General features: G+C 38.5%; 7 protein-coding genes across 16 annotated transcripts; 3 read left to right on the top strand and 4 right to left on the bottom strand.

Annotated features, from left to right (window-relative positions):
• The first annotated feature begins 3,127 nt into the window (after positions 1–3,127).
• disp2 (dispatched homolog 2 (Drosophila)) lies at positions 3,128–18,121 on the top strand. 2 transcript variants are annotated; one of them, XM_058399067.1, is made up of 8 exons: positions 3,128–3,361; positions 10,151–10,435; positions 10,643–10,672; positions 10,815–10,938; positions 11,137–11,264; positions 11,825–11,940; positions 12,085–12,182; positions 12,340–18,121. In XM_058399067.1, the coding sequence occupies exons 1-8, from the start codon at positions 3,282–3,284 to the stop codon at positions 15,826–15,828; spliced, it is 4,350 nt and encodes a 1,449-aa protein (XP_058255050.1). In that variant the 5' UTR covers positions 3,128–3,281; the 3' UTR covers positions 15,829–18,121. The 2 variants fall into 2 exon arrangements, with proteins under 2 accessions (XP_058255050.1, XP_058255049.1); XM_058399066.1 differs by having other exon boundaries at positions 10,151–10,549.
• rpusd2 (RNA pseudouridine synthase domain containing 2) lies at positions 16,877–21,611 on the bottom strand. Its single transcript, XM_058399068.1, has 3 exons — positions 20,856–21,611; positions 20,478–20,774; positions 16,877–19,113 (listed from the first exon to the last, which is right to left on the bottom strand). Exons 1-3 carry the CDS (start codon positions 21,609–21,611, stop codon positions 18,370–18,372), a joined length of 1,797 nt encoding a protein of 598 aa, XP_058255051.1. The 3' UTR covers positions 16,877–18,369.
• A 40-nt stretch (positions 21,612–21,651) lies between these two features.
• Positions 21,652–29,498, bottom strand: pcmtl (l-isoaspartyl protein carboxyl methyltransferase, like). Its single transcript, XM_058399069.1, has 10 exons — positions 29,413–29,498; positions 29,113–29,156; positions 26,636–26,771; positions 26,421–26,525; positions 26,289–26,320; positions 25,986–26,090; positions 25,409–25,529; positions 23,250–23,335; positions 22,779–22,948; positions 21,652–22,125 (listed from the first exon to the last, which is right to left on the bottom strand). Exons 3-10 carry the CDS (start codon positions 26,751–26,753, stop codon positions 22,113–22,115), a joined length of 750 nt encoding a protein of 249 aa, XP_058255052.1. The 5' UTR covers positions 26,754–26,771; positions 29,113–29,156; positions 29,413–29,498; the 3' UTR covers positions 21,652–22,112.
• Positions 29,499–29,536: 38 nt separating this feature from the next.
• On the top strand, positions 29,537–34,938 carry ccdc32 (coiled-coil domain containing 32). Its single transcript, XM_058399070.1, has 4 exons — positions 29,537–29,675; positions 32,227–32,483; positions 32,585–32,738; positions 34,097–34,938. Exons 2-4 carry the CDS (start codon positions 32,249–32,251, stop codon positions 34,272–34,274), a joined length of 567 nt encoding a protein of 188 aa, XP_058255053.1. The 5' UTR covers positions 29,537–29,675; positions 32,227–32,248; the 3' UTR covers positions 34,275–34,938.
• Positions 34,939–36,963: 2,025 nt separating this feature from the next.
• Positions 36,964–44,992, top strand: prlh2r (prolactin releasing hormone 2 receptor). The gene is made up of 3 exons (XM_058398680.1): positions 36,964–37,930; positions 38,095–38,154; positions 43,518–44,992. The coding sequence occupies exon 3, from the start codon at positions 43,536–43,538 to the stop codon at positions 44,655–44,657; it is 1,122 nt and encodes a 373-aa protein (XP_058254663.1). The 5' UTR covers positions 36,964–37,930; positions 38,095–38,154; positions 43,518–43,535; the 3' UTR covers positions 44,658–44,992.
• Positions 44,993–70,916: 25,924 nt separating this feature from the next.
• bahd1 (bromo adjacent homology domain containing 1) lies at positions 70,917–120,363 on the bottom strand. 9 transcript variants are annotated; one of them, XM_058399148.1, is made up of 8 exons: positions 93,175–93,363; positions 91,184–91,267; positions 88,189–89,802; positions 83,937–84,310; positions 81,060–81,219; positions 74,727–74,806; positions 74,347–74,438; positions 70,917–74,262 (listed from the first exon to the last, which is right to left on the bottom strand). In XM_058399148.1, the coding sequence occupies exons 3-8, from the start codon at positions 89,780–89,782 to the stop codon at positions 74,076–74,078; spliced, it is 2,487 nt and encodes an 828-aa protein (XP_058255131.1). In that variant the 5' UTR covers positions 89,783–89,802; positions 91,184–91,267; positions 93,175–93,363; the 3' UTR covers positions 70,917–74,075. The 9 variants fall into 9 exon arrangements, with proteins under 9 accessions (XP_058255131.1, XP_058255134.1, XP_058255129.1 ...); XM_058399151.1 differs by lacking the exon at positions 93,175–93,363 and adding an exon at positions 93,001–93,155; XM_058399146.1 differs by lacking the exons at positions 91,184–91,267; positions 93,175–93,363 and adding an exon at positions 120,076–120,363.
• Positions 120,364–133,114: 12,751 nt separating this feature from the next.
• Positions 133,115–143,614, bottom strand: ivd (isovaleryl-CoA dehydrogenase). Its single transcript, XM_058399903.1, has 12 exons — positions 143,375–143,614; positions 141,113–141,202; positions 140,940–140,991; positions 139,864–140,033; positions 137,430–137,523; positions 137,032–137,162; positions 136,362–136,458; positions 136,167–136,260; positions 135,994–136,075; positions 134,524–134,628; positions 134,364–134,436; positions 133,115–133,763 (listed from the first exon to the last, which is right to left on the bottom strand). Exons 1-12 carry the CDS (start codon positions 143,501–143,503, stop codon positions 133,630–133,632), a joined length of 1,251 nt encoding a protein of 416 aa, XP_058255886.1. The 5' UTR covers positions 143,504–143,614; the 3' UTR covers positions 133,115–133,629.
• Between the last annotated feature and the right edge of the window lie 565 nt (positions 143,615–144,179).

Genomic DNA, 144,179 nt, shown 5'->3' with positions numbered 1-144,179 from the left:
TTCCAGAATTTTAATGCATCAGGTTACAAAGCATAAAAATTAAATATATAAATAAAGATAAATATACACCAATCAGCCATAACATTATGACCATCTGCCTAATATTCTGTTGGTCCCCCTTTTGCTGCCAAAACAGCCCTGACCCGTTGAGGCATGGACTCCACTAGATCCCTGAAGGTGTGCTGTGGTATATGGCACCAAGATGTTAGCAGCAGATCCTTTAAGTCCTCTAAGTTGTGAGGTGTGGTCTCCATGGATCAGACTTGTTTGTTCAGCACATCCCACAGATGCTCGATTGGACTGAGATCAAGTCAGTCCAAGTCAACACCTCAAACTCATTGTTGTGCTCATTAAACCATTCCATTTTTGGTTTGTGGAAAGGCACATTATCCTGCTGAAAGAAGCAACAGCTCTCAGGGAATTCAGTTTCCATGAAAGGGTGTACATGGTCTGCAACAATGCTTAGGTAGGTGATACGTGTCAAAGTAACATCCACATGGATGGCAGGACCCAAGGTTTGGGTGTTCCACAGGTAAGCGACACACACGCACCCGGTCATCCACATGATTTAAAAGAAAACGTGTTTCATCAGACAAGGACACCTTCTTCCATTGCTCCGTGGTCCAGTTCTAATGCTCATGTGCCCATTTTTGCCACTTTCGGTGGTGCACAGGGGTTAGCATGGGCACCCTGACTGGTCTGCTATGCAGCTTCATATGCAACAAACTGGACTGTGTATTCAGACAGCTTTATATCAGAACCAGCATTAACTTCTTTAGCAATTGGAGCAACAGTAGTCAGTTCACCACTTTTCCTTCCTTGGACCACCTTTGATAGATACTGACCACTGCAGACCAGGAACACCCCACAACAGCTGCAGTTTTGGAGATGCTCTGATGCAGTCGTCTAGCCATCACAATTTTGCCCTTCATCAAACTTTCACAAATTACGATTGCCCATTTTTCCTGCTTCTAACACATGAACTCTGAGGATAAAACAGAAAACATCTATCTATCTATCTATCTATCTATCTATCTATCTATCTATCTATCTATCTATCTATCTATCTATCTATCTATATAATATATATATATATATGTTTTCATGAACATGACAAGTTTAGAGATCTGCAGCATGTTCTTTTCAACATAAGATCTTGCAGCATGAATGTGCAGCTGCCAAGTTTGCTGCGATTATTCAGTCATGTCAACATGGTCCTATTATCTCAAAGAATGTTTTCTTGAAAATAATTTTTTCTTGAAAGAATGAAAAACTGAGCTTGTTCTGAAAACAACGGGAGTCCTACCCAGTAGTAGCACTGAGTTCCCAATGATCTACCCCAAGAGCATAAACCTTTGACCATAAAGTACACAGTTATATAGAAATTATTTATGATTTGGTGACCCCTAGATGAGGATGGGGTCTCTTTTGGGTTTCAAGGTTTCTTCCTCATATAGTCTCAGTTTTTCCTCACCACCATCAGCTATGGCTTGCTCATTAGGTATAAGATTATAAAGGTAAAATTAATATCCTAAACTGAAGTGAGTGGAAATGATACAGTCTGCAAAATAGTTTACAAATAAAAAGTAAAACTTAGTGCAATTAATGTGTCACATAATCTCTGTATAAACCAACCAGCTTTTTAAGGAACATACCTAAATATAATGCATAATGAAGATAAAGGAGTCTAAAAAGTTGGTAGGGTTCCAGCAAATGCCAGTGTGACGGCATTAGTCAGCAAAGCAAAAGGCCAAGGGTAACTCTGTAGGAGCTGGCGAGATGGACAGCTCAGACGGAAAAAGTTCACAAGGCAACCATTCCCTAATAACTCCACAAAGCTAAGTTTTATGGTAGAGTGGTGAGCCACACGAGTTCCACTTTGCAAAAATTAGAACATTTTGGAGACTCAGTAAACATATAAAGAAAGATTCTCTGATCTGAAGCTTAACTTTGGCTACATTTGATGGAAACCATACAATTCTTATCACTCTAAGAACACCTTCTTCACAGTGAAACATGGTAGTGGTTGCATCATGTTGTGCAGATGCTTTTTCATTAGCAAGGAATGACACAAGTGGTCAGAGTTTAGGGCAAGATGTATAGAACCAAATACTGGGCAATCCTAGAAGAAAACCTGTTTTTGTCTCCAGGTACAGAAAAAGGTTTCTGGGGGGCAGAGTTTCACCTTCCAACAGGATAATGACCCTGAGCATATGGTTCAAGCTACACTGGAGTGGTTCAACACCAAGAATCTAATGTGTTAGAATGGCCCAGTGAAAGCCCAATTTAAAAAAAATTTAAAAAAGGGCTGAAAAATTAATATTCCACAAAAGTCCCCATCCAGTCTGACAGAGCTTGACTAATTTTGCCAAGGAAAATTGCCAGAAATAACAGAATCCAGATGTGCAAAGCTGACAGAGTTGTATTTCATTGCTGTGGCCAGGAATTCATTTTAGAAATCCATTTATTTTTTGAACGGCTTATCCTTGGACTAGGAGCACAAGATGGGAGACATCCTGGATTGCACAATCCAATTTGCAATGCACAATCATGAACAATCACACACTTTAGCCAATTTAAAGATGCCAGTCAACTTCTATGCAAGTTGGAGAATGGCTTCATACTTTATGCTTTCTCAAACACAACTACAAAGGCCTATGAAGGAGGGGGTAAATAATTATGCAAGACACTACATGTAGTAATGAGCTTATCTGAATAAAAGCTATTTCTCTTGCTTAGGAAATTTACAGGGCATAACATTCATCTTACATTTGATCAGAAACTTTCATATAAGTTAGGAATTAGGAACTCAGTTTAACAAGTTGTGGGGCAGTGTTTAATAATTCACTTTAAAAAATCTATGTTTTTTTAATGTGGTTAAATACCCGGTTGATGCAGTACATGGAAAATCCTATGCTATTATTACAGTTAGCACCATCCTGTGCTGAACAGCGACCGCTCAGCTCCACCAATAGGAGACCGGCGCGAGCTCAGGCTCTATCTCCAATCGCTGTTCAGTCCCTACATGAGTGCACTACATCAGTACAGGAATAATGGCGTGTGAGCCATCCTTAGTACACTCTATGCTCTATAAGAAAGCAATTTGGAATTCAGCCACGGACCAGCCTGCAAACACACAGTTTATCCTCAACACGGAGACCGTGAACATCATTTAGAAACGGCTAGGTCACGCAGAATATAATAAATCTTTTTTATTTAAGCAGGGTATATGAAACAGCGAAAGGGTGATAGACATTAGGCTTCAAAAGTAGACTTTTAACATGGATGCCGTGTCCATTTGTGATGAGCGCTGTGTGATAAGTGAAATAAATCAGACGACGGCAGAGGGACCTGCTCCAAGGTAGGCTTCGGTTTCCTGCTTCTTGTGTGATTGAACTCTGTTACAAATGCGTTAATATTTCATTGTCTAACTTGACAACTAACTTGTAAATAATACGATTTACCCTTTGTTTACTACTGAACATGCAGCTGCTGCACGCACAGTGAAATGAATAAACCTGGTGAAAGTAATTGGTGTAATCTAATGCTCGCTTACCAATGAAAACAATTCTCCACATTGACAGCAACATAGAATAAAAAAAAATCTAGGTGCCTAGTTTGAAGTTTATTCAGATTTGAGAATATAATAGCCACCAAGTTTGTTTAGCAAAAAAAGCCTGGAGCTCTTTGGACAGCTCTTGAAATGTTCATTTATATCCAGCTGGATTTATAGAAACACTATATTTACAGCGCGTGCTGCAGTAGTACACTATTCATGTGACACCTATATACAATACAATGTAGTAGTAATGTTAAAATCATTTCAGCTTGCAAGGGGGAAATACAACAAGAATGAAATTACATAATGAGCTCAACTTCTTTCCCAAAGGAATAAATCTTTGATTCATGACATTGGTTAAGAGCAAAACCCAGTATAGTATGATTCAGCACAAGAAAACACTACCAGTGCCAAATGGATGAGTTACACAAAAGGCCTGTTGAGAAGCGTTAACTCATTACGTTGATGTATGATTTTCATAATAAGTACAGAGATACGTGTACCCTTAAGAGTTGTTCATTACGCTCACTGTAATATCATTACTTATGGAATAAGATTTACGTGACCAACCTTGCACCGTCTGAGATATTTTTGTGGGTATGGCAAGCTGTAATAATTTCAATGCTGTATCCACAACTTTATTATGATCTAGACAATACAATAGCAATTAAATATGAATAAGATAGCGAATTACAAGAGGGTGTTTAGCTTCGCATATCTGATATTCTACCACAGAGTGAAACCTCAAGTGAATACATTGCAAGAATTAAAATGTTCCACTCCATAGACACAGCAAATGATATATTCAGCGTGTTTTATTTTCCAATTCCCTTCCCATTCTTCTCCCAGGCTTAATAACATGCAGTCTGAAATTGAAAGTGTATTTGACCATTAAAATGAGTGTTTTGCTTAATGCATCAATACATCTATAATAAATAGCTTTTTCCCCCCTTTTTTACTAGTGAACAATTTCGTTTCAGCTGAGTAAACTGCAGCATTACTGTTCCCTTTCCTCTGATAGTGATAAATGACATGAAGTGATTAGGGAGAGGAGAGGTGCTAAGCAGATGGTAAGAGGACGACTCTTCGGCTCTGGTGGACAGGCTCCAGCAGTCACTGCAATGATTCATGTCTGAGCATGACTCTCGTAGGAGAAGCCTCGTCTCCGTTTGCGAGCGTGAGGCACGCACCTGGTCGCTTTCTGTCTAAACCTTTGATTTGTTCAATCTAAGGGCTTAGTGCTACATTATTATTTGGTCTTGTTTATGTTACTTAAAATGGCTGCTCACATCCTGTGCACATAAGAAAATGGCTTGAGCCCTTGAAGAATAATTTCAGTCAACAAGCAGGAAGATTAGTCTATTGAAAACGAGCTGAATCAGGATGAATTATGTATTCCGAGTAATCACACTGTTGTAGTGGCTGACATTTTCAGATTATTTGTTTATTCATCTTGAAGCATATTTCTCACTAATTCACTTTAGAATATTACATATTACATATTACAAAGCATATTACCCACATAGTACATAGTACTAATTGCTACGATTACTCAGTGGCTAGTGTGAGCATAATAAGGAACGGACAAGTGTGCATTTACAGAATGAAAGCACAAATTCTAGAGACTTAAAATTAAAAGGTCTTCTTAAATCATATCAATACAAGCAATGTGTATTCGTCTGGTTCACCACACAAATTGTGCAGTTTTGGAAGACCAGATTTCTAGGCTGCTTCTCTTTCTCTCTCACTGTATCAGCAATGCAGTAGCAAAAATTCCACAGAGCCACTGCTTCAACTGCCACGCAACATCAAGCCTCCTCGCTATTGTCATCTCCACCAAAAGCAGAAATCATGCTCATGCTGAGTTAGGCGCATGATTCTTGCAGCATGCAGCCTAGTCGTGGCAATGGTTAATATCTGATTAGCAGTGGAAATGAAGAAAATATTAAAGATATTTAAAAAAATATATTATACAGGTTAATTTGAAGCACACAAATACACCAGAACTATTACTACTTAATTGTTAAGGTCAAATTCATGACCTGCTTTATTATAACTAAATATTCTCATGGCTTTGTGATCTACAAAAGGGCTTTTCATTCTGCGCTTATCCTATCATGATTGTTGACACTGCAAACAGGCAAATAAGAACGTTAACTCAGGGTTTAGGAAGGTACAATGTGAAGCATTAGATAACCCCGGGTAAAGTATGAGCAGTGTGAAACGTGAAAAAGGATCCCATTTATCCAGAGTTTACAGTGACCCAGCCTTAACTATATCAAGTGTGAAAAGCCCTCAAGTGTAGTGCATGCAGCATAAACAGGTTGTCTGTGATATTTTTTAATATGTTACAACCCACCATTATCATAATTATTATATGTTTACTGGGTTCTTCTAGTATTTAGCTGTAATTGAAACTTAATACATAATAATAACAACACATAAAAACTCATAAAACAATATAATGATAAATGTTATTTATTATTTATAATATAAATGTTTTTGGTATATACGGCATACCTGAATGTTATGTGTTCTGTGAATGTAAGGTTCTGGAATAAAATATTCTATGGCTCCTATAACTAGTCAAAATATTAATATACACACATTGAAATAATGGAAAAAGATTAGAATAGTACAGTACAGTTCATGTGGTGGCCTAAAGCAAGTGTGAGCTCACTAAATAAGCGCTTAGTGTTTGCCAGTTAATACAGTTTTGTCCACTGAAATTTCATCCTTGGGTTCTGCTTGTATTTTAAGGCATAGAGTTCAGCACAGGTCAATAGCATCTCATACCAGAGATAAATAAAGCCAGGCTGGATTTCCAGATGAAATATGTGCACAGGAATGTCATTGGTTTTTTTTTCCTAATTACATGCATTACTCACAAGCTCAGTGATTTTGTATAGTGCAAAATTATAACAGTGCCATATGTAATGGGGATTTTCTAAGATTTTACAAGTTAATTGCCCTTACATGTGTAAGAAATATAACAAGACAATAGGAAAATAATGCATGGCTTTGTGACACGACTGTCTGATGTATTATTTCCCTATAACAGGATATCCTGAAGTGTTTTACTCCTCCTAGCACTAGGCAAAGTGATTTGCCAATAATTCCATTTATAAATTAAAACACACTGTGCATTTTAAACTTTTATAATTACATTTAATTCTTTGAAACAAGATAAGTTACTTTCTGTTATCAATTACGTCATAGCAGCTGTGAATGGCGGTTCCTTTAGTAGCCTTGTTTTTTCTTTCTCCTGAAGTTAATAGACAAAAAAATAAGCACAACTTGTGTTATTGAGAAGTCAGGAAGCTCTTTCTGCAAGATTTTTAAGTTAATGAGTATGGTTTTATTTAATGTATTTATTTATTGAAATACAACACACTTTCATTTATTAATTTAATATTATCTGTAGAATATCTGCCATACAAGATGCTGTGAATGACTTATTACTATAGACATTTTAATAAGATAAAATATTAAAATGAAAGCATTAATATAACCCCATGATTTGAATCACAGACAGCACTATTGTCAGAGCCATGCTGCAACAGAAAATTAATCAGCATCTTCTGACCAATCAGATTTGAGAATTCGAGAGCACTACTGTGGTATAACAGAGTACACACCAAAGTCGGTGTTTTACTCAGTGTAGGTGAACTCTGCTTGTTATTGTTTGTTCTAAGGCTCTCAGTGTAATAATGATGTATTTTCTCCTGTCAGGTGACAGCACAGCATGAACTTTCTTTAGATTCGGAAAATCCACTGCAGTACTTGCTGTATAAAGTGCCTAACCACAAAATTGCTGCAGAGCTGTCAGATCACCTTATTCCACTGTACTATTCTGTGGCTAAAGCAGCCCTACATAACACACACACACACACACAGACACAGTTGGTATTGGCAACAAGAAAGGCAGCGCAATAAGGTGCTGCACTGAGGGGGAGAAGAAAAGATGTGCAGCCAGATGGATTTGAGGAGATTTGGGAGAGACTGATTAAGACAAACAAGCAGACACATTGGATACAGCAGATAGAGTCAGATGCAGGCAGACTGAAGTGTTACTAGATCAGCAATGTGCTCTGAGGTGAGACTCAGTTCTGAAATGAAAGTTCTGTCAGTAAGAAAATTAATTATTATTGCACTGAAATTAATTTCATTTTTTTTTCCTGCTTAGTAGACTTGAAAATATGGGAATTATATATTGTAATTGTATCATTATTATGACATAGAGAGCTTGTTTGTTTCAAAGAAATACAGAACCTTGCAATAAGTAAATTAATCTGACATTAAACTAAATGGTGACTTGCTACTTCCTGTCCTGATAAGGACTAGATCCACAGCTTGCAGCTTTCCTCAGCATCTCTGTCCTGTTAATGTCATGTGACACAGTGAGATGAGCAACATATGGACAGACAGAAACTCTGTGCACTCTGTATTGAATGAAAGGAGCATGAACATGGGAGGTAGCGTCAACCTTATGCAAGTACAGAAATAAATGGGTTTGAATTAATTATATGGAAATACACAATCTATTCTTGTTTTCTTGCAATATATCTCATTCACATGACATCGTACATTTTGTGTGAATTCAGAAGGAAACATTTTTCAGAACAATGTCAGCCAAGATTTAGGTATAATATGTGCGGATTTTAAATTAAACGTCACTTAGGATTTATTCATTGTGATCTTTTAGAAACTACATGAAAATATAGCGAAGTCTAGAAACAATACATTTAAAAACTAGAATTGTAATTTAGTTTACTTTTTGTTTCTTTTGCCATTAAGAGTTCTAGCAAGAGAAGCAGAAGCAGTTGGAGTTTTATTTAACTGTCTCTTAGTGGAATTGAACCTTGAAGCAATACACTGATACTGTAGAGTCTTTTACTGCTTATCTATTTTAACCTGCTTGATTACATACACAATATTGTTTACTTACTCATACCTATAAGTTTTCAGAATGAAGTTTTACACTAGTGGTCCAAGGCAGTGGTTTTAATCTTAGGTCTTGATAAGCCATGCAGTAAACTATATTAAGCTGTCTTTCTTTAGAACATTTGGTAACCGATAGCCACAAAAATGTCAATTTAAAGCAAATGTTTTATGTTCCACACTCATATAAATATTGACATTGCTAAGAAAATTCAACTGACTTTGGGATTTTTTTAAGTAAGTTGAACTTTATAAAGAGAGAGCAGATACAGTAGCCTATGCAAAGACTAGTGAGTTTGCCATAAACAGGTGCATGCTGTTACCATGACGATAATATTTTTATAACACACACACACACAATGCAGGCATTTTAGAGACTCCAATCAGCCTATAAGCATGTCTTTGGACTGTGGGAGGAAACCAGAGCACCCGGAGGAAACCCACCAAGCACGGGGAGAACATGCAAATTCCACAAACACAGTGAGTGGGAGCGAGACTCGAACCCAGGACGCTGGAGGCAAACGTGCTAAGCACTAAGCCACCATGCCGCCTTGCCGATAACATTGCTGTTAAAAAACCCCAAATAAAAAAAATAAATAAATAAATAAATAAATAATGCTGTATAATCAACTGTTCAACCCGAGCCTAAAACCCAATAATAGATTAAATAATAAATATGTAAAATTTACCCTTTATAGTGCTCATTGAATGCTGCATTAATTTTTGTACATTTGACCACAGTGCTGAATATACCAGTAAATAAGTTAAAAATGTGCCTAGAATATTTCCTGCCGAGAATGAGAACAGCTACAGTAGCAGTTATCTATTCTTGATTTAACTGAACAATTCACAGCGAAATAATAAATATATATATATATATATATATATATATATATATATATATATATATATATATATATATATATATACAGTACAACACTAATTAAAAGAGAAATAATTGAATGTTTTTCTCGATTTAATGTTATTTAGAGTCACTCTCAGCAAGCAGGCTAGATGATTAGCTAGCTAGATTTACCCCCTTACCCCAAGATCCTGCCTCACTTATGCTTTAAAACAAAGGACTACCTATTATGACATTATGACAAAAGTGAATCTTTTAACATATAGAGTATTTTAAGTAATTAGTGGCTCACAGATCCAGTTTCCCAGTTTGATCCTGAGCTTGGGTTACTGCATACGCTGCATGCTTTTCCCATGTTTCCTCTGGGTTATCCAGTTTTCTTATATTATATAAACATGCAGGTATGCAGATTGGCTACACTAAATTGTAGTGTATTGTTTCTGAAACTAGACTACATTTGAGATACTTTCAATTGTTAACATGTCATTAGTTCAGTGTAGATGTAAAAATGTGATCCAGGATGTATTCCCACCACTACCCTGACCATTTTAATCAGTCCATGTACCTAAGTACTTTCAGCTTATTATGGGCTTAATTATTAGTTAATACGCTCTGTTGTGTGTGATGAAAGAAATAATAGCATAATGTTCTGCAAAGCACCTGAACTATGGTTTATCATAATATCTAGGGGGTCTGGTGTACTGGAAAACTAATTCAAATGAAATAATTTATAATAATTTAAAGGCTGTTGCTGAAAAGGTGTCGCTATTTTTCCTGTTTACGTGCAGTGAGATCCCGAAGGTGTCACTGTGTCCCCCAGACAGTGAGGATGCAGAGTCTCCTATGACTGACGTCCCCATAGATGGGGACCACATAAACCACCTGTCCACACCACCTTCCTCTTCTCAACTGTACGACCAAGTGTTGCAGAGTCACATGTACCAGTCACCTCGACTCAAGAGATGCCCATGCTGTGACCACCAGCAGCCAATCACAGACAATGCCTGTCTGAATCAAACAAACACGTCTTCTCACTCAGACTGCGCCAGCAATGCTATCAAGAGAGTTCACAGGTGCAGTCCCTTCCACCAGCCTATATGTCACAACACATTGCAGTGTCATTGGCTACAGGGATCACGTGATGGCAGTAACTACAAGCCTGTTCAGCATCATGTGGTGACAGTCAGGTTCAAAGCTTTTCTGAATGTTCTTCTGATTGATATAAATGTGAGCTTTCTGAGGTGTAAGAAAAATAAACATTAAGTTTATCTCTATTATAGGACTGAGAGACTCCACCGGATTCCAAAGAAGTAGGTGAACATAGTTTGTTAATATTGCATATATAATTTGTTGAAAAATAAATCAGAGAACCAGGTCAAGCCTGGTTTAAAAAAAAAAAGACCTTACTTCTAATCCAGTCATTTGTTAACAGCAATTGTTTTTGACTCCCAGCTACTCCCAGGTCATAGTGGAATACCCGATGACAGTTCTTATCTCATGTGCAGTAGTTCTCCTTGCCTTCTCCCTAGCAGGGATTTTGATTGGTCCCCTGCCAGATTTTTCTGATCCTTTAGCAGTAGGTACCTTTCTATTCATTGTGTAACATTTCCATCAAAATGAATATTACTTCTGGTCTCACAGAACACAGAAAATTGCATGTGTTCTCCAACAATATCATAGTAAATTGACCCTGCAAAATTTACCTTGTAGATTCATTTAATACATTTTCAAAGGGTAATTCTCCATTTCATCTGTCTCTGATGATCTATTACAGGGATTTGAACCACGTGGAACAGACATTGGGATTAAACTGGCAGCCTGGGCAAAGTTGCAGGAAAGTACTGGGCCTGGGAAAAAACTATCTCTGACATCTCTGCAGTTTGAGGACCAAAGTATAGCACGGTAATGTTCTCCTTGCCATGAGGGTACATAGTCCACCGCATTAGGAATAACTGTACACCTGCTTCTTTAAGCAATTATCCAATCATTCAATCATATGGTAATGCATTTAACCTTGCAAAAACAAGGTTTTGACATCTCAAGCCAGTCTGGTCATCATCCTCTGACCTCTCTCAGAACAAACCATTTCTGGTTATTTATATCTGGTTATATTCTGCCAGCAGAATATTTGCATACTGGATTTTGATTTTTTTTCATTTTGTACCATTCGCTCTACTGTGCTTAAAAATCCTAGCTGTTCATAGAAAATTCTAGATGATGTTCCAAAACAGTTGAAAACAATTGTTCATGCCAGCCTGTCTGAGACCAACAACCATGCTGATGAAACTGAGATTGTTGTTCTGTGTATTTTTATGCATTGCACTGCTACCACATGATTGGCTGATTGGATCATTACAAGAGTGAGTAGGTGTACAGGTGTTCCTAATAAAGTAGACATTCAGTGTATATACACAGAAATTCAATAGCATGCACAGTCATAAAATGTGTTATGTGTTATTCAGTGATCATGGTGCCTCCAGGGAAATCACCAGTAAATCCCAGCATCACTTAAGACATCGTTCAAGGAGAATGCTACATACAGATACTACTGAGAACGCCTATTTTTGCAATGATCCAGGTGAGGGGAAAAGGAATAAAAATACTGGTTTTAGTCATTTGCCACTGTCAATTAAATATGAAGCTAAGCAAGTATATTAGTAAATGGACTGTAGCATATAATAAAATATGCTGGTGTCTCTTTCTTCCATCTGTGCCCCTGCAGGAGATCGCTATGCCCAGCTGGTATTCCGCTCAGAAAACTCTGACAGTCTCTGGAGTCTGAAGGCAATCTATTCCATGTGTGACATGGAGCAAACCCAGGTAATCCAAATATGTTTACAAGACATTAAATATTATAAGACATTGCATATTTTCAGCAAAGTTTGGCACAATTTTATGTGAAGGTGTGATTTTACTCTTTATGCTCACCAGTCACTGAAGAAACTGAGAAAACCTAATGCCATCTTTCAAATTTCAGATCCGCTCAGATGCACACTTCAAAGAACTCTGTCAGGTAAAATTGGAGGCTGCTGGCACCAAGGGTAAGGGAGAGTGCTGTCCAAGCTGGTCCCTGGGGAACTTCTTGGCTCTCCTCAACAACGTCTCCTCTTGCTTCAGTCTAACAGCTCAGCAAGTGTCAGACAGTTTAGGCTTACTCAGATATTGTGCCCCTTACTACCATGATGGAAGCCTTGTTGCATCGTGTGCAGAGAGAAGCAAATACGGCTACTGTGCATCTGTCCCACATCCCTGCAAGCACTCTAGCATCATCTATCAGATTCTGCATTACCTGGTGGATAAAGATTTCCTGGGGCCTCAGACTGTTGAGTACCAGGTTCCATCCCTCAAATATAGTATCCTGTTCCTACCAATGGCAAAAGGAAATGCATTAATGGATATTTATCTAAACCATCTGGAAGGTCATGATCTAACATACAACAATACCACTGTAACAGGGATGGACTTGGGGATTAAGCAAAAGCTTTTCAAATATTACCTCACAAGAGACTCTGTCTACCCTATTCTCACAGTTCTTGCACTGCTATTTACAATGGCCTTATATCTTAGATCATTCCTTTTATCAGCTATGTCACTGGTTGCAGTCACGTTGTCGCTTTTGACATCTTATTTTTTCTACAAAGTTGTATTTGGACTATTGTTTTTTCCACTTCTGAATCTCATGGCAGTTCTTGTCCTTTTGGGAAGTTGCTCAAATCAAGCCTTCACCTTTAATGACTTCTGGAAGTCCCAACTGAGCCATAATCCTCCAGTTGCACTAGAAAAGAGAATCCACCACGTCTTACAAGAAATGGGGTACTTGATCTTGGTGTCTGGCTTGACATCCAGCATCACATTCTACTCAGGCTACATAAGTAGCATTACAGTGGTGAGGTGTTTTGCTGTGTATCTTGGTAGTGCCTCTTTAATCAACACACTTTTTGCTCTTGTTTGGCTCCCCTGTGCCATCGTTTTGCAAGAGCGACATGCTGCAGGTGCTTCTGCCACTGCTTCTAAGCCATCATGGAAGCCATGTTGCTCAAAAAATCCTGGTGGATTTTGGGACACAAGTTCAAGGAAGCGGTGCCTTTTCACAATGGGACAGAAATTTCGGGGTCTAAAACGTGGACTCTCTGACACATCAAATTTGATTTTCTTAAAAGTCCTACCCTGTGGTGTGGTTAAGTTTCGATACATATGGATATGCTGGTTTGCAGTCCTGGCTGCAGGAGGAATTTATATCTCATGTGTAGACCCTGGAATGAAGCTACCAACCTCAGACAGTAAGGCAACTCAGCTGTTTCGCTCCAGTCATCCATTTGAAAGGTATGATGCAGAATACCGCCATCAGTTCATGTTTGAGCGAATGAAACAAGGAGAAGATGAGCCTATGACCATGACCCTCATCTGGGGAGTCACCCCAGCTGATGGTAATGATCGTTTCAATCCAAGAAGCAATGGCTCCTTTACCATGGACCCAGAATTCAATATAAGCAGTTCTGAAGCCCAAATGTGGTTACGGAATCTATGTGGAAAAATTAGAAACCAGAGTTTTTATTCAGCATCACCAGCAGAGCAAGAAGCATTGGAAGACAATACCTGCTTTGTGGAAGATTTAATTCAGTGGGTATCTGTTCGCCGTTGTTCTGAAAGCGAGGATGCTTTCAGTTTCTGCTGCAACAATTTTACGTTCCCCTACCCTCCTAGTGTTTTCGAGCGGTGTCTCAAAATGATGGTGGAAAAACAACAGGCAGAACCGCGTTCACCTAGGAATGGGGGCCTTCGATATGATTCACAAAATCAAATTGCTGCCCTTGTTGTGGTATTTAAGACCTCACAGCTTTACAGCTTTAACTTCAACAGGACTTCAAATTTCTACAAACAAATCACGGCTTGGTTCAATAGCGAGATTTCTAGCGCTCCACCTGGACTACAGAAAGGCTGGTTTGTGAGCCAATTATTGTTATATGACCTCCAGCAATGTCTGAGCTCAGAGACATTAGTAGTGGCAGGCATTTCTGTAGCCCTTACATTTGCATCACTTCTGCTCACCACTTGGAATATACCATTAAGCATTTATGTGACGTTTGCTGTTGGGGGGAGTGTTTTTGTTACTGTTGGCCTGCTTGTGCTTTTAGAATGGCAGTTAAATAGTGTGGAAGCACTGTTCATTTCGGCTGCGGCAGGTCTCTCTGTTGACTTTGCAGCCAATTATTGCATTTCCTACTGTCTGGCCCCACACACTGACAGATTGGGTAGGGTCGCATATTCTCTGAAGAAAATGGGTTGTCCAGTAGCCACAGGTGCAGGAGCATACTTTTGTGTTGGGATTATAATGCTACCTGCAACTGCACTGCTTTTCCGGAAACTTGGAATATTTCTCCTTCTGGTAAAGTGTGTGGCATGTGGTTTTGCCACTTTTTTCTTTCAGTCACTTTGTTGCTTCTTTGGTCCTGAGAAGAACTGTGGGAAAATAATCATACCATGTGCAAAAGAGAGAGCCACAGAAAACATACCACCATCTTGTTCAGGTGCTGAAGCTGGAAACAACAACCCATCAGCTAATGGTACGTTTGGCTGTGGCACTGGAACGGGATCACAAACAAGAAGAAATTATAATAAAGAAAGTGGCAGAGCATTCTTGTGCCCCAATCAGCACCACCACAGGCAACACCAGTCAAGGCTAGGGAGGGAGCCTGAGCAGTATGAGCTGCAACCCCTTGCCTGTCATCTAAGTGACAGCTTTGAAAATAGCACTTGCACCAGCAAGCTGTCCAACAGACCTTCTGTTCTTTCAGATGACATTGAGTTCTGTGGGCTCAGTCCAAAGCGATATTATGACAGGATTAGCACTGAATCTGTGAATGAGGATATATGCAGCAGGCACCTCAAAGGTTGTGACACTCATCAAGCTGTCCAAACCTCATCCCCTTACAAAGGAAATAAAATGAGACCCACAGTAGTACCTCCAGATGATAAAGCAAAGGAAAAGCGTTTGTGCAAGAAATGCCATAGTGGCCCTGGTATTAAACTATGGAATGTCTCCTTGTCGTCCTCTAGCATGGAAGATATCACGGTCACAGAGACCGTAAATGAGACTACTAAAAGGTCGCTCTCTATGGATGGGGCCTATAGATGTCACGAACATAAAAGACTTTTGTCTTGTCAATCTCAGAGTTCCATCGAGGGGCTTGAAGATTCTAACGAGACATGTTTGAGTGACATTGAGCCAGCAGTCTCGGTTGCACCACCCACTGTGACTGAAGGAGAGCTGCGACCTGGTCACCTCAATGGCAAGAGAGATACTTTGCGTCTGTCTCTGAGAGAAACAGTGTATGACCCAGGCTCTCCAGGGTCTGGAAGGAGGCGGACAAGTCAAAGCGATCTACCTGTAATATTGCCAAACAGTCAACCGGATTTACCTGATGTTTGGATCAAGAGGGATGGAAGAAATGAGGACAGCAGCTGATTCAATGATTAAATGAGAGAACTCTTACGTTTACCACCATGTTAAATCCTAAACGTCAGTAATTGAGGAGGACTTGTACAGCACATCTGATCATATCTGTAAATGCTTACTAAACACAACAGATCTGTAAATCAGCAATTATATAGGTCCCATGGTATACTGAGTCTTTTTTTAATTGAATTCATGTCACACTGCTACCTGCAATGATTTTACGGTACATTTTACTCTATGGACAGATGCACTTGCATGTCACAGACACTACACAGATGTTTGATGGCGCTTGGGTTGCTATTTCATAATACAAATATTGTACATATTTTCAAAGGATTATGGTGCATCAGAGCAGATTACTTAAATCTTACATAAAAGCAATTTCTTTATTCAATTAAATATTCTAGATAAGGAATAGGCATAATAGGGATCTACAAATGTAGTTCACTTTATTTCATTTGAAACAATCCATATGGAAAATAGATATCGATCATGCTAATGGCTTGTAGGACACAAGGTATTGTCTTGATACTATTAATGTCTACAAGTTGTTTATACCAGGCATAACTGGATTTTCCACCAAGTGCACCTGCCTTTAAAGAAGCAATAATTTGGCTTCACATGTGGTGAAGGAAGTGTAGGAACTGAATCTGGAACATAATACAAAACAAAATACGCAACTAATTTTGAGTCTCCACAGGATCTCAGAGCTTCCCAGTTAATGGGTTCTTTACTACAAGGATTTATGTCTTTGACAAAATATTTAATTTTTATTCTTAATTTAAATTACCAGAGTATTTTAAAGTACTTTTCTGTTTTCTCTGGGGCAGGTCTTGTGACTGGCATTGTATTTATATGTTTATTTTGCTCAGACCTCTGCTGAGCTAAAAGTCAATAGTTTTTATTTAAATTTTTATTGCCCTCAAATATAATGAATTATTTATTGTTTTAAATGTCAGAAGACTTTACCAGAACTGTATTTGATGTATTACGATCTTTCTACTTATACATTGTGCTTGCTACTTAACTTATATCAGATTTATAGCTTTATTTTGTAAAAAAAAAAAGAAAAAAGAAAAGAGTGTTAAAGATCAACAGTGTTAAATCAACATATCAAATCTACAAATAAATAAAGCCATACATTCGTTAAAATAGTTAAGGTTCTGTTAACCCATTAAATTTGTTTCATGATAAATGGACCAAGAGAAATGATCTAACATAACTTGGAATAAAATCGTACTCGTTTATTGGCAAAGAAATTTGTTCATTATCCAAATGTTGTTACTAAAACATTCCATAGCTGATGTCCTGATTTCCTGTGCTGTATTAACTTTTCATAAGATAACATCTACGTAAAAGAGGAAGTTTTATTTGGTGTCTTGGAATATCTAAATGGATGATTGTTAAGTAAATACCTGTTTTTATGAGAATAGGTTGGTTTAAAATCAATTTATTTAGAAATGTTTGTCTGAAACACAACATGATGGTGAGAAAACCAATATCCCAGTTATAAATGTACTATGAAAGTAGGTTGAAAATTTGTACAGTCTTTTGAAAAGCTTTGAAAAACTTTTCAACTTGATGTTGAGATGTTTTCATCCCATTTACCCGTGACAAAATGCAATCTTTATCGTTAAACTTCTGTCATCAGAGTTATATAGCTACCAAGTCAGTCAACTAATATCTATATCTATGCCATTATTTGTTCGAATGTTGTACGATCACTAGAGTACCGAGACTGGTTTTCTTTCTGTGAAGTGTGGTGCTATGTCGTGTGAGACTTGGTCACTTTCTGAAATCATTTTTTACTTAACATATAATTGTTTAGTCACTACAGAATGACTATGGAATGTAAAAAAAAGAAAAGATAAAAAGCCATTTAACAAAAAAAGAAAAATCATATATACACTTTTAATTAAAGAATCTGATCCTTTGCCATACTTGTTCCACTAGTGCTGCTGGTCAATTTCTCAAACATTCACACTTGTTGAATATCCTTCGCAATCAATTTACTACATTTTATTCAAGTGAGGTCAATGTTATTTCAGTATGCCAGCAACCATGTCTGGAATGCAAAATGTCTGGAATGCTGTCGTACCTTTCTAGTGTACAAAGTGCCAAATGAAAAAAGAAAAAAAAAAAGTAATAATTGTTTGTTATAAACAAAGTGATGTCACGTTTGAGAAACATGATGTTCTAAAATTGTTTTATGTGGATATGTGATGTCAGATTTAAAAGTATTAAGAATGAACTGTTATGTAAATGTGACTGAGAAAGTCAATAAAGATTTATATTTTATTGAGCCATGATCTGGATCGCAGAAAAAATGCAAGTGTCTCCATAACTTCATATAGTGGTATCTCCATTTCCGATGACTTTTTTTTACTTAGCTTTTTGGATGGATACAGAAATTTTCACAAAGTTTAGACCACAGATCTTATTTTAAATGCAAATCCAAATGCCAGCCATTTCCATTCACTAATTTTTACAGATTAAATATTCTTAAAGAACAGGAAATAATCTAAAAAAAAAAACAACAATTTTCAAACTTCAATTCTGCACCCAGTCTTCTTTAGCCCAGTCAGGCACTTGTGTGGAATACTCAAAATCAGGCCCCTTGTAGCGTAATGCATGCAGGTACATGACCAGCTCCTTCTCTGTAGGGTCAGGTCGGACAATCTTACATTCCGAACATAAATGATCTCGGACTACCTTGGTCTCTCTTGCAGTTCTGGATAATTCCTCATTCCTCTCAGTTGCCTGTGTAATATTCGTTTCTGCTTCCTTGTCATTTGAAGTTGATTCTTCACATGTAGTGTTTTCAGATTCAGCCGTGACAGTCAGCTCATTGTTAACCGGAGCACTGCCTGCATCAGGCTCGCTCTTTCCGGGTAACACTTCATCAGAGATATCCAAGAGGTGCAAACTCTCCTTGGAACGATGCTCCTCAATAAGAGCTTCCAGCAACTCCTGATCATTTTTACCCACCAGGCCTCCCTTGCCTCTGTTCGGACCCCAAGCGGAAGAGCCATAAATGGGGTCATTGAGGATGGGGAAGCCGAGATACTGGAGATGTACGCGGATCTGGTGTGTGCGTCCGGTGAGTGGGAGACAGCGCACCACGCTAGAGTGTCCGTTATAGCTGAGTTTCTGGAAAACTGTGCGTGAGTCTTTGCCTTTGGGATCCACTCTGCAGAGACCCACCTTGAATGAGACTACCAGAATCGGTTCTTCACACACAACCTCGCCGTCAGGAAACTCCCCCTCCACACGACAAACATACTCCTTCTCCAACTGTATAGTAAGTAAAGGAAAAGATATAATTGCACGGAAACCTGTTCACAGACGATCTACAGTATATACACTGTACAGTCTATACAAATGAATGCAAATATTTTTATCTGCTCTACTTGTAACATTCCTGGGGCAGTAATTAAACTTCTGTTTTTTTTTACATACTATATGCTCCAGCACAAAAACATGACATTTTCCCACACACCTCCAGTGAAATCTGATTTGCTACAAAAGTGCTGATATTTCTCAACATGGCCTGTTTCTTCAAATATAACATCAGTAATTTAAAAATCTGTGAACCTGACCAGTATACAGTTGAGATAAACATAATGAGCGAATCTTTAAAGTGTGCACACCATTTTGTTATTAGGTATGATGCAGTGTTCAGAATCAACCAATCACATTCAATCTAACATTTAATACTTATAAATACGCAACTGACATCAGTTAAATTCACTGAATAAGCTGAAATAAAATCCAGCCGTTACTGTAGGATTTTCCTGACACCATCTTGGTAACAATCACCTGGAAAGGTCATGGGTCATAAAGAAGGATCACTCTGTCAAAAAGTCAGGATAGGGTCAGAAAAAATGGTTCAAAGACACTGGATATACCAAGGTGTTTATGTTCAGACCATAGTTGAACTTTTTGGCCATAATAACAAAAGATATGGTTAGGGGGGAATAGCACATAAACAAAAGAACACCATCCTGAGGGTAAAGCATGGTAGTGGCAGCATCATGCTTTTGTGCTGCTTTTCTTCAGCTGGTACTGGGGCTTTCATTCAAAATGGAAGGAATCATAAATATCTCCAAATAGCAATTCCAAAAAACAACGTTGGAGCACAACCTTAAAGGTTCTGCTAAAGCACTTAAGATGAAGAATATCTTCAACATGTCAGCATGACAATGCCCCAAAGCACACTTCCAGATCTACAAGCTCAAGGATTTGGAATGGTCTAGCCTCCATATCCAATCTAAAACCTGTGTGGTGACCTGAAAAGGACTGTTCACAGGAGATGTACGGCCCATTTAATTGCTTGAGACAAAATATTCACAACTGACACTTACCCAAAGATAAAGATGCTTAACCAAGACGTTTAGGGGTGTGCACACTTATTCAACCAGATTCATTGTACATTTTTCCCTAAAATGATTCTCATTGTTTTTCTACTGTAATATAAAAGGTGCAAATTCACAACATTTAATTTGTCATGATTAACTTAGTTTAGTTTTCACACATCACAAAAACCTGCTAGGAGTGTGTACACTTTTTGTCATCCACTGTATGTAGTTTTTCATAGGGAAAAATGACCATTACTACCAAGTTAAAAGCTCTTGACCAGGAGGTTATGATGGCTTCACCTGTCGTTCCCGAACCATCTGGTCCAATTTCTTGGATGTCTCCAGTGTGCGAGCAAACAGCAGGATGCCTGAAGTGAGACGATCGAGGCGGTGCACGGTGTGAAGGCCACAAAGACCTTTCTCTTTCCCCAGAATGAATATGACGGTGTTATGGCGATAACGGCCACATGGATGGACAGGAAGAGAAGCGGGTTTGTCCACCACCACCACCTCACCATCGTCCACCAAGACCTGCAGTGGCTGCCCATTAACAGGGGGCTCATGGCGATGCACAGTGTTCCTCATGAAGTCATTGTTCTGTGGAGTACAAAAAACAAAACCTTAAAACCCAACAATCCTCCTTTTAGTGATAATACATGGTTACATCACATACCTTACCTTCAGTGTTATATTTAAGTCATCTAGAGGTGTTTCATTCAGTCGAATACGTCCTTCTTTAACTGCTTTCTTGTAGTAGTCTAATGGTTCTGCACGAAATTCACTGCTGAAAACCTCCAGTAGTGTTTTACCGATCCAACGACCCTTGCAGTAAGTCTTAAAATCGAAATAATACGGATGCACTTTCCTAAGTCCTCCCTCAAAATAGTACGAGGTTTCTGCGAAGTGTTCTTGGTTAAAACTTACTCCGGGATTGCGTTTTTGTGGTGGAGGAACATATCGATCACCAGGTTTCATCTGTTTGCTTCCCTTTCGCTTCTTACCCCGTTTGTTTACCCCATGTTCTTCTTCAGGGTCGTCGCTTTTCCTTTTCTTGCAGCTTTCCTGTACTTCTTTGCTCTCACTCACGCTTAGATCTTGTTCCTTTTCTATTTCTAATTCATTGTTCAACCCCTTCTCCATGATGCTGAACCTTGCTCTGAAAACACTGACCGCGGTGTGGAAATCTCGCCTGGGATGTTTATATTCCGTAATATTTCTAATAACTTCGATTTCATCCAGCAACACAGAAACGTCACCCGGTACACGTCTCCTTTTAAAACAATTATTATGCCGTAAGAGTCTATGTACACCTCTTAACACAGGTAGACCGATCGCGCTACCATGCCGTGCTGACATGCCCGTGTGTGTGTGTGTGTGTGTGTGTGTGTTCTGTCGCAGACTGATGACATCACGCGTAACCTCGCAGAGCCACATGATAACTTAGTTTCGTTAAGATCTGCATTCAGACAACAACTACCAACATAAGCTTATTTATTAATAAATTAATTTACATAATCCATGATTTAAGTATTATTTTGAGCAGTTACACAGCACTGCAGTCTGAATAATTATCTTAATGATTTAACTCGTCACTGCTTGGACTTCAGTTAGGAAATATTTTACATAGTGTTTTACAAACAAGGCATAAGGGGTGTTAAGAAAAACAATAATTGTTTAAACCCCATTTAAGTAAGAATGTGGGAAAGACAAGCACTAAATAACAATTTGACTGACATCCTGTAATGGCTGAATAATAATAATAATAATAAAAAAAGCTGTGTTTTGTTATTATAGCAGAAGAGAAGTGAAGAGGCTGGACAGAGCTGGCAGGCAGGACAGTAATACACAGCTGAAGCGAGGGCCTCGTGCTCTGTTTTAAGTGTTCTCTGCACCACAACACCTGAACCACCTCCTGCAGGAGTAACCACACCGCAATCAGAGCTCACCGCTGGGGACAGAAACAGAGCAACATTCAGAGTAACAACATTACCATGTATCATGTTTTGTTGTAAAAAAAAAAAAAAAAAAATGCATGGATTTGTCCATGTGTGAATTAGTTTCGAGCATTAATCATATCTGCATTGAACATACACTATGCGGTCAAACGTACGTGGACACTTATGTGGACCTATTATATGTGGTTCTTCTCCAAACTGTTGTCACACAACACAATAGTTTAGAATGGTATTGTATTCTGTATGTATAATTTCCCTTCACGATAACCGCAGCATGACAACTCATGGTTCATGAACACCTGGTTGGCCAAGGTTGGAGTGGAACAATTCACGTGGCCTGCACAGAGCCCTGACCTCAACCTAACTGAAGACCTTCAGGATGAACCGGAACTTTTGGGCTTTATAACAGCACAGGTTGGAATTAATCTGAAATGGATGTTCAAAAAGCACATTGTGGCTTGGTGTCCACAAACATTTGGCCATACAGCGTACCAGGTACAGAAAACATAATATATTTTAATAAATTCAAAGGTGTAAACCATCAAACCAAATGAAACTACTGTGGGCAGGAGTTCGGACTTTCAAGAGCAACAATAGGACTGTTCAGTATATATCAGCAAAGCTAATGTTGTTGTGTGGTACGTACCCTGGCCACTGGTAACGTCTGTCAGTAAGTGGTACATACACCACCCCCATGAGTGCCTTTTTGACAAAGGTACCATCACTCTGGCGATCATATTGCTCCAGAACCTGGCTTCCACCTTCTGGACCAACAGGCAGCACCAGTCTTCCACCTGGTTTTAGCTGCTCGAGAAGCTGAAGACATTATTGACAGGTTTAGAGGCTAAAACATTCACACTTACAGATAATACTTCTTATTACTGAACTTAAATGCCAAGTGTTGTTAGCTTTGTACATTTAAAATCATTGATTCCCAGTGATGTCTTTCAGGAAGCACTTTACCTTCACTACATTTATTCTTACATTCTAAACTTGTGATGCAAGAAATACCACTTAATTTCTTTTTGCTCAAAAATGTGACAGGTGTAAGCACAGACAGGGGTCTACTGTAAAGTAATAAAGAAACGATGGGGTTTGTGGAAACTTGCGTGCCTACCGCTTTGGGGATTGTAGGTGCTGCTGCCCCTACATGAATGGCATCATATGGTGCTCCATCTGGAAAACCTAAGCGTCCATCACCCACTGAAAAGGAACACAGCCATGTTTAGACCAAAGAAACTTATTGTGTTAACTTATATAAATTCTGAAAATGAATCATTTAATTCTACCGCCTCGTGGTCATTGATGTCATACATTTGTAGTACAGGTGTGCAGACATAGTTAGCTGTGTTAAAATATAAATGGACAATAATGCTTAAATTGCATTAAAAAAGGGAATGATTTCGGTATAATTTAAAATTTGCATGTACATCTTTATAGCTGTAATTTTTAAATATAGTAAACTACAGAGAACTACAGCATGAACAATAGTGATGATCTTTATGTGAAGGGAATTAAAGCTACATAATGCAACATTTTGAAATTTCAGCCTTTTCTAGAAATTTGCTATTCTAAGTTACTTAAGGAATAGCATTTTATAATCAAGCTTGAGTTGCACAGTGCACATTAATCTAACTGCTCTGGGTGCAATTCAACTCAATGGTGTGTCCCAGCCCACACAATGGACAATAGTATGTCTAAACTGTAATGATGTCAACAGTGCAGTTTAAGATGCAGGCAAAGTTTGCATGAATCAAGAGTGTTCAGACGTGTTATGAGAATAAAATAAATTTACTTGTAAAGAATAGCAGATGAAAAAGCAAAACCATCAGCTTGTCAGCACTCACCATGAGTTGCCTGACCAGAAGCAGTGCCTGTGCATCAGCAAGCTACCATGAGGTAACTGTGCTCATTCTGCCAAATCATAAACAACACTAAATGATCTAGTTGCCAAATGTTAAGCTCTGGTTGAAGGGAAAAGGGTTGCTCTATTGTAATCTCCATTCCCCAAAACTCTAGTCTGTTAACTCTAGTTAGCTGAAATATGGTATTGAAAACAAATATGCCTGGTCCATTACAATGGTTTATTTGGATCTGTGTGTATTTTATAATATAATCTACACATTCTCTTCTCCAGCCTGTCAAAAATGGACCAGATGGACCAAAAATGGACTGGACCAGATAGTAAAACAGCGGAGCACTAGCTTTCACCTGAGTTTAGAAAACATATATCGGGCTAAAAGATGGCTCAAATCACTTATATTAACCAGACATAATTGAGTTATATAACAAAAATGACAAAGAAACTGGAAAAAAAAACACCCAAACTCCAGTCACTGCTCAATATAGCGAGATTTCTAGCACACTAACTCCATAAGGATAGAACAGATGACTAAAATTCACTAGCATTTGACCAAATATCTTGTCTTAGCAGCTAGCCCTGATTTCTTTTTCTTTTTATAGTGCATTATCAGACTCTCCCTCTTTCACTCCTATTTATTTACACCCTCTCCTGGCTGTCGCTCCTGCTATGCACAAAGAAACCAGACTTCTTTCATGCCCAGGGCTGAAATGTGAAGCTGTTTAACACATCTAAGCTGGTGTGGAAAGTATGCATAGATATTTCACGCCAATTCTAACCTGACATCCCTCACACAGCTCTGGCTCTGAATTAGTATTACAGGACTGTCAGGGTGAATCCTGGCAGTACAGAAAAATCATATTATAGAAGGTTTTTTCATCCGTTCTCAAATGTTCATGATTTTTTTTTAACAAAACCCTACGCACTGGAGTTTAACAGGTATAAAGAATAAATGTCAGTCAAATGAGAAAAGATTAAATCCTTTATAAAGCGAGTGTGCTTTGCTGAGGAGGGAAAGCAGACTCTGGTTTATTAATACATTTCATGCACAAAACTCTACTCAGTTCTTAAGTCTGAGTCTGAGTGTGATTGTTCCTGTGTGACCCCAAAGCATTAATCTGATTTTAAACTCACTTCATTCTATTGTTTTTGTATTATTTCATTTTGGTGCTATTATGCGCAGTAAGGCACCTCACCTCTTGTGTGTCCCACAACATGGTACACGTGTGTTACGGAAACTAATGATGACATCATCGGCTCAAACACATGCGCATGCTACTGACTAACTGCATACTTGAGTACGAGTTGCGTTCACATTCACGCAAAGTTCCAGTGAAACTGAATTACACCATCTTCTACAGGACAGGGAGTCTCGGTTTTGGTATACTCGACTGCTTTCGCATCACCGCCCTTACCCACTAGCTTGATCCGTCCAGAAGTTAAGAGCTCTGGGTCATCAGCTTGGACATTTTTCACCGAGGTTCGCACTAGATCTTCTATGTGCTCAATTCCCACAACTTTGCCAGTAGGACCTACCTGCATGTAGAAGATAAAGTTTAAAATGAAAGGAATTATTTCTACACAAACTAAAAAAAGTACAACATTCGAAACTAGGTGCCATAAATATCATATTATCTCCCAAAGTACTGCCAGTAGAACTGTTTTCTTAGAATCTCTCACATTTCTAGGTGGTAACCCTGATTATGACTCTGGCCATCATCTAATTTAATAAAAGTTAATGTAATTGTCATGTGTGTGCAGTTAAATGCTTTTGAAAAGAAGTTGGAGATGGCTGCACTGTAAACCAACATACAGTAGAAGTTGAGTGTAGGGGCCTTCAAGACCAAAAGTGGCATTCTGGTAGTTCTGCACTCACATCATGTTCATTTTTACGTCATATATTTAACAGAAACAACAATAATTAAACAGCAATAGATCTATTTCATATACAATTGCCATGTTTGAGAGATAGTGTAATGCTGTGAAGCTCACCATTCTTGCAAAGCAGGCCGTGAGATAGCCGCTCCCTGAACCAACATCCAGGGCTGAAGCTCCATCAGTTAACTTATCACTGAGAACCTCCAGAGCATGTGCATGCTACAGAGGAAAGTCAGATTATCAAACCAAATTCATCCTCCACATGTGCAGTCACACCATCACTACAGCAACAAACTGCACCATATTAAGTCTGGCCTGGATCAATGGGTTTAAATGGCATTATATATAAATCTTATCGACTTACACAAGCTACAGAATCTTACACACATGTCTGGCTATTCCCACTCACTAACTTACCATGTGAGGAGCACTGATGGTGGCCTTGTACCCTTTAAAGAGAGCAAGTAACAATGTGCATTTATGTTAAGATAAATGATTTTTTTTATTATTATTATTCCAACTAACATATCTGTTTGACTAAGAACACACCTATTGACTGAGGAGAATCATCATATGGGTTGTCTCTGGAATAGATGCCCCGATCAGTGGCAAGCATGGCCTCGAACACTCGATCACTACGGATGACTCCGTGCTCTTTCATGCAAATGAATAACACATACCATCAACTCTATATGAAAAGGAATAGCAAATGTGTAGAGTTTAATCAAAGCTGTAAAGTCGTGTATTTTTCGCCAGGCTGTTACCTCGCAAACGGCTTATAAGTTGGGAATGTGTTTTGCCACTAGATATCCATGCCATGGTCCTGGAAAGAAGCAAACCCATAGGGAAAGCCACTGCTGCCAGCCTGGCCACACTCCACATTTCCTGGAGAAGGATCACCTGCAGCACATTCCCAAATGATGCGGTTTTCTTTTTAAGTTAAATAATGTTCAGTGGTTACTGGTTAAAGGACAGTGGTGACTCAGTGATTAAATGGTTACTGGTTAAAGGACAGTGGTGACTCAGTGATTAAATGGTTACTGGTTAAAGGACAGTGGTGACTCAGTGATTAAATGGTTACTGGTTAAAGGACAGTGGTGACTCAGTGATTAAATGGTTACTGGTTAAAGGACAGTGGTGACTCAGTGATTAAATGGTTACTGGTTAAAGGACAGTGGTGGCTCAGTGATTAAATGGTTACTAGTTAAAGGGCAGCACTGTCTCAATGGTTCAGTGGTTACTGGTTAAAGGACAGTGGTAGCTCAGTGATTATTTGGTTAATGGTTAAAGGACAGTGGTGACTCAGCGGTTAAAGGCTCTGGGTTACAGATCAGATGGTCAGAGGTTTCAAGAACACCCTTAACCCTATCTACTCCAGGGACACTACATCACGGCTGACCCCAGGTTCCTAACAAGCTGCAATATGTGGGAAAAAAAGAATTTTATTATTCTGTAATGTATATGTGACAAAGCTTCTTTTTCTACTACAGCAATTTCCTCAGTTCCTCAGAATTAACTTCTTTAAATTGCTCTCATATGAAACAAGTGACAGTAAGGTAATTTGTTTTTCAATTAGATTAATCTGTACATACTTCTTTTAAAATAAATACAGATGAAGGCAACTTATTACAACACTGTGCTATTATGTGAACCCTGTATATCAACAAACGGCAGTAATACTCTTGCAAAGTGTTTTTTCTCTAATAAAATGATTCATGTTATTCTGCTAAGAAGTCATTTGGTGCTAAATTGACCCTGTAAGTATGATACCCACAATGTAGACAGTAAAGTGTTCATGTCTCTATAAAATGTTGATATGCAGCTTTGTAAAGTAAGAATAAAATTACATATTATTACTGGCTTTCTTCAGATATCTTTAAAGGGTTAAGGGCCTTGTTCAGGGGCCCAACAGTGGCAGCTTGGGGGACCTGAGATTTGAACTCACAACTTTCTGATCAGCAGCCCAACACCTTAATCACTAAGCTAACACATCCTGTACCACAACAACATTTACATTTAATATGCTTTTTAAAATATCAATAAATTAAATTAATAGACCATTTGGGGAACATTATGGTCACTAACCAGTCCTCATGGCCCACATACATGCACTATATTGCCAAAAGTTTTAGGACACCCATCCAAATCACTGAATTCAGGTATTGTTTTTCAGTGGTTGGGCTCGGCCCCTTAGGTCCAGTGAAAGTAACTCTTAATGCGTCAGCATACATTTTGGACAATTTCATGCTCCCAACTTTGTGGGAACAGTTTCCTGTTCCAACAAGCAAGGTCCATAAAGACATGGATGACTTGACTGGCCTGCACAGAGTCCTGACCTCAACCAGATAGAACACCTTCCGGATGAATTCGTTCAGACACTGAGAGCCAGGCCAAATTCTGCGACATCTGCCTTTGTAAATTTCCCTTTGGGATGAATAAATTATCTATCTATCTTTATATGCACATGAATTTAATATGGAGATGGCCCGGACTTTGTGGCTATAACAGCTTCAACTCTTCTGGGAAGGCGTTCCACAAGGTTTAGGAGTGTGTTTATGGGAATTTTTGACCATTCCTATAGAAGCGCATTTGTGAGGTCAGGCACTGATGTTGGATGAGAAGGTCTGGCTCGCAGTCTCCACTCTAATTCATCCCAAAGGTGTTCTATCGGGTTAAGATGCAGGCCAGTCAAGTTCCTCCACACCAAACTCACTCATCCATGTCTTTATGAACCTTGCTTTGTGCATTGGTGTACAGTCATGTTGGAACAGGAAAGGGTCATCCCCAAACAGTTCCTACAAAGTTGGGAGCATGAAATTGTCCAAAATGTCTTGGTATGCTGAAGCATTAAGAGTTCCTTTCACTGGAACTAAGGGGCCAAGCCCAAACCCCTGAATGCGACGATTTGGAGGAGTGTTCCAAAACTTTTGGCAATATGATGTATGACTATTCTGAGTTGGGGTGAGTTTGGGATAGACCTGTGGTGTGTGGGGCCTGAGGAAATAAATAAATAACTTCCAATTTAACATTAAACTACACACACATGAACAATAATGAATCTGAAGTTGAAAAAGAGTTTGTTTATGAACTCGATTAAAGCAGTCAGTAAAGACGGGACGCTGTTGAGGTGGAAAGCAAATCTATGTCTGGTGATTAGGATTACTTTAACTGAGAATACTTCACAAAACATATTCATGTCATCTTACATTTAAAAAAAAGTGTGCATATTACTAAAGCCTACCTTGACTTCTGTTGAGGCCAAAAGTCAGCGTCGCTTTCGATGACCTACATTAAAAGATTTGACATTTAGGTGTGTTTAGGAGTAAAATGAAGGCAGCCGCGCTGTGCCCTGAACACCACAAGGCTACAACGTCATCTGAATTTGTGTATCCGCGCTGTCCGAAAGCGTTCACTCAAACTCAAGTGTAACGCCGAAACTCTTTTTGCACAACAATATTCCCTAACTTCTGTGCATGCAACTTGCCATTAAAAAATACCCGCACAAACTAAATTAATAAAAACGCAATATAAAGAACCTTACGTTTCACCCTAAAGCCACTTAACGTTGGTGCATGTACACACGGAAGACCAACCCCTGCGCACGACGTGCAACCAATCACAACAGCGAACATGTTGATCGACGGCTCTGTAGTCCAATGAAAATTCAGAAGCGTTAATACGTTTCGGTTGTGTTTCTGTTTATCCTGGCTGCGAGCTGAAATGTTGGTGTTTATATGTTAATACGTTAACATTTCTAACTGTCTACTGTTTTCTGAATTAGGAAAAGCATTAACTACGTTTAAGGTAAGAATGAAGGCTAAATTCCGGGTGTGTTAGATGTACAGATCACGTTGTCTCCGGATATTGCTAGTTGGCTATCTTTGCTTATCCGTCCTGCTGTTAAGGGAAGATTTCACGCTTTGCCACTACTGTTGTTGTTCAGGGCAGAAATCCATTATTCAGACAGAACTATTAAAAAACACATAAGGAAGAAACGTGTATTATTGGATTGTTCTGGCTGTGTTCAGTGAGATATCTGTAATACACACACTTTTAGCAGCACTGGCTCGATTGGTTGTTTGAGCTGATGGGCATTTCCATCATCCCCAGAGCCTCTACACAAACCCATATTACATATGCATTCATGTACTCATTATTCTTATAAGTATTTTTTTTATTAATCTTCAGTAAGCTCTTTATCTTGGCTAGTGTGAGTTGCAAATCCACACACTGTGTTTTGTTGTTTGTTTGTTTGTTTGTTTGTTTGTTTGTTTGTTTTCGGGGGTGGGGGGTGAAAGGAAACCTGTGAACCCGGAGGAAACCCAGGAAAGAACATGTGCAAATCCATTAATGTTGCAAGTTCATAACGTCATAACCTCCGTCCAGGAAAAAAACAAAGAAAATGCCCTTTTTCCTTGATGGTTTGGGGTAGTCTTCTCAACCGGGGGCTCCTTACCAGTTGACATCAAATCATCATGGGTGTACACAGCACCAGACACACACAGCACTCTTCTTCTTCCTTTTAAATCAGTTTTACTGTATATGCAAACATATGGACATATTCACTTCATTTACATTTCTGGCATTTGGCAGACGCCCTCATCCAGAGCGACTTACTTTTTTTTTTTATCTTATTTTTTATACAACTGAGCACTTGAGGGTTAAGGGCCTTGCTTAAGGTCCCAGCAGTGGGATTCGAACTCACAACCTTCTGATCATTGCCTTAACCACTAAGCTACCACATCCACTTCAAGTAATATGTGTTAGCAACAGTTTGCTGTTTGGGGGGAAATATGCATCACACATCAGTGTAAGACTAGACGATTTTTTCCCCCCATTTTTTTCTCTGCAGTTCTATACCAACGTTTTCACCTCAGACGCGCACACACACACACACACACACACACACACACACACACACACACACACACACACACACACCTGCTGTTCATGGGTAAATCAGTTTGAGTGATGCTGTTATTTCCAGATGTTGTGCTGTTATTTCCATATGGTGTTTTCATGGTGGAAACTCATGTCACAATAATAATACCATATAATTAATCATGGAGTTTAGAGTTCTCCCAATGCTTGCCTGGGTTTCTTTCTAATTCTCTGTTTTTTTCCAATTGTTGAAAAACTTGCATGTAGAGGAACTAGCTAGGGCTGGGTGATATTGCAAAAATAAATAAACTAAAATGTTTATGAATAATTCATAATTAAATTCAATTTGTTTTTGTTCTTATATGACACAATAAAAAAAATGCAATTTATTGATAAAGCTTTTTATTCATTGTTCATGTTCTCCCCGTGTTTCAGGTTTCCTCCAAGGTACTCCAGTTTACAAAAACACGTGTTGTAGGCTGATTGGCATTGTTGTAGGCTGAATTGTCCATAGTGTGTGTGTGCTTGTGCATGTGCATGCCTATTCATGCCTTTTCCTGGGATTGGCTCCGGACACACTGTGACCCTGACCAAGATAAAGTGGTTACTGAAGAGAAAATGAGAGATTGACAGGTCATATTTCTCACTCAGAAATGATGTCTACTCTGAGCTGTCACCTTCGTCTTTTTACCTACTAAAAAGGCAGATCATAAGGTGTGTGTATATATATATATATTACACCAGAGGGGGAGGCATCAATCACTGTAAGACTGCAGAAAGAAAATGTACTCGTGTGAACAGTTAAGCACACAGCTATTGTTTCATTGCAATCACAGTTTACCTCATGGGCAAGAGGGGTTAAAAATGACGAACTGCTCCTTCAGTCCAAGAATGTGCTAGCTACTGGAGGCAGGTCTCTCAGAAAATCACCACCAGTTACTATATCAAACATTATGTTGATGTACAACTCATACTGATTAGTAAACAGAGATTTCACAAAACACCACAAAGAAGCACATTTGTCTTATAAGTATTTTGTGTCTTCAGGACAAAGAAATTCTCATGCAAGAATTATTAAGTCCGAATACACTTATATTGATTTTGCATGCTGTGACAGATGGTTGACGGGTGTTTATTGTTCTGAGGGTCCTCTGCTGACCATCAATGTCTTTATGGTCTTTGATTAGAACATAAGTGAAGTAAATGAACATGTGTGGTGCAGCTGGTAATTCATTTTGTGTTTCTAATCAAGACTTTACACCAAAAATATAATCTGATTCCACTTTCTACAAACTCAGATTCTTTTCTGTTTGGCAGCATGAACTCCATCATCACCTTGACAAAACCGCAGCAGCCTTGTGTGACCAATGTTCTAGCTCAAACAATTGATTCAAACTGAACCTCGGATGAAGTAGGTCTGAAAACACCTTCACATAGCAAGCTGTGATTACTGAGTTGGCACTTGTTTTTACAGCTAGGCTCACTCTAGCAGAGACATGAGTGATGATTCCAAAAGTTTCGAGACCCGGTCCAGCGGTGATTTATGGTCAGAGATCTGCTCGGATCTGCCAGACCCACCGGAGCACGATACCACTGACGAACACTTCACAGATTCATTCCAGCCTCAGTGTCCTGTGAGCAACCAGAGCAGCTTTACCTCTCCTAGCAACCTTACGTCTTCCAGTCAGTGGGAACCGATGGCAGACTCTGCAGTCTACATTGCCAGCTTGGGTATGGGAACATGTGTAATGACTTGCTTTGCTGCAAGTAGACCTTATTTTAAAAAGAAAAATAGTCTACTGTGACCTTTAAGGGAGTGTGTTGTATTACAGAGAACCGTTTGAAGAGGATTAAAGGTCAGTCAAATGAGGTCACATCAAGGGAAATGCTGCGTTCCTTGTCCCAGGCCAAAAAGGAGTGCTGGGACAGGTTCCTCCATGATGCCCAGACTTCAGAGTTATTCCAGGAAGGAGATCTGGATCAGAGGCAAGTGAAGAACAAATCACATCAGTTTACTCTACTCTGATGTTCCCTTGGGCATCACTTTAGAGGTTAATCTCGGTGGGTCAAATCATTTGATTCTGTTCACCACAAATTAATTGATTAGATTCAGTCACTGATTCGTTCAGTGACCTTTTCTGTAAATTATACCAATACAACGTGTCAGCGTGTGTCTAGTTAGTCGTTCACTTCATTCACTCAATTGTCATTTAGAAACAGCATGTCTTCTAGATTTTTGATATTGTGATCTATTAAAATTGGCATGTCCATTGTACAAAGGGAAGGTCTGGTGAATTTATTTCCAAGATTCAGTCCATGCTGGCTAGTTTTGAGAGAGTGGTCAAGAATGAGGCTGCATACAATTTGGGAAGAACAAACATTTTCACATATGTGCATGAATTAGTTTACAGTGCAACAAGAAGTTTTTAAAATAGTCGTCAGTCATTTTTAACATGCATGTATAACAGATTCTACTATGAACACATAACACAGAAGACTTGTCTTAGTGCTACACATTTTACAGATGCACTCTTTTGCCTCTTGTGTTTTTGGCTTCTTGTGGCAAACTAAAAGCACAGCATCAGTGTGTCAGTAAATCCTTATATTTACCCAGTTTCTTCATTTCATTCACAAAAGACAGTTACCAGTTTGTTCAGAATCAGTAGGTCTGCCTCTCTTGTTCAGAGTCAAAGTAAAAGGTGTATCTGTTCAAAACATCCAAACAATGACACCACCTTCACAGCCTGCACTCCACTTTTAAATTGGGATAATGCTTTGTGCACAGATTTCCCCAATGTGCTATATTCTCTTCATTGCATGGCTCCCACACCTCTCTCTTGTTGAACCAGTGAGACTTGCATCAGGACTAAATAAATAACATGTCTCGGCCAACCAAATCCCAGATCTTGTACTAGTTCTTTCAGTTCATACTGAACCACATGTCCAAAGTTCATACAGAATCAGTACTGATATCATTCAGACTCAACACCAAATAAGGGCCATATTCATTCAGTAGGTCCAGCCAGTGACATGCTCCTTCACAACCTGTACTCCAGTGCAGTCAAGGAAAAGCGGTCACAAGCAGGAATAAAGTGAGCAAGAAATATGAGTCAGAAAATGTAAGTGATTCAGAAAGATGCGTTCCATTAAAAGATTCATTCAAAAATGCAGATTTGTTGACAAATGAACCACATTATATTTACAATAGTGGAAGGTGTTTATATGACCTTATATTAATGTCTGCAATATTAATATATGAATATTACACAGCTGATGGATATCATCCAGCCTTGACCTTTAGAACTGAAGTACACTGTATTATTTTGTCCTTCTTTCCTATGCAGTGCTTTAGAGCAGCTGAAGCGCTGGTTGTCTCCAGAGCGTGTAGCAATCAGTGCAGAAGAGCTGGAGTACCTCCTCTTGCCGTCTAAGAGCAAAGAGAGCGCTTCACATCACCCATCCAGCACAGGTTATTCCACAGAAGAGCTAGACGAGGAAGAATGTTCAAGTCCCGAGAAATAAGTCGCATCATTCCCCAAAAGACTGTAGTCCCATAAAGCAGCAGATGGTCATGTATTTGAGCTTCAGAAGTGATAATGAAAATCTTCAGAGGAAATAATGTTGTGGACTTTGAGATTGAATTTCAAACCATACTCTGTATTTTAAAGAAAAAACAGCATGTAATCTCCCACTGTATTCTCTCTCTCTCTCGCTCTTGCTTTTTGTCTCTGAAACATGAATTAGTGTCCAAGTTATTGAACAGTATTATGATATTTTTGTTTAGCTTCATAAATGAAAACCTTTCAAAGGTTTAACATCCTGTCTGGCTTTTCCTACCAGGTGTTCAAGAAAACCTCAAATCAAAATAGTCATGTCTGTTCATGTTTTTGATCATATCATACACTGTACATGATACGCCATCTTGTTTTTCTGAGATCTTTCATTTCTGATAAATGTTCTGTGGTTTTTTTTGTTGTTCTTGTTGTGTACTGTTATCATGCATAGTACAGGCTTTTAATAATGTTAACCAGTATCAGGTCATGCTTCACTTCACCCTTCTCCACAATCGCTACCATCGAGCACACAGTTCCACCAGTTTAATTTCTCTTCAGTGGGCAGATGAGTTTTAAATTAGAACACCACACTCAAATTAAACTCACATTAAATATGTTCATATTGAAATATTTGTGAAGTCCTTGGCTGTTCTTCTGTTGATTTCTTGGCTGGTGAAGCATTTTCTTTATTCCTAGGAGAATGTAGTGGTTTTGTGTAGTCACAAGGGGACAATTGCCAGAGCCAGCGCAGTTACAATAGCGTTCAGTAGGAGAAAAAAAATTCAGCTCCTAAAAACAAAAGAGCATTTTCTCACACACCATTTTTAGTAACATGTTAATGAGATATCCAGTGTAGAAGCAGTGGAGACAGCAGACATTGAGCTCAGAGTTCAATAAAGCATTGCAGTCATATGCTGCAGTTACATTGTGTTGACTCCATGTGGAGACTCGCAGTAGCTAGTTAACCGTCTATAATGGATATAAAAAGTCTACACGCCCTGTGTAGTGTGCACATCCTTTTATATTTGTTGAATGTGGCTGTGTTCAAAATGAGTCACATTTTATCTCATGTTCAAAAGTAATTAGTATACAGCTGTCATCAATACTAAATTAATCTGATTAAACCCAAATAAGATCAGCTGTTTCTGTAGTGTTTCCTCCACATCTTTGTTTCGTCTGACAGCAGAATCCAGGGTCTACAAACAGCTGACAATACATGCATGAAATCTCACTTGAAATTGATGAAGGATCAACAGAGGAGTATGAAATAATTTCTAAAACATTAGCTGTACCATGGAACACTGTAAAGGCCATAAACAAATAGTGACAATGGAGCACCACAGTGACATTACAAAGAACAGGATGTCTCTCTGGAATGTATAAAAGGAGAAGACAAAAACGTACCAGGGAGGTTGCCAAGAGACCTACAGCAACATTAAATGAGCTACAGAAATATCTGACAAGTATTGATTACTCTCTGCATGTGGTAACAATCACTCGTATTCTTCACATGTCTGGGCTATGGGGTAGGATGACAGAAGCCCGTTCTCACGAAAACATTCACATTCTGTAATTCCAAAAGATGTTTGGTGCAAAAGAGCTACAGTGCAGCATGGTGGTGGCAGCATCATGCTTTAGGGCTGTTTTTCTTCAGCCAGAACTTGGGCTCTTGTCAAGGTGGACGGAATCGTGTATAGCTATAAATCCCAGTCAATTTCCATGCAAAACTGAAAGCTAATGAAAAGGAATTTCACCAAAAGGTCAAAGTTTCTGTTTGTTTTTCACTTTTATACATTGTAATTTCACATTGAGGTCGAAAAATGTGATCGATCTTGTTTTGATTTGTTTTCCATTATAAAAAAAACTGCCATTTTAACAGGGATAAGTAGAGGGATGAGTAGATTTGTTATGTCCATCGATGATGGTATTAGATTGAAGCTTTGGAAGCTTCTATGTTTGAGTAGAAGTAGGAAAAGTGGATAAACATGTGGGTTTTTTTTTTCACTGTCAGTTTAGAATTTCATAGCAAATCTTGGATTTGTGCTACTGATTACATTCGATGTTATTTGTAAACATTAGTGAGATTTTTTTCCTTAAAGGAGGTGGTCTGCTTCTCCTTAATTAAAATTGAAAGCCTGAAGACACACTGGTCTTTTTCAGATATTATACATAGAGAATAGAGATTAATATTCCTTTTGTATGACTGTATTCTGCAAAATCATGACCAGTAGATGTCAGTAGGTTGTTGCTATTTCTTTCCCCAATTTCTCTAAATCTTTTCTGTTGTTGTTGTCTGACTTGTATTCACTTAGAGCTTAACAAAAATCCTTTTGTTGAACAAAAAATCCTTATAACAAAATTATGTCAGGAGCATGGTAGCAGAAAGCTAACTGCTTTAGCATTATATCACCTACAGATTCGAATACTGCATGAAAGGACACACGAGACATGACTAGATAAATGCATAGGAAGTTTTGTTTGTTTGTTTGTTTGTTTTTTTAAATAGGAAAGTAAAAATTGTTGGCCATGTAAAACTCGCTGATATTACTGACGACATTTGCATATATTAGCACGGCTGTGTTTCAGTATAACAGTACAGCGATCTTGCTCGTGTGATATTTGCGTGCCAGTGTGATATTGCTTCTCAGAGGGAGAGAGAGAGAGAGAATATTGAGCAACTTGACATTTCAGATACAATATAACCAAATATAATTTTCTTTTTTGCTCCATTAACAGTAATTCCCAATCTAACGAAAGCTGGATAGTGATGCATGTTGCCATGTCAACGCACAGACAGAATGACAGCCCAAAATAAGTATTTACGGTAACGAACTATTGCTAGAAATAGACACCGTGAGGCGTACACAGACATGCGAAGTGACAAAAGCAGTGAAGTATCCCAGTGATGTTATACTAAATACCAGTCAAATTCCACTAAATAACAAATCAAGCTATCTGTTCCATAATTGTTTCATGCGAATGGAAATTTCTGATAGAAAAATTAACTTAGAGAAACCAAATTTGAGTGAGTGCATATATGAAGTTTGACGGTAACCAACATGCGCTTATTTATATAGACGTAGGAAAAGTTTGCACGCGCACTTTCTTAGGGATTGCCGTACTTAACATAAATAGAATGGCATGCTTAGTTAATATACATTTCTTCACCGAACATTTTAGTAATGTAAGTAAATTTACAGTACAATGAAATATTTGGTAATGGAAAGAGCCTTGTTGCTCTTTAATCTGAAATCAGTTTACTGTTTGATGGAGAAAAAAACGGGGGGCTCATAATTAATAAACAAAATAAATAGGAATTATTTTTTTCAAATGATCTTTCAAAACGTAGGAGTTTTACACATGCAAGTAATTATAGCTACTGTGAATGTGTAATTATGAAATATCAGGAATTTACACCAATGTTTACGACATCTGGCCATAATATATAATATAAATAAAGGTGGTATAAATAACGGTGGAGGCTAGACCTCTCTCGCATTTCCAGCGCAGTGACGTGGAGAATAGAGAAGGTGTGTGTGTGTGTGAGTGAGTGAGTGCGCGCGCGCGCACGCTGGCCATCCTCCAGTCTGCCGAGGAGCAAGGAGAAGACGAGAGCAGCCTAAGGTGAACGACAGCTGACTGAAAATCTTCAAAAACAACCAATTTTCTCCTGTAGAGCTTAGACCGCCCTTTTATTTATTTTTAAAATTGAAATATTAAAAACTAATATATATATATATATATATATATATATATATAAATAAATATTTATTTATTTATTTTTTCAGTGAACTTATTTGGGGATCATCCACTCTCTACTTGAGATGTGATCAACTCGACAAAGGAAGGTAACTGTTGTTTTCCCCTTATTACATAATCATGTAAACTGCAGATGTAATACTTCAAATTAACTCAAGTATAAAAAAGGTAATAAATATCTCTGCTGAAATGTGATGTATAGCATATATTGTATGGGATGTTGTGTAATGCACAATGTTTTCAAGCTGAAATTGAAACAAGGTTACAGGTGATGCCTTCACTCTGAAATCTCAGGTCAATTATCTATCTATCTATCTATCTATCTATCTATCTATCTATCTATCTATCTATCTATCTATCTATCTATCTATCTATCTATCTATATGACTGAATTTTGATTGTGCAAAATATTCAGCTGAAAAATATTTGCTTTCTAACACTATTCCTTGTTATATTTTTCAGTGTGCTTATTTGAACATGCTTTAATAATGTTTAATTAGTTCTAGAAATATTAATTGTTATTAATGGCTTATCAAAGTGACGCATTAACAAGGATCTGTGATTTTTATTTATTTTTTTATTTTTTTCCAGCAGTCAAAATCACAGTACACCTATATTAGTTATTTTTGCAGGATTGGGGTAGTATCGTGTTTTTATAGTATTTATAGTGCAGTAAATGCAAACCGTAATAATTTAAAATCTGTCACAATTTAGATATATCTAATGTTTTCTGTCGATGGAAACATCAGGAACAAATAGGTTTATGGCTCTAAAAATAGCCACATTATTACTGTACACATTTAAATAGTGAGATAAATATTTGAATTGTTGATTCCTGGTCATAAATCTGTATAAGTGTGTGGTATTTATTATACAGTTAGGTTTTTTATTATTATTTAAGTTGTAAATATTTTGGGAAGCCTTGCTCTATCACAATATAGAAGTGTATTTTTTTTCTTCTTTAGGTTGTAGACAGATGTTCAGTATACAGGCACAGAATGCTACACAGTGTAGGTGTGACTGCAACAAATGGACCCTATAACACTAATTATAGGCTTTGAAAAACTCTTGATTATGCATCAATCCAATTTCATAAATGTCAAGTACCTCCTTTTTTATTAAGATGTTTTTCAAAGCCTAGGCTCATGATTTGTTTCTATTAACTCTCTAGTTGTTCTCAGATAGGATGAATAATTTATGGGAGTGTTTGTCTTTATCATATTGGTGCTTTAGTTGGATTTTCCTGATACTTGGAATGTTTATGCTAAGCTTGCTAAACACACACACACACACACACACACAAACTCACACACACATACACACAAAGCAAAAAACACAAACACACAAAAAAACTGATGAATTTATGATTGTTTTGGTCTATTAAAATTTTACGCATATATGACACACAACTAAAAGACTTAAGACTTACCGTGTGACCCTGTTTACACTTAGTATTAACAGCCATCTTGGGTGAAAAGATCACAAATAGACAGCACTACGTAATGGTGCTTTTAGGGTCAAGTGTGTCTTGGGGCTACATTGTGATCTGATCTACTTAATTCACTTTCGGAGATGACCATGTAACATTTGTCGTGCCTGCTATTGTGTCCAAATGTGTCTATAACAAGCAAGGTAAAGGGTTTTAATAAAAAAATAACTTCTCACACATTGTTACTTAATGGCATCCCAGTAACAACAAGAATATTATGGTATTACATTGCCAAGTAATTTGAAGGATACTTGAACACCTACCTTCAATACTTGGCACCCTTCTGAATTTTTTTAATAACCTACAATGTGACTGATGACAATTCCATCTTGACTACAGTCTATTTATCCTATTTGTCCTTACAAATAAGTCCCTAAAACACAAGTATAAATAAATAAGCATAAATAACTTAAAAACTCAAAAAAGAAAATTCTAGAATTATATATAACAAGCCCCTCTTTACGATGGCTGTTCAAGGACAATCTGTATGCCATGAATACATGGTGAAAAATATTTTTTTTTGACTTGGATAAGTTAAAACAAAGAAAGACTAAAGCATTAGAATCATTAGTGAAAGCTAGAGTCTGTGACACACAGTGAAGCCTTTAAGGTTTTCAGAAATCAGCATTCACTGGCAATTAAAAAAAGGTCTTGGTTATTTGACTGATAGCACTGGCTATAATTGTAGGTTTTAGAAGCTTATGAAAAGAAGGGACTGCAGAAATGTAATTTCGTTCAGCTAATAATAAAAGCTTGATATCCAGTGTGTTTAATCACTATTTAATCCCAGCTAATCTACACTATCACTTTATTAGGAACACATACACGCCTGCTCATTTATGCAGTTTTCCAATCAGCCAATCGTGTGGCAGCAACACAAATCATGTAGATACTGATCAACAGCTTCAGGTCATACATCAGAAGGAATGAAAGGTATTATTTCTGTCACTTTAACAGTGGCGTAGTTAAAACAAAAACATCCAGTGTGAAGAGGTGAAGAGCCTGCTGAACACCTTGTTGATTAGAGAGATCAGAGGAGAATAATCAGACGGTCGGCTGAGCTACAACAGCAGATTATATCAGATTCTACTCCTGTCAGCCAAGAACAACCATTCGAGGCTATCATGGGCACAGATTCACTAAAACTAGACAGTAGACTGGAAAAAGACCAGGTGATATTTTTTTCTCTTATTCAACTGTCCAGTTTTGGTGAGTCTGCTCATGCCCCTGCCTTAGATTCCTCAATGACAAGAGTGTACCCTGATCTGGTTTTCTGCTCTTGCATTCCATCCTCCTCAAGGTTTTATGTCTTGTGCATGCTTTTCTGCTCATAACAGTTGTAAAAAGTGATTACACTGAGTTACTATATCCTTCCTGTCAGCTCTGACCATTCTGGCCAGTTTTCTCTGATCAACAAGGCATTTCCAACCACAGAACTTTCATTCCCTCAATATTTGTAGCTAATATTTATTTTTCGCAGCATTCTGTGTGAATGCTAGAGACTGTCATGCGTGAAAATTCCAGGAGATCAGCAATTGAATTTGTTAATGATATTATCTGTTCCCTGCTGCTTCTTCTCAGGGCCTCAATCAATCAGCTTATAATCGGTTTTATAGCAATCTCACAGCACAGACTCTGTCTAAAACTGTGGATCAAATAAAGTCAGGATTCAGAAAGTTTACTATTGCTGTCCCACAGGGGTCAATATTGGGTCTGAATTTATGTACACTGTATCTTAACAGCCTTGCATATAATATACTGTATATATGCAGTTCCATTTGTATGCTGATGACATGATGTGCTAGACTATTTTAAACCTCTAAGCTGATTTTGACATTATGCAAAATGACTTGATAATTTATTTAAAAATAAATATAAAGCCTACACTGTTACAAACTGTGTGTATAAAGGTTTGCAAAATTGAAGCTACTGAAGTGAGATCTGTGAGCTTGCAAGAAACTAGAAAGAATTAATTAAGAATTCATAAACTACATGACATTAAATCGCATTTTGTTTTAATACTACTTCAAATTTTGTTTAAGATTGTGGTAATATTATTTATGACCTGGACATTGCTTCAATATTGCAACCTTTAGGTTCAATATTTCATAGTCCTCCATGACTAGTCTTCGCTAGCCATACGCAGGGAATTAAACTCCCTTTAATTTTGTATATAAAGCTTTACAGGGAAAACAGCCAAATTACTTGTTCATATTAGTGAATTACAGAAATATTGAATGTGGTATACATTCAAGACTGGAATATCCTCCATGAAAAACAAACCTAGGATTTATTATATTATATTTTAGCCCTTGTCAGTGAAATAAAATACAGAACACATTAAAATGAGTCTGGTGCAAATTTACCCTGGTTAGGTTACTCGTTTTCATAAAGACGAATGCTCCTATTTCATTCATCTTCAGTATTCATGGCCTGCAGCATTGGGCGCAAGGTGGGAATATAACCTGAACAAGACACCAGTCCATCCCAAGGCACCATGCACATATTTACATTAACTTATTCACACTTAGGTGTAATTTGGATTAGCCCATTCATTTAGCAGCATGTCTTTGGAAGGTGGGAGACATGATGCAGGAAGAACATTCAGAAACAGATAGTTAAGGACAGAACTAGGGACCAGATCTAATCTGAATGGGTTCTTCACATGGCATTCGTTCACTTTAATCAGCGTAGGTTTTCCTTATGCTTGAGATATTTTCTTATATTTAAGATTAACTTGTGTGTTCAAATGTCTTACACGTGCTATATATAATCATACTTGATTCTGTTCTATATAATTCCTCTGTTTAATCTTTTAAATCATTTATGCTTCGGGACTTTACATGATAACCTGCTGGGGCCTTCTGAAAATAGTCTCAGTAGGAATTTCTTGCTTCTCACTAAACTCAGTAAAGTGAATGAATGAATTGCAAAGGATTTTATATTCATTGCATTTGCTCACAGCACTAATATACTGACAAAATTGATAGAAATGTTGATTACGTAAATGTAAGCAAATGTAGAACCTAACTACCTCGGCCAAAAACACAACAATAACAACAAAAGACTGCCTTGCCACAAAACCCAATTACAAGTGGTCGCTGGAGACACGTTCAATACACATGAAATGCCAGGTGTAAACAGATTTCTGTCTCAAATGTTTATTTGTGATCTAATCACCAGAGGTAAATGTTAATAAAAGGTGAGAACATGTCTCTTGGGCTTGAACATTTCTGCTTAAATACTAACCACAACTTTCACAAAAACCTTCAAAGGAGTTAAAAAAATAAAACAGAAAATCAGTGATTCTGAGCTTCTGTGAGCCAAGCTGAATGAAGTTGGTTGGTTGCTATAACACAGTATGAGCTGATCATTGATTTTGTAATTTTTTATAATAATTTGACCAAACAATGAAGCGAACACAGCTCACTGGAACTTAGCTCTGGCTCATCTGAAGAACAGGATTGTTCTCTCTAAATGTACAGCTATTATATGAACAAAGAAATGTTGAATTGACTCAGATGTAAACTTTTGAAGCATTTCAGCCACAAAGTGTGCTTAGTTGGTGCATTATTCCCAAAACGTTCAGGGTTTTTAATTTAGGCAAAAATTGATTTTTTATTTTTTTTTAAAGAAGCCTACAATTACAGAAAATTGATCAGAGTCTGTAGTTCTTTTAGTGTTTAGGGTTTCATTATAGCATTATAATTTCCCCTATCAGATTAAGGATTATTAAACTTCAAGACTCACACATGCAGCTTTTTCAGTGGTTCGAGGGGTATATAACTTACGTATATAACAAATGCATCTTCATCCAAGGTAATTCACAGGTAACTAAAAGAAACTCTTCTCAAAATACAAACATAACAGTAGTTCTCTCCATTTCAGCATTAATCAAGTGTCTTGTAGGATATGTAATCTTTATGTGCTGCCATACAATACTTATACACTTATTTATAACAGGTGAAAGCTGTGGTGAACATGGACTCCCTCCTGAATGGAACCTGGGAGAACACCACTTTAAACGCATCTCCTCCATCTCGCACTTCTTTCAACGGACTGAACCTTCTGATGGAGCTAAAGATGCTTTTTGTCCCTCTCTATGCCATGCTAGTTCTAGTAGCCTGCTGTGGAAACCTTTTCCTCCTTTTCCTCATCGGACTGAACAAGAAGCTTCACAGCACAACAAACTTCCTGATTGGAAACTTGGCCCTGGCTGACTTGGTGATGTGTATTTTCTGCGTGCCCTTGACTGTATTTTATGCCTTCGATGAGCGTGGCTGGGTTTTTGGGCACTTCATGTGCCGTTTTGTAACGCTTATGCAGACCGCGACCGTCTTTGCGGCAGTTCTGTCTCTGACGGCCATAGCCGTGGACCGCTACATTGTGGTTGCTTATCCCATTCGTCGACGTATAGGGTGGCATTTTTGCACTGGCCTGGTGCTAAGCATATGGCTCTGTGCCCTGGTAATGTCCATCCCTGCTACTCTACACACTGTGTATTTGGATCTGAGCGCTGCAGGTCATCACATGGCCGTGTGTGAGGAGTTCTGGCAAGAGCAAGAGCTTGGTCGACTCATCTACTCCTGCTTCTTTCTGCTCCTGTCCTATTTTGTCCCTCTTGCAGCTGTGTCTATATCCTACTGTGCCATTTCGTGCCACCTCCAGCACCGTGCAACACAAGGACTTATAGCTGCCATTCCCTCCAATCAGGAGAAATGGGGCCGCAAGAGGCGCAAGACCTTCCGTCTGCTGTTAATATCAGTGTTGTGTTTTGCATTCTCCTGGCTCCCCTTGCAGGTGGTCAACCTCATCCGTGACCTGGACACTGACTTTGTTATTTTGAGCAAGAGTCACATCAACGTGATCCAGATCTCATGCCATTTGTTAGCCATGAGCTCTGCATGCTTTAACCCTTTTATCTATGCTTCTCTGCATGACAAGTTTTTGTCTTATTTGTGTCGCAACATGTTCCAGAGGCGCAGACAATCTCAGGCCCAAAGCAGCTCTACCACCTCCAGTCGCTTACCACGCCAACACACCAGCTCCACCGTGGCTGGTATTCCTATGGCTGCAAGCAAGACAATACAAGATGAAATTTAGTCAGTGACGTTAGTATCAGCCATCAGCATTATGCCTTCTTAGAATGGTACTGCACTACCATGTGTAAAGTTACTACCATGATTATGTAAAAGTGTACTGCATAAGGCACTGTAGGATGGTGTGTATATGTTGTATATATGTATGCTGTGCAATTCCCGCTGAACAAATTCTAAAAAATAGTAATAGTAAGCTTAGCTGTCGTGCGTATGTTATTAACACTATTAACAAGTAATGCTGTGAATGTTTAATAACACATGGGTGTACTTTTTTGTGTTTCATGTCTTTCATTTTCTTGGCCATTTTGGACTGTTATAAAGCAAACTGTAAAGTGTGTACAGGTGGTTGTAATATGGAATCATGGAATAGTGCATGTATTATGAATAAATTGCATTGAGTTTGTTAATTTCATAAGTGTGTATATGTGTATACATCTTTACAGAAAACTGTGAAAAATAAACACAAACATTTAGTATAGAACCCAGTTTCACATAGTATGGAATGAAGTGTGGTTACATGAAATGCGACGCCATTCTAAGAATATTGCCAAAGGAGTTGCAACAACTACAAATGAGCCAATCCTTGGAGGTGGAAAATACATCTGTCAGCGGTAGACAAACAATATCCAATCTGTCAGCAGTAAACAGACCACAAATAATCACGAGGAGAATTGTAAATACCTAAGAGCAACATTGTTTGACAGCAAGAAAAGGCAAATACAAAAGGGCAGTGAACACTACTGTATTATATTCTGTGCCTGGAATCAATGATCATTGAACAAGTTAACGTAAAGAATATATTTCAAAATATATGTTCAGTGGAAACCCAAACAAGCATGAGAAAAAGCAGACAGTAACCAGAGCTCAATTTCTAACCCTGGACATGTTAGGCACCATCATTACAGACTGCACCAGGTTGGAGGAAACCTGTGAGCTCAGAGGGAACCTACAGAGACAGAAATAGTAACCCATGCTCAGGATCAAACAAATAAAATACAATGTTCAGTATTTGAAGTATATTGCACATATACAATACACTTACAATACATTTAAAATGTATTTCTAATATTTTGGACACTAAAAACACTTTTTTTTCTTATGGAAGCTGTACAGAACCACATAAAATGTTAGAGTAAAAAAAAAAAAAGGGTTACACAGCCTGCTCCTTGAAAGTGTGAATACAAAATTGTAGACATGATTCATCTTTTTTTAAGACATCAAGACAGGTAAGAGGATGAGTAATGTTACAATTAGTCATGATTCTGTTCATGAAAGCCACAATAATATCTTCAAACAAGGCGCTCTCAATGGGTGCCAAATGACATGAAATCTGTCACCTTCACGATTTTTCAAATGTGCATGGTGCTTTGATTTACAAGGTCTATTTAGAAGTAAAAAATTATACTTCACTGAAATATATCCAAACTGAAATCCTGGTGAGCTGATGCTGGGAACATGAAAACAAACTGCAGATTGTACAGTCCGCTCTGAAAGTATTGGAACAATATGTCTGATTGATTGATTGACTGATTGATTGATTTACACTGAAGATGTTTTGCTTTGAGAACAAAAGATGAATACGAGACATTACATCAAGATTTCAGCCCCCATTTCCTGATATTTATGTCTAGATGCGTTAAAAATATTAGAACATGACGGCTTTAGTTTGAACCCATTCAAGATTTCAAGTGATGAAAAATATTAGAACATGTGACTGCAAAGTATTTCTTATTGGCAGGTGAGTCCTGTCAGATTGTTTGTTGGAATGTCCTGAAAAATAAAGAAACCACTGGTGTACTAACAACCACAGACTGAACAAGTTAGCCAAGAAAAACAATAGTAGTTGATGACAGAAACATTGTGAGAGCTGTGAACAAAAACCCCAAAACAACAGACAGTGACATCACTAACAGCCTCCACAGGACAAGGGTGAAGGCATCACAAAACACTGTTAAGAGCAGATATATTCAGGCCATAACACAAGGATGCAAACCATTCATCAGCAGGTAGAATCTGAAGGCCAGAAAAACAAAGAAATACAGAGATGAGCCAGAAAAGTTCTGGAACCAAGATTGACCTCTGGCAAAGTGAAGGAAAGTGTGGAGAGAAGAGAAAGGATCTGTTCATTATCCAAAACATACAAGCTCATCTGTGAAACATGTTGGAGAGATTACAGTGACGTTACCAATTTACAAGGAGATGCATCCAATCTATTTGGAAGAAACTTCATTATGCAGCTGGACAATGACCCAAAACACAGTGCCAACACAACAAAGAAAGTGGAATGTTTAAGATTGGTCAATCACCAGACCTTAACCCAACTGAGCAGCATTTCATTTACTGAAGAGAATGCTACCAAAGGCGCCATGATCTGTTGTTTAATACATTTAGATGTAAAACTCAGGAAATGAAAGCTGAAATTATGATCTATCATCTCTTAAACAACATTTGATCTTAGGCTTAAATGTCTTTAGTGTGTAGCAACAGAGCAAAAGAATTGGCCTTGTCGTGCTGCTCTTTGTTACAAATACATTTCTCAGGGAATTGGTAACAAAATTGCTTGGCTCTGAAACATAATTTCATATACAGATGAGAAGAAGATTATTCTGAACAAGAGGAAAGGAATGAACTCACTTGTAGTGATTGATGATGTACTATTGACAGTAGCAGAAGGATGATTTCTAGAGTATACAGAAGCATTTGGAACATAGAGACCCAACCACATGCCTCAGATCTTACTGGACAGTACTTTATCTTCCAGTGCAATAATGATCTGAAGCACAATGCTAGAACAACTCTGGGTAAGTAAGTAATATTAATACTTAATTAATTAAATTATTTAATTAAAAATTAAAGTAATATTATTGACTTGCTGAGTCAATAACTCTGTTCGGACATTGCTGTTATATTCCATTTACTGACAAGACCATGACAAGGCCATGGTTTAAAAGCCTTAAAATATGAAAGAAGTACAAACTTTATGCATTACAGCCAGAGTTTAATTACTTTTGACCCTCTAGAATAGAGAAAGTATGTTTTAAGGATGTTGTGTGGTAACAAAAACTGGAAGTTACTTTGACTTAATAATTAAAATAATGCAGTCAGTAAGTGAACTCATTAGATGATCATGAAACGCAGTGATTTATTTCTATTACAGTGTTCTTGATCATAGACATTATAGGTTTTGCTTTACGTTTTTAAGGCTTCAGCACTGCACATTTCCATTTCTTTACTGTACATGAAAGTAATACACACCAGGTTTTATTTATTTATTTATTTATTTCATGTTCTCCCAGAGCTTTCAAGGCAGTATTTGATAGGAAATGCATTAAACCTCTAAAGTTCTGAGTCCCCAGGCATGGTCTAAGAGCCCTCTCATCTTATTACCACAGTCCTTGAAGAACAGAACCTAGAACAAACAATTTAGGCAATAGATGGAGCCAATTAGTGTAGTCTTTGCTTTGTGTAGCTAAAATGGAAATATTAGCTTTATAAGTAAATGGTCAATGTTTTTGACATTGGACTAACTAATTCTGAGTATTTTTCCGTGAGGGAATCCTCAGACTGTTCCTTCCTGAACATGAATCAGCTATCACTCTCAAACTAGAACAAAACAAAACAAAATAACACATACACAGTTGAAGTTTACATACATTACATTCAAATGTTTACATATAACCCACCAATACACAACAATATCTGAATTTACATAAATACTTGAATGATCTTCGATGACGTTCTTATATTGCGATATATGACAGTTGTTCCCAAGCCCCTTGTTTGTCCCGAGCAATTAAACCACCCACTGCTCCTTTCATCCATCTTTTCACACTTAGGGCAGCTGAGGGACTCGTACACAACTATTATAAAAGGTGTAAACATTCCCTGGTACTCAAGAAAGCAACATGATACATTAAGAGTCAGGGGAGCATAAACTTTTGATCTAGATGATTGGTGTAAATTATTATTTTGTCTTCTGGGAAACATGTATATATCTTACATAGCTCCTGAAGGGTAATGACCCCCTCACACACACACACACACACACACACACACCTTACCTGATCATCCAGGTAACACTGCATAGTATAGGAATCAAGCATACAGTATGTAAACTGGGTTGAACTGGTTTGTGCAAATTCAGTTATAATTGTTTCTTGTGGAAATTCAATTCTTTTCAGGGCAAAATTAAATAAAACATTGTTTTTAATTTTAATCATTAACATTTAGCAGATTCTGCCAAGTATAAGTAAACATATGACTTCAACTGTATTATATGCTAGTAAATACGTATCAGAATAGGAAACTATTTCAAAGTAATATTCAGTATAACTGAAGAAATAACAAGCTCTTAATCCTTAAAGGTACAGTGACAATGTTGGCTATTGATTCTGGAAAATGATGTCTATTTACACCCATTGTGAACTGACTGGGTTTAAATACAACACAAATACATTTAGTCTGAAATATACCGAAAAAATTCTGTTTCATTCCAAAATGAGAAACGTGAACTGATTGACATTTGATGACTATTAGTATAGAGTAAAAGCTTTCCTGAGTGGTAGGTGAATGTTTATTTTGAACCCAATTATTATCTAACTTTGAAAGCTCTGCAGAATGTGGAAGCAAAGGGGAAAGAAAATACTAATTTCTTAGTAATTAGAAGGAAATGAAGGAGGCCGTCTTGGCTTTTGCAATTTCTGCCTGTGCTAGGATAAAAGGATGAAAAGTAAATTGAGATCTGAAAGTAGAGCTTTGAGCTTAGACAGACACTAGCCAGCTAAAGGGCATTTATTATAGCCCAGAATAAGTGCTGTCTTTCTTTCCACCCCATCTTCCTGTGTGCAGAGCCACTTCAGAACACACATGGAGTTCGTGCTTCACATGTTAATACCTCTCCTCTCGCAAAAACCTTACATGGCATACAATTTTCTTGGCAATATATAGGGAGGACTGGGCCAAGGACTGGAACAGTTGATAGTCAAGTATTTTCTTTAAATTAAGTTTTGGACTATATATTTCTCAGATATGAACATAAATATTCCACAAACCATAATGTATTATTTAAATATTAATTGTCATTAGAGATGTAACACTTTAACAAGTATGTTTAGGACATTGCTTGTTTTGTTCCTTGCTTTTGTTTAAATGACCAGTACAGTATGACTTGATTAGCCTCATATTTGTCCGAAAAAAAGTTCCAGCTATTGTGATTTTCAAAGTAAACACTGTGCTAGTATATTAGAGGCTCAGAAATCCCAGTAAGCAAGGTAAATCTTGTTAATCTGGTGCAAAGCACACATTATACATCAATTTTCTACTCATTAGTTACAATTAAAAACAAATAACTGTCTGCTACTTACACAGATATGTATATTGTGTAGGTTCATAAATGCTGTGTGTAAACAGAAATACTACCTTTAGATGTTACAAATTTTCAGTATATACAAATGTTAAGTGTAAATGTAGGATTGAAATGAAGAATTTACAAACCATTCATGTCTCTCTGATTGTCTCTGACGTTTTGAATTGATAGACGTGGTAACGGTTAAGAAATTTACTGCATGTTCACATTTATGTTAAATTTACCAAAACAATCTGTAATTACAGACTGTGTGTTTCTTCTAAAATAAAGTGCAATCTTAAGGGAAATGAAAAAACAAGTGGTGGAATGATTTTTTCACATAGTGAGTACTACAATAATGGTGGTAAAAAAAAAGAAGAAGTAATTTTTATTAATTTGGACTGCCTGAAAGGGGAAATGACTCTCACTTTATTAAACATTCATGCACTTATCCATTCAGTCAATCAGGAGGCAGCAGCTCAGTGCTAAGTATGATGCAGATAAAAGTAAAGAGCTTCAGTTAATGTTCACATCAAACATAAGAATGGGAAAATCTCTGTGACTTCACAGTGTGACTTCACAACAATCACTACTAGAGACTATTGTATATGGAAATCCCAGGATATTATGGTTCAGAATTAAGGTTCTGTGACTATGGGGAAGACCACCATAGCACTTTCCTTTAGAGGAGTTTGTGAGCAGTGACTTTACCTTGTGACTGTGATGTTAACGTATGAAAACCTATAAAACCTACTCACAAAACCATACATTTACATTTATAATGTCATCCTTCTGCTATTCTTGTCAGCCCAAGTGATCATGGTGTCCTGATGGTCCTCCTGAAGAGAACCAAAGTTACATTCACAATTACGTTCACAAATTTCACAAACAGATCTTCCATACTATCTATTCAGTTCATTCTTCGTTCTAGTTCTGCTGTATTCACCAGAGGATTGATGCATTCATCCAATGAGCAGTTTAAGATGCAGCATTCCCACTTTTCCCACTGGAATTGACACCACCAGCATCCCAGCCAAGCAAAGAAAGTTTGCAGTTATGGCCACTCAGATTTTCATGATTCAGATCTAATTAACTGGGCTCTGTCTTCTGTGAAGAAGGCTCTCATTGCAAGCAAGTCATGTCTTGCCAATGAAATTAACAGTATGCAAAGATGATGTGAAAGTGGAGGAGCATACTGTTAATTTCATTAGCATGAGACATGACTTGCTTGCCACGAGTCTTCTTCACAGAAGACAGATTCTGTGTTATACTGCATTTGGTATGTGGACACATATATGCTGGTCTTTGGTCACAGAACAATCATTTTTGTGCACCATGTGCATTATATCTGGTATCATATGGAATGACAATAGTTTTACCAACATAAAACTTTTTAGATCTTGAATGGCTTAAAAGACCTGACTTGTGTATTATTGTATTGCCTAAAGTCCTTAAAGCCCATTTACACACCATTATCAGGCATGTTTTGATGAAGTCAAAGGAGAAACTGCATGCCTACTGGTTTTACTCTCCAGTACTACCTTCTCATTTTCAGCATTTGTTGATATGGGAGTAGCTGGATGCTCTATAGACTCCAATACTGCTCATCAGCTCAAGGTTTCATGCAGCCTTTGAGAACTGCATCTGTGTTCTGTCTTCAAGCCCTGGGTGGTACTGGTCAGCGAGGGAGACATCACTCACCAAATAAGGACCCTCTACATAGATAAAAGGACAATGCATAGTGAAGTGGCCTTCCTCCTCATCACGGGAACTTCCATCATCCTATTGTACTAGAGTTGCCATGGTGACAAACTCACAGTCCAAGAATCTCCTGGTCTGGACAAGAAATCACAGCCTGGACCTGCCACAACACCTGCATTTCACACCATGTTAGAACCATTTTATCATCTGTTGAAAGCCTTGAAATGGAGGTGTCAGTTAATATCAAAGCCTGATATACGGAGTTCTGGGAGATGTTCAGTAAGGGCATAGCTTGTGCTCTGCTCCTCACGGACCTTATCACTATGCCATTAAATTGCTCGCTGATACTATCCGTCCACCATCACACGTTTATCTCTTGTCCTACTCTTAAAGCAAACCTGTGGAAGAATACATCACAAAAAAGAAGGTGTGTCTTACGATCAGTAGAGATAGAATTGTCATGGATGCCTCAAAAGGACTGGATGGCCAACACCTTAAAATATAAAGGTTCTGTAATGCTTTTTAGGGTTCACCAATTTATACTGGTATTTTATTTAGATGCTTTATTCCATAGCCGTGTCTATTACATCACTATACCACTAAAATGTGGATTTAAGGTAATTATTTAAAAACCAACCAAGCCTTTGCAGCTATGAAAATAAATCTCCTTACTGAACCTATCCTTGATAGGCAAAGCAAGTGCCTCAGAGGAAGGGGTGGAGACTATTCCATGTCAGAGTCAAGAGTCCCTAGTCAAGATGCACCCCACTATATTTTATTCCTAAAAAAAAATATGCAGACAGAGAGGTACTATGGCACTGGCAATTGAAAATTGTTGCAAATCAAGCTGGCATTAGAAAAGCACGATTGGTTATGCATCCATTCAGTGGATTTACTGATCATATAACATTCAATCAACACAAAACACCTCACGCCTCATCGAGCTAGATGGCCAATATTCTTCTCCCTTTTCGAGTTCATGACTCAGAACCAATAAAGAAGACCTCATAATCCCCAAATCCTGCTACATGGCTATTCTCAGCAGGGACATTGATAAACAGATCTCTAAGTAACCAATCAGTGCCAACTCTGTGCCCCCTCTGAGAAGACTTAAGTTCCCCCACCTACAGATATGCCCTTATTACATGTACTCACGCTTCCCTAGTCACTGGAAACCCCCAGGATAACAAAAACCCATCAGCTCCTCAGTGCAAAGTCCTGGTTCAAGTCCAATTTTAAAGGACATTCTGTAGTTTATCAAAACATGTTCATGAAATCTGTGCACAAGGCGAGCCATAAACCCACAGGCAGTATGCATACTACTCCCACTTTCTATCCCTCAGTGCTGTTTTGGTGGCAACCAGATAGATTTTCTTTAAGACTCTCTCTCCTAGCTCTTCTCACTGAATATGAGATAGGTGTGCTATTGCAGAACGTGTTCCGGTATAATGGCATAGAGATATTTCTGCAAAGCTCGTTTCTGATAAAGGACTCCAATTCACATCACAAGTGTGGAAATCATTCATGGATAAGCTGATTGACTCAGTCAGTGTCAGGTCAGGTTATCACCCTCAAGCTAATGGGTAAGAGGCTAATCAACAGGCAGGCTAATCAAGAAATAGGAAGATCTCAATGAACTTTGTCACAAATGACCTAAAGCATGAGCATGGGTTGAATATGCCCAGAATTCCCTTTGACATTACATTATGTACTCTTTTAATCACCCACTATTCCCCTGAAATTCCATTCCCACAGTAGATGTGTCCACATACAGTATGCTTAGAACAGCCAATCCTGCAGTACAAGGAATTCTCCAGATACCACTCAGAGAAACATATCAACCTGGGGACCACTGATGTATTAATAAAGCAACAGTTGAATCTATGAAATTAGTTATGCTTGTACATCTATTTCAACAGCTACCACCCTGATAGATATTATCAAAAACTATAGGTCATGTCTCTGTCTTGCCCATAAAAAGATAAGAAGATTTAAAAGCATAATTAGACCTAGCTTTCAAAACGGTTGATTAATTAACAATCACTGCCACATTCTGTCCACAACATTACACTACAGTGTTGTAAAATTGTTTAAACTCAACCTTTTTTTCCTCAAGTTTTTCTTCTCTAATTCTTGCCTTTGCAGAGGTGTTTATCAGATCTCTAAATCTTAATTCCTTTACTAGCTCAGACTAAATTGCCTTTTAGACGCAGTACTGAAAAACATTTCTGACCCATGATTGTTCTCAGCTCCACTATCTGTTGTGTATAGGAAAAATGCCTTTTCTCATTTCCCCTTGCAGTTTGACACAGATCATTTCAGGGGGAAAAAGGCTATGTGTGACAAAGGAATAGAGAAATTAGGATGTCACTGGTTGTCTGTAATCTGTAGCTTGAAAAAAGGGGTCTTTTACAGGGTTACAGGGTCTTTTCTTTCTCCTCTCTGACAAAGGGTCCAAACTGAAGCAGCTCATTTTGTGAAGAACTTATTTAGATCCTATGGATATTAAGCTAAGAGCCCATCTGCTTGTTTGTTATCTAGTGCATCATTACGGTGTGTAACAAAGCACATGAAAGAGACCATTTCCAGCTCTGTGTACACCCAGGCATCTGTTCAGATCCTAGAGTTAGCAGTCAGTAATAACAGCATACATCCCAACTTTTGAGAACAACTTTCTAAAAATTCAGCAACACCATCAGCCTTTTTTATTTTGTGAGCAATATCTCATTCCAGGAATAGCAAGCGCAGGATCTTCAAACTCTGAAGGCTGCCTTCACAGTGATTCCTCATGGAAATACAACGATTCCTGCCAGTAAACAGAAACTGATCAATCCTTGGGCCTGTTCTGTAAGATGCTGTTTATAACTCCAAATTTATTAGTTTTTTTTTGTTTTTTTTTTAAGTCCAGCTGTTTTGTAATAAATGTCCTCCTTCTCATCATTGTCTATTGCCATCATCTCATCTCAAAATCATTTCACAAAGATTATCACTAAGTGCTGCTTGGCATGACCATCTAGTGGGTGAGAGGGTTGAGTCAGACTAATGGCACTGCTTTTGAATATCTTATTCAATCGGTGAACGATGGACAAAGAGCAAAATGTGTAAAGTGTTTGCAATAAAAGAAAAAAGCTGCCTTCTGCTCGCCTTTGTGTTTTTTTCGGTTTCATTTGCGCTAACCAAATTTAGTGAATGCTCTGTGCAGGAGATGAATGAAAAGATTCTTGCCACCATAAGCCTGATAGCCTGTAGTGTTTATTTCACTTTTAGCATTTTACTCCTTCATCCGAATGACAGTGAAATTAGTGTAGGAGGGAACACTTTCTGTCAGGTTGGTAGGCAACATCTTACGTTATATGCTTAAAGACCTGACCAGGCATAACATTATGACCACCTGCCTAATATTGTGTTGGTCTCACTTTTGCTGCCAAAACAGCCCTGATCCATCATACACAGTGTATTCTGATGCACTGTGTATAATTTGAGCAACAGAAGCTCGTCTGTTGGATCGGACCACACAGGCCAGCCTTCGCTCCCCATGTGCATCAGTGAGCCTTGGTCTAGCCATCACAATTTGGCCCTGGTCAAAGTCGCTCAAATCCTTATGCTTGCCCATTTTTCCAGCTTTTAACACATCAACTTTGAGGACAAAATGTTCACTTGCTGCCTCATATATCCCACCCACTAACAGATGTCATGATGAGGAGATAATCAGATAATCACTTCACCAGTCATAATGTTATGCCTGGTCAATGTATATTGACACAATATCCAAATTTGCATAGGTCCACTGTGGCTTATTGGCTAGCACAGTTGTCATAATGCTATCATTGGGGGATAGATTCACACTCTTTTTTCTCCAAATGGACTGGTGGGTACTCTGGTTTCCTTTTCCAGTCCAAAGACATGTGTGGTAGGCTGACTGGCATCTCTAAATTGTCTGTACTGTTTGAATGGAAAGGTTCCATGTTCTCCTGTCCCTGTATAGGATAAGAAAATGGATGGATGACCCATACTGTAATCTGCTGAGAGACATTCATCTTTTTTATAAATTGAGCAGTAAGTAGAAATGCTACTCAAGCTAACTACACTGAGTAGCAACAGTCAAAAACCTTTTTATTTCAGTGCAAAAAAGGGCAGCATCTGCCTGCAAAATTACTGATGTACGTATATTGGACTAAAATTATCAGAAGACTGGTCTATAATTTCCTCAGGGGAAAGACAGTCAGTTGTACACATGGGCAATCCAGAAAGAAATAAGATAACAAAAGAGCATATGCAAATGATGGAAATACTCCAGGTTCCTATGTAAATTTAATCCTGTTGAAAAGAGCTATAGAGTGCTTGAAGTGCTTGAAGACAACTTAAAATTGTCCTTGGGAATCATTGATCTCAAAATCAGAAGCGTGCATGCATTGCAATTATGTATGAATCTTGTGAAAACCGTAGGGGGAAGAATAAACCCAGAGGAAGAAATGCCTCTGTACTCAATCTCAGGTTCATTACATAAGTACCTAATTAATCTCAATTAAAGATGTGCGCAGGACAGTTTTATTTTTCTTTGGAAAGATTTAATTGGTTGTGTTTCCCAAAATCTAAACAAACTAGCGGCGTACATCTGGTAATAATATGCCTCCTGTTTGTATATGTCTAGAACACATTATCTCTCCATTCTGCATAAGGTATTTACATTCATTCACACGTCTCTAGCGTGTGTCAACTTCAACGAAATTGGTGCATAATGGTCCTGCTTTTTTTGACAGTTGTTTTTTTGTCTCGCCAATGCGTGCTTGATGTCTAATTAAGCATTCACTGTCCAAAGTGAGTCACTTAGGAGACGAGTATGCCTACTTCACTTACGTCACTGCTCTGCACAGTAAAATACACAGCCGTCTGTGTGTTGCTTTTCAGATTATTGATTTAAAACTGGGGGAAAAAAACCCAGGGATCCATTCCTTATCCTGATAGCAAATGAATAATGGCACAATGCTGGCCCACATTTCACCACTTCACCTCATCCACACACTGCTATGACAGCGATAAATAGCAATGAACTCATTCAAGTCTGGCTGCCAGAACACAGACATAACTCAACTCTGATAAGATCATATCCCAGGGATGATATGAAACAGAGCGCACAGTAAAGGCCACTTTTGCCTCAGTATGTTGCACAAGCATTAAGCCATTTTTGGTACATGTTCTAAGCATGTCTAAACTCACAGAACTGATTAGCACCCGTGTGTGTAAATATCTCATCACTCATATCCTTGCAGTTGAATTCAGCTTGATGTATGTTTATTCTCGGAAAACAGATTTCTCTCATTTTGGTTCTTGTATACTTCCATTCTCCTGAGACATGTCTCTATTTGAGCGCACACAGCAGTGAATTGATAATGCTAGATCTGTACTCTCCCTGGTTGCACACTGAGCCTGTAACAGCACATGCATTTCTCTAACCTAATTCACAGTTCTCCATAATCACACAGAGCGCTGATCCCCAGCAAAAGCATTGTGCGCTATGATTAACACTTGACTCTGTAACACTGCTACTATAATGAGTCACCTGTCAAGTGTAGAAGGCTTTCTTTTATATTAGTCACCTTTCGGAAGAAATACTCCAAAATGTCAGATTGTGCTTAATTTGACCAGGATTCTTCCAAACTAAAAAATCTCTCATAGGTTAATTCTTCTTCTTCTTCTTCTTCTTCTACCATGTTCAAAGTAAGACATGTTTCTTCCTTAGTGAGGTCTGTCACTGTGGGCTTGTCTCAGTGGGCCATTCCCCTCAATTACACTGTACACTCCATTTGAAAAAAATCAATTTTCTATTTTTTTTTTTATTATATACAACACTCCATGTTCTATATGCTATATCATTTATCCATGTCTACATCATCTTTAGCAACCGCTTTATACTGGTCAGGGTCACGGTGGACAAAAAGCCAATCCTGAGAACACTGGGCACAAGGTGTGTAAGAGAAGTCAGTCTGCCTACGTGCATGTTTTTTGACCGGAGAACCTGGAGGAAATCCACGCACAGAACACAGAAATAACAAAAACTAACCCAAGCTCAGGATTAAACTAGGTTGAGCTAACCTGAAACTGTAAGATGGAAAAATAAAAAATAAAAAATTAAATGATTGAAAATATCAGCCATATCCAAACAATCTTTATACATACACTGGTCATCCATTTTATCCATTAACACCTGCATATTTATGCAACTCTAGAGACTGTTGTATGTGTTTCTGGAACACTCAAACTTGCCCATCTGGCCCTAAAAGCATGCCAAAGTTAGATCACATCGATCACATTTTCTGATGTTTGATGTGAATATTAACTGAGACTCCTGACCTGCATCTGCATGATTTTATGCATTGTGCTGCTGCAACAGTGTTGGATAACTACATGTATGCTTTTAACTTTAGCCCACAAGAAGTCTTACCGAGTTCAGAATCACTTCTTATGAAGGTTTATTTGTCAGATGAACTCATCAGTATCAGCTTCAGTGTTACGTGACACTCATTCATCACTAACGCCACATGTTGCAGGGCACTTAGAGTAATTCATAACAAAAGGGCTAGGGATGAAACACAGATGTAGGATCCAAACTGGCTCAATAATAGAGGTATGAATGCAGGTATGATTTATGCAATAGCTGCTAAAACAGCAGAGCGAAACGTTTTCTGAACATATTGTTCTTTCTGGGGTAAAAGCAATGTTGGTGTTGTTTTGAAACACAAACGTATTATATAGTTATGATGACCTTTAGCCAAAGCCCACTTTGAAGGCAGATCGATTCTTGGGTGTGAATTGCTTTCCTATTCCGCATGAATAGACCACAGCTTATTCTTCAGCAATTTTTCCATTCTGGCTTGACAAGATGAAGTGAAGTTTACTATATGCCAATATGAGTAGAATATAAACACTGAATCTTTACCTGAAGGCTTAACTTAAAATGACAATCGCAAATAATATTTTAAATAGATACTAAAAAACTACATACAGGGAATATATTATTTGATACATGGCAACCTTTTCTTTACAACACTGTTGTCTTCTTCTACTTCTTCTTCTTCTTCTTCTTTTTTACAGTATTATAGTATCAGTAAGTAAGTTTTGTTTATAAAGCACATTTACAACAAAAGTACTGTACATTAACAACTAAAAATACAGACATGGCACAATAAATAATGGTAAATAAACCGTAATAATAGTAATAACAATTAAAAAACAGAATAAATAGGAAAAATTGCAAGACACAGAATTGGACCACTTTTGATAGATACTGACCACTGCAGACCAGGAACACGCCACAAGAGCTGCAAAAATCACAATTTGGCCCTTGGCAAACTCCCTCAAATCCTTACTCTTGCCCATTTTTCCTGCTTCTAACACATCAATTTTGAGGACAAAATGTTCACTTGTTGCCTAATATATCCCACCCACTAACAGGTGCCATGATGAGGAGATCATCAGTCTTATTCACTTCACCAGTCAGTGCCGGATCAGTGTATGAGTCTTATATGTGTTAACATTTTTTAATGCAAATAATTCACAAATGAATCATCCATTATGAAAACATTCAATAGAGAAACTACATACAGTGGTACAACCATATCTGTCCCAGCTGGGAGTCTTGTAGGTAGGAAATTAGAATTTTTCTTCCATGTGTCACCTCCATAGACGTCACAGACTCTGTTTCACTCTCCCAGCAACCACCTGCACTCCTTCATTCCCAGTCGTCATCCTTCTAATTATATTCATCTGTATTTAATTAGTGTGTTCCTTTAGCATGCTTTAAAAGCACATTTGTTTCAGTTCATTATTTGCGAAGTATAGTATAATATAGTTCAGTTCACTGGTGTCTGTGATGCTACGAGCCTGTTTTTCATGCTCTTATATATCTGCTTCTTCACCAAGGTTTTGCCTCGCCTGTTTGGAACCAGTTTTTACCTCAATCGGCCTGTGTCTATTTGACCATGCTTTTGCTTAACATGTTTTTTGGTATGTTTGCTCTTCCGATTATTGTGTTCCTAATATTGTGAACTGTTTTGGTGAACTTCTCTAATTAAAATGTCTTTGCATCCACTCTCCAGGCATCTGTGCTTGTGACAACATAAGTATAAACATTAAAGATAAGTAGGCAATAAATAAATAAATAAATAAATAAATAAATAATTGAGTAAGTAAATAGATAGATAGATAGGTAGATAGATAGATAGAAAGAAAGAAAGAAAGAAAGAAAGAAAGAAAGAAAGAAAGAAAGAAAGAAAGACGTATGCAGTCTGTTTAATCTGTAGTACTAAGCATAAGTTAGCAACAAGATCAAGTTTGGTTCATATTTCTTTTCTAACATACAGCAAGTCTTATTTCCTTGCGGAAATCACTCTGGATTATTGTGCTACAAAAGGAGTTTATCCCACTGGAAACTTAAAATAGGCTCCACGAGCAACCGTAATACACTTATAGACTTTATTTGCTTTAGCCATTTTAATTCCACTCAAGCACCAAGCAACAGGCTAAGAATGGCATATCACCGTTTTCTCAGTGTGTTTGTGATTTGTCCATTTGAAAGAAAAAAAAAGAGTCTTATTCTTGTTATGTTGAAGGCCGTGATATTTTAATGCCAAGGACCGTGAGATTCATTGCAACAGCCCAGGCACTTTATTCCTTCACCACTTCCTCAGTGCCTCCAATACCATGTCCAATCACTTCAGAAGGAGTGTGAACTAATTACCATAATTCACAAGAAACAAGGTTTTTGATTACTCCACTAGGCTTATGTAACAGCCTCCACTCCATGTTTTAATATGAACTCATTCATTTTTCACCACTCAGAACTGTATCTTTGGTTTACTGCAGGATGCATCTTTGATTTATTGTCACATTATCGTTCACATCTTTCAAAACTGAAGTTGAAACATTTATCTCATAATGAAAATTATGATGAGAAAATAAAGGAATAATTTAAAGCTTTTGTAGCCATGATTGTCTCGTCTCAAGTGCTTTCGTCCTTAACCCACGGAATTTTGCCTGTGTATTCTGTCCTACCTGAAATCTCATCTGTCCATGGAAGCCAGCTGTCCAGCAATCTGAAATCAGTTTATGGAAAAGGGGAATTTTAAACGAGACAGGTTGAGGGTCTCTAGAACATTCTCCAGTCTCCACAGTTGCTACCTCATCATTTTGCAGCCTTTCCAACAACTGCAGAGTCAAAGTCAAAGTCAAAGTCAAAGAAGCTTTATTGTCACTTCAACCATATACAGTGACGCAGACAAACATAGAGCTATGACATAGAGATAAAAAAATTAAACTATAATTTAAAAATTAAAATTAAACTAAAAAATTAAACTATACTTAAGGTGCAGTCTTTAAGAACTAGACATACAACAGAAGTGCACAGGAAGACAAGACAAGACAAGACAAGATAAGACAGTGCAGACAAACAACATATAGGCTGACTTTGTGCAATGAACAAGACAATGTGCAAAGAACAGTGTATACAGTGATTGCAGATATTAAAGCGACACATGTAAACAGGATTAATATAAATATATATAAATGTAAAGTGGCATGTGCGTGCAAACAGGACAATTTAGTGTGTGTGTGTCTGACTATGTCCAGCACAGTTAAGTTCTTTTTTTTGTGCGTGTGTGTTATGTATGTGTGTGTGTCCGTGTCCAGCACAGTTCAGTTCTCCTCTGAGATCAGATCTTGGTTATATGTGTGTGTGTGTGTGTGTGTTGAAACTGCTGAAGGAGATGCACTCTTGCATCTAAATTATTATTAATTGATGCTATCGTGTATTAAATGATACAAATAAGTGTGTATCATTATTAAGGAAATACACTGTTTATATTATGTACAACTTTATTAATGTGTGCCATGAAATTAAGTGCAACCTAATACGTAAATGTAAAATGTGAAAATGTAAATTAGTTTTTTGTACAAAGAAATGTTGTGAAGCGAATATAATGAAATGTAATATTTTCATCATCAAAATCTAAGAGCAGTAAAGATCAATAAACTAAAGTCATTATTTGGAGTGAAAACACTTTGCTTTAAAAAAAATCAATAGTCTCAGGTAAACTCCACAGTTTTATAAGGAAATTGACTGGAAAGGTTTTTCATTCTAAGCATGATGGAGAATCTGCCACAGCTCTTCTGAAGATTTCTGACTACATTCACACTCGCTTCCGTTTCTGCAGGTTAAACCGACGGCCTTCATTTTTTTTTTAGTCTGAAAAGTGGTCTACTATGTAATATTACTTTCTTTACTGACCTTCAATCATTTATAGTACTGATGCAATAATAAAGTTTTATAAATGTTATGGTTATACATCAAATTTGTCACATTTGGATTTCCCCATTTTTCCCTTCACAACATCTCTGTCAATTCTCTGTCAGGTTGGATGGATTTCATCATTCTTCAGAAATCTTTACTATGTAAAACTATAACATATATAAATCTTCAGGAAAGCCAGAACTGTTTGCACTAATTGTTTATAACTGTATGTTTATTACATGTCTAACCTCATTTTATTATGTCAGCATAAATGTACCTAATTAATATCTTACCTGAACACAATCCAGATACATGGCACATGAATGACCAGGTATACATAAGTTAAAGTCACAGTCTATACACCTTTGCAATCCAGGACCACTGAATATATTCTATACTTCTTATTTAAAAAAGGATCAAAAAGATAAAAAGTGCCCTGGGTTTGAGTCTCACTCCCGCTCTCTGTGTGTGTGGACTTTGCATGTTCTCCCCGTGCTTGGTGGGTTTCCTCTGGGTGCTCCGGTTTCCTCCCACAGTCCAAAGACATGCTTCTAGGCTGATTGAAGTCTCTAAATTGCCTGTAGTGAGTGATTGTTTGAGTGAATGTGTGTGTGCGATGGGTTGGCACTCCATCCAGGGTGTATCCTGCCTTGATACCTGATGACTCCTGAGATAGGCACAGGCTCCCCGTGACCCGAGTATAGATCAGATAAGCGGTACAGACAATGAAATTAAATGAAAAAATAATAATAATAATAATAATAATAATAATAATAATAATAATAATAATAAACAATGTTAATGTCATTCCGATACTATAATCCTTAGACGCTGACCATTATCTGCAAAGAGAAAATTGAACCTGCTCATAACAACCTAAAGAGACACCCAGACTTCCCTGTCTCTGGCAACATCCTCTAGATCCCCCTAGGGTATGCTCAGGTGATCCCTGGCCAGCTGGTGGATATAAAGGAGGCACCCAGTGGACATTCTTATCAGGTGCCCAAACCACAACTGGCTCCACGTAATGCAGAGGATCAGCACCCCTCCCTCTCTTCCGAACTTCGACCTGGTATCAGATAGCAAGCCAAACCATCCTGGATTGAAATCTCATTTCTGCTGCTTGTAGTCTCGATTTTGTTCTTTCAATCTTTACCCAAAATGCATGACCATAGGTGAGGGTGGAGGTGTAGACTGACTGGTAAATCGAGAGCTTATGGCCTTATGGCTTAGTTTCTCCTTTACCACTTCGACCCAGCTTACAGTCGATCTCACGCTCCCCTTTTCCGTCACTGATCTCCTCACCCAGGTCAGACACTGCTCCTTTACCTGAAGGTAGCCTTTTCTGGGAGAGAACCATGGCCTCAGATTTGGAAGTGCTGATCCTCATTTCAGCCGCCTAACACTCAGCTACAAACGTTTCAAGTGTGTGCTGTAGGATTTCCTGTGAAGGAGCCAGATGATCATCATTCACACAGAGCTGAGATGGGACCACCCCTATCCACCATGCTGGATGCCTTCCTCAACCCGGCTACACCTTTAAATCCTGTCCAGGAAAATCCCAGATGTTATATGTCTATCATATTTTTTCTATTCTATTTTTATTGTGGGTCCTTAGTTGTTGGTTTGGGTCATTGTTGCACTGTGGGTTGAGTAACTAAGGAAAACCAGTTCATTTTTTTACATCACAAGTATGTAACATATATGTGACAAATAGAGAACCTTGTTTTAAATCCCTATTTAGATAAAAGTCGTAATGCCATACAATGAGAAACAACTGCATGAGACAGAATACTTTCGGAATGTACTGTAGGTTAAAGCCAGGTAACAAACTTGTATATATTTTTTACGAGAAAGTTTGAGTTTTATGAGGAGGATAAAATCCAATCATCTGCAGCGGATTACTGACGTGGGCGACTCCATGTTACTTGCTGAGCAACAATCAAATGAAGGACCATAAACTCATATGAAATAAGAAACAAAAACAGAGGCACACTGTGCATTTGTTATCAACTGCATGCACACTGTAGTGTATTCAAACTGTTTCCATGGCAGTTAAATCCCTTTTAGATGATTGAGTGGGGAAAAAAAGCTTTATAAATATTCATGAGTTATCTGATTAATCAGGATGCCTGTTGTGGCCTAGAGAGTAGAGTTTTGGCTCAGCTAAAACCTTGAAATTACACCAATTTCTGTGAAAATGAATCAGAAATCGAAGAAAAAATGTGATTGCACTATCATTCAAGTCTGGAAATACATTGAAAGAGCAAAGGAAGTCATCTCAGAGTGGTTTTCCCTGTAACTCATTCTGCCCGAGACTACCGAAAGCACTCGGGAAGCCAATGTAATATAAATTCAAACACTTCTCTGATGTAATGGTGCAATATTTGGAGCTCTAGGTTCTATGCACCTTTATATATACAGAACAGCATCAGTAATGTGCCTCCGAAGACCAGACAGCATACTAACACCAGAACAAACATCTTCGAGTAAAAAAACTTGTGAGCCTTAGAAAATTTTGAGAAAAGCTTGCTTCCACCGAAATCCATTCACACATTATTATCTCAGGTGGCTGTATGTACTAGTCAGAAAGCAAAGAAAAAGATGTTTACACAAGCAATTTAAAGTGTGTGTGTCTCCCAGCTGGGCCTTTAAAATGATAAGCAAAAAGCTGTTTACACCTGGTTGTTTAGTGCATCATCAGTATTAGGATTATATTCAGGCGGAGATCTGTGTCAAAACAGTAGCATAAAAGCACCTGAGATGCATTTGAAACAGATGTTACTGTAAGTCTGATTGCATAACACACTTGAGATGGTCTGAGGCACATTTTAGCCACTTTATATAATATGTGTAGAAGTGTAAATGCATCTGTCGGTCTCTCTGTACGGGCAGAATTTATAGCAAAGATAGAAAAAGCCTTAGCAAGAGTAAAAAGACTATTTTTGATGTGGCAACCATCTTATTAATAAAACAACTAAAATAATGCACAACTGCTAATTTGCTAATCGTTGCGACCAAAAAGATTTATTCATTTTTATTCATTCATTTTTTGCACCAACTACTTAAATTGTGGGAATTGCAAGCACAGGATTCTTCTTTTAAACTCCTACCATTAAAGGCACACATGTAATCACTTTCTATGATCACTGCACTCATGTTTTCAATGCATGTGAATCCCAGGGGGCTTTGGCTAAATACACATTGTGATGATGCCACACGACGTGTCTTGGCCCAAATCTACAAAAAAAATCTGCTGTAATTTAAAAAAAATCTCACCTTTTACACAATTCTGAGTTCATTTCTACAATAGCAAAATCACAAAATACAGGAGGGACTGAATAGCTATCTGAATCCAGTTTACCCAGCTAGTGTAAATGCATTTAGAGAACATCTTACCTTTATACAATCCAGATACATGACACATGAATGACCGGGTGTAAATGAGGCCAAATTCGCAATCTATGAAGGACATCTTTGCACTCCAGGGCCTCTGAATATGTTCTATGATGTAAATATTATAAATGGCATATAAATAAAATAAAATAAAATAAAATGAATAAAAATGAATATAACAGAATGAGAGCAGAGTATGAGGAAATCTGAGCTTTTTGAATTAGTAATATTCTATTTTTAAGTTATGCTTGGTGATTAAAAAAGGAGAATAATAATATTACATAAATAAATAAACTAATATATAAATGATGATGATGATTATTATTAGTATTATTATTATTATTATTATTAATAATAATAATAATAATAATAATAATAATAATAATTAATAATAATAATAATAATAAAATTAGTAGTCAATTCTGATACTGTAATCAATTAACAATGTTCCTTATCTGCAGAGTGAAATTTGATCCGACTTCAAGGCCACCAAGTGCACAAGGCCTGCATGAGATATTACAAAGAAAGCATGTGATGGCTCATCCTGCCCATACCCTTAAGGGACACTATAAAAGTCTAATCCCAAAGCACATAATGGGGAAAACATATATTCAATATGATGTTCAAGCCTAGTCCTTTACCTAAACATCTATTTGCTCCAACTAGACCATCTACGACTATAATTATGCTTAAAAGTTTTCAAAATTGGGGTTTAAACATTTGCTGTTTAAGGATTCCACTTTGGAGGAGAGTGTCTTTCCATCAGTGTTACAGAAGATTCTTAATTTCTCGGTACTCTGTATACACAGATTTGCATGAAGGATAAAAATAGACAGAGGGAAAAAAAGCAGCACTGTGTAAAAAACTTTTGTATGCTTTGCAAAAAACCAGAGATGCTGCTGTTGTCATACCTACAATTAAAATCATAGACAAGGTGAAAGAAGTAAACAAAAAACACAGAAAAACGTCTTTGTTGTCAGCAGTAACAAACTGTCTATCAACATTAGATTGTGTCTAAAAAAGACTCAGTCTAATACAAGAAAGTACAACAGGTCTAAAACAAAGCAGATGTATTAATCTCTGTGTTGTTTATTTGGCATGTATAATTACTCGATGGAAATCCAACACTTTGCTTCTGATTATATAAATCTCCGCTTCGTGTTTAATTTTGTATCTAAACTCATTTTTTTTACTCAATTACAATTATGGATATTAGTCTAACAAGACACTGAGGTGTGCATGTTGATAACTTCAGTGCAGATATGATGATTGAGAACATTAATATTGGCCAAAAATATGACTATTAAAGTCGGCAACACTAAACACTAAAGATAACAGTATGGATTGGCTTGTGTTAACAAGAAAACTTAATTCGAGCTTAAATTTGTTAAAACCTTGCTGATATTTATGGAATAGTCCAATGCTTTTAGGTATTGGACCAGGCACGATCAGAATCAAAATACAGGCATGGGTCAGCAAACAAAGTAGACTAGGCAAAACAAGAAAGAGGCAAAACCAGAACAACAATAATGAATGATAAACAGCTTTGTAAAGTCATCACAGGAACACTGAGTGTTTACTTGGCAAGCTGAGTGTGAAACAAGAGTCCGTATATACAATGGTGTGTAATTGTGAACAGATGTGTGTGTGTGTGTGTGTAGTTAGTAAGCACTAGAACATGACAGTCTCCATGACAGCATCATCCGTACTGAGCTCCCTGACCTGCACTCAATCTACAACAAGCGGTGCTGGACCAAGGCCAGGAAGATTGTGAAGGACCTCAGCCATCCCAACAATGGACTTTTCTCTCTGCTGAGGTCTGGGAAGCGCTTCCGCTCCCTGAAGGCCAACACTGAGAGACTGAGGAGAAGCTTCTTCCCGCAGGCTATACGGTCTCTCAATCAGAACCTGACATAGGACTCATCTGATTAGACCTACTATGTTCCTACACTCGTGTTGGAACTCCAACCAACCACACTGGACATTGCACATTACAGGACTGTGGCACACAATAAACATACAATGTACATCTGCACATTTGCACATTCCAAGACTGTGCACACAATACAACACATAACATACATGTTGCACATACAAGAGGACTTTTGTACATCTGCACTTTAAAGATGGACATTACCACTGCTCTCATCACCTCATTCCACTTCGTGACCACCCAGTACTGCTGCTGTCTGCATCTTGGTCATTATTGCACACTACACACTTCACTCTATATAATTGTTGCAATAATTTTGTACTGCTGCTGTCTGCACCTTGGACACTATTGCACTACACTCTATTCACTTTAAACTGTATATAAATTTATAATTTTACATAACTTTGCATCACAGCTGTTGTATTTTACACTTCCTGTATGTACATTTTACACTTACATATTCTTATTTTATATACATATTATATATACATACCCTACTATTTATATTTATTATATTTTATTCTGTTTTTATTCTATTATATATTTTTTGCTACAGTGAACTTGTTTTTATATTTTTATATTTCGTTTTTAGTATAATTCGTATTCTTATTTTTTATGTGTCATATTTTTGTATTTTATTTTTATATTTTTTATCTTGTCTTTGTTCTGTCTTTATTCCTTTTCCTAGGGTCATAACAGTCGTGTAAGCATTTCACTGTATGTGACTAATAGAATTTTAAACTGAATTTGAGCCTCTGTTAGCACTGTGTTCATAGGCAGTGTAGTACTCTGGGTAGTGAAGTTGAATGCTGTTTCTGGCATTGACATGACACTTGTTTAAACACCAAGACTTTTAGGTTATTCTTTTTATCCAAGGGCTCTGGTGTCCAGAAAAGGACTCTGTGTCTCTCATCACTGGATCCCAAAAATCTCAGTATTATATGTTTTGCTTATTTGCAGGACATTTTGGAAAATCCAGTTCTTAACAGGTTTAAGGCCCTGACGTAATGAATCAGTGGCACCATAGACGTTAGGGGAAAAAAGTTAAATTAATTAGATTTGTGGTAAAATATTCCAGAATGTTTTAAGTGTATATAAATGAAATAAAGCCCAAGAGTTGAACCCTGTGGAACACCACAAATCATGCTCAGATTCATATTTCTCAAGATGAACAAAGCCCCATCATGTGAAGATATTAAAATCAATAGTCTCAAAGGCCACAGTGAGATTACAGTATTGGTTTAATCTGTATATAAACAGATGTCAAAAACAATCGTTATAAGAACAGACTCAGGGCTATGGTTTGGTCAAAAATCCTGAATAAAGTAGTCAGTTGATTAAAGATTACGTTCTCTATTATTTTTCTGATGGACGGTACATTAGAAATAGGTCTATATATATATAATGGGGGCAGTGGTAGCTTAAGTGGTTAAGGCTCTGGGTCATTGACTAGAAGATCGTGGTTCAAGCCCCATTACCACCAGGGCCCCCAACCCCCAAGGATGGGATTTGCAAAGGAAGAATTTCACTGTGCAGTAATGTATATGTGACAAATAAAGACAACTTATAAAACTTAGATGTTTTAAAAAGTTAGTAAAGTATCTACTGTAGGATGATTTGAGGTACTTCATAGTCTTCCTACCACTTACCTGTGAAATACAAACCAGGCCATGTGTATGAAGAGAATTTAAAGACACAGCTTCATTACTGGACAAGAAAGTGGTAATGGACAATCTTTTATTTTATTTTATTTTTTTAAAGGATAGAAACTCATTACATTTTTTCAGTGGGCCAACTGCTAGATGCTATGATGCTAGAGAAAAAAGCTTGCTTCACAAATTAGCAAAATGTGAACACAAAGCCTTTCTAGATAGATAGATAGATAGATAGATAGATAGATAGATAGATAGATAGATAGATAGATAGATAGATAGATAGATAGATAGATAGATAGATAGATAGATAGATAGATAGATAGATAGATAGATAGATAGAGAGAGAGAGAGATTTTCCTGCCATGACATGGTTCTAACTTTAACTGGTACAATGACGTCCATAACACGGATCAATTTCGAGCTGAAGTTATTCAGACGAGTGTCAAGCACAGTTTGCATGGAAGATTAGATATTTTGGTTAAATGAGCACTTTTGCTCTATCAGCGTGTGCTTTAAAATCACCAGCAATGAATTTAATTTCGGAGAAGTCTAGTTCATTAAGATTAAAACAGTAGCACCACTACATTCATTTAACAAGGTTTGTGTTAAAAGCATCAAATGAAGTCTATGAGAAACAATAAAAGGTGTTTGTAACAGATCTGATATTAAGAAGAACCAGCTCCTGCAGGCTCGCCTCCCAGGACTGTGATTCACATTTCAGATACACAGATGATGCTGATAAACAAATTTACCCCGAGGTACGGATTTAACAAATTTATCCCCATCCGTGCAGGACTAAAATAAAATCTACCATCCCTAGAGACACCAGCTTGTATTCTGGAGCATTCATTTTACTGCTGTACCAAGGACTACATGTATATGTTTTTAAATAATTTCTATAATTTGATTCATGACAGATTGACGTGTAGGAGTCCTGGTCACTGTGGTGTGGTGGTGTGTGGTGGTTCAGCATGACACCATGTGGTAACTTTGCACCAGTGCAGCTTGTGTTTCTCAGTATTTAAACTTAAAATTATACTAATGCTCAGCTCACAGCAAGTGTATATATGGGTGCAGTTCTAATCACAGTTACGGATCAGATGCACTGTAATGATGCTCTTAATGAGGAGAACATGTTAATATGGGAATTTTTGTAAAACTGCTGCAGTTGGACCTCTGCTTGGTGCTTTCCTTCAGCCACAACACTTCTAATTGTAAGGTTGAGGTTAAAAAAATTTCATTACATCCACCTGCCTAAACATACCTGTAAAATTAGTCAGCCATTTGCTTAATAATTACAAAACATCCTTAATGGTATGAATCTACATGTACACTTTTGGATATCTGGACTCATTTTGATTCTAAGATTTACTTGCATGTCTAAATGTCATAATTTTTTCCACTGCAAAAGACAAGGTTCAGCTGAAATGTCGGTTGTTCAGTAGCAGCATGCTAAAATCAGACCCAATTTTCCAATTAACTCCTCGTTATGGAAACAGGAAGTGTTTGTTGATTTGTGGAAAATAGTGCAAAGCCTTTGCTGTTTGAACAAACAACACGTGATTTGTTCTGTTGAGAAAGACTTTGTTCATTATGTAAACCATCGATGTGAATCCCGCTGCGACAGCATGGCAATGAGTCGCTCTGCAGAGTGGACAAATGGCTCTCAGCACTAATCATCGCTCTAACTCTGGCCTGAAATCTGTTACTGACTTAATGAACTCTTTATGAAAATGAAGCACAATGGACGACATTAGCATGACATGAGTCACTATTAACGTAAGCAATAAAGTCCCTAAAGAGCTCCAATTTGTGCTCAATATTTCAATTTGTCCCAGTGAAAACCCATTTAACCCATGCTGCGCCATTTTAAAATACAATATAAACATTTACACAAATAAAATTGTGTATTAGAATGAAATGAAATTAAAAAAAACCCCACAAGGATGTGAAACTCATATATTATTTATTCCATTTAAATATTTTCCTCTTATACATTTTTTTTTTAATCTTAAATAATACAAATGCGCTGTGCTAGGGACTAATTTCCAAGAATGCCCAGTACTTCCATGCTGCATTGAAATATATATCTGTATACACACACATACACCCACACACTCACATCACCGAAGGAGTAAAGCGCTTGGTGAAGGTTTTTTTTTTTTTTTTTTTTTACATCTTAGAATTATCTCCCACTTCCTCTAGGCCCGTTTTGGAACACAACTCTACGATTTCATCCAGAACTTTCTACTAAAGCAATTGACAATTCACAATGCTGAAGGAAGAACAAAAATACTCAGTACTTGCTATGTAAGACTTTTAAATCAATGTTTACAATGCTGCGACAAGTAAATGGAAAAAATAAATAAATAAATGGATCGTTTTTTTATGAAAGAGGGTGAAATATTGGAATGGAATCAGATTGAGTGATAAAGTGCGGTGATGGACCTTAAGCCAAAGGATTTTTTTTGCATGTACACTGAGCATCATGACGTGACTGTACTGACTACATGCTAATAATATATCCTCGTAGTCATTACATGATTGGAGCTAGGTCGACAAAATGTACAACAGCGCCTTGTGGACATCATTAATCTCCCATACAGTGTTCTCATACAGAGTATTAGACGTTTTCATTATTATTATTATTATTGTCTGCACTCAGTGCAAACTATTAGTCTCCATACGGTCAGGTTTGGATATGAAATGCTGATTTAATCATATCAAAGACATTCTGTTTAGCCAATTCATGAACTCTAGTACCTTCATAACTGACCATAGAAAGAACAATATCATAATAAACACTGTGGATTGAGAAAATTGAAAAATCTCTGATGAAGAAAATCCCAGAAAGTGCTGTATGGACTGTAGGGACTGTCTACACACTATACAAAAGATTTCAAAGAATTGAATGATCCCATCATCTCTAATAGCACTATAAACTTACAACAGTTTCTATCAGTTGTGCTACCTACCACGAGACATTTTACTGTCCAATTGCTGTTTCTCTAAATAATAACTGTAAAAAAAAAAAAAAAAAAAAAATCTCACTATAAAGAAATGGTAGATGAAAACCTAAAAGGAAGTGATATGCCTTCTTTCATGCTGTACATTTTGGCCAATACTGTCAAACATGGGTATCTTACGCACTGACTGGAGTCATGTGCGTACTAAACTAGTACAGAAATCACATTTTCTAGCTATCACAACAATACACGTGTGACTGATATACATTTTTTTGTAATAGTTAAGAGGAATGGATAGTTAATGAAAAACTTGGTGTGTGTGTGTGTGTGCGCATGTGTGTGTGTGAGCGCTGAAGCACATTTATGTTATGAATGAAAACCATAACAAGTATATGCTTGTTCACTGCAAGGCCTTACATGAGAAGGAAAAAAAAGGCATGTCTTCTGGAAAGCTGTTCCTCTCAGTTAGAGCTGCCTTCTACTCTGCTTAAATGTGATTTTTCAGATACGCGAGTTCACCTTCGCTGAGTGAAGTGAATTGGATCAGAAAGTCATAGCAGCCTTTTCCTAACAGCAGGAAATCATGCTTTGTCAAACTTTTGTACTTGATTCAGTAGAAGAAAAGGACACGTCTTACATCATGCTTTCCTCTTCGCAAAAATGGAAGGGCTCATTCCAGTTCAGTGGTCCAATGCACCCAGGTGATAGTGCTGCCTGGAAAATGTTGCAGCTTGTACAGATTTTGTCTAGCCTCTCTATTATTCCTGAATTGACCTCCAGGTCAATTTTTTCCCCTTCTTTTTTTTTTCTATCTCAGCAGTTGAGAGTGAGGGTCACTATAGTGCAATGAGACTCATAAGGAATGGCTTTTTTTTTTTTTTTTTGTTATCACAAACTGCTGCATGATACAAACCAAGCTGAATAAAAGGAAGCAAAAGAGCCATGAATGGGAGGATGAAAACCTCCTGTTGATTCTTTTTTTTCCACAGCAGACTATTACTATTAAAGGCACAAAAAGACCATATGAAATAGCTTTTTTTTTCATATTGATCTTGTATATGAAACAAGCGTATCTAAAGGTAACGCTGGGGGTGGGGTGGGGACCAATGGCACATACTGAAAGCAGAAGTGTGTGTGCAAGGCAATACTTTTCTATTCACGCGCTCGGAAATGGGACAGATCACCTCCCTCGGGTTGTAGAATCGGAGACATTAATTCTCTCTGTTCTGTATTTACACGTACAACAAATACACAGTATTTTTCCTCCATTTAAAGTCAGTAGCAGGTGAACGTTTCAGCCTGAATCAAACGCCTGATTCGCTGAATGACAGATTAGTGCAAACTTAGGATGGCCGGAGGGAGGGGGCTCGTATGTTTAGCGGCGCCGTGTGAAAGCTTTGGTTTGCTGGGAAGGCAGGATGTGACGAAGGGAGGCGGGACACTCATTTTCGAAGGTGTAAGGCAAGTCCTCACGAGCTATAGTAGGATGAGAGTTCGTTCAAAAAGTCTAATTGGTCAATTGATAGCAAAAATGAGCCAACTGCTAGATGAGGAACTCTGGGGTATTTGGTCCACCAGAATCTTATGGTCCTGCATGGTATGGACTAATTGGTATATGATTGGTTAAGAGTCGATTTGGGGAAGTACTCTTGGTCTTGTCTACTTAACTAGGGAACCCATTTATTTAATTGTTCTAAAAATAAATATATCCACCATATATCTATAAATAAATATCTCTACAGCCAATATGGGCACACTTATAGTTCTAATTCATAATTTAAGGTACCCCTTAAATATGTACCTACAACTTTGATTTTTTTTTCTTCCACACACAAATCCGGCGAATATAAAATATAACTATTGACAAGCCAAATAAATATATAAGCAGTTTCATGGAGTTACAGATCACACATCGGCCATCAAATCTGTCCCAGGTTGTGCTCAACATAGCATTCTGCTAAAACAGCAAACTAAAATTTCAGCTTGTACAAGTACAGAGTCTGGAAAGAGCAGCCTAACTTTTGACAGTCCTGTGGCCTTTCAGGAATTCCTTTAATTAGGATTTTGATTGTATCTTCACCTTATGGACTCTGGGTTTTTCAGTGTATGGCTCCACGATAGCAAACGTTTCTACTACTAGCGCTACTGCAGGTTCTTCAGAAGGCGGCCGTAACGGAAGTCGTAAACATGGCGACAGACAAACACCAGGTCGGGGTCGATGTCAGCGGGCACGCTGCGATGAGCTGGAATGGTGTAGTTGCGAGCCGGAGGGACCGGGGGGGCACTTTTGGGATGACCCTCCTCACGACGCTTCGCCAAGGCACAAAATCTAAGATACAAAGATACAAAATAAACAGGGAGCAGCGATGCATAAATCAGACTTGTTGTTGAAGTTAAATAACACGAGACTCACCTGCAATATTGTGCTAATGTCAAGACGTAGCACTTATCCTCGATGCACGCAACGCTGTTCTCGTCCTGATGCCGGGATGCAAAAATCTCGTTCTGAAATCCCACAGCACAGACACAAAGCTTTGATACTCAAATATTCACCACATCACCGAGAGCAGACAATCAGTGCAGTGCACACAGGTGTCCAATTTCAAAAGCACTCAAAGGGCAATGCAAGTTGGCTGTTTTTTCTTTTTCCCTTAGCCACGGTCTCCAGGGCTTACTGAGTGCAGAAAGCTTGTGCTGCCTACTGCCTCTTTGAAACTCATAATCAAGGCAAGTCAAATGTTTACACTGCTTTCTTATGAAGAAGCTCAGCAAAGACAGATAAAGGCGACTCACCTCACAGTGCATACTGGGATTGCGGCCCCCTTGAGTGTGCTCTGGACGGTAGTACCAAAACAGGCTCATCATCAGCTCCCCTGTGGAAAGTCATATCACTTATTAGTTTATCAGCCAGGTGCAGCAGCTACTCTAAATGACCCAGCAGACAGCTAATAAGTTTTCCTGTTTTGCAAAAGAGGGCCTATATATATTTTAGGGCTGTCACATTTTTTGAAAAATTAAGTTTGAACAAATTTCAGTTGTCACGCAATTCGAATATATTGCCCCAAATCACCCACCCGCCCCCTCAAAAACTGTCTACCCCAACAAAAACATTCTTTTCTATATATTATCAGCACAGCGTACATTACCAAATAATATGCAGTCATACGAGGTTGTTTGCCACTACTCTGCTCATCTGTATCTCTGTCCAATTTTCTGCTGCTTCGTTGGGGTGATAAGTCAGTAGGTGAGCCCCAAGATTTGTTGTCATGGAGATAAATGACAGCCGTTTGACCTTTAGGTAAAAGTCTGAAAACTGTAACTTTGCCATCTATGGTATAAAACCCAAAATACTTCCACACTAGATGATTTTGGATCGTAACTGTCCTCTCAAGGCTGCTCCGCCACCTTACTGTCAGCTTCAATTTTTGTATCATTATCTTAATTTACTGATGGGTCAAGAGGGCATTCATAACTTTTAGAGCACCACGGCTGGATCAGATGCTAAACAACACAATTAAAAGCTGCCTATTGCGCTTAGGCTGCACATTAATATTCAAATTAGAATTTTTCACATCATGTTTGAATGGATCCGTTAAAAATTGACAAAAAGCTCTAATATATCGTCACTGGAGTGTTTTATATAACATCATCTACAGACAGAAAACAGTAACTCGTCATAAATGTATTGAAGAATCTATAGCTAACCTTTGGACAGACCACAGCTGATATAAATACTAAAACGGGTTCCTACATAATATCTTAAATTCCAGAAACAATGAAACATTAGTGCCTCTTTCCCATGATCTCATTCTCCTCCTCTAAGTCTTACCAGTGCAGCATCTTCCTAAAAAATACCTTGTCAGAGCAATGTGGATCATTTCTCCGCTACACTGTAATTACCGGAAACTGCTCCCCTAATTTTATATGATTTCACCTGTTAGGCTTCTAGACGCAGGGGTGTAATCATCCCATTGAGTCTAGGTGAGGTGCTACTGTGATGGATTATTGCAGAAGTGTAGCATTTGTAGTGATGGAAATCTTCACTTGTCTCACATTCCGATTCCAGCTCAGGGGATTCGATTATACATAGATTCTCCATGCATCTCAATTACTATTTTCTAGAGTAATCAATCAGGTGATTTAACTCCTTAGAATCACAGGATACTGCTGCTTGCTCTGTATTTTTTTGTCAATACATTCATTCATTACTTGAGCTGTACAGTGATGGTACAGTCTGTGAAAAAAAAACACCAGAATAGGGTATTGTACACTAAACCAAAGCCTTTCTTTTACATGACTGATTAACGACACAGATCCTTAGCAACTGCAACAACTTTAGATCTTTTTTGCCCTATCAGAGTTGAGTGCCAACTTTGATTTAAGTGCCTATTCAAAGGTTCCCTGGTTAGCCACAATAGTTTTTCTTGCTCCTTGTGGAAACACCTGATTTTATTTCTCTTTACTCGGTAGCAAATTGTCATGGTCCTTTCAAGGCCTTTATAACAATCTGCCTCATGAAACCTAAAAAGTGTTCCCAAATGTCATCCCAAACGGTTCGAGTTGCCACAAATTTTCCGTATGTACTTACCACTTCTAATGACATAACTTCCTGTTTCACATTATGAATGTAAATATGACTTCTAGATATACATGCACTATGGCTATATAGGTGTGTGGCTTCATGAATTGGTCACATTATAAAAAAAGTTGTGAACTGAGAATCATGTTTTTATCAGTCAGTTTGTGCAGTGAGTTCCATTTCCTTTACAGCAAGTGGAGTTTTTACCTTTGCTTATTTCTTGAAGACTAATAGCAACATTATCACCTCTGGACTGTGACATCATGAGTGTAGTTTGTTCAACCAGGCTCCAATAGAGCTAGAGAACAGACAGGATCAATGCCTAAACTGTTTAAGATCTGAACATCTGCGAAAGGCACTTATAGAGAGCCCTGTGTACTACTGATACGAACATACTGCTCTCTATTCATCACCTTCCTCTCGTGCTGCACGGCTGAAGTGTGGAGTGAAGCAGGCAGCAGATATGGCTGCAGAGCCTCCTAGGAAGAAAGTGATAAGAACCTTAGCCAGGTTTCAGCAGCAGGAACAAAATTGGGCAGAAGACTCATCAGAGCAGTCTCATAAAGACGCGATAATGTGTTGGAATTAAGATTCGAGGCACTGACAGAGAGTCAAATGCATGATCTGTTGGTGCTGAACAAACATGTCTGGTTTGTAACTGTAGGCTTGAAGGCTCTAAACATTTCAACTGTGAGGAGCAGAGACATCCTCTGTTTTCATGTAAATGGAGTGAACTTTCAGTTCAGGGTCTTTCCCATTTGTGTAGCTTTGGCACCCACGGTGTTCATGAAATGTGAGAGTTGTCCTTGAGCTCCTGCAATGCCAGGGTCTATGTGTATGCCCCTATCTGGACAACTGGCTGCTCTGGGGATGATTCCAGCAACAACTAACAAGCCAGACAGAGCTCCTGATCTTTGTCTGGAAGCTACAGAGTGAAAAGGATTTACAGGAAGAGATATTTGATACATGCATCTGTACAGTTCATAGACGTTTGACTTGCTGGCTATGCAAGGCATTTTGAAGGAAGAGATTTCTTGACCATAACACCAGTCAGGAAAGTGGCCAAGCAAGAGCAGTGTGAATATACAGATTTTCTAGGCCTGGCAAGGATACTGATAGCAGCAACCCTTGTGGCAAAACCACACCACAGACCAATTCTGTGTTGGCTGAATGCCCGGCAACTTGTAGTGTAGGTTACAAAAGAAAGCGACCTGACCATGAGGTATCGGTCCAGAGCATTGAATCTCCTTTGAGGTATGCCCTTAGGTGTTCGCCCTATCCTACCAGAGAGGAAAACAATAAAAGATGCCTTTCAGCATAGGTGGGGTGGCATCATATGGGGACAAATTAAAAGTGGAAACACAAGACTCAACATCACCATATCGATGTCCTTGAAAGTAAGGTTTTGTACCGCCAGCACCACACTGGCATTTTGGACATCAAGTACTAAAATCAACCACCAAAATCTCAGACCTTGCTGAGGTGGACATACAAGCAAGTGTAGAGGTACATCAGCAAGCTCTGGAGGGCAGCAGAGGTGGGCAGAACACCTGGAATCTCAGACAGCTGCACACCTACCAGACTGATATAATCAAACAGAAAGGCAGGGTTGCAAATAGACAAGGCAGAGACATAGGCTTTCTGCCAGACTGCATTAGCACATGACTGACCCTGTAAACAATGTTTGAGAGTTGATTAGGAGAGTGTCTTGCTGGGTCTACCCTGAAAGTATATGTGGCAGCAGTGGCTGTGCACAGGGGACTGATTGCTTTTTTTTTTTTTTGCTAGAAGCACATAAACCAGACAAAACATTTCATTAAAGATGTGGAATAATGCTGATTTCACACAGAGTTAGATATGGATTTGTTATTGAGCAGCTTGTGCAACTTGTGAACCAGTGGAAAGTGCACTTTTTTTCTTTTTTTTTTTACTAGCGATCACTATGACGAGATGTGTAGGCAAATTGTTTGTGTTGTACTGATTGGTGATCTCACACTTACCAAATTCCTACCAAAGTTGCTGTATATTATTGTCTCGAATACAAAATACTGGCTAGACGACTGTGCTGCTCATATCTTATATTGCAATATTTATGTCTAATATTCATTATGAGATCTACATCTTCTTACACACCAGGTGGAAAGACCAGAGGTAGCAGCACCCAGAGCAGTCTGCAAGTGGGGACCTAACAGTCTCAAAGCATACCTAATAGTCCTAAAAGTTAAGCTAATCAGAAGGAACTTTATGGCGCATGTGTCAATCACAAGCCTCACAGGACAAGTCAGGCCTGCAGCCTCTTTTCATTTGGCCATCGTGAACTTGGGAAAAAAATAACAATACTGAAACAGTGGTCACTACTGCTCAACATTTTTATATTATCCAGAATTCACAGCAGATCTGTACCATTGCCATGCTAAAGGTAATTACTATTAATCAATGTATATTACACTGGCACTCTAGTTTCTAGAATGACTGACTTGACTGTGGTCTGATTAAAAGCAGTTAAAAATCAACATCAATGTGCTTGATGAGAGTCTCAAATTGTGTCTCTTCAGAAGCTAAGCTTGCGGTGGCATAACCAGACAGTCATTTCAGAATAATGGGGAAATCTTCAAAATAAAATCACGACTGTTATCCTGACAGTTAAGGAGTGGTGATGACGCTCGTTTCTTTTTTAGCCTAATCGTTTAAGGCAGAATCTATTATCTAACAATAGATCCATATTATTCACAATGCCATGTAATACATTTATGACTAAAATAACATTAATAATTGGGAAAAAAAGTATAACTTATAAATCCTGATCTAAATTTCTAATAATAATATGAATAATGCAGTGGTTTAATTCATCGTCATCTTAAAATAAAGTCTATATCGTGCTACGTCTCGTACCACATCTTTAGTGTATGGTTTCATTCCCACCATCAACCTATCTGCAGATGCCAATGTGCCCAAGCATGCTCAGTGCCAATTAATGACTCTCAAGCACTTACTGGAAGTGAGTGACAGATGACAAGACACTGACTTACAGTGTATGTGCTTTGAGGAGCACCACTCTATGAAGACAAGTTTGCCCATTGGGTAATGGAAGTGATTGTGTGGGCATACTTGGAGGCAAGTCTTCAATTATATGCCACTCAGAGCTCTATTGCTACCATCTGAACACCAAGATGAGACCCATCTCTTCAGCAACGTGAAGTTCACCATCTTTCACTACCAGATGAAATAGTCTGAATGTTGCTTTGTCGCCTACCAGTGCTTTATGGCGAGTTTGTATAATTCTCATCCTCAACAGAGTACATTATCAAGACCACTTATTAACAATATAATAACAATTAAAAGTTTAACCCTGGCTCATTATCCTTCAAAACCCTGCTTTGGACCCCGGGTAGAGGAATGTTTCAGATTTCTAATTTAGAAGCGCTATTAACACAGCTTTTTACCCAGGGTTATGAAGCAAAATCAGTGCCAACTCTGCACTGTGGGGCAAAACATGTACAGTGTGAAACGATGTGGTGTTAGAATGTTACGGCTTGATGCTTAGCAACAGACATCCAATCAGAAATGAAACAGCGTGTGCTGTGAAATCAGAAAAACAGACTGTGGATATTAACAAGTGCCTGGTTAACTACATGAAAAACTTAAGGCCATAAAAGATTAGAAAGCTGTTAAAGATAACAGATTTTTTTTTAGATTTTTTCACAACTGATGTGAACGTGTAAGGCGTGCAGTTATTTGAAGTGCACTATTTATGCATTCATGGTTGGTGAATACTCATATATGCAAAAACGAACTTTAGGTACTTTAGGAATTCAAAGGTTTAGGAATGTACAGTGTGAAACGTCGGATTCTGAATAGCCAGGATTGATTGTTAACCCTGGGTAAAGTACGAGCAGTGTAACACATCTAACAAGATAACTCAGGATTCCTTTTATCCGGAGTTTACAATCATGCAGGGGAACTATTTCCAGTGTGTAAAGCCCTTGAGTGCTTCTCTCTTCCCAGTCTCTAAAGTCTCTTTTTTATGAGTGCTGCCTGCTATTAGTGCTTTAGTCTTCCACCATTGTAACAGCTTAAATAGATCTTAGATAGCATCTACTAGTTCTGAAGGAAACTACAATAAGAGGAAATAGAACAGAAGGTTATACTTGTAAACTGGATGAAAGACCACAAGGGGACATGCACTTTGATCATAACAGCTAGAGGAAGAGCATGAAGTAGCATGGGCTACTATGTTCTAAATGCTTTAGTTCCAAATCATACCATGGGACTTTTTCACTCATAGAATATTTGAAGGCAGAATGGACAAAGAAAACATCCATTTCACCAGCTTTATATTATCAATGGCTGGGGCAAATGTGTTGGTTATTAAAATCTGATCCAATCAGTTATTAGATATAAATCCTCCTCGCCTTGAAAAGGGGAGAAAATGAACAGGAGATCATTTCTGTATGCAGTCAAAACATGCGAAGGAATATTACATGTGAAAGAGGCAGGGTGTTAGGAGAGTAATTCTTGAATGAATTCAGTAATGAATCTTGTTGTACCTGACTCGGGGTCCTCCCAGAAGGCAGACACTTTAGCCACATAGGGGAGGGACTTCTTTCGGGGGCCAGAACGCAGCAGCACAGTGTCTCGCACCCTGATTACTTCTCCGTCTCTCTGCACTCCTTCATAGCACCTGCGTAGTGCTGGTGTCTCTTCGCCCTGTAGGTCGACATGGATAAATAATAAATACATACACGCCAGAGACTGCAAGTCTACTGCACTGATACTGTGCTTTAAAAACATCCTGTTGTAAATATATAAATATACAGGGAAACAAAGTCAATGAAAATGCATATTTAGAGAATATCGTCTAAAGTAACAGACGGTCATATGTTGATTGGCATTGCATTTATTTAGATAAGTTATTTTTTCTTACTCTGAGGGGGAAAAACCCCAGAAAATTTAAACAGTACATCAAAATATCTTTTCCTTTTATTTTCCAAGAAATTCCCACGTTTGAGCAACATTCTGGTTAACTGACTAAATCCAGTTTCCCCAGTTGGCATTCTTTGAATTACTGTCTTAGTTTATCCCTTTTTTATCAGCACACTGACACGAAATTGACTTTCACATTCATTTTCGGTCAGTATCAAGAAATGAATTATTTTATGGCCGCAAATCATATAATATAAAATGAGTCAGGACACTGTTGGCTTTCAGTGTGGGATGTTTTCCCCCTCTGGTGGGATGACCTTACACAGAATTTAGTGGTTGAATTTAACGCCTTCAAATTTTAGATACTTATAAACAAGTAATTATGGTACCTCAGAGAGCAGAAATATCAGCATTAATTTTTTTTTAAATTTGTATGAAAAAATATGTTGCCCCTAGTAAAAACAAAAAAAAAACCCCTACAAATTCTTAAACCTCTAAGTGTCTACTTTCACATGAGTCATTAAGCCTCACTGTGGAGTGTGACATGACAAAGAATTTCAATGCTGAACATGGGCACCACAAAACAGGTGCAAATTCCATTTTGGCCTCAGGGGAAGACAGCGAATTGAAAAGTTGCTAACTTTATTAATAATGTGAGATCACACCAAAATGGTATAGATGACAAGTATAACTTTAGCCTCTATGAATCGGAGTTTCACATTAAACCTCTTACATGTTAAATAGTAACTCAGCTCCTTCATTTCTTGTACAAATTTTTGTAATTTTAGCAGTCCATATTTTAGTGTTCTAAATTAAATACATAAAAACAGGTCACGTTTTGAAGAGAAAGTGTGTCTCGGTTATTGATCTTTGTGTAAATTGTGTGTAAATGTTTACGTAAGCCAAACTGAACTAAAACTCTTCACTGGATATGTAAAAGTTTCATAAATGCTGATTTTCTATGTATTTAGCCACACCCACAAACGGAGAACCCATAAAAACCCACAAAAGGAAAAGCTCACAGAGTGACAAGACGAGCACTAAACAGTCGAAAACAAAAGAAAAATAATAAGAATTTCTTTGAGGCAAAAGTGGCTGAACTTTTGATTCAGGTCTATGAGGATTTTAAAAATGCATTCTCAGTGTAACCAGTGAGAGAAATACAGAGAGAAAGCAAGTGGATGCTCAGAGTGGAGGAGGGAGGACACTACAGCAACTCTCAAGAGACATTAGTTCAAGTTTAAAGCAAAATCACTGCAAAATGTGAAAAGCTGAAAATAAAGCTTGCTATTTTATTGCAAATTTTTCCTGTGTATATCAGAGGCCTTTGCTTTACAGAAGTATGATGAGCCACTGACATGCGGTAACCACGACCTCACCAGGGTCCTCATTTAGGCATGGAGGAGGAATGTGTACTGATGTATTCAGGAACACGCTGGATGATGGAATACGGCACACTAGGCAGTAACGGCTCACTGGAGGCTGTGAGACACTTTAGTCAATTTTCTTCATTTGAAATGTGCCAGGTTCTTTTTGTTGGACGTATTAATTTACGCCTAATTGAAGTCATATTTGTTTTAAAATGGATTTCATGGGGAGTTCATTAGTTAGGTCTTCTCATGCTTACATTTACGCACAGACACAAGAAAGAACGGTTTTTCTGAAGGTTTCTGTTTCTAGTGTAAATGTTCCGATCAAATGATTTATCAATAAATTTGGTGAAAACTGAAACTTTCTTACTCACACTAAATGTGTATATTATTATTATTATTATTATTATTATTATTATTATTACTATTATACACTAAGACTCGGATCCTACTGTGAGAATGAACTACCTTACAAGTGATTCTTGGCTCCAGAATTAATATTATTTACATTGTAGGACAATTACCATTATTACAATAAAATACATTCAATAATGTAGTTCTTAATATTTTGTTAATAATAATAATAATAATAATAATAATAATTTTACTAACCACACAAGCTCTAATTTTAATACAAGAGAGACAGAGGTTAAAATACATTTATTGTATTATTATTATAAAATCTCTGAAGAAATTCACTTATATTTCACACTCTCTCACCAATGCCAATTAATATATCATTTGAAGGATTTTAGCCTTTGGTCCTGTTTTTGGAAAGTTAAAATCACCCTTTTTTTCATTTTTTTAACACAAGGACTAGATGGCTATTAATGAAGATGGCAAGTCTTTTTCTGTAGCAATTATGTTATTAATCATTTATGGTCTTATGGTTGTGCCCTTTGTGTACTTTAGATTAGAATTTAATGTAGGAAGACACAAAAACTAAGATCATGTCTTACTCTCTCTCTCTCAGACACACACACACACACACACACACACACACACACACACACACACACACACACGCACCTCCACAGTCACAGTAATGCAAGGCAACACTCTCCTGTTCTCACATCCTCCCCCCAGCTATTTTCTCATCAGAACAGAACAGAAGAGAACTTGAGTACGCACCACTATGAATACCTCCTTTTCAGTGGCTGTGCCCACAGGCAGCCAGCCGTTGGTGGCCCGTCGCCGACTGATCTTGGCCTGTTTGGTGCTTGGACTGCCATGGCTGGCTCCCAGCTGGCCCTCCTTCACATGGGGGCAGACAGCTGTGTCCCGTATCGCAGAGCGAGAGCTGCTGGGCGGCTTGGCACTCTGAGGGCACTCTCGGCCTACATGCAACTGGACCTGAGGACACCCAGTGTCCGACAGAGGAGACTGCAGGTGCGGCATGGGCTGGGTGGCAGCAGGCATGCTGGGGATTGGGCAGACAGACAGGGGCAAGGTGGGGGGCATGGAAATAGAGGGGCTGTGCTTGTCCAGTGGGTAGGGGTAGTCCTCTGTAGGAACATGGAAGGAAAAGCCTGAGGTTAGTGTGAAAACAACCTAAACACAGTAGTGTAGACTTAACCAATGCTGTGTATTTACACAGAGAAATGTGGGAAGGAAAGCTGTGATTATTAGTATTTCGACATTTCCGGCAATTATGTCATTTTTTAAAAAGAGCCTCTTTGAGAAACTGCTTAAAAATGCAGCAATTTTACTGGAAGAAAATCAGGCCTGCAAGAATGTATAATGTATTCATGTGTTATTGTAGTTATTAAGCAATTAACTGATTCCTGGATCAAAAAGCTACACTATTTTTCTTGAAATCCTTAGTGCTGGTTTCAATCTGACCCTTGAGCAGATAGGAACATCTTACATTCTGCCTAGATGATAAGATCTGAATCACACTGATCACACTCGCAACCTTTCTTTCCAAAGCTGGAAATATAAATAACTAAAATAAGTAGTACATATTTTTTTGCGGACAAGTTTAAAGCTGTAATCTGTGATTCAACATTTTAATAGCTCATTAAACAGCTAACAGGTCTTTGAAATCGTGGCCATAAAATCATTAACACTCCAGCCACACGTCACGGAAATCATATTATCTTAAGCACTTAACCTCTTCTGGCATTCTGACAACCATCCTCTCAATCCGGCCTTCGTGTTCTAGCTTGGTTCCTGGTTGAAGCGTCGCAGAGATACGATAGCTATGGAATTCCAGAGTAATTTACCTTCTTTCAAACAGCCATCAGACGGTCTCAGAGCACTGATGTGCTACTTTACTCTATAATCGCCCTTCCTTATGAGGTCACTGGGCATCGGGCCAGAGCAAATAAAAGGTAACAGCAAATGCGTTTGTGGATCAATCCTTTTTCCGAACTTAATAGACCCTGCTTGCTTATTCTGGCCTCTCAGGGAGGCGACTAGCCAAGCATGGGAGAGAATGTGCAGCTCACTGCATGTTCACTCAGCTGTTAAGTCTCTGTATTATTACAAGCAGGCTTGCACGCCTACAAAACAGGGATTGCACTAGTCATCATAGTGTATATCAGCAATACAGTAAATTCTGCACAATGAGTGAAAAGGGCCAGAGCTCGAAAGGAGCAATTTACTGCCAAACATTTCGGCTGTCTGTTGAACCAGTCAAATATTTACCACAAGCATAAGTTTATTTTAAAAAAAAAAACATACTGAAAAGTAATTTATTTAGAGAAGACCTCAGGCCGCAATATAGTGTTCATTAGCTGATGTGCTCCTTCATTAAAGCAGCTAAAGTTGAAATGATTGAAACTTTCTGGAGGTATAACATATTATCTTTTTTTTTATTCCAGAGGCCATATAAACCTACATTTTCTGTTCTCGCTGAAATACACTGAGCGGCTCTTTTGTTACCACAACAGCCTGTGGTGTGTAGGCTTTTTCTATGAAGTGCTTCTGTCTAGAAACTACATTAGTGTTCTGCAGTGTGCTGGTGGAAACGGTAAGGCTGTAAGTATTTTCCGTTTTTTTCCACTTGATAAGGAACAGTTTTATCTACGAACGTGTAGTGGTCAGCAAATTATTATTATTGTTGTGCTTTCAGGGTTAGTGTACACCATATGATCGGATGGTTTACTTTTTTAAAATACAGCTCATTTATTTACAAACCCTCGGTCTTATTTATTTATTTATTTCATTTATGATCAGTTCATCTGTAAACATATCTTTCTGAAGCCTTTTTAAGATTAGTATTGGTATTGTATATCTCTAGGATTTTACTCCCATCTGAATGTCGACTCAGCAATTTGTACACTCACTTAACCATGTTTTACCTTTTATGAAACAAAATATAAATAATGCCGTATTTTATATCCTGTCTGATTTGACATCTCAATAAAGATCGTCCCATTAGATCCTAACGTAAAAGCGAGTCCTTATAGGCACTCTAGGAAGGCAAAAACAGGCCAAAAATACAAAAGCACTAAAAAAATAGAACACATGAGATATTTAAAAGAACATGGCCAACAAGTAATGCTTCTGAAAGTTCTCCTTAAATGAATTTTATCACGGGTAAAGCCTACATACTGCACATCTTATGGCCATATGACCTACTACTGTGCCCTGCAAAGGAAAGTGCACTACAACAAGAGGCCATAACAGTGAATAAACAGACGGTTTGTATTAAAATGAGGCATAGCACGGAATTCGACATCAAGGCGTACGTCTCTGTGTTACAGAGATCGCTTGACATCATATGAGAATCAATCATAATTACTACAGATATCCTACATCAACACACAAATATCCAGAAATCTTATTAGAAAAAAAAACAAAAAAAAAAAAAAACAAATTAGAGGATTTAATCTTTTTGTTTCCGTTTGGTTTTTGTTGCATATCTAAAATGAAGTGATCGTAGTAAATGTTCCTTTCATTTTTACCACCAGGCACGTTTTTAAACAGTTAATACTCTGATGCCATGATAATGAAATTACCATAATCCTTACAATCTAGTACAAATATACATGACAAAATCTACATACTACAGTTATAACTACTGAACACGCATATAATAAGCATACTGTTTACGCTGAAGTACAGCTATGTACCTATTGGCATTACAGCGAATTTAATAAGCCCCCAACATCATCTGATTAATCAGAAATAACCGGGTCTGCGTCAGGTCCGATGGTTATTAAGCAACCGGCACTAGCCCTGTAATGCTTTGTGACTGTTCCAAGGTTGGTAAAAGACTACAGCTGCCACCTTACAAAGAAAAGCGAGTTCAAGTCTCCTGCCAACAAAAATAACCAGCACCCTGCCCACCTGTGGCAATTATTCACATTCAAACTAGCATTGAAAAGAGAGCAGTGAGCAGACAGACATAGTGGAGTGGCTGCATAAAGGGGAAGAGGATTTTCATCATTGAGTCAAATCATTACTTTCTTTCTCTTTTTTTTTTTAGGGGGGGGGTAGTCTTTTTAAAGCATCTCAATGGCTTTTATTTCTCTATTTCACCCTTTTGTGCCACATAATGTTTAAAGATAGGCCTTACAACTGACAGTTTGAGGTCTGTGTGAGCAAAGGCTGAATATATCCTATATCCACTTGCTAATTAGGAGTTAAAGTGTTTGTGACTAGACCTCTGCCGGGTTCCGGTTAACTGGTCTTACTGCAGTTAATATTGCCCCATGACATTAAAATTTAATTAAGAAACACTCATGCATTTATTTCGTTTTTAACAAACCACACCAATCCATTTTTTTTGCTCTCCTTCCACATGAACTGATTACTCCTATTGCATTTGTCGGAACTTGTTTTACATATAAATCCTCCTGCTTAGAAAGTGAAGGCTTAGAAGTAGAAATAGCCTACAGCAGTTCAGTCGATATAAAGAAGTGACGCCATTTAAAACAACCAGCCCAACGTCTTCTGCCAGCAAGCACTATCTACCTTCTCTCTGAGTCAGCAAAGAGCCACAACAAGCAGCCGGTTGTGTCACATGACTATTTCCAAGGCATTTTTCAAAAGCACCGTATACAATATAGCCGGTATGAGGCAGGGAATATTACCTGTCTGACTCAATGATAACCTTCTTAGCTCAAGTTATGCTACATTTCAGGACTGTGGATGTGCTATAAAGAAAAATTCGACAAAAGGGGGTGTGGGGGAAATGAAATATACTTTCCTTATTAATTTATTTTTTTAATTTAAAACATAGTCAAGCATTTCTGCATTACGGTTCTGCATTCGACCTTCTGCCAAACATTATCCTTTACCGTTATCTCAGTATGTATATTGTCTGACCAGCACAGCCCCGGTTATGACACAAGTGTTGAATAACTGCGGCTGATTCAATTGAGGAGCTCATGCTAAGGGCAAATGGATTTTCATCCCATTTGCCTTGTCTTACCCATCTTGATTTTGTGGCTGCAGCTGGAGCATCCGGCACTGAATGAGCAGCCCCTGTTAGCGATGGGCTGAGTGTGTCTGTAGGCACAGCCGCTGATCCTGCACGCTTCTCCGTAACACGTCCCTACAGTGTTGCAGTACACTGGATGAGGAATTGCTGAAGGATGAGACACTGGAGAGGGCAGTAGTTTGGGTCTCTGGACCCCAGTAGGACACAGTGTAATAGGAGGTACGGAAGGTGGCGCATGGGGTCCAGGACTTGTACTTACAGGAAGTGAGGATGTCCCATGGTGCGCAATGTGAACATAGTAACCAGGGTAGCATGGGTAAGAATGAGCGCCGAGGGTCAAAGCTGGGTGGGTTAGTGTGTGAGGGGACGGAAGGAATCCTTTTACAGAAGGCAACGGATGCTGTTCTGATTCGGGATACGCCTTCTGGCCAAGGAACAGGGCTAACCGGTGACAGTATTCCACAGATCTCTCTTGGGAACAGCAGTAACATGAATTCACATCAGTCTCAGTTTTCTCCTCTTTCACAGGCTTCAATGAATAGTTCAGCATAGACCGGCATTGGTATCCAGGTTTGATGAAGTCGTGGCCCCCGGAAGTGCCTTCCCACAAAGTGTCAGTCTTGAGCGCCTCCTTCTTGCAGAGGTTGCAGCACTGTGGAGATACCGGCGGCTTGGACAGGCATGGTGGGCTCTGTTGTTTTTTATTTTTTCCCTGCAGTTGTTTTGTTCGTGCTCCTCCGCTGCCTGGCTTGGTGTCCGTTTTCGCTCGCCGTTTCGCTCCGGATGAGGTGCTAGTTAGTTTCAGAAGAGCAGCCGCATTTAAACCTGCTAGACGCCTTGGGGTTGGACTGTTGAGATTCAGCTGGTCCAGATGTTCAGACTCGATCTTTGTTTTCTTGTTTTTTTTCGGATTTGTATTCTCCTCTCGTTCTCCTGGATGTGTCCGTTTTTGGCCTTCTAGTCCTTTCTTTGAACAGTCAGGTTCTCCTTTTTGGAGTTCACCATCAACCTTTTGAGAATTCTGCTGTTTTTTGGACATTTGAGAATCCTCTCTAAACAACAACAGGCTGTTGACTGCTTCTGCGTTAAGAGAGGCCAACCGTCGCTTTCGAGGTTCTAGCAGTTCCAAGTATAAGGCAGTTTTGTCAAGTTTGGGGTGGCTTTTTGGTCCAGGTGTCGACTGGCATGTTTTGCAGCCCTTCTTCCGACACTTGCAGGGTTTGGTCCTTCCCTTCTTTACCTTCATGTTTCTTTTCCCTTTGTTCTTAGGCACAGCTTTCATGCTGCCCTTACAAGTTCCTCCTTCTTCTAAGCGAGTCAGTAGAACACAGCAGTTTAAGGAACCCACGTCACTCGTTCCCTGCCGTCCTCTGAGGGGATAAAGCTTCCGGTCGCTATCTGCACTTTGCTGCTTTATGTCCTTATCTCTTCCTCTCTTATAGGAATGCCTTTTAGTCTTCTTTTCTAGTACTGGGCATTCTGGCCAGGTTCTGCCCATGGTTTCAGCATGTATCTGGCAGCTCACCTGCTCCTTGGATTCACTTCGGTATCTACATAAAGAGTTCCTCTGCCGTGCATGTGTCATTACAATCTTCCATGCAGATCCTACAGCGGGGAGAAAAAGGAAATACTCAAACTCAGTTGTGATAGAGACATGCAGGTCTGTAAATACTGTAGTTGATTCATTCAAATTATGGTTCCTGTTCTGACTTCGGCTAATGGATGCTGAAATCGATACGGCTGACTATGCAAAGTAAAGATAGATCTAATAACTATATTATGAGCCCTGCACTGAATTCTAAGATGTCATCCGTTTTCAAAAACCTTCTGTAAACAGAATTTATACAAATCATCTCCCATATATGCTCTAACTGACTACCAGGGGAAAATACATGCAGCATGTAAATACAGCCGTGATGAATGAGGTCTTTTGAGTATGCTGATTTTGTTATTTATCACCATAAATATTCTGCCGTCTATGTTCAGATAAGTATAGGACTTAAGCCTGAAGTCAATATTTAGAAGCTGAAGTTCAAATGGTTCATAAATCTACATGATTAGGACAGTTACTCCCTATTTAATATTTTCTTTAAAGATTAACACCATACATCACACAGATTAACAAGTAACAGGAGAAAATACAACCAGAGCCATTTTCCAGCAAGATTCCTGCTTACATTTTTTGGCAACATATTGTATAAACCATACATGCATACAATAAAAGGTCACCATAAACAGTCTATAATGTTGAAGGATTTGGGTTTTTTTTTTAAACACACTATGGATTACTCTCTCTATTACTGGAGCATTACAACTTTTACTACCTCAGAGCCTCCGGATCCGAGCTAACTGTTCACACACACTGCCCAGTTTGACCTACTGACATGTTCTTAACACTAGCCCTAACCCCTCTAGACTCCCTCAAGGGAGCCATGATTTGTAAATCTTTCTTTCCCTCCTGTAAATGATCCCTTTTTCCTCTGACAAGTTGCTGGTACTTGTTCAAGGAAGCGGTAAACCCATTTCAAGAAATAGCCCACATTTCTACTGCTTTAAGAGCTGAACCATTATGTAATCAGAATATTAGAGATCAGGCACCAGTAGTTTGCTGTTGGAAATGGACTAGATTTAAAGGATTTTATATTTGAAATGAATGGAATTTTGTGTACAAGTGAAACAGCTCTGCAAATTTCACAAGTGATGAATTAACATTCAGCTGTAGCGTTATTCAATCATGAAGAAGATGGAGAATAGAGAATTTAATTGGCTAAAGTTTTTGTTGATAGATAGATAGATAGATAGATAGATAGATAGATAGATAGATAGATAGATAGATAGATAGATAGATAGATAGATAGATAGATAGACTTTAAAGTCTAGCAGAAAGCAGAAATTTAAACTGGTCTGAAACAACACTACAGGAGCCAAAATTCAAAATGGTCAGAAAATGGTTTCCAGTGAAATGATTATTGTAGCATTTCCCTACCCAGATAGCCATTATTTTTTTAGTTGTCCTGTTGCATACTTCTATTTTTACTCTCTCGGCCATGATGACAAATAACGAGGCAATCTGTGGTTAGAAAAAAAACAAGCATGGTCTGTACTTCATGGAGCTGTTAGACAAGCGAGTTCACATAAAGATGATGAACGTATCAGAACTCATTTCATGGATAGGTTTAAGATAGTGACATTTACTGAAAGAAAATAAAACACAGGAGGAATACACTTCCTCAGCAGCCTGCAACAACTCTACAAAAATAACAAATTTTACTATTTCAGCCTTGACAGAATGCACTGATTGTCATGTTGTCATTAAATGCACAATTAAATAGCTCAATACAACCCCCAAGTATTTCATTTACATAAAGATAGCGAACAGGCCCTATGATAGTCATGTATAATTGTACGTTCTTTCTACATAACAGTATTCCAGATTACAAAAGAGTTTAAGCAGAAAAATTAACTGTGCTTAAAAAAAAATCTCTGTCCCATCAGGTTTTTTAAAAGTAGACAATGATCCCTTTCGCCATCCTTTTGTTATATATGTCATGTGGAACTGCCAGTAAATGGTTTTTGGGGGTGCTGCCTGCATGATAAAGAATGACCCCAAAAGCAAGTGTATAAATGGTTTAGTGTTTAGTACTGGGAACGTGGCTCTGGAGACAAAGTAGCCTAGTTAATCAAACCTCCATGTGAATTGATGTTAACTTTGAACCCAAGTAATCTTCAGAGAAATCAGATCAGCTTTTTTTCCCCTTCTCTCTCTCTCCCTCTCTTTCTCTCTGTCCTTCCCTCTCTCTTTCTCTCTCTCTCCATCTCTCTCCCTCACTCTTTCTCTCCATCTCTTTCTCTCTCTCTCTCCTTCTCCCTCTCTTTCTCTCCTGCTCTCTCCATCCCCCATTCTCCCTCCTTCCACCACTCTCTCTCTCTTTCTCTCTCTTTCTCTCTTACTCTCTCTCTCTCTCTCCCCCTCTCTCTTTCTCTCTTACTCTCTCTCCCCCTCTCTCTTTCTCTCTTACTCTCTCTCTCTCCCCCTCTCTCTTTCTCTCTTACTCTCTCTCTCTCCCCCTCTCTCTTTCTCTTTCCTGCTCTCTCCATCTCTCTCTATGCTGAGGTTGGGGAATTGATCTGACTGAAAGGACACGACAAACAAAAAAAAAGAAAAAACAAAACAGAGAGCGCGAGAGAGAGAGCGAAAGAGCGAGAGAGAGAGAGAGAGAGAGAGAGAGAGAGAGAGAGAGAGAGAGAGAGAGAGATACTAACGATCTAATGATTTGCTGCGATGTCTATAATAATCGCATTTAGAGATGTTTGGAGATGTGCTGAGGAGGAGAAGCGTGTTTGGAGCAGATCACATAGGGCGTTATACGGACTCTAACATTCCCGATTTCAAATCGTGGCGCTTGGGGCTTTTAACACCCCCCTCACACAGACCGTACACACACACACACACACACACACACGGAAAGCTGAAGTAAATCGGCCAACTCCAAAGCAAAACAAATGAATCCCACCTCAATGTTCAGAATAAGAACCAGAAAGCCGAGCAGTGAGAAGAAGCGAGCGCCTCCTGCTCCTCCAAGCCTTCACAAACCCAAAGCCAGCGACGATACGTCAGCGCTAAACGAGCTGCTCCTACAAGCAACCGAGCACTTCAACAAAACAGCATAAAGCCACTGATTACCCCGAATCGCTCGCGCTGTAATCCTTCACGCGGACGCGTTTCTTTCCCTTGACGACGAATACACAGAAACAGGCGAAGGCGCACAAGCGATAAAAACAGAGCAGTAATCCTGCGTTTACCTCCGAGTCCACTCTGTCAGCCGAGCGCGAATAGAGAGAGAGAGAAAAAAGCGTCACATTCCTAAAGCGGTAAAATTCCCGGATTCGGGTTATTAAAAAATGAGCTTCAGCAGGGAAGCGAACCGAGGAGAGAGCAGCAGCAGCTGACAAGACACGGTTGAAGCGGTGACCTACTTCCGAAGTAGCACGCGCACGATAATATTCATGCGCTGCCGTCGCGCCGGGACCACGCGTCGCTAACAGAGTTAAGAAAGGACGAGAGGATCATTTCTGATACATCCTCTCTCTCTCTCTTTTTTTTTTCTTTCACATTCACTAAGGTGGGGAAGGACAAATCACCGAATCTAATAACCAAGCTCATCAGCTGTTTATAGTTTCTACGTAATCAAAGGTCTCTTACGTAACGAGCTGTCACTTCAAACCTCACCCAGAGCTCTTGACATGCTTGAAGCATTACAACTAGCCAGGTTGATCACCACCAAACCCTGTTCCTGGATCACTAAAATCCCTAGTGCTACACCTGCTCCAGATCATTAGCCTGCTTGATTATCCAGATCCGGATTAGGAACCGGATTCTATTGGGAGGTTGAGCTCCAGGAAGAGGAGCAAGGAACGCTGGACAATTCTTGATGAAAAGTTTGAGATCGTCAGATGAATAGTTCCACCTGGGCAGACTGTAAGAGAAGCAGCAGTTTGCGTAGTTCTTCGAAAAGCTGTCACAAAAACAATTAGATGACTTGAATTCTATACTGGATGAATTCTAAATTTTATAAATCCATGTCAGATTATAAAACATGTTCCCAACACTGAATCTTGGAAGGAGTAACGCACTGTCCTGCATATTTGAGGGCTCTAACTCACACACTGCATCTCGGCTGTAAATTAGCTGATTAGGTGATTTAGTGAAGAAACAGTAAACTGTGCAGGACAGGGGGTTCTCCGGGAATCTGCGGATTATACAACCTCTAATGAAAGACCTGTGATTAAAGAAAAGGTTCCAAATACATCATCAATCAGCGTGATCTGATTATGGCTTATGAAGAATATGGAGTTGTAGAAATGGAAACATCCTTCAAAGTGACCCTGAGGTTATCAGCATTTTTCATATATATATATTTTTTATTCGCTTTATACCTGCGTCATACACACACAGATTAATCCAAAAAAGTTCTGATGCTGCCAGAACTTCCTCGTCAGCCATCTTTAGTTAAACTGGCTGATTGTGAGCTTACATTTTCTAAGAACGATAAAATAATAGAACTAAAAATAATAAACTCACGATTAAATAATTCTCCAATTCTTCGACGTGAGATTTTTGTCCATGACGTCAAAATCAATCCAAAACTCGTACAGTCCCAAGCCAGGTTAATGAAACTGATTCTTCTAATGACACCTCTAATAAAACAGCATATCATTTGTGAATGACGCTCATTGTTGCAAGATTGATCCTGAGAAAGGCAACATTATGCCAATTAACCCTCGAAACAAATAATCATTCGCTGCTGGGTCGAGTTCCACATGAGCAGTCTTGAGGCTGGTTTGATGAATCACGGCGTTCCAATAAACATGCAGAGCTAATTACACGGTGACATTCACAGGGTCATTGTCCTCATATAGAATGCTACTGTATTAGTAGCAGTCTGAATTAAGGAGTGTCATACCCAACCCATCCTCTGTAATTCACTCCCTGAATAAATGTTAAGAATTCTGCTTAAAACAATGGAAGCCAGTTTTAATACATGTCACACAGAGGGTTCATCAGGATATTTTAATACATTGCGAGACACCATGTGTCATCACCCTATAGTATCTCATCCATCACACAGCTTAATCCAGCTCTTGTTTTAATGGGATTTACTTCAGAACTAGGTACTGGAATAAAGCACACTTTATAGCCAGATAGACATTTTATCATTCTATAGTTAAATCCCAGGGGTTTTTTTTGTTCGTTTGTTTTTGCTACCAATGATTTTGCTTTTAGACATAAAGCAAGAAGAAACTTTTTCCGAACTCAGTCCATCTGCACTGCTTCTGCTGTCGCTTATGTGATTAAAAGCCAGCATATAGCAGATCCCTTACAAATGTGCCTGAAGAATCTAGACAGGTGGCTGAGCCATGAGGGTAAGCAATAACTCCCATAATGCAACATGCTGTGATGTTACACTGGGTTAGATACTGAAAAAAAAAAAAATTCTGCACGATATAGTCAGTTAATGAGAGCACTTCACGGTTCCAATGAGACTAAGAGGACCGACCTGGACAGCCTCCGGAAACAGCTGCGCCATCTTGGGGGGAAAAAATGACCTCTATTCTATGTGACTTAGATATGAAATGGTTTAGAATAAAACTAGCATTATTTGTAAAATTTAAGAAATTAACCTATTGTAATGATGGTGCAGTATTACATCACTCAGCCTAAGAGTGTATTATTCACATGTCCACAGCTATTAGTTTTTGAACTGATTAACCCTTTTTTGGTCACTACAATGTCCATCATGCATCATACATGTCATAAGATCATTGCTGAGCCCATAACCAGAGCAAGCAATCATTAAATGGTACAGCATTAATAAAGTAATAAAAAAGTAATAAAAACTACTGTGTTTACATTTGCCATTAAAATGCAATCGCTGTAATCCGATCAAGCAGCTAGGATCATCGGCCAATCAGGTCACGGTGTGTTTACATCTGTCAACATCATGTGGCTTCTGTATCTGGATATTTGATCGGATCTCTTTTTTCTGCACAATATTATAATAAGTAAAAAAAATGGCTCCGCAAAGTCGACCTGAAGTGGTAAGGTTTCGTTTAAAAAGCATTTTCAGTCGTGGGATATTTTACAAATCTTGTAAAATTAGAAGAACGTGGAGATTTTAAGTATCATTAAGGTGGATAGCTGGCGTAATGTAACAATTAAAAGAATCCTATGGTTCTGGGATCGTTGGCAACAAAAATGTACGTACCATACAGAGAATGAATGGCTTTGCAAAAGCAAAATTTTCATTATATTTGCAATCTACTCCGCCCTCGACTGTATCGCAAAACCACACAGCTATGTGCAGTGATTCCTGTGGAGAAACGAGTTGCTCTAGCCCTGTGTTGGTTTGCTACCAACTTAAGTAAGCTTAGCATGAATGTCTGCATCGCTCCACAAAGATACAAATGTGCGAGTCTCAGACGCGCTCATCTTTCTGACAGTTTGGGAGAGAGCAGTGGGAATAATGATAGTGGGCGGGATTTTGTGTCATGTCGACCTGTGAATGCAGACACGAGAGCTGGATTGTGTTTACATTATAATAAGATCCGATCACAATGAGCCCTCGACTACCTCCGAACCAGGACTCGTTGGTCAGATAACATTCCGATCATGTTTACACTCATCTTTTCGATTCGTATGTGGACATCAACATACAGGTTGCATTTTAATGCCAAGTGTAAACGCAGCCTACCAGATAATCATAGCAAAACAGATGTGACAAAATATATCTTTAAAAAAAATAATTCTCTTTATCAAATGAATCAGTTTTATAACATGCTGTTCCCTATGCCACACTAATCAGGCAGCTAAAAATGAAATTTAACACTCCACTACATGGGTATATCTGCCGAAAGAAGCTGTAATCTATCGAAAAATGAACTCCGTCTCCATGTCAACAAGACATCATTTATGCCAGAACTGCAATCAGGAAATCTCATTACTATATCAACGTGACGGCTGTCAGAATTACGTTTGAAATGTGCAGCAATGTATACATTATTCTTTAGTCCAGACACTGGGTGACATTTTTCAATAGTTATTAAAACTCTGTAAATGTACTGAAAACTCAAACAGAACTTAAACTATTCCTTTTTACAAATGTTTCAGTACTGCTGATTTTCCTCATAATCACATATGCATGCTGATGAATATAGGTTAATAAACAGCTGTTCATTTTGTACAGCTGCAGATTTACTTTCAGAGGCTCCCACAAAACTGCATAAAGGCAGAGTAAAGAACTAAATAATGATGTGTGTTGTGTGGGCTTTCCAGTAACGCAGCTCAGCCACTGCAGCAGATACACAACAAACACACTCATATTATAGGGTGCCATTACTTTGTTCATGTACATCTAAATACATCTTAACAGATGGATTTGTTTTGTATTGCCTTTTTCCCCCCGTTATTAATACTGAATGGCCGAGTTGTAGAAAATTTTCACCAAATGAACGGGTCTGTTTTAAGCTGCTTAAACCCGTCAGCGTCATCTGTATATAAACCTGCAGTAACTTTTCATTTATAGTACAATTTGAAGCCTGTCAGCCGAGGATTCAGGACTCTCTGAAATATATATCAGATTTTCATGAATTCCGAATTTTTTGTACATTTGTAATACTGCCTCTTCTGGGAGTATGGAGATTGATGAGGAGTTTGTGTAAAATTTTTTCCTGCATTTTTTTCTTGATATTTATTTTACATGTCCCTAATCTGGGTTTTTGTCGAAGTTTAATTAGAGGAAGACTAAGAATTTTATTTGTTGGGTGTACATCTGTGAAAAAGGCAATTTATTCAGAACTGCTTTCACACCCTGATATTTGTACAAAAGTGTACTGGACACTCTTTCTTCTGAGAATCATAAATTTGGACTGTGCTGGAGCATGAATCTGTAATGCAAATCCTGCAAATCCAGAGGCCTGGACTTCCCTTTCTTAAGATATTAGACATTTTAACCCAGAGCTCACGTCTGAGCATTGAACTTCCAACACTGGTGTTTTGTAACAGACACATTACCACTACGCTGTTCGACCATGCATGTGTGCCTAGATTTTAGAATATTACATTAGAAATTTAATACTATAGTATTAGTTCCCATCAGTGCAAAGCTCCTTGTCACATATTTATGTTAATACTACATGCTCACTCTGCATCATTCAATCTAGTCCTTAAGAAATGTTTAGTATAAGCAATGAAATCACTCTTTGTTCAGAAATGTAATATGTTTAAATAAACTATACTTAACTGTTTTTCTTATATCTGACTAACAACATACAGTGGAACCTCGGCATACGAATTTAATTCGTTCTGGAGGCGAGTTCTTAAGGCGAAAACTTGTATAACGAAACAGATTTTCCCATAAGAAACAATGTAAAAGTAGACAATCTGTTCCAGCCACCCAAAAATATTACCAATACGAAGCGTATGTAAACTGTATGGCTGCTTATAATGAACTGACCCAAGTCAAGCATTCCATGTCAAGGCTCCTCACAGGAAGTCATGCTACCAAGCTTGGGCTAAAAATAGAACAGATCTCCTATGACACGAATCTGTCAACAAAAAAACACCTGAAAAATTACCTTTTCTTTTGAAAGCATGGCGAAGGCAACATTGGTATCGTGGGTTGACTTTTTTGAAACAGCTTTTGCTGACAGAAAAAATGTATAATACTCGCTTCACTTGGCTTCCCAATGACGCAAACAAGTTTTGAACGGCTCCCAGATGTATGTGCAATTTAGCTGGTGGTCGGTTTGGTTCGTTTGTATGCCGAAAATGCTTCGTATACCGATGCAAATTTCAATTCTCAAGGTGAATATTCGTAAGGGAGGGCAATCGTATGCCGAGGTTCCACTGTATTCATTTTTCTTCAGTGTTTTTTTATACACCCATACCCCCATGTTTTGTCTTGGCTCTTTAGGTGTGTTTATTGTTTTGGTTTGTTTAGTTTGTTCAAAATAGTAATACAATTCTGATCACACACACACAAAAAACGCATATTTCCTGAGTAAATGCACCTGCTAAATGACCTACAAATGATTTTGTTTTATCCAGCACAATAAATGAGACCCATGAAAGACAAAAGCAGCAACCTGACATGCCTCAAATGAGTGATTAAGGAAGCCAGCTAACAAACATCCTGCACACATGACTGCATACTAACAATGTCATGTGGAAGGAATGCTGATTCCACGTAGTAACATAGCAAAGGATTTCTACAAGACAGGGTCAAACAGAGTCATGAATGGAATGAATCGTTTTCCGACAGGTTTCAGACGAATGAGCCCTTTTTTTTATCAGTACACTGGAGTGAACATTTTCAATCAAACTTATGGGACATTTTCAATCGGTACAAACAAATGATTTCATGGCTGCGAGTCTGATATAAAATGAGTCAGGACACTTTCAGTGCGAGATGCTGTTACCTCTGTTGGATAACCTTACACAGAATTTTAGTAGTTGAATATAACAGCTTCAAATATTAGTTGCTTATAAACAAGCACTTAAGGGAACCTGTACAGCAGAAATGGGTTTGATTTCACCGTTTAGTTTGAACATATAAACATTTGTGTGGGAAAAAAAATAACCTTTTTTTCAGCTTTTCTATTAATATGTTGTCCCTTGTGCACTAGGTAAAAACTAAAATATTTCTTAAATCCCTGACTTTCTTCTTTCATATAAGTTATTAACCATCACTGTAGAGTGTGACATGACAATTCAAGAAATTCAATGTGCACCACAAAAAGATGGCAAAAAGATTTATACACATTTCGTTAACATATTTTGCAAGCCACTCGCAGCCTCCACAAGACTGACCTGAGCTACCAAGTAGGAGGCATTAGTCACCTGATTTCCAGTAAAGCACTCATATCTACCATCTATCAGAGCCCATTAGCAGAGAGAAGGGAAATAAAGGGCTGCACTTCTGCAGCACGCTACTTTTCTCGGATGTGAAGGTAGACCCACGGACGAATCCGGTTCTCCATATCAGAGTTTCATCTTGCGTTATTAACAAGACCTCGGACTAATCCTTTAAGCGTGCCACGCGCAACGAGAATCACGAACCCGAGTGAATTTCATAGACGTGTCAGACAGATATCATGGTGACATGCACTTATTCAACCCAGCACACTAATAACATCATGTCGTTTGTGGAGCTGTTTGTGCAATTAAGACCCATTAGGCTTGTCACCATGTGGAGCAGCCAGTGTAACATTCCATCCATCTGCACGCTGACATTTGAAAAGTGGAAACGTCACCGATGCAGCCGCTCAGAAGGTGCGAAGGTTAACGCGGTGAGCCATCACCCGCTGCGCTACTGCTCTAACCTAACTCACACAGCCTCCGACTAGCCATTATACACACGCTGAAGCCAGCTGAACACTTCTGCTGGAATTTCTTCTCATTCTGTTAAAAAAAAAAAAAGCACAGCTTTGTTTCCATACTCTCTTGCTATTCTAATAGAACATAAGACATGGCAACCCATGGAATCATGCTGTACAAACAAAAAAAAAGTCTCAACTTCATTACAGCATTTAAGTGTGTTAAATACCAATATGTTATAAAAAAAATTCTCCAATTTACTTGCAAGAGTTGCAAGAAAAAAAGCTCTTTAATAAGGCAGATATAGTTCAGCATACTGTGTGTTGTAGCTTAGTGGTCAAGGTGTTGGACTACTGAGCAGAAGGTTGTGAGTTCAAATCCCAGATCCACCACGGTGCCACTGCTGGGCCCCTGAGCATGGCCCTTAACCCTCAAGTTCTCAGTTCATTTAAAATGATGTAATGTACAGAAAATATTTTTTTTGTTTTTGTTTGTTTGCCCCCCACAAGCAGCAAAAATTCCATACATCCCTCCTAAACTCTATAATCCATGTAAAAAAAAAAAAATACATGAAGAAGAATAAAACAGCTCAATAAAGCTAAGAAAACCTTTTCTTCCAGAGATGGTTTAAAGTCTGTAATGTTTAAGTGGTAGCTTAGTGGTTAAGGCATTGGACTATTGATTGGAAAGTTGTGAGCTCAAGTCCCAGGTCCACCAAGCTACCACTACTGGGCCCCTGAGCAAAGGCCCTTCACCCCAATTGAACAGTTGCATAAACATGAGATAACAATGTAAGACTCTCTGGATAAGGGTGTCTGCAAAATGCCAGAAATGTAAAAGTGCTTCAAGGTCTGTAATGATTCTATCATTCCAAAGGCTGCTTGAGGAAAAATGGTGCTTCACAATATCATCATGCAGCAGATCTGTGCTGCTAGTTCCTCAGTACAGGCTTTTGTTTACATTTTTCTGGCCCGGACATTAGCTCGAAACAAGACTGTTGCGTCTGTGTCTTTTCCCAAAAGAGCAGCTCACAAGAAGTGGTTGATGTTGCTTCAAAGATATGGGAGGGTATGTCATTTGCGTCACAGAGAAAATGGACAAAAAGGAGTGTTTCTACTCCTAGTGTGTGTATTCTACTAATTCATATCAAATGAAGAATTCAGGAAGTAAATTTACTCAAGTGATAATAATAATAATAATAACACCACCACACTTAATTTCTATTACATATATATTAACATCTAATAATACAATGACTGATTGCATTATTAAATGTTAATATATATGTAATAGAAATTCACTTTATTAGAATCACTTCTGCTCATTTGTATTGACGTGTCGAATCAGCCAATCATGTGGCAGCAGCACAATGTATAAAATCATACAGAAAAGGATCAGTTAAAGATCACTAACATAACAATAGGGGAAATGGGTGATTTCTCTGACATTAATCATGGCATGGTTGTTGGTGTCAGATGGACTGTTTTGAGTATTTCAGAAGCTGCTGATATTTTCTCACACAACAGTCTCTAGACTTTACACAAAATGGTGCAAAGACCAAAAAAACATCCTGTGAACTGAGGGTTTGCCAGCTGAAAAACCCTTGTTGATGACAGAGGTCAGACCTGACAGGAAGTCTTTGCATTCTTTATAACTGTGCTGAGCAGAAAAGCAGCTCAGAACGCAAAATACATTAAACCACAAGGTGGATAAGCTACAACAGCATATCAGGATCCAATCCGGTCAGCCACGAACAAAGCTAAGCTGGACATCCGAATGTGTGTAAATAAATAAAATGGATAGTTTTTGTGTTATTGGGTTATTGTGTTGGTCCCCCTTTTGCTGCCAAAACAGCCCTGACCTGTCGAGGCATGGACTCCACTAGATCCCTGAAGGTGTGCTGTGTGATTCTGGCACCAAGATGTTAGCAGCAGATCCTTTAAGTCGGCACCTTACGCTTGCCCATTTTCCTGCTTCTAACACATCAACTTTGAGGACAAAATGTTCGCTGCCTAATATATCCCACCCACTAATAGGTGTCATGATGAGGAGATAATCAGTGTTATTCACTTCACCTGTCACTGCTCATAATGTTATGGCTGATCGGTGTACATGCATCCCTGACCGTTACTCGTTCCTCAAAGCTGGAAGAGCACAATTGTGTAGAATGTCATTGTATGCTGTAAGTAGCAATACAATTTCCCTTCACTGGAACTGAGATGCTTAATCCTGTTCCAGCTTGACTCTGCCCCTGTGCATAAAGCGAGGTGACATGATTAGTCAAGTATGATGTGGAATGAGGTGAATGAGCAAATCTTCATAGCTGCGTTCCAAAATCTAGTGAAAGAATTCACAGAATTCTCAGGGTGGAGGTTATTATAACAGCAAATTAGGAATGAGATGTTCAAAAAGGTCAGGTGTGGGTGTGAATAGGATTCAGAGACATTCAATTCATGGACAGGGGTTATTGGTTGTGGGAAGTTCAAGAATGGCAAATACAATCCACAAGGTCCATAAGTATTTAGACCTTGACACAATCACAGTGGATTTGAAATGAAGCAATCCAGATGTGATTGAAGTGTAGACATTTTTAATTCTATGAATTTAACAAAAATATTGATTCCATGTTTTCCTGTAGCAGTCAATGAGAACTGGGTTCAAAAAGATGGCAATGCAAGTCAAAGAGGGGCATCATTATTTGGGGGAAAAAACCCCCCAGACCTATCAGAGATTGCAGAAACTTCAGGCTCAAAAGGCCTGTAAGAAAATAAAGTGATGATTACAGAATTTGAAGAAAAAACTTTTAAAACATATAGACAAGTCAAGGTCTCGAGGAGGTAGAAGGATCACTGTCAAAGCCTACATTCAAGAGACATCTTCATGAACGTCAATACATACTGCAAGGTTTACCTCATGACGAAGACCACTGGGAACACTCAAGGACAGAAAGGTCAGATTAGACTTAGATAAAAAAACAATATATATAAAAAGAAAAGTCTGCCCAGTTCTGAAGCATGATACTTTGGACAGATGAAAGCAAGCTTGTAGCAGAATGATGGGAAAAGGAGAGTATGGACAAGGGAAGGAAGGGCTCATGATCTAAAGCATAAGTCAGACATGGCGGAGGCAGTGTTATAGCATGACTGCTAATGGAAGTGGCGCACTGGTGTTTATTGATGCGGTGACTGCTACTGGTTGAAGCAGGATGAATTCCGAAGCATATAGAGCTGCTATACTTTCTGTTCAGACTCAAACACTGCACAACCAATATGACACGGTTTTGACCACAAGCAAAAAATGAGCACGTTCTCTAACTGAAGGCTGAAAGACCCACAAACAATCATCAGCTGAAGGTGACTAGTAAAAGTCTGGCAAAGCATCTCAAGAGAAGAAACATGAGGTCCAGACTTGCATCCAGGTATTAAAGACAATCCTTATATTTATAATTTTGGGTTTATGTTTCAGATTATTTTTTTCGGGCTGTAATAATGGAGGGGTCTATGTAAATAAATGGCTGTAATTCCAAAATTGTTAATGCAATATTTTTGTTAAAGCACTTGAATTAAAGCTGAATCTCTGCACTCAAATCACATCTTGACTGCTACATTTCACATCCATTGTAGTAGTAAATTGTGCCACTGAACACACTGCTTATGGACCAGACTGTAGGAAAGGATTTCAGCAATTTCTCCTTTTGTCGCACATTTAGTGCAGACAACTGATTTGTTTAATGTTAAAATGCTTCAATTGTACTTAGTTTTACTTGGTGCTCCTGAACCAGTCCTGCACCAGTTCTCCCACCTATACAAGTAGATGCAAGTACTTATCAGTGATGTTCACAGCCCGAGAGCTCCTACTGAGAAGACAGAAAATGTTCGTGCACTGTAATGTGTTTGCTTGTGTTGGCGCAGACTCACGGACTTTCTGCCACCTCTGATCTGACAGGACATGACACAGGAAGCCTTGTAGGATGTTAAGCAGCCTGTCTTCAAAGAGATGAGATGTGAGGCAACATGCTGGGGGGGGGGGGAATGACAAAGATCCCTCTTTCAAACTGAACTGCAAAATTTTGGGAGTGGAAAAAAACTGAGTGTAAAAAGGTCATTTCTCTTCACCATGTCAAACTCTGGAAAGTTTCCTACTGAAATGCAAAAATGAAAAAAAAAAAAAAAAAAGGGAAGAAAAAAAACCCACCACACACACACACACACACACACACACAAAGCTGGGAGTGTCTGAAAAGGAGGTGTTTTTTGGGATTTGACGCTTTAAAGGCCATGTGCTCGGCGGTTTGCAGTTGGAGCCTGGAATCTCTCAGTCGCTTGGAAAGCATTTTGTGTGGCTCATAAACAGGATTTACCGTCCTCTCAGTGTAATCACTTGAAGAGCGATAACAGACTGAGGAGCTCTGGGCGATGCTTCGCATCTATCTCAGCTGCACTGTGCTCGCAAACAGCTGAGTGTGTATTCAGTAACCCTCCCCCTCGACACCTCCTCTTTTTCTTTATCCCGACATGCTAGTAAATTCACCGCCACGGCTTTGGAAAGCGATCAGGATAAATTTGATTTGTTTCAAGATTAGCCATATGAAACAAATTATCCCTCTTTAAACATAACGCAAGAGTTGGAACTGTCGAAGCCAAAAGGCTTCAAGGGAATGAAAAACATTCCACAGTGGCACAAACCTCGCTGAAATATTAGCACCATGTACCAGAACTGCTTTTTTGATGTGGCCTGAGCAATTTCTCACCTTGGCGGATTTCGTTTTCAAGACTAAATCAAAGTCGATGCGAGTCAGCGGCAGACAGCCCTGTCGCAAAAGAGACAAGATCACAAGCAAAACAAGTCTCTTACCTGATATATTTGTGTTTTACCTTCACGCCATTTGGCAGCTGCTCTTATCCCAAGTGACTTACAGAAGATCTATTTCCAAAATCTTTTTTTATTTATTATTGACACAGCAGTGAATTATCAGTTGTCTCCTTGAATAAGAGACGAAATTTACAACGGAATGCAGACGCACACATTCATGCTGAAGATTTAAAACCAAATCTGAAGATTTAAAACAAACCGTCCTGCATTGCATGAGGACCACACACACAGTTGTGAAGTTTACGTCCAGCGACGCAGCAGTCGCATGCCTTTAACTGCTGCAGTAAACAGAAGTCTGTTAAAATGTTTACACCGGATCAGACTCCTCTACACTACCTCCCATATTAAACTTGTGTTTTAAGGAGTATCTCAGAATATCTCAGGGAGTTTGAGGATTTTTTTTATCTACATAATCAATTTAAGCTGTGTTTGTTTAGATAAGCAGCATATGCTTACATCAAATACTAGAAATAGACTCAAGGAGATGAGCCTCAGGTTAGTTGACACGAGACTACACATGTTCACATAATCTGCATATTTCATGTACATCTGAAGGATTAAAAGCAATAAGAAAAAAAAAAATCTGGTCTGGAGAATTAATTAAAAGTTTCCTTTTAATGTTTAACCAATAATCCGCCCTCTACACTGCTTATCTTGCATGGTCACAGGGAACCTCGGGTCTATCCCAGAAGACACAAGGCAGGGTACACCTTGAACAGGATTTCAGTATATTGCACAGACAATTCAAAGATGCCATGACATGTCTTTGGACTGAAGGAGGAGATTGAGGTACCTGCAGGAAACCCCCGAGGCAGGCAGGGAACGACACATGCATCTCCTCTACACATATGGCAATGAAGGGGATCAAACCCTCAACCCTGGAGGTGTGAGGCAAACCTGGCAAGCCACTGTGACTCCCTTTAACCAATAATGACTAGTCTTATTAATCCAATTAGGATGACGACTATACATACACTTGGAAGCGGTTGTGTTTTGGTTTTTTTTTCAGAGATGCTTCATGTTACCCTTTTTAACACAGACTCTGAACAGACATCTGCTTTGAATTTGACATGTGGGAGAACAAACGCATACTTCTCTGTGCGATCATCTTTATACGTTGTTTATTTCTTTGACTTTAAACAAGCCATGTCGACAGTGTGGAAATCGGTCAAATAAAATAAAAAATCTATGAAAATTTTTTCCTTTTCTGTCCGAACGCCTTTAACCTTCGTTTCACTCGTCTCTGATCAGATGAGCTGCTTTCGGGTGAATAATTTATTCGATTGGTTGAGCTGCTACAGAGGATCTGCTACAGAAGTTTGCTACAGAAGGATTGTGTTTAGAAAACTGGCAGCACTGAATTACAACCAATTGCTTCATATGTTTATGAGCTCTGCTTGGGTTTTTAACATGTATTTGGCTTGATCAGTTGAAATGCCTTTTGTTGGTGACTGTGCTCTGCGTGTTGACAACCCCTGCACTTGAGGGCTGGTCAGAGGCGAAACATCCCCTGTCCGTGATTTCATTACGGGTCGCAGTTATGGTACGCAAATTGTCACTGTGCAGCAACACAGAGATGTTAAACCCACAAACTGTTAGTTTCTCAGTTAAACCATGATGAAAACATGAGAGAATAATTATTAAAAATAATTAGCATAAGGTGGCATGGAGGCTTAGTGGTTAGCACGTTTACCTCACACCTCCAGCGTTCTGGGTTATTTTTACCTCCTGGGTTCGCGTCTCGCACCCGCTCACTGTGTGTGTGGAGTTTGCATGTTCTCCCCGTGCTTGGTGGGTTTCCTCTGGGTGCTCTGGTTTCCTCCCACAGTCCAAAGACATGCTTCTAGGCTGATTGGAGTCTCTAAATTGCCTGTAGTGAGTGATTGTGTGAGTGAATGAGTGAGTGTGTGTGCCCTGCGATGGGTTGGCACTCCGTCCAGGGTGCAGCCTGCCTTGATGCCCGATGACACCTGAGATAGGCACAGGCTCCCCGTGACCCGAGAATAGATCGGATAAGCGGTACAGACAATGAAATGAAATGAAAATAATTAGCATAATATTAAAATCACTTCAAGTGAACGCTCAAAAATCATCCCAAATTGTAACTTGAGGCAGTTTATTCAGTCTATTGTGATCCTTAACCCTAATCCTGAGCCAGTCATCATGCTTAAACGTATTAAAAAGCTCGATTAAAAGCAAGAATAAACATGGCCTTGTTCTGTGCAATATGCAAATTCAAAGTAATAAATTACATGAGGCAAAAGATGAAATGGTTTCTTATTACAAATCCAAGCTGTGTAAATCTGCATCAGTTGTGCACTAAAAGTCAATTTAATAGGCATAAGCTGCCTGTTGTGGGAGATCAATGATTACTTGTTTGACCATCAGTGATGATTTCCTACACATTTGATTGACTCTGTTTTCCTGGAGGGTTTTAATTCATGTTCAACATGACTTATGTCGAGTCAGCTGCTTTGTGATTTTTTTTAAAGAAACATATCAATAACCCAACATGAACACTCATTCTTTAAAGTTTACTGTCAACCCTGAAGTCTGTGCTATTATTACTGGAATGTAAATTATTAATAATTATAATGAGAGATTGCTTGGTTTAACAGTATGCTCAGTATCGTTACTCATGATAGGGGGTGGTGATGACTCTGTGCATTGCCCTCTGAGTCTCTGAGCTTGTTTACTGTAATAAATCTCAGCAAGGTTCCTGTGAATAGCTTTTAACTACAGCAAAGCTAGCCTACTGAAAGGCTTTGTTCAAACATTCTATTATATTTCCCTCATGTTTTGGAGGTCACACTTATTCAGTCACCTCAGGGCTCAGGGGTATAACTCAATATTTTGAAGATTTGTGATTCATTACGTGGAAGGCACGTAGTTTGAAAATTCGGGATGTCAAAGTCAACTTGAACCAAATCCTTTACAACCACCATCACAGACTTTTTTTTTCTTTCTTTCTTTTTTTTTTTTTTTACAATGAACAGAGGACATAAATATGCAGAAGCCTTTCTGATATTTGGGCATGAATAATAGTCATCTGAAAAAATATATATTTCAGACCGGGAAAAAAAATGTTGCAATACATGAATACCATGCAGACCTGAGCGGGATTTCTTTTTAAATAATTAATTTAAAAAAATATTGGTGTAATATTACAATTACTTAATGCGAATACTTAAAAATTGTCTGTGGTCTGTGCAATATGCAAATCCAAAATAGCTAGTTTGTAGATCACTGTGTGCGTGTGTGTGTGTATTACATGCATATGCATGCAATACTAGATTTTGGCTAATTATAGACACTGATTAATAAAATGATCCTGACAGCAGCTATTTTTACCCAGACATCATTAGAACTCATCATTAGAGCTCATTTTAGTAAATAATAATAATTAAAAAAAATAAAAAAAACCTACTAGCCTGTGTTTTTGTTTCCCATTTTTCTCATCTACTGTAATTCTAGCCTCTGCTATGACAGATAGACGGCCACTGGCAAGTCACTGGTATAGATTTTTTTAGAACACACACTGTTAATGTTTAAGGAAACATCGCATCATCCTTAGCATTTTTAATAGTCCCCACAATGATAAGACTGGGCATCTAGAGCTGTGGCTGAAATTGGCTCACTAATCTTCATTAAGAAAGGCATGAACAGGCTGAAATCAAATCACGCCAAACTCGCAGGCTGGATGTGGATCAGGATCACTCAGCACAATAACAACACAAAACTCTGGCATGGAGTTGGTTAAGACTAGAGAACATCAAATCCTGGGCTGGCTGCAAAACTTAGACAACGATGAAATGGTTTAGTGCAGTCATGAAATCTGTTTACCCACCAAAAAAATCAACTGAAAGTGTTTGGTGAGGAAGCCTATGAATCACAGGCTTTAGAATAGCACTGCATGCAGTGAATATGCTAGAGAGTATTAAAAAAAAAAAAAAAAACTTCCCACATTTATAGACCCATGGATGTGTAAATAGCCAGCATGCAAAAATAACCAGTAAGATTCAGTCTGACCGTAAATCTGTTAAATATCTGTAAAACATTTTAGAACAGCAATTTTTCTGCCTATAACAAAACCATACTTCTTCCTCTTCTCCCCATTCTATTTCTATATCCCTGTGCTGGGAAAATTCCCCAAAACCGTTAATATTATAATAATTCCAGTTCAGTCACCTAGCTCTTTCACTTATACAGCTTAAGATGTGTACTATTATTAATTTCTTTTTATTTTAAAACTCAAATGATTTCACTATGAAAATGTTCAAATATATTTTTTAGGAGTTTTCTACAAGACGGTTAGGAACAACTGAGCTCATTTTATTTACCCGTAATCCTCCACGTTGTTTCAAATACCCATGCTATCATATGAGCTGTCCATTTCTTCATAATAGCAGGGATCTCTGTAGTTCACATTTTGGGAAATACAGAAGAATCCACTAAATTCATGAGAACTCTCATGAGCAAGCTCAAAAAAAATTAAATAAATAACTGCATGAGTGGGCGGGACTTCCTGTGAAAAACAGACATAAAATCCCACTACTGCCAAACAGGAACTCGGGCAATGAGGCGAGAAACATCAGAAAGCAAGAAACATTCAGGCGCATGCTTAACTGAGCTTTCTCTGTAGTGACCCTTGAAATGAACCGTCTAATTGATTATTTAGCCTAATATTAAATGAGTGATTAAGATTCGTCTTCATTTTGAAGACTGATGCTTTAACATGCAAAATACTGTAGCCTTCTAAACTAAGGCTGCCTGCACACGGCAAGGTCTGAAAAATTGTCACTGTGCACTTACATGACACTTGAGTTTTAGTTTAATACAGTAAGTACACTATTCAGTGCCTCCAGGATATTATAGCATGACATTTGTGGTAAAAAATGCTTGATTTTCCTGCAGCATTTTTGCTCAAAACTACTTAAATGCGTGAAATCACTATAGCACAGGATTCTCTGACCACTGAGAAGACACACGTGTAATTCCTTTCTATGGTATCTGTACCCGTGTTCCACACGTGTGAATTGAAGAAGTATGCTTAAATGTGTGTTGTGTCATCACAAACAGACATCACAAATCTGTAGGAAAACTGTGTGGAAAAATGACATGCTTTACAGAATAACATGGTGTTTGCCTGAGCTTGTGTTCATCACACAAATCAGAAAAACTGAATATTAGGCAACAATTAAGTGTTATATTGAACATTTTTGTGCAACATCTGATATTACACTTAGACAACCCCCCTGGTCTGAGATACTAAGCTCCAATGCAGGAGTTAAAACACAACCAATACAGTTAATTCCTTTTCTTTAACTTACTCAGTGCTTTAAAAAACGCACAACAAGAAGACTAACGTACAGTGTTGTGTACCGACTCTGACTTCGTTTAATCTGGATGTTTAGTCTGCATATTTTTTCTTTAAAGTATTTGGTATGGACAGCCACAGTGCTACACCTGGCTTTGGTATCATCACAAATCTAGTCATGATTTTCGGAAAGTCTTTTGCCCTTCGTTTGAAATGGGGGCATCACGGATTTGAAGAGCATTGTAATATTTCAGATTCATTTTCATTTAAGCACAGTTAATTTTCTGGCTCTTACACATCTTTCACATGATCCAGGAAAAATCCTCAATCTTCAAAGGCTAAATCCTAAAAGGCTTCCTATTCACTCTGTTTGCACCCTGCATCAGATATAACAGAACGGAGCCGAAGATGAAAGTATTGGCACACTTGGCTGTCTTTGGGTGTGTGGGCAGTCATGAAGTGAAGGCTTGCTCATTTGTAGACTCACTAAAGAATTAAAGCGCTCTCGTATTTATGCTTGGGTGCCCACCCTGCCATTTATAAAAAACGCTTGCTATGTATTGTCCTTTTAGTTTGCTCTAAAGAATAGCAGCATGTGAACATCAAATGAAAGATGGCTGGATTTGTTTCAAATGTGTGGCGTTGCCTAGCCGTGCTGTTCAGAGAAGAAACACCATTTGAAAGACCCTCGTATATAATCTCAGACAGTGAGAATAAGGAAAAACCACATTAGAAAGCTCTTCAACTTGCCAATAGTCAAACTATGGCTTTTAATGTAGCGCAGACTAGTAATAAACATCTCAGCTGAAAGGTTTATATCCGGAGGCTAACTTGATCAGTGCAAGAATTTCTATGTTGATCTGGAAGCATTTTTCCTCTCATGATCTTATTGAAACCTTATTTTACGGCCAAGTCTGAATCTCCTTGAGGTATCCAAGGAGATATTTGAGCAAAAATATCCTAGTTGTTAACAGAATTTATGATTCAATCAATCATCACAATTGCCCCTGAACCAGCTACAAAACCACCCCAAAGCAACAGTGACTCACCTTCATATATTAGAGCATCTACCTGGTCCTTTTTCTTGAATGAAATCTTGTTTTCTCACCAAATTGGGCATAAAATTGGATTTTGGTGGCATCATGACTACAACGCACTAGTACATGTAGTTCAAATTACACTGGGTGAAACCCAGGTGCTGCCTTTTGTAAGATTCTTCAAGAAAGAGTTTCTTTCTTGCAACATTTTCCAAATAGCTTGACAACAACAAGAAATCAACTAAACTATGCAATTCTAAAACTGTGATCCTTTCTTCACAATCCTCACTGTGCGGGTTTATAGGTCCAATTCCTGGTAAATTTCCAGCTGTTCCAGACATGTGAAGCCTTTAATAATATTCCAGCCATGATTAAAGGCTGTATTTTTATAGCCATTACCCCATTCAGGCAGGTCAACAATTTGTCTTGGGTGCTAAAAATTCTTTTATTTTACCCATACAAATGGGGAGCATGGGGATTTCGCATGTATTCAACCTCATATTTACATCCCAGGAAAACAGAACATGGTAAAAAGGCCACACCATTTCTGTGCTTCACTCTGAGGCATAAAAATGTCAGGAATTGCACTGACTACAAATATTCCTTAAGGGTAATTGTACCATATATATTTTTGAGAGAACATATTTTATAAATCTGTAATTTCAGGGATCAATGTTTATTTACTGCAATGATTTTTATAACGGGTGTCAATAATTCTGGGAGACATTTTTACAGGAAAGTTAATATTCTGGATCACCCAAAATATTGGTGGCTCCTTGTGCTGTCGACTCAGAAGCCAGTTTCTACATAGAAAAAAACCTTTGCTTCATTTCCTCCTGTATTCAACTTCAAGGCTCTCTCATCTACAGAGTTCCATAATTACTGTTGCCTCATATTATTAGTTATCTGTCAGATGGCGGCTCTTGTGATGGCATGTGTCATTTTATCTATATCTATTTCACCTACTATGCCTTCAACATTATACATTCTACACATTATACATACACACTATATTGCCAAAAGTATTCGCTCACCTGCCTTGACTCGCATATGAACTTAAGTGACATCCCATTCCTAATCCATAGGGTTCAATATGACGTCGGTCCACCCTTTGAAGCTATAACAGCTTCAACTCTTCTGGGAAGGCTGTCCACAAGGTTTAGGAGTGTGTTTATGGGAATTTTTGACCATTCTTCCAGAAGCGCATTTGTGAGGTCACACACTGATGTTGGACGAGAAGGCCTGGCTCTCAGTCTCCGCTCTAATTCATCCCAAAGGTGTTCTATTGGGTTGAGGTCAGGACTCTGTGCAGGCCAGTCAAGTTCATCCACACCAGACTCTGTCATCCATGTCTTTATGGACCTTGCTTTGTGCACTGGTGCACAGTCATGTTGGAAGAGGAAGGGGCCAGCTCCAAACTATTCCTACAAAGTTGGGAGCATGGAATTGTCCAAAATGTCTTGGTATGCTGAAGCATTCAGAGTTCCTTTCACTGGAACTAAGGGGCCAAGCCCAGCTCCTGAAAAACAACCCCACACCATAATCCCCCCTCCACCAAACTTTACACTTGGCACAATGCAGTCAGACAAGTACCGTTCTCCTGTCAACCGCCAAACCCAGACTCGTCCATCAGATTGCCAGATGGAGAAGCGCGATTCGTCACTCCAGAGAACGCGTCTCCACTGCTCTAGAGTCCAGTGGCGGCGTGCTTTACACCACTGCATCTGACGCTTTGCATTGCACTTGGTGATGTATGGCTTGGATGCAGCTGCTTGGCCATGGAAACCCATTCCATGAAGCTCTCTGTGCACTGTTCTTGAGCTAATCTGAAGGCCACATGAAGTTTGGAGGTCTGTAGCGATTGACTCTGCAGAAAGTTGGCGACCTCTTCACACTATGCGCCTCAGCATCCACTGACCCCGCTCCGTCAGTTTACGTGGCCTACCACTTCGTGGCTGAGTTGCTGTCGTTCCCAAACACTTCCACGTTCTTATAATACAGCTGACAGTTGACTGTGGAATATTTAGGAGCGAGGAAATTTCATGACTGGATTTGTTGCACAGGTGGCATCCTATCACAGTTCCACGCTGGAATTCACTGAGCTCCTGAGAGCGACCCATTCTTTCACAAATGTTTGTAAAAACAGTCTGCATGCCTAGGTGCTTGATTTTATACACCTGTGGCCATGGAAGTGATTGGAACACCTGATTCTGATTATTTGGATGGGTGAGCAAATACTTTTGGCAATATAGTGTATATATATATATATATATATATATATAAATAAAACTAATTTGTTTTCCTGTTTTTTAGTGTAACAGCTGATTCCGTCTGGGGAAATCCTCTGTATTTACTTTGGTGAATTCTTCTCGAGTTGCCTTTGACATGTGAGTAAACCTACCTCCTGGAGGATGTTCTTCATCTAGCCAACTCTGGGGTTAGGGCTTACTTAGGGTTGTTTTCCATGGTCTTGCAGGACTTTTGGTATTCCTAAGCTCACTCAGTGTGCTTTTCAGGTTAGTAAAGTATACTTGATTTGGCCACACCTGATCTCTTTTTTAAAAGTTTTTTTATTTTTCATCTGTTGAGTTAACATTAACAACCTTCATATGCAAACTTCAAATCAACTCTAGTCTTTTTATGTGCTTAATTGGAAGTGAAAAATGAGGGAGTAACCCAGACCTGACCAAGGAGCAGCTAAATAGCTGATTGTCCAATTACTTTTGGTCCCTAGAAATAGGGAGGGGTAAAAATCACAATTCTCCCGATTTGGACGTACATACCAAATTACAGCCGAAGGTATGCACTTAAAACCACAACGAAAATATCAATCATAATGAGACTCGAAATATTTCGAGTCTAATCATCACTTGGTGCAATCACTTTGTTCACCTGTTGTACAAATGCACAGTCATGCAATTATCCAGTCAGCCAATCCTGTTGCAGCAGCACAATGTATAAAATCATGCAGGTCAAAAACTTCAGTTAAAGTTCACATCAAACACAATGAGGGAAAAGTGGCTTTGACTGTACCATGGTTGTTGGTGCAAGATGGGCTGTTTTGCGTGTTTCAGATCTCTTGGGGTTTTCATGCATGATAGTCTCTAGAGGTCACACATCATAGTGGGAACAAAAAAACCCTAAACAGCGGCAGCTGTATAGGCGGAAGCACCTTATTCATGTCAGTGGAAAACAGCCAGAATGATAGGAGCTGACATGAAGGGTACGGTCTTTACAACCAGGGTGACCATAAAAGCATCTCAGATAGACACATGCTTTACAAGAGAGATGCCCTGAAAGAGCCTCAAAAATATTTCCACAAGCACCTCTATGACCCAGTCTTAATAAAAACTGTATGTTGCAAACTTTACAGAAATGGAATGTTATGTCAGTGCTTCCATGCAAAAACGTTTAAAGCCAAGTTGCATAACATGGTGTCCAAAACGCATAACTTGGACCCCTGAACCCCAGAAAAAGTGAAATCCTCTCAAGAGTCAACTTTTATCATATTTCCATATATTGGAAGAAGCCAACAGATGCCTTCAACAGATGAAAACATCTGCCTCCGACTCTTAGGTATGATCAGAGATTCATAACAGTACATGCAGCCATGTTGTGCAAATCATTAGGTTCAGTGATTGCCTCGCATGGTAGTATAACAGCCGGCAAATATGAGGCAATTTTTCCAGGACCAGGTGCAATGTACGGTGCAAACACTCTTTCCTGATGATGCTTCCATATAATTTGCTATAATTATTCAAGAGTGTTTTGCTGAACCCCAGGTTGAAGTAAAGCACCTTCCATGAACTAATCAAATCAATCAACAGATTGACACATTATTGAATCTTTATGGGTTCCTTCATGGAGCAAGACCCTGATGTGGCCAAATGACCTACATATCTAAATAAGCAGGATTTAATTGACTATAATAATGGATTTCATGACTAATGCATTATACTTGGGATTACTTTATACTCTGAATGTCAATATTTTCTAGAGAACTATAGACTGACCACACACACACACACACACACACTTGTCTTAGTATCCTTGCATGGACATTCCAATGATATCATTTTTAATCCATCTATTCATGCTATGCCTTTTAATTTCCAAAAGGGAAACTTTCCTTTTTATTTTTTAATCTGCATTTGTTTTTTGTTTTTTATTTAGCAATTCAGTTTCCTTGTAGCGACCAACCTTGTCCCGACAAGGTCAATACCGTCAGATATTTCTGTTGTTGTGGGGACATTGAGTAATGCGATGAACGGTCAGTGGAATGCCTTTCATAGCATTACTCATTTATTAGGTATTACAGGAATGTCAGAAGTACTCAAGTCTGATTCACTGCATAAATGCCATTTTAGTTGGCTTGTTTATATTGTCTTTTTAACATGCAAGATATCCGACACTAGTCTGAGGTTACGCTCCTGAGCTGACTTGCTTGCCGAAGAAAAACGGTCATATACAGTGAAGCATCTAAACAGGTGGAAAGGTTTTTTTTAGGGTGAGGTGTATAACTCAATTGTAATTCATGTCGTTTCAATTAACACTGCTGAGACACTAAATGGGTGGTCACACTCTCTGAGTCACATGAAACAATTCTGTTGTTTGCAAATCTTTGATAGATTTCAATATCTGCAAATATACAATGAAAGGTTTATTGTAATCGAAATCACATAATTGTGCGAAAAACAGTTCTCTCTTAAATCGTATATCATAGCATATCTCTTAAATCTGGGACATCACTTATCAGAAAAAAAAAATATTATAAGAACTGATTTGATCTTAAAAATGGTAAACTGTTTAAAACATCAATTATCTAGTAGAGAAATCTGAGTGAACTGTACCTACATATTAATATAGCAGTTATAATACTTCTGTTGCCATAACAAAATTACATGTTACACAAAATCTTTATGCTAAATAATAAACTGTGCCTAAATTGTCCCTAGTGTACAGTTTACAACCAACATTTTTATTTTTTTTTAAATGTCAGTACAGTAGATTTCCATATTGATATCAGGTAAAAAAATCTTATCATGTTTGTGTGCTTGTTTAACCAACAGACAAATTGACCAGGTGTCTTTTTAAGATCATACAAGTTGACACACTTTTCACAACACCTTTAAGAAACAAGACCTCAAACTTGCTCAACTCCCAGTAAAAAGAAGTACATTTACATTTAATGACATTATAGATTATTATTAATATTAAACAAAGCAAATTAGGTGTTAAGGTGACCCGGTGTCCAATCCACAGACATTGACAGTTTATTTAACGTCGCTCTGCATAAAGGCGTTATACGTTACTACAAAAACCTGACTTCCAGGGATGTTTTGGCTCTGACGTGTCATCTAGTAAATGTCGCATGTAATCCACCAGATGTTCGCTAGAAAGCCGGGCAAGTATGTGAAGGATGCTGCTGGTGTTGCCGCTGCGTCTGCACATGCAGAGCAGATGAGATGCAATCTTTCAAGCATGCCTTCTGACTATTTGAGAAGGTGTAGAAGACATACATACATATGTTCACCTTTTCCGCTAAACTGGCAAATCAACACATTGAATACTCCTTTCACTTGTATTCACTTACAGTATATTACCCATATGTTACTGACATAACATTTAACAGTTACAGCAGTCATGAAGTATAAATCTGGAATTTTAAATAAATTCAAGGCTTCACAGAAAACTCTTGTCCATTTGGGGTCATTTGTAAAAAAAATAATTTGTGAACCTCAGATTTAAAAAATATATAAATGCCAAATATCAAGGTCATACTCTCTAGCCTATCATGTGACCTTAATTTACTGTTTATTAAGGACTAATTAGGTTGTACAAGACCTGGACGTTTTTACAAATGATATATAATAGCTGCTTTAACTGTGGTTGAGGAGCCGGCGCAAAGAGCACTGAGGACAGAGCACACCGTTTAAGACTGCTATGATTTTTTTTTTTTTTTACCTCATGATAATGATGTATGGCTCATGAGCTGATAACGTCTTTCTGTGCAACAGCTAGCAGCAAGTCTGAGAGGAGAATGTGCTGGAATTGTGCTAGAGCCATACCTGTACCGGTTTCTGGCTACAACTTCATTTCTGATCTTGACTGCATTTCTGTTAAAAGACTCGCTGATAGTGGGATCTGAGAAACCAGTTCAAGAGCAGTCCATGAAAATGTTTACCTCAACTCTATTCAATCTATATACTCGTTTTATACAATCCATGCAGAAATGCTAATAAAAAAAAAATGTATGTTTAATAAATAAGACTCTTATTGTGTAAAATGATAGAGAATACTGAACTGTTTCTCGTGTATAGTTTACAGCCAACATTTTCTTAAATGTCAGTACAGTAGATTTCAAGAATTACATCAGTACTATGTTATCAGGTAACATTTATTTTATCCTGTTTGTGTGCTTGTCTAACCCTACGCTCACTAGCTTCAACCATTTTCATACAAAAGCACTGAAAGTAAGCCTAATTTAAGTTCCTAAAGGAATTTCTGACCAACCCATCTGACCCTGTGGTTATTATTTTTCCTTGTATATGCTTGAAATATATTCAAACAGTCCTATGAGCTTGTTCCGTTTCAAACAAATCTCGCACTGAAAACAGCGTCGCTAAGCATGATAAAGCAGTTAGTAATGAGCGAATGCTGAACGATGTGTCAGGAAGCACAGCGCAAACACTCAATACATTCCTTTGTTAATGAACATTGGTCCTGTGAGCTTCATATCTGACCACCTGCTCCAGTAAAAAACCTCCTGCTCCCGCAACTATTTTGTCGGCTCCCACGGGATCCCTCAATCTAACACACGTTTGATTGCGAAAGCTCTCTCAGGGCGCTCGGTTGGTCTTAATGAAGTCTGGACTGGCACACAGCACTCCACAGGTGGCCCTATTAAAGCTGTGATCAAAAGCATAGGAACAAACAATCTATCTGGGGTTTTTTGTCTCCTTGAGATTTGTGTCATTTTACATTTATTTGCTCAGTAGATTGTAGACAGTCTTTTTTTTTTTACAACATGCAACGTCAATAATACATATAAATAAGTTATTAACATTTATTTCTGAGTCTTGACCATAGATGGAATGCAGCCTGCCCTAGTGTCTTGGGGTAACATGCATACTTTTGCATGTCTCTTCGTCATTAAACTCCGGTATATATAAATTAACAAAGTATCCAAAATTGCACTTCAAGACATCCTGGCACAAGTGAATACACAGTTAGCGAGTAAGTACACATGCTGCTTTCAGTATAATAGCCCATTTATTTCACCCTGTGGTTTCATGAAATTTCATTAACTTTCCTTCTCATGCCTTACAGCACAGTTTCCAGTACCCAAGAGTACTCCCTTTCCTGCACATTTTAATGTATTCCCTGCTATCAACACTCCTAATCCTACTAATCAGCTAATTAACAGCCCTTCCTGGATCGAAAGTGAGTGCGTGCGTTACAGCAGGAAAAACTCTAAAATCTTCAGGACTGGGTGTACAATCACCAGGGCTTGGATGCGGTGATGTAATTTTACTGAAATTCTTAGTATATTTTTTATTCTTTAATTGTTTTTTTTTTTCTATTGTTACTGATTCTATTTTTGTGACACAAATCATTTTCAGTCAGAGGTTTGTACAGTTTCATTGCAACCAAAGAAGACAGTGTCAGAATTTTTTTTTTTATTATTTTTTTTTAATTAAAATCTCAGGGTGTGACTTCTACTACAATGCTGGCATTGCAAAAAAAACATGAATAGACAAAAGAATCCTTATTATCTTAAGCTCATGGTTTATGCAACCCAGTGTGGATCACGCAGATGCATCAGCACAAGATGGTCATTTTCTTTAACCACAGACCTATCATTAGAGGATCGTCATCATAGTATCCGACACAGAGATAAGTGACAAGTAATAATCTTAAAAGACTCCAGCGTAAATCTGGCTTTATCAAAAGAAACACTCAAAGCATGCATTGTTGCGTAGTTTTCTAGAATACTGTTTTTGCTTAATGAAATTTATAGACACATGGACAAAACATGCAAACAGAAACAGAGTCAAAACGTTTTTGTTTGTTTGTTTGTTTGTTTTCCCCAGCTAACTGAATACAATTTTAAGACTGGACTTTGGGGTGCAGGAAGAAAAATAGAGGACATTCAGAAAATGCATAGAAATTTGGTTGAAAAATATATATATTTCTTAATATATAAGAAATATTACCATAAGTCAGGATTGCAAGACTAATGCCGTCCGAACAGGGCTTGAGGCTGAGGTAGCAGCTTTCAGTTCAGCTTTTGTCACAGTTACTAAACTTGACGCTCTGATATGGAAGTTGAACTTTAGCTGGAGTTCTGAAGGTTTCGACATGAAAACATCACCATAATCACCACCACCACCAACCACAACAACAACAACAAAAGCAGCAAAACAACAACAACAGCGCAGCGTCGAGTGTTTTCCTCTTACACAGGCGCTTCGTTATTTTTCTAACAGCTCTGGCTGACGGTTTTCCGGGAAATTTCCACCTTAATATTTGGCTGTAACAGTGCAGGCGGACACGCAGAGTCAAAGCCGACAGCCATAGCTGATAGATTTTCACAATACTTTCACATCAAGAACATTAAACGCTAAGACCAATCTAACTTGAGCACGCTATGGTGCACATTTACCCTCTGACTAAGCCGCAAAAAAAAAAAAAAAAAAAGCTAAATAATTTTTTTGGTTGAATATTTGTTAAAGCGATACAGGGGAAAAACTTCCAGTATAGCGCTCAGTCCTTACCTTAACCTATCAGTGTAGGTGTCTGCTTGAATTCTCCGCGAGCGCATGGATTAGTGACGGCTTAATTCAGCCTTCCGTTTTTATCCACTGTGCTCTCTGCCTGTGGTTTCCCCGTCGAGATATATTTCCCCATGCATTGCCAGTCGGATTTACCATCAAACGCTTTCGAGTAGATTAGACCAATACCTGAGCACAACTGACGGAGACTTTTGCTGTCTTTTATTTATTTATTTAATCATTTACGCTTTACGTAACAGCACCATCCGTTCCCTCTGTGAGTGTTGACGCATCACATGTTAGGACAATATGGAGTTTCTTAAAGGGCCATGGTGGCTAATATGTCGATGCGCATCTTTTTTTTTTTCCTTCCAAGAAAAGTGCCTATCAGGAAGGTGGGCTGAAGTTTACTGTATCTTTACAACAGAACATTTTATTTGAAGTGACTAGATTTATATATATATATATATCCATAGAACATGCGTATTTGGGCTACGTGTGGCTGTTATTTGGTAACTTTGGCCAAGATACAGTACAGCATGACTGAACAGAATGGGGCCGAATGTGAATCATATATTTCACATGTCCCACACAGGTGTCAAGGATACGGCACACCGCGTAGAAAAGTGTTTGGAGTACTGTCGGAAACCGAATATAACCTGACGAGCATGGTGGCTTAGTGATTAGTATTATGTCTAGGGTCTCCTTCAGAGTCACCTGAGTTCCTCGTGACCCTATGTTGGATTAGCTGTACAGAAAATGAATAAATCAGAGAACAGTTTAGGAATAGTCAGGAAATCAAGAAATTTCCCTCATGAAATCAATAAAGTCTATCTATCTATCTATCTATCTATCTATCTATCTATCTATCTATCTATCTATCTATCTATATTTGGTACCTATGGATAGAGTACAGCATGACCAACCACAATTGGGCCAAATGTGAATCGTATATTCGTCATATATATTCTTGCGATACATTGCATTGAGGGACATGTCCCATGTAAGAACACACAGGTGTCAAGGATACGGCACACCGCATAGAAAGTGGAGTACTGTCAGAAAACCGAATATAACCTGACGAGCATGGTGGCTTAGTGATTAGTACCTTTGTATCTGAGGTTGGGGGTTTGATTCCTTCCTCCACAGAGTTTGCATGTTCTCACCATGCTTCAGAGGTTTCATCCGTGTACTCTGGTTTCCTCCCCCAGTCTGAAGACGTGTGTTGGAGACTGATTGGCATCTGAAGTGTTTGTAGTGTGTGAATGATTGTGTGAGTGTGTGAACAATTGTCTAGGGTGTCCTTCGCATTGACATCTGAGTCACCTGAGCTCCCACTCAAAAGCTCCCACTTTTGAATCCTAAAGCAAAACTCTTCACCCTCATCTGCTCAGTTGTATCACATCTCAATACTAAGTCACTCTGAAGAAATGTGCCAACCAAATGAGCAAACAAATGTAATATAGTCCTTACCATACCAGTGGCACCTAAAATTAGAGTACCAGGAATACAAGACCCAAGAGTGACAGGTTCACTTTTTTCCACTGTGATTGCGTTTGATGTTGGGTATTAAACTCAAAGTAAATATCGACCCAGTGACCGGACACATTCTCTCCACCCCATCTGCTAGCTACTGTAGTAAGAGAAGCAACAGCATCAAATCTGTTAGCTGACAAATGAGGCAAAGTTGCACATTACACCGATCAGCCATAACATTCTGAGCAGTGACAGGTGAAGTGAATAACACTGATTATCTCCTCATCATGGCACCTGTTAGTGGGTGGGATATATTAGGCAGGAAGTGAACATTTTGTCCTCAAAGTTGATGTGTTAGAAGCAGGAAAAATGGTCAAGCGTAAGGATTTGAGCAAGTTTGACAACAGCCAGATTGTGATGGCTAGACAACTGAATCAGAGCATCTCCAAAACTGCAGCTCTTGTGGGGTGTTCCCGGTCTGCAGTGGTCTATCAAAAGTGGTCCAAGGAACAGTGGTGAACCGGCATCAGGGTCATGGGCGGCCAAGGCTCATTGATGCTGATCCATGTGGTCCGATCCAACAGACGATGTGAGCTAATGTTGCTCAAATTGCTGAAGAAATTAATGCTGGTTCTGATAGAAAGTTGTCAGAATACACAGTGCAGTTTGTTGCGTATGGAGCTGCATAGCAAACCAGTGGAAAGTGGCAACAATGAGCACAGCAATGAGTTTGTGGTGTTGACTTGGCCTCCAAATTCCCCAGATCTCAATCCAATGGAGCATCTGTGGGATGTGCTGGACAAACAAGTCCGATCCATGAAGACCCCACCTCACAACTTAGAGGACTTAAAGGATTTGCTGCTAACATCTTGGTGCCAGATACCACAGCACACCTTCAGGGATCTAGTGGAGTTCATGCCTCATCGGGTCAGGGCCGTTTTGGCAGCAAAAGTGGGACCAACACAATATTAGGCAGGTGGTCATAATGTTATGGCTGGTCAGTGTATATCAACATTACTGTAAGGACCACGCAATTCAATGTCTATTCATTGCCACTAGCCAGGTGACGTTTGAGGAAATAGTTAAATATGATATTTCAAATTCAAACCAGATAGTATCCTATCAGTAACCTATGATCACACTATATCATACAGTGTCCCAAGCATCACAGCAATCCCTACAGTTGACTGGATCATTAAAATGTGCATTAATTATGTCCACATCAATAAAACACTCAGTAACCTGGATAGAATGCACTATATACACACAGTGATTCACACACTCAGCAAGCTGTGATGCACTGTGTGTTCTGACACTTTTTATCATAGACAGCATTCACTTTATCAGCAATTTGTGCTACAGTAGTTCTTGTGTGGGATCAGACCACATGTACTAGCCTTCGCTCCCCACATGCATCAGTGAGCCTTGGGTGCCCATGACGCTGTTGCTGGGTGTCCTTCCCTGGACCATTTTCGGTAGGTAACCACTGCATAACAGGAACACCCCACAAGACCTGTTGTTTTGGAGATGCTGACAGTCGTCTAGCTATTACAAGTTGGCCCTTATTAAAGTTTCTTAGGAGAGAAATGACTGTTCAGTTGCTGCCTAATATATCCTATCGCTTGACAGCTGCCATTGTAACGAGATCATCAGTGTTATTCACTTCACCTGTCAGTGAATTCAATGTTATGGCTGACTGGAATAACTAAGAAAATGCTTAAACTAACTATTAGCTTTTTTCGATACTCACACTTTTGAGACTTGTCAGAACTGACAATGTGGAAGAACTGATTTTGTGGCATTCTGTGCAGTTTAGCATTTTTGCCCATCACATCATTAAGTTGTAATTCTGAAAAGCTTGATGATTAAGAGGTCAAACAATCAAAGCAGATTGATTGTTGAATGAAGAAACAATGCCTATATAAAGTGTGTTCCTTTATATGGACTACAACACCACTTGAGGTTTTCTGGGCCTTCTCTGATTACAACCACACCTCCAAGTATAACTTAGTGCTGTGATTGCATCTCAGTGTGGCACTGATGAAAATGAAATGCAATGCAATGGATAATTACATTCCCTTTTAATTCATAAAAAAGCAATACCCTGCTGATAAGCAATACCCTGGAATCTTAAATGTGGAATACAGAGGAATTGAAACTGTATGAGGTTGTGAATGAGATATAAATGCCCCCATGGACACGTTGCCACTTCGCCCAGGTGTGGGCCACATTATCTTCTCTTATATGGCTCCCATCTGGTAGAGTTGTGGCATTTCTCAGACTGTACAGAGGTGAGACATTTGGATGACTGTAGGTAGAAATGTAGGCCAAATTTTCAAATATGGGCCAAATTTTTGCTGTCATTTACTCATTGACATCATGTCTAACATGTCTTCATCTTGACATCTTGCAAAGGCAGTTGCTCTTTTTGTAGCATAATGTGAAGACCTATATATTCATTTATCTTCAGTAACCACTTTACACTGGCCATGTGGGAATCCAGAGTCTGTCTTATTCCTGGAAAATGACTCTTTCAGACCCTTCTCAGATTACAAACACACCCTCAAGTGCAGCTTAGCTCTATGATTGCATTTCACTGTGGAACTGATGCAATGCACTGATGAAAGTGAATACAACGCACTGGAAAATTACATTCACTTTCAATTTTTAAGGAAGCAATATACTACTGATAAGCAATACCCTGGAAAGTTCTCTATAACACCTTTACATTTACTCTTCTTGGTTAAGGAATGTGAAACAGGAATTAGACCATTAGTCACAATCCTGACTAAACTTCCAAAAAAATTCTGAACAAAAATAATACATCCATGCTGTCTTTGTCTTTTGTTAAATAAAATATACAATTTTACTCCCTGGCAGAAATACATTTCATGCATTTTTCTGTTTATGTTGCTCTTGAAATATATGTACTTTAAAATAGAAAATCACAATTTATCTGCATGTAGGGGTAGGTTACATTAAAATGTATATATACTGCTCAAAATAATTAAATGAACACTTTTTATTCAGCATATAGCATCAAGTCAATTAAACTCCTGGAATATTAATATGGTCATTTAAATAGTAGAGTGGGTTGTTAATCAGTTTCAGCTGCTTTGGTGTTAATGAAATTAACAACAGGTGCACTAGATGGGCAATAATGAGATGACCCCCAAAACAGGAATGGTTTTACAGGTGGAGGCCACTGACATTTTATTCCTTACTCATCATTTCTGAATGTTTTTCACTAGTTTTGCATTTGGCTAGGGTCAGTGTCACTACTGGTAGCATGAGGCGATACCTGGATCCTACAGAGGTTGCACAGGTAGTCCGACTCCTCCAGGATGGCACGTCAATACATGCTATTGCCAACAGGTTTGCTGTGTTTCCCAGCACAGTCTCAAGAGCATGGAGGAGATTGCAGGAAACAGGCAGTTACACTAGGAGAGCAGCACAGGGCCGTAGAAGATCCTTAACCCATCAGCAGGACCGATATCTGCTCCTTTGTGCAAGAAGGAACAGGATGAGCTCTGCCACAGCCCTACAAACTGACCTCCAGCAGGCCACTGGTGTGACTGTCTCTCACCAAACAATCAGAAACAGACTTCACGAGAGTAGCCTGAAGGCCCAACGTCCTCTAGTGGGCCCTATGTTCACTGCCTGGCACCGAGGAGCTCGATTGGCATTTGCCATTGAACATCACTGGTGGCAGGGACGATTCTAGGATTTTCATTTTATGAGGGTATAATAGTTATAAATAAATAAATAAATAAATAAATAAATAAATAAATAAATAAATAAATAAATAAAAATAAAATAAAATAAAATAAAATAAAATAAAATAAAATAAAATAAAATAAACGTTCAACTAACCGGGTAGGATAGTAAACTTATTGCAGCATTTCACTGTATTACTGAACAAGCCAAATACGAGTCTTCCTGATCACACACACACACACTTGTCCTCTGATCCTCGCTCTGCGACGCGCGGTCTGCAGGTTGAAGAACCCGCTGAAAGACGGGGAGGAGCCAAATTCTGCCTCCGTTTTCATATGAAATTTAAAGGGGACTGGGGCGATCACCAATTTGTGTACAGTTTATGGAGAATTGCAGATTTTTTTTAGGGGGACTGAGTAGAAATGTTAGGGGGGCTAAAGCTCCCCTAAAAATGGCCTAGCGACGCCCATGACTGGTGGACTGTGCTTTTCACAGATGAGAGCAGGTGACAGACGTGAAATGGTCTGGAGAAGCCGTGGAGAATGTTATGCTGCCTGTAACATCGTTCAGCATGACCAGTTTGGTGGTGGGTCAGTGACACACAGACCTCTACAGGCTAAACTATGGCACCCTGACTGCCATTAGTGATGAAATCCTTGAAAAATCCTTGGACCCATTGTCAGACCCTATGCTGGTGCAGTGGGTCCTGGGTTCCTCCTGGTACATGACAATGCCCGGCCTCATGTGGTGAGAGTATGCAGGCAGTTCCTGGAGGATGTAGGAATTGATACCATTGAATGACCCCCACACTCACCTGACCTAATTCCAACAGAACACCTCTGGGACATTATCTTTCGGTCCATCCGACACCGCCAGGTTGCACCTCAGACTGTCCAGGAGCTCAGTGATGCCCTGGTCCAGATCTGGGAGGAAATCCTCCAGAACACCATCCGTCATCTTATTAGGAGCATGCCCCAACATTGTCAGGCATGCATGCAAGCATGTGGGGGCCATACAAACTACTGAGTACCATTTTGAGTAGCTGCAATGAAATTTTAGCAAAATGGACTATCACACTGCATAATTTTTACACTTTGATTTTCGGGGTGTTTTTGAATTCAGCCCTCTGTCGGTTAATAATTTTCATTTCCATCAAACGATGTGGTATCCTTTTATTCCTAACACATTACCCAGTCCATATCAGTATAGATATCCAGCATGATATTTTTCCCCATTGATATCTGATGTGTTTTCAAAGTGTTTTTTTAAGTAGTGTATATTGTAGGCTTGGTGTACTTTCGGTAAAGTTAACCATATAAATACTTCACATGAAGTTCATTTGGCGGAGGATCATATTCTGTAAAAGTCTGTTTAAATTCATGTAGCAAACTACACAATACACACAAGTCCAGATTTACTGGCATCCATCATGAGAGTCATCGTGTATAATAAATATTGCCCACACCAGGGCTGATTAATCAATCTTTCAGTAATCTTTGTTGGGTCTAAATACTTGTATGTGACAAGGTAAACAAAACACTTCCACCAGATTTACAAAGTTTGTGGGATTGCGAATTGTGTGTAATACATTGAAGAACCCATAAATGTCCAAGTGTGTGATTTGCATTTGGGACTTCCCACAATCTCCATAAAAGGTAATATATAAAAACCTCAGGTCAGTAAAATGACAAGTAAATGACTGGATTTTTTTTTTTTTCAGAGGTATACCAGGAAACTATTTTGAATCATATATGACAATAAATATATATATATTATTTACCAGCATAACAACTTAATCTGAAGCCAAATGTTCAGAAAAAGGTTTGACATGGTGATCATGGACATGAATAGCGATTATTTATTTGTTTATTTATTTATTTAACATCAAAGCAAAGCGTCTCTGCAATTCTTGGTCAGATATTTCGTGCACACCCATGCACCCTTCCTGAGGTTGTGTTTGGAAAAGCGGGAGGTTATGTGAACGTTGGCACACAGCACACTTGGGAGTATACAGCAGCTTGTATACCAGAGCCATACCAGATCGTTCACTTATCTGTCGCTTAGTGCTGGCTTAATGAGGTGTTGCACAGCATTAAAAGAAAATGGCGTGACAAATGGAGCAAACTTACATACACTGCCTGAGCCACTGCAGCATTCTTAATGAAATGACTAGTCTTATTTGCTCTAATATAAGGATTTATGTTGCCTTGCTTTCTTTGCCCCCCCCCCATACTCAAGATATTTTCCAATGCCTTTAATATGAAGTGACTGAACCTTCACAAAAGTTTTATTAAATTACCTGAGCTAGCTATTGCACAAGCTATTTATACTTGGCAGAGTAATTCCTATATAAAATTTTAAAGCCAATCAGTTACATCTTTCTAACACACTCAGTTTTTCCAAAAAGAATGCCAACATTCTTGTGTAAATCCTTCCACAAACAATTTATGAATCAAAAGATTATTGACAGCATTAATAATAAATATAGGCAACTTGTCATCCATAAAGAAGTTATGTATTTTTAATTGCTCCCAGTCCTCTTGTTCTCAGTCGAAGCTTGTGACTATGTACTTCCCTGGGGTATTAATCAGACATAAAATCCCCATGTCATCCATCATGCTGGGGGGAAAGAGCACAAATATATCAACACAGAAATACAAAAGACTGTTAAATACAACTAAATTACTACTGAGCACAATTAATGTTCTATAATTCTGAAACAATTAGAAATGAGCAAGGAAGAGGATTGAGGAGCAAACTGCCCTCACAGACAGTGAGGTAGATGCTGAGGAAGATCATGAAAAAACACAAAGATCACCATTCCAGTATTGCAGTTTTGGTGTTTCATCCACCTCCACCTCCTTAACAACTAGCTGTTTGGAAGGGTTACATGATAAGACCAACTTTTTGGACATCGTTATCTGGATGTTTGGAGAAAAAAGAGGGATAAAATGAATAAAATGGTAAAGCATGATGGGCTGTTTTATAGCTAGTATCCCAGGGGCTGTTGTTAGGATGGCATCATGAATGTTTTATGCCAAAGTTAATCATTTATAAAGATAATGTCAAATGATCTTAATGATCATCCAAATCAACAGAGAAACTACATAGAAGGTGTAAGACTCTGTGTTTGACATTACAGGAGGAGGCTTATCAGATCATCAGATATTATGATGAGGTGAGGTGAGGTATTATTCGCTGAGGTGAGTTGGGGAAGTAGCGAACGATTTTAAACCCACCGTAAGAGGAGTGAAAGCTAAAGAAAGACAATGTTGAAAACATATTAAAATAGAACTATGCACCATTTACATTATGCTGAAATAGTCTTAATTGCATGCCATTTTGCTAATATGAATCAAGGTTCCCATAAATCCATTTTTTGATAGTATTTGTAAGATACCTGAACAAGTCATCACAGCATGCACTAATCTAAAGTGAGCCTGCATTCTTTTTTCCCATGAAAAATGTACGTCCTTAATGGGTTTATTTTTCCAGAAATAAATTGTGTATGTTGATCCTGAATAGCACACTCTGACATAAATGCAAACATTACAACCATCACTGAGAACATATGCATTTTATAAGCAGTTTTTAATGAGTGTTTAAGAGATTTGTTTCTTCTGAAATTATTTGGAAGACCTACGGCTCCTCTAACTCGAGTGGAGCCAGTTGAAGTGGATTGGGCATCTTATACTGACTCTGGTCAGTTTTCCCAAATAGACAGATACCTCAGAGCAGACCCAGAACCTATTGTAAAGACTATATCTCTCAGTTGCTATGCGAACAAGCTGGAATCTGTAGCTGGGGAGAGACAAACTAGGTTGACCTTCTCAGTATGAAAAGTGGACAGGAAATAATGAATAATAATAATGATGATAATAATAATAATGAGAAGAAGAAGAAGATGATGAATGAATGAATGAATGAATGAATGAATGAATCCTTAAATGTAAAGTCAGCAGGTGGAGGTAAAAGGAACAAAATAGGTAATGGCATGGGTTGTACAAACAGTCTAAGCAGCCTGAGAATTGTTTTTTCATGCCCATTATTAAAGACACCAGTTGTACTGAAGGCAAAGTATAGATCTTCACTCTTCTTTTCCATCCATTGGGGTCTATTTCTGTAAGCATCATTTGTGAGTCATCTCAGTATCACAAGCTGAGATTCACCAAAACCCAGAGGCAGGAAGAAGAAAGGGAATGATGTCAGCACTATTTATTTCCCATACATGTGATTTTGTTTAAAGGTCTCAGCATGTGTGTGCATAAGAAGGTATCCAGGTAATTTGCACTGCCCTTAGCAGCTCGGAAGGATGAAATAGAAAAGCAAAACGGAGGCAGTGTACATGCTCTAGTGTCTGTAGATCTAAATTTCAGCAAACCGGATTTGAATAAAAGCAAAGTTGCTCTTTCGCCTATTACAGTTTTGCTAAATATTTGCTCCACACAGTTTATGGTATACATGAGTGCCTATATGTAAAGCAGTGTTTTATGAGGCATGGCATATTTTTATACCACACCACCAACCAAAAATTTTACAAAATGACACACTAGCCTAACTCAGTATATATAATGAAAAATTTAATCTTTCAATTTTTTTTATACTTTCTCAGTGTGAAACCTGGGCTCTCTCATTCACCATTGTGTTTTATTTATTTATTTATTTATTTTTTATTAAAGTTGCCTGTTTCTCAGTGTGTTCACGCAGGCATACAAAGTTTGTGTTCTTGTTTCTATTGCCATAGGTCATTATTGCATTACCTACTGATGTGGAGGAGTATTTTCATTACTCTGCCAGTCACTACATTGCATGCCCAGGCGTTCAACAATGGCAAACTATTTGTAGTAACTAAATAATAACTTTTAAAGTTAAAATAATAACAATTAAGTGTAATTGTATAATTTCCCATGCCAGACCCGACAATCTCCTGTGGCTCATTTATGTGCCTTGGCACAGTGGTTGAAAATCGCTGATGTAAAGTGTAGCTATAATATTCTTTGCAATTTCTTGGGTTATAGATTGTATGTAAAATTTAATTGACCTTTTTGGTCATTAATCTACACAATAATCCATAATGTCAAAGCAAAGACGTTTGAACGCTTATTAAAAATGCAAAATCAGTCAATAATCAATCAATAAATGCATCCTGGTTCACTAGGTCACAAGAGTAAGAATATCATCAGTATAAAAACTGCTGTGGAGGTAATATCGAAAGAAAAGCTCACGGAAACACAATTTGTGCTAATTTATATACTCTAAGAAGACGTAGGTCTTTAGATATCGTTTGAAGACTCAGCTGTTCAGACATCTAGGCAAAGTTTATTCCATCACTTGGGTGTCAGAACATTCTTGATTCATGTCTTCCTTGTACACTGAGAGATGGTGGGATGAGTCAACCAGTGCTAGAGAATCAGACGAAGTGTGGTGCAGTGCAGGGTATGATAAGTGCTATGAGGTAAATGAGTGCTGGTCCGTTTTTTGGCTTTGTAGCCAAAGCAATTTTTATTATTATTAATCAAAAAACAATCTCATCTAAGCATTCAGACGCTTTATCCAGTACATTGAGGAAGCTTTGCAGATTAGACAAAACATTTACATTTAATCTATTTAAAATGAAATCTACAATACAATAAAATGTGCAAAAGCTAATGGGGTCTGAACGCTTTATAAACTCTCGGCTTTCAGCCAATTATGTAATAGCTGCACAATGCAGTTACAGGTCAAGGGCTTCAGTTAATGTTCATATCAAACATCAGAATGAGGAAATAATGTGATCTCAGTAACGTTTCCCATATCATAGTTAATGGTGCCAGACAGGCTGGCTTGATTATTTCCAAATCTGCTGATCTCCTGAGATTTTCAAGCAAGCAGTCTATAGTGGAAAAAAACAACAACAAAAAAAGACATCCATTGAGTGTCAGTCCTTGTTAAATAGAGAGGTCAGAAGAGAATGGACAGACTAGTATGAGCTGACATGAAGGCTATGGCAAGTCAAATAATGTGTGTGTGTGTGTGAGCGAGTAGAAAAAGAAAGAACAGACAGACAGCGAAAGAAAGAAAGAAGGAACAGACAGACAGACAGCGAAAGAAAGAGAGAAAGAGAGAAAGAGAGAAAGAGAGAAAGAGAGAAAGAGAGAAAGAAAGAAAGAAAGAAAGAAAGAAAGAAAGAAAGAAAGAAAGAAAGAAAGAAAGAAAGAAAGAAAGAAAGAAAGAAAGAAAGAAAGAAAGAATGAAAGAAAGAAAGAAAGAAAGAAAGAAAGAGAAAGAAAGAGAGAGAGAAAGAAAGAAAGAAAGAAAGAAAGAAAGAAAGAAAGAAAGAACAGACAGCGAAAGAAAGAAAGAAAGAAAGAAAGAAAGAAAGAAAGAAAGAAAGAAAGAAAAGACAGCGAAAGAAAGAAAGAAAGAAAGAACAGACAGAGAAAGAAAGAAAGAACAGACAGAGAAAGAAAGAAAGAAAGAAAGAAAGAAAGAAAGAAAGAAAAGACAGAGAAAGAAAGAAAGAAAGAAAGAACAGACAGAGAAAGAAAGAAAGAAAGAAAGAAAGAAAGAAAGAAAGAAAGAAAGAAAGAAAGAAAGAACAGACAGAGAAAGAAAGAAAGAAAGAAAGAAAGAAAGAAAGAAAGAAAGAAAGAAAGAAAGAAAGAAAGAAAGAAAGAAAGAAAGAAAGAAAGAAAGAAAATGAATAATGCACTGAATCTTGAGGTTGATGGGCTACAACATCAAAAGACATCATGTTCTTCTCCTGTCAGAAATGAATAAGAAACAGTGAAACAGTGCACACAGACTGACCCAAACTGGACAGCCGACGATCAGAAAAACGTGAGGATCTCTGGTGAATCTTGATTTCTCCTCCAGATCTTAGGGTCAAAATTTGGCATCAAAAGGCACAAACTTGACCCGCATTGCATCAACAGTTCAGGCTGGTGGAGGCAGCATAATGACGTGCAGAATGTTTTCTTGCCACATATTCAGTCTCTTAATACCAATCAAGCATGGTTTGATTGCCATAGTCTGAGTATCTGAGTATTGTTACTGACCGAATGCCTCCCTTTTACGGCCCCAATTTACAGATTTTATAAACGCAACCTCCAGCATGATGATCGCCACAAAGCACAATTTGTCTCAAACTGGTTCCATGAACAAGACAGTGAGTTCATTGTTCTTCAGTGGATTCCCCAGTCACCAGATCTGAAGACAACAGAGCACCTTTGGGATGCTGTAGAACAGGAGATTCACAGAAACAGTGTGCAGCTGACAAATCTCCAACAATTCTGTGCTGCAGTCATGTCAACATGGACCAGAATCTTCGAGGAACTTTTCCAAAAACCTTAGTGGCAACACATTTCCATGCCACAAAGAATTTTTCAGTTTTCTGAGAGCATATACATGTGCTGATGCATAGAATAAATAATATGCTATCATTTATACTATGTGGAAAAAATCACCATTTGAGATAAATAAAAAACCTGGACATTGTTACTGAGCAGAAAGAAAAATGACACCGACATTTACAAAAAACTGAAAACACTATTCAAACCTTTCAATCTTTTTTTTTAAAAACTCCTAGCTTTTGTCCCATGCAATGGCAGGGTCCGCTGTTTGTAGCAGATCATTTTATCCGCGTGATTTGGCCCAGGTGGACGCCGGATGCTCTTCCTGTAAACCTTTCAATCTTTTAATTCTACAGAAAAAAAGTGAGTTTTAGTTATTGGATTGTGCTCAATACTTTCCACTTTAAGCTCAGAGCACATATTTCACTGAGCAAAACCTTTATTTGCCACAAAACAGTAGCCTGTAACGTTGAAAGACTGTATTAAGGCTGTTATTAAAGACACCATGACATACAAAATACTTTGCGACTGGCGATTATATTGGAAAGACATCACAGAAACCCATTGCTTTTATACAGTTAACTATATACTGCAGAATCACACAAAAAAATAAAACTTTTTTTTAGTGTATTTTTATCTACATTATATAAACAAACATTCTGAAGTGTGTGTGTGTGTGTGTAAGATCAGTCTGTTTCACAGAATACAGTTTTTCAATAATAATAATAATAATAATAATAATAATAATAATAATAATAATAATAATAATTTCCAGCAATGCTTTTAGCTTTGCTGAGCTTCGTAACACATACTATATAAAGACCGAGATTATTAATTACTCACCAATTTTCCCCTACTGGAATCAAATGCATTTATATAAATCAGTCTTTAATTGCTATTGTGTTGTACAAGAAGTTCACAAGCTTTACAAGTTGATCTTCTTGCTTAATCGGTGCCTATGGTAATATAACAGAAATCCGTGAAAGGCGTATCCACTAGATCCCTGGTGATAGCTTCCTGTTCGACAGCAGTCTTATTTGAACCTGGCGTTGAACGCCCTGCCAATGACCATCCTTCGGACCTCGCTGGTGCCTGCGCCGATCTCGTAGAGCTTAGCATCTCGCAGGAAGCGGCCCATTGGGTAGTCATTAATGTAACCGTTTCCACCTGTGGGTACAGATGTGCAGTTTGAGTCACACAGATGTAGTAAAGTGAGCATGAAACAAACACTGCTCTGATACGAGGCAGTCATCATTTTTTGTATGATTTCAAATTTAATTCAGGGAAGGAGATATAGCCAAGGGTAGATTCAAGGAATAGACTGTATAACTAAGCGGAGTTAAACACTACACGTTCTCAGACTTTTTATATTATATGACTTGAATTCAATAATATTATGAATCTCATAAATTATGATCCTCCATAAAATTCAGTTTCTCATGAATACTGGAACATTACCGTTATATTTATTATATTATTATAGTGCTCATATATATGCACCAGTGATAAATGTTACAATGAGATTTAATGGTATAGTCTGAAAGCTAAAGTGTTTTAAAATGAAAACTCGAAGCACCTTCAGCCCCTTATACACCACGCTTTTCCATGCTCCCCAAACACAACTGAATCAATACAAGCATTTAAATGTAAGCATTAAACGCATTAGGGAATAATGTATTAAAACTCATTGCTAATAACATATGGAAAGATTCACAACCCTAATTCCATTTTTTTTTTTTTTTGCTGTGCAAACTGCAGAACACTCACCCAGGCACTGAATCCCGTCCAAGGCAACCTGAGTGGCGTTCTCAGCACAATAAAGGATGACCCCAGCACAGTCCTACAACAACACGACGAAAATCAATACGGCTGCTAGAAAGCTGCTTGCCTCAATTCAAAGGGGGAAGAATTATTCGAACAAACTCACCATGGCACTGAAGTGGCCTTTGTCACAAGCACGGGCCACGTTATACGTGTATTGGCGACACGAACTAAGTCGGGTGTACATGTCGGCCATCTTTCCTTGCATCAGCTAGCCATTAAAAAAAACAAACAAACAAACAAAAAAAACACCACAAGCATTACTAATGAAATCCGTGATCAAATCACATTTCCGCTTCAGTACACTGGACAGAACTCATCAGCTTTTTCAAACCTCTTCATAATTTGAGTCAAGCGTTAAAGCCAGAAAAACACTGTGCAGTTCAGTGATCCCACAGCACTTCGAATGGAAAAAAAACAGACTCTAAGCATTTTTTTTTTCTGCATACAGCTTTCTTTAAAAAACAAAATAAAAAAACAACCCTGAGTTGTTTGCACTGACATGGCACCTTTCTTACAAGGGTGTTCAATTTCTAACTGGAGAAAAAAAAAAAAGGCTTGTTGAGTTAAAATGCGTACATCGGTTCCACATGATTGAGCTGATTTTTGTTGAGAAACGTAATATTTTTAATATAAACTCTAAGGAATATTTTTTTTCTTAAATCTGACTGACCACATATTACTTTTTTCTCAGTGCTGTGGGCTATATTATTATAGCAAAATATTAATAATAAAAACAAAGAAAATTGTTTTTTGGGAGGTTTAGAGATTTCTCACCTGCTGTTTATTAGAACAAACCACAAAAAAAAACAAAAAAAACACTGAATATAAAAATATATAGATATGTCCAGCATTCAAACAGAGTGGTAATATATACTCTACCAGTCAGAAGTTTGGACACATCTTCTAATTCCATGGTCTTTCCTGATGTTTATTACTTTCTACATTGTAAAACAATGCTGAAGGCGGCCGAAATACACAATAATCTCGTTTGAACAGTTGATATTGAGATATGTCTGCTACTGATGCTCTGTAAAGCCTTCATAACGGCTCTAATCTGAGGTGCTAATTGGTGATTTCTGAGGCTGGTAACTCTAAATGAACTTCTCCTCTGCAGCAGAGGTAAGTTTTGGTCTTGCTTTACTGGGATGGTCTTCATGTGAGCCAGTTTCATCATGGTGCTTGATGGGTTTTGCAAATGCACTTGACAATACTGTTCTTGCAAGAACTATTCCAGAACACCTGACCTTCGTGTCTTAAAATAACAACTGACTGTTTTTTGTTGTCATTACATATGGAGTACTTAAGTCCATGTATGTTATTTCATAGTTTTGAAATCTCCAGTATTGCACTAGAATGTAGGAAATAAATCCCTAAACAAAAAACATTGAATTAAATGGTGTGTCCAAACTTTTGACTGGTAGTGTATATATATATATATTTTAAAGTGGGGCAATAAAACGTGCAAATACGACAGTAATTTGAAAATATGCATGACAAACAATAATGCACACAGCAGGTTTATTACCTTAAAATTTTTAAAACCTATTAATCGGAAATTTCTACACAAACCAACCTGAAAGTGGCCGATCTTCTGACCGAATGCTTCTCGGACATGCAGATAAGGAATAGCGTGATCCAGCACAGCTTGCATAATGCTGTGAGATAAAATACATGAAGATAAAACGATCTGTTCAACAAAACGATTTGGAAATCTGTTTAAACACAAGTCAGAGGTGCTTAAATTACCCAATAGGCCCGGCTGAGAGCACCAGTCTCTCCAGGTCGAGTCCGCTCATCAGTACGTAAACGCCTTTGTTCAACGGTCCCAACATGTTCTTCTCTAAAATTAACAATGAGCTTTAAAACAATGCAGCAAAACCAAAGAGAAACAGATCGACTTCATTTCCTTTATTTGTATGCCGGGCTGGACAAAATACAGACCTGGAACCTTGCAGTCTTCAAAGACGAGCTCGCATGTGTTGGAGCCTCTCATTCCCAGCTTATCTAGCTTCTGTGCAGTGCTGAAACCAGGCATTCCCTTCGAGGAACAAACACGGAATTAAATCAGCACTGAAGGTGCATCCCAAACTCGTATATACTTGCTCAATATTCTCCACCATTAAGTAGTATAAATAGTGCACTTCAAGTACCAGGATGATGCACTTATTCAAGCAAACATATGAAGTGTGGAATGTTGGACACTCAACACTCGAAGCTTTGCTTACGAAGCAGAAGAGGGGTGGAGCTACTAGGTGCTAATGCTGGATGGCTGATGACATTCTGATGGACAAGACATCTCACAAATGTCTTTTAAGTGATCTAATACTGCATGATTTATTATTCAACATTTTAAAAATTCACTGTATTGAGCTAAAGTGACTGTGTTATTGTGCGTTTGAGGTCATTCGCCATCGACAGGGTAACAAACTGTTAGTGTTCCATTTGAGACGATATTCCCCTTCTGAAATTCATCTACTAGATGTTAGGCGTAGCATGTGTAGGACGTCATTTGGGACACAGCTTTAGTGACTTCAAACTTAGTTGGAAATGTGTTTGGGGTTTTCTTCAGTGACTCAGCTGGATGTAGAATGAGTCCATGTGCATTTCTAACCTTTTCTATAACAAAGGCGGAGATTCCGCGTGCAGCTGCGTTTACGTCCGTCTTCGCGTACACAATCAGGACGTCCGCGTCAGGTCCATTCGTGATCCAGAACTTGTTCCCGTTCAAAACGTAGTGGTCATCTTAAAAGGGCACAAGCAGTCAGAGCAAAAGGGAACGAACAAAAAAAAAAAAAGAGGATTATTTCAGAGCAAAGCTGATCTGAAACATAGCATATGTACAGGCTAAGAGACTAGATTTGCCATGAGCACAGCCCATCTTGAATATCCAGCCATATGACCATAAATTATACCACAGTATAACACAATAATCAGGGTCTCAAATCAGATCACTGTGTATTACAAAACATTTAGGCCTTCGAGGAAAAGAAGCAACAGGCCACAGCTCACCTTCTTTCCTTGCAGTCAGTTTCATAGATACGACGTCAGAGCCGGAGTTGGGCTCGCTCATAGCCAGGGCGCCTATGTATTCTCCTGTAATTAACTGGAAAATACATCATCATGTCCTATATAACAACTGACTCTCGATAGCAAGGTACCATTTTAATAAAGAGACTTAAATTAAAAGTAGCAGCTGGAGTGATTATATTAACAAAGGATATGGTTGTCACTTAGGGATATGTTACTTGTAAGTAATACAAGAAAAGCATCTTATACACTATATTGCCAAAAGTTTTGGGACACTCCTCCAAATCATTGAATTCATGGGTTGTTTTTCAGGGGGTTGGGTTTGACCCCTTAGTTCCAGTGAAATGAACTCTTAATGCTTCAGCATACCAAGACATTTTGGACAATTTCATGCTCCCAACTTTGTAGGAATAGTTTGGGGATGACATCTTCCTGTTCCAACATGACTGTACACCAATGCACAAAGCAAAGTCTATAAAGACATGGATAAGCGAGTTTGGTGTAGAGGAACTTGACTGGCCTGCACCTCAACCCTCATAGAACACCTTTGGGATAAATTAAACTGGGACGTCTGCCTTTATATGCACATGAATTTAATATGGAGTTGGCCCTGCCTTTGCAGCTATAACTCTTCCGGGAAGGCTTTCCACAAGGTTTAGGAGTGTGTTTATGGGAATGTTTGACCATTTCACTAGAAGTGCATTTGTGAGGTCAGGCACTGATGTTGGATTAGAAGGCCTGGCTCGCAGTCTCCTCTTTAATTCATTCAGGTGTTCTGTCGAGTTGAGGTCAGTTCCTCCAAACCAAACTCACCCATCCATGTCTTTATGGACCTTGCATTGTGCACTGGTGCGCAGTCATGTTGGGACAGGAAGGGGTCATCCCCAAACTGTTCTCACAAAGTTTGGAGCATGAAATTTTCCAAAATGTCTGGGTATGCTGAAGCATTAAGAGTTAATGTCACTAAATAATGGAACAAACCGTATGTTGTGCTCTTCTCATTGTTTTTGAACAATATGTCAGCTCCAGAATATTGCCAGAATTTATTTGGCTTCTATGTAATCTCATATTTACAAAGAGGGACGTGTCCCAGCGTCTCACTTATTCCTGGGAACATTTCCTTTCATCATCCTCTTTTGTCATCATGTCCAGAGCATCCTGTTTTTTTTTTCCTCCTGGTTCCAGTGTCTCATCTTTTGTCCTTAAGTCTCATTTTTATTTTCAGGAACAAATAGCAGTCTCAAAGAGCGAAATCTGGTGAATGTTTTGGATGTGAAGCGCTAACCAGGTTAAAAACTCCTCTGTTGACTACACAGTGTGTGTAGGTGCACTATCCTGAGGGCAGAAGATCCAATTCTATAGTTCTTTCCCCCCATCGATGCCAAGCACCTCAGTGTAAAATCACTAAACACACGATCATTTTCACACCACATTCGATTTTTTAGGAAATTGTGTGTCCCACTTTATATACCGCAGTTATACGAAATCATGGTGGAACATTTAAGCTGCTTTCACACGTACTGCATTTTAATGGCCAGTTGCTGTACTATAAAGTCACCAGGAGGCATTTCTACTACTGGTTGCCAAAATAATAACATTTATCATTGGGTGGAGCAACTAGGATTCAAAATTGCATTAAAAATTTTCTTTTAGCTAAAATGAAAGATTTTGGAGGGAGATTTGTCCATACAATTCAGTAGTGTATATATTTGCACCATATTATATGAGATGAAGGAGATGCAGGGTTTGTTCGTTGTCACGGATCACATGCACTCTGCTGTCTTCACTCCCATTGGTAGTCGCTGTACCACACTGCTCCAATTTGCATACAGTTCAACTTTTCTCAACTTATTCACATCACTGAACACACCCACATCTAGTCATAAACTGACTTTCTCTCAGGTTCCAGCTCTTGTTGTAAATTAAGGATCTTCCGGTTGATCAGTCTCATGGCATGCATTAAAGTAGCATAATGAACAATCGAGTAAACTTCAAATAAAATATAAATGGAATTTATGCGTACATGGAAATTGAACTCTATTGAAAAGGGACCAGGCTTTAGCTACATATTGTCTGTGGATGTCCGTACATAATTGTGTTATAAAATTTTGATGAGTGATTTTAAAAAGATTTCTTACAATAAACTGAATTTGAAATAAAGATGAAACTTCTCATTTTCTCAGTGCGAGATCAAGCTAATAAAAGAGTTTTTTTTTTGCTCCTCATTAATCATTACAACAACTCTGGAGCCAATTGTAATTAAACTGATCCAGACTAAATAATACACTTGATGCAGTATAATTTATGTAAAGCAGATGCCTGGAAGCAAGTGATTAAGGGGTAAATGTGAGACAGAGAACAGAAAGAGGGGGGAGAGAGAGAGAGAGATCTATTCATACGAGATTTAACGTCCTACCTTCGGGAGATACTTTTCTTTCTGATTCTGGTTGCCATGGCGCACAAGCTGATTGACACACAGGTTGGAGTGTGCACCGTAGCTGAGAGCAACAGCTGCTGACACCCGTGATATCTCTTCCATCACGATTACATGATCAAGATAGCCTAGTCCTGTTCCACCATACTCCACTGTCATCAGAAAAAAACATGGTTGAAGATGGAAGTGCTTTCATGACTACATTTAGAGACTACTTATACACTCACTCTCATTGAGCACTTTATTAGGAACACTGGGTAGGGCCTGTCTTTGCTCTCAAACAGCCTCAATTCATCGTGGCTTCAATGGATTTCACGGGATCTAGGAATAACCTTCTTTTGAGATCCTGGTCAATTTCTGCAGATTTTTCAGGTGCATTTTCATGCTGTGAATTTCCTGTCTCACCACATCCTAAAGCTGTTCTACTGGGAAGACCACTGAAGAAAACTTATTGTCATATTCATGAAACCAGATGACTTTTGGTTTAGTGCATGATCATCCTGGAAGTAGCTATTACAGGATTGGCTGTGGCATTCAACTGATGACTGGTAAAAAAACAGCCTTAAAAAACACAATATTACACCACCTCCACTAGCCTGAACTGTGGACACAAGGCAGGTTGGGTACATGGATTCTTCTGTTGCTGCCAAATTCTGACCCTACAATCTCACAATAGAGATTCATCAGTTTTTTCTGGTCTTCAACTGTCCAGTCTGCAGAACTGCTGCTCACTGGACATTTTATCCTAATGGCACCAATCTGAGTAAATTCTAGAAACTCTTGTGTGAAAATCTCAGGAGTTATAGAAACACACATAAGCAGCTGTCTGCGACCAACAACCATGCAACACTCAAATTCATGGAGATCGCACATTCCCTCAATCTGACGATTTATTAAAACATTACCTATATTTGCAGGATTTTAATGCATTGCGCTGCTATCACACGATTGGCTCATTACAAAACTGCATGTTCCTAATAAAGTGCTCAGTAAGTGCATATTTATCAGACACAGAAAAGTTGCTGACCAAAAAGGTATTAAAAAGAAGTTGTTCTTGCCTGGAGCTGTAATTCCAAGTAATCCCAGTGCACCTGCCTCTTTCCAAAAGTCCTAAAGCAAAACAAAAATAAACACACAGGATATTTTTTCATGTAAAACCCTTTTAGTTTAATGATAAAGACTTAGAGCTGTGGTGTCATGACATTTACACAGGATTTGTGTCAGGACTTACTCTCATACGTGGAAAATCATTTGCCTTGTCTATCTCGTCAGCATACGGCGCAAGCTTTTCTTGACAGAACCGCTGAACTGTGTGTCGGAGCTGGTGTAATACATGAGATCGGTCAGTCAGTGTGCACATAGTTCAAAAGTAATAATCAAGAATGCAAATTAGGATTTTAAAAATACCATGCAAGTAGCAAGATCGCTTCACATGGTCACATTTTGATTAACATTTTGGAATATTTTTCCATTTTCCAAATATCTCACTCGCACGCAGTTTCTCTTTTAAAAATCCTCAAAAGTTAAAAGGGAGAAATCACATTCGAGTCCATTTCAATATCGTGGAAAGACGCTGCACATTCCTCTACATTTAGAGCTCATGGAAAAAACAACATTGCTGCCATATTTTTTAACAAATTCTACATTTACAGCAGAAGAGGTGCTCTCACATGGATTATCAGTGACACACACACATCAGTCTGTCTCATCACCTGAGTTAAAAGCCACCTGTAGAAATTAAACGAGACTCATCATCAGCTCTTCACTCAACTGATCTCAGTTTCATGGTATTATTGTATTGGGTCATTTAGCAATGGTGGCTCAGTGGCAGGTTTCTCGCCTACCATGCGGAAGGCCCGATTCCCAGCCAGTGCCCAAACCACAGCCACTGGATTCAGTGTCGGTCCCAAACCCGGATAAAGACGGGAGGGTTGCGTCAAGAAGGGCATCTGGTGTAAAACCTGTGCCAAGTTGTTGTGCGGACCAGTTGCTCCACTGTGGTGACCCCTCACACGAAGGGAGCAGCCGAAAGATCAACAACAATTGGGTATTGGGTTACTTAAACAATGTAAACATAAAACTTTGTCTATCGTGACCTGGACACAGTGTAGAAGCATTATTACAAACTAGATCAATGTCTGTTTTGTCATATTTAAATACCCCCCCCAAAAAATCATACTTATTGAGTAAGGTTTTATACATCTTTGAGGCAGTGTTTCTTAAACTGGCATGTTACCTGATCTGTGCAGCAAGAAAGTAGAAAATCATGTTGGAATCTGAGAGGTATTCATGGACCAACTAACATACACCATATAGCCAAAAGTTTGTGCACTTGACAGTCGTACTCATATGTGGACCTTCCACATACTGTTGGCACAAATTGGAAGCACGGTTTTGTACATGATGTCTTTGTAAGCTATAGAATAACAATTTCCCCTCACACGAACCGATTTCCCTTACTGAAATCATTAAGGGTGAACAGGAACACACCGACTTGGTCTCCTTGCCTGACATCAGTGCCCGACTTCACTAATGCTCTTGTGGCTGAATGACCACAAATCCCCACAGAGTTTCTGCAAAACTTAGTGGAAAGTCTTCCTAGAAGACTGGAGATTATTGTAACAGCAAAGATACTGCAAGTCTGTGTACATATGGAGCTGATGTTTGGGTGTTCACATACTTTTGAACATATATTGTATATAAAACTGACACACATCATGTCACAGCCGTGACAACTAAATATTACAAGTAATGGTGTACAAAAACTAAGCAGAAACTTAACAACCACTGTACTTGTTTCAAGAACTTAAACTAACTCTCCCTTCTTAATTATAACATAAAATATATGTTTAATTAGAATTAAGCACCTCATTTGCTTCTATGGGTCTGAAGGTGGGAAGCCATAGCAGCCAATCAGAAACGGTCTTCAAACCACGCCCCCTGAGGGGGAAAAGGCGAATCTACAGAAACGCACTACTTTCCCATACTACTTTCTGCAGTATTAAAAATTAGCTAAAAACACAAAGACATAAAACATAAATATGTTAAAATTATTTATGCTTCAGGTTTTGAGGTCATGTCTGTATTTGACACAATGTTTTAGCAAAGTATTGTACAAGGTCAGGAGTGACGTCACACGCAGACGTTAACGTTAGCTCGAGCTAACCTACTAGATAACTACTTAACTGGCAATTTTTATTGGGAAGGCGCTATATATAATTTGCTCAGTAATCAATAAATAAATAAAAACATTATTAGCTAGTCGGAAAGCTAGCAGTGGCTTGTGACATTGAGTGGTGAAGTTTGTTATTAAGACGTCTTTACGAAAAGACTTGCTGGGAAACAGTGACGTCTGGAGCTACAGTAAAAAAAAAGCAGCCGTGTTTTCAGTACAGACTTTCAGACGTTGTTGCACAGATATCCTCCAGCATCTTCATCAATATAATGCTTGCACCGCCATCATAAAATACCGACAGTGTTTTGTCTAATTCACCTGAATCTGTTCATCTGTTAGTCCATTAACGATGTCGTCCACGGCAACAGCACCGGCACATCCCCGCCTCGACACACTAACACCAGCCAACCTCTGTGTAAGGCGCAGGACTCCTCTAACTACAAACATTTTAATGCTGTTATTAAAATACAAAATTAATAAGAAAGGGGTGTCCACACAAATACACCGACTACTTATACGAATGCACACGAAGAGGTCACTTCTTCTGTCAGTTATAATCTGAGCACATGACACTTCACTGCCATCTAATGGACAGGAGTGAAAGCTTCGGCACACTGCTTGTTTCCCCAAATCAATAATGTGGGACTGTATTCCAGTTGTAAGTGGCCAGATGTGTGGGTCAAGGTGAAATTGATTTAAAATAAAATCAATAATGTGGGACTGTATTCCAGCTGTAAGTGGCCAGATGTGTGGGTCAAGGTGAAATTGATTTGAAATAAAAGCAATAATGTGGGACTGTATTCCAGCTGACATTTGCAGTTCATACAAACTTCCAGTAAATCACCCTGAGGAACTACAAAGCAATTCAAGAAGCATGGCATATTCATACATCATGTACATGACTAAAAGTCTGGACATGTCACAGACACTATTAGTAGTGGTAATAGTTTTGTTGTTGTTAGTAGTGATAATAGTTTTGTTGCTGCTAGTGGTAGTGGTAATAGTTTTGTTGTTGTTAGTAGTAGTAGTGGTAATAGTTTTGTTGTTGTTAGTAGTAGTAGTGGTAATAGTTTTGTTGTTAGTAGTAGTAGTGGTAATAGTTTTGTTGTTGTTAGTAGTAGTA

This window comes from Hemibagrus wyckioides, linkage group LG09, assembly GCF_019097595.1.
Source record: "Hemibagrus wyckioides isolate EC202008001 linkage group LG09, SWU_Hwy_1.0, whole genome shotgun sequence".
NCBI lineage: Eukaryota > Metazoa > Chordata > Actinopteri > Siluriformes > Bagridae > Hemibagrus > Hemibagrus wyckioides.
Note: the sequence above shows the minus strand (reverse complement) of the source record. Positions and strands in the feature narration are given on the sequence as shown.

What these genes read in the sequence shown, in the direction of transcription:
- ccdc32 (XM_058399070.1), top strand. Translation starts at nt 32,249, where the DNA reads ATGAGTGATGATTCCAAAAGTTTCGAGACCCGGTCCAGCGGTGATTTA. An exon ending in AGTCTACATTGCCAGCTTGG is followed by an intron (nt 32,484 to 32,584) that starts GTATGGGAACAT and finishes GTTGTATTACAG; the next exon opens with AGAACCGTTTGAAGAGGATT. An exon ending in GAAGGAGATCTGGATCAGAG is followed by an intron (nt 32,739 to 34,096) that starts GCAAGTGAAGAA and finishes TTTCCTATGCAG; the next exon opens with TGCTTTAGAGCAGCTGAAGC.
- disp2 (XM_058399066.1), top strand. Translation starts at nt 3,282, where the DNA reads ATGGATGCCGTGTCCATTTGTGATGAGCGCTGTGTGATAAGTGAAATA. An exon ending in CATCATGTGGTGACAGTCAG is followed by an intron (nt 10,550 to 10,642) that starts GTTCAAAGCTTT and finishes TCTCTATTATAG; the next exon opens with GACTGAGAGACTCCACCGGA. An exon ending in GAGGACCAAAGTATAGCACG is followed by an intron (nt 11,265 to 11,824) that starts GTAATGTTCTCC and finishes TGTGTTATTCAG; the next exon opens with TGATCATGGTGCCTCCAGGG.
- rpusd2 (XM_058399068.1), bottom strand. Translation starts at nt 21,611, where the DNA reads ATGTGGCTCTGCGAGGTTACGCGTGATGTCATCAGTCTGCGACAGAAC. An exon ending in ACTTAAATATAACACTGAAG is followed by an intron (nt 20,775 to 20,855) that starts GTAAGGTATGTG and finishes TGTACTCCACAG; the next exon opens with AACAATGACTTCATGAGGAA. An exon ending in AGATGGTTCGGGAACGACAG is followed by an intron (nt 19,114 to 20,477) that starts GTGAAGCCATCA and finishes CTTACTATACAG; the next exon opens with TTGGAGAAGGAGTATGTTTG.
- bahd1 (XM_058399145.1), bottom strand. Translation starts at nt 94,415, where the DNA reads ATGATATGCTGTTTTATTAGAGGTGTCATTAGAAGAATCAGTTTCATT. An exon ending in ATCCCAGTATGCACTGTGAG is followed by an intron (nt 74,439 to 74,726) that starts GTGAGTCGCCTT and finishes GTGGGATTTCAG; the next exon opens with AACGAGATTTTTGCATCCCG. An exon ending in ACATTAGCACAATATTGCAG is followed by an intron (nt 74,263 to 74,346) that starts GTGAGTCTCGTG and finishes TTTGTATCTTAG; the next exon opens with ATTTTGTGCCTTGGCGAAGC.
- prlh2r (XM_058398680.1), top strand. Translation starts at nt 43,536, where the DNA reads ATGGACTCCCTCCTGAATGGAACCTGGGAGAACACCACTTTAAACGCA.
- pcmtl (XM_058399069.1), bottom strand. Translation starts at nt 26,753, where the DNA reads ATGTGGAGTGTGGCCAGGCTGGCAGCAGTGGCTTTCCCTATGGGTTTG. An exon ending in ACTTATAAGCCGTTTGCGAG is followed by an intron (nt 26,526 to 26,635) that starts GTAACAGCCTGG and finishes TTTGCATGAAAG; the next exon opens with AGCACGGAGTCATCCGTAGT. An exon ending in CACCTACAATCCCCAAAGCG is followed by an intron (nt 22,949 to 23,249) that starts GTAGGCACGCAA and finishes TAATGTCTTCAG; the next exon opens with CTTCTCGAGCAGCTAAAACC.
- ivd (XM_058399903.1), bottom strand. Translation starts at nt 143,503, where the DNA reads ATGTTTGTAGTTAGAGGAGTCCTGCGCCTTACACAGAGGTTGGCTGGT. An exon ending in ACTGACTGCAAGGAAAGAAG is followed by an intron (nt 137,163 to 137,429) that starts GTGAGCTGTGGC and finishes TGCCCTTTTAAG; the next exon opens with ATGACCACTACGTTTTGAAC. An exon ending in GGACGGGATTCAGTGCCTGG is followed by an intron (nt 133,764 to 134,363) that starts GTGAGTGTTCTG and finishes CTGTACCCACAG; the next exon opens with GTGGAAACGGTTACATTAAT.